At 34.4% G+C, this 120,399-nt stretch overlaps 12 protein-coding genes across 13 annotated transcripts; 8 read left to right on the plus strand and 4 right to left on the minus strand.

Annotated features, from left to right (window-relative positions):
* Window positions 1-7,258: 7,258 nt before the first annotated feature.
* On the minus strand, window positions 7,259-12,642 carry LOC133293872 (uncharacterized). Its single transcript, XM_061492494.1, has 6 exons — window positions 12,424-12,642; window positions 12,284-12,323; window positions 11,852-11,932; window positions 9,112-9,298; window positions 7,703-7,970; window positions 7,259-7,618 (listed from the first exon to the last, which is right to left on the minus strand). Exons 1-6 carry the CDS (start codon window positions 12,487-12,489, stop codon window positions 7,412-7,414), a joined length of 849 nt encoding a protein of 282 aa, XP_061348478.1. The 5' UTR covers window positions 12,490-12,642; the 3' UTR covers window positions 7,259-7,411.
* Window positions 12,643-20,452: 7,810 nt separating this feature from the next.
* Window positions 20,453-21,277, minus strand: LOC133293918 (cyclin-P3-1). Its single transcript, XM_061492540.1, has 2 exons — window positions 20,888-21,277; window positions 20,453-20,705 (listed from the first exon to the last, which is right to left on the minus strand). Exons 1-2 carry the CDS (start codon window positions 21,265-21,267, stop codon window positions 20,504-20,506), a joined length of 582 nt encoding a protein of 193 aa, XP_061348524.1. The 5' UTR covers window positions 21,268-21,277; the 3' UTR covers window positions 20,453-20,503.
* A 7,153-nt stretch (window positions 21,278-28,430) lies between these two features.
* On the plus strand, window positions 28,431-31,910 carry LOC133293830 (putative UDP-glucuronate:xylan alpha-glucuronosyltransferase 4). The gene is made up of 2 exons (XM_061492430.1): window positions 28,431-29,184; window positions 31,003-31,910. The coding sequence occupies exons 1-2, from the start codon at window positions 28,431-28,433 to the stop codon at window positions 31,908-31,910; spliced, it is 1,662 nt and encodes a 553-aa protein (XP_061348414.1).
* Window positions 31,911-32,981: 1,071 nt separating this feature from the next.
* LOC133293854 (mannosylglycoprotein endo-beta-mannosidase-like) lies at window positions 32,982-39,332 on the plus strand. 2 transcript variants are annotated; one of them, XM_061492472.1, is made up of 12 exons: window positions 32,982-33,291; window positions 33,417-33,555; window positions 33,845-34,072; window positions 34,282-34,340; window positions 34,588-34,636; window positions 34,980-35,213; window positions 35,999-36,168; window positions 36,284-36,488; window positions 37,132-37,800; window positions 37,905-38,132; window positions 38,383-38,791; window positions 38,867-39,332. In XM_061492472.1, the coding sequence occupies exons 1-12, from the start codon at window positions 33,143-33,145 to the stop codon at window positions 39,187-39,189; spliced, it is 2,862 nt and encodes a 953-aa protein (XP_061348456.1). In that variant the 5' UTR covers window positions 32,982-33,142; the 3' UTR covers window positions 39,190-39,332. The 2 variants fall into 2 exon arrangements, with proteins under 2 accessions (XP_061348456.1, XP_061348455.1); XM_061492471.1 differs by having other exon boundaries at window positions 38,383-39,332.
* Window positions 39,333-40,753: 1,421 nt separating this feature from the next.
* Window positions 40,754-42,863, plus strand: LOC133293911 (pentatricopeptide repeat-containing protein At3g05340). Its single transcript, XM_061492533.1, has one exon. It carries the CDS (start codon window positions 40,896-40,898, stop codon window positions 42,861-42,863), a length of 1,968 nt encoding a protein of 655 aa, XP_061348517.1. The 5' UTR covers window positions 40,754-40,895.
* A 1,635-nt stretch (window positions 42,864-44,498) lies between these two features.
* LOC133293879 (uncharacterized) lies at window positions 44,499-46,549 on the plus strand. Its single transcript, XM_061492504.1, has 7 exons — window positions 44,499-44,742; window positions 44,832-44,912; window positions 44,979-45,016; window positions 45,260-45,339; window positions 45,550-45,633; window positions 45,789-45,897; window positions 46,160-46,549. The coding sequence occupies exons 1-7, from the start codon at window positions 44,533-44,535 to the stop codon at window positions 46,299-46,301; spliced, it is 744 nt and encodes a 247-aa protein (XP_061348488.1). The 5' UTR covers window positions 44,499-44,532; the 3' UTR covers window positions 46,302-46,549.
* On the plus strand, window positions 46,444-52,970 carry LOC133293901 (kinesin-like protein KIN-14S). The gene is made up of 13 exons (XM_061492523.1): window positions 46,444-46,505; window positions 48,064-48,236; window positions 48,797-48,918; window positions 49,206-49,302; window positions 49,395-49,658; window positions 49,766-50,045; window positions 50,431-50,592; window positions 50,957-51,172; window positions 51,299-51,336; window positions 51,526-51,689; window positions 51,829-51,942; window positions 52,113-52,341; window positions 52,441-52,970. The coding sequence occupies exons 1-13, from the start codon at window positions 46,444-46,446 to the stop codon at window positions 52,968-52,970; spliced, it is 2,451 nt and encodes an 816-aa protein (XP_061348507.1).
* Window positions 52,971-55,565: 2,595 nt separating this feature from the next.
* LOC133293869 (mitogen-activated protein kinase kinase kinase NPK1) lies at window positions 55,566-65,690 on the minus strand. The gene is made up of 17 exons (XM_061492492.1): window positions 65,378-65,690; window positions 65,057-65,098; window positions 64,563-64,628; window positions 64,374-64,484; window positions 64,218-64,298; window positions 64,057-64,134; window positions 63,868-63,950; window positions 63,216-63,300; window positions 63,044-63,144; window positions 62,626-62,665; window positions 62,404-62,460; window positions 62,263-62,312; window positions 61,991-62,141; window positions 61,493-61,723; window positions 61,060-61,394; window positions 60,892-60,959; window positions 55,566-55,977 (listed from the first exon to the last, which is right to left on the minus strand). Exons 1-17 carry the CDS (start codon window positions 65,660-65,662, stop codon window positions 55,880-55,882), a joined length of 1,962 nt encoding a protein of 653 aa, XP_061348476.1. The 5' UTR covers window positions 65,663-65,690; the 3' UTR covers window positions 55,566-55,879.
* A 1,535-nt stretch (window positions 65,691-67,225) lies between these two features.
* Window positions 67,226-74,258, minus strand: LOC133293859 (aminopeptidase P2). Its single transcript, XM_061492478.1, has 13 exons — window positions 73,876-74,258; window positions 73,643-73,768; window positions 73,433-73,552; window positions 72,631-72,906; window positions 72,262-72,434; window positions 71,810-72,064; window positions 71,085-71,236; window positions 70,127-70,317; window positions 69,791-69,899; window positions 69,539-69,693; window positions 68,884-68,976; window positions 68,192-68,272; window positions 67,226-67,659 (listed from the first exon to the last, which is right to left on the minus strand). Exons 1-13 carry the CDS (start codon window positions 74,212-74,214, stop codon window positions 67,582-67,584), a joined length of 2,148 nt encoding a protein of 715 aa, XP_061348462.1. The 5' UTR covers window positions 74,215-74,258; the 3' UTR covers window positions 67,226-67,581.
* A 3,785-nt stretch (window positions 74,259-78,043) lies between these two features.
* LOC133293906 (protein AUXIN RESPONSE 4) lies at window positions 78,044-81,858 on the plus strand. Its single transcript, XM_061492528.1, has 2 exons — window positions 78,044-79,237; window positions 81,192-81,858. The coding sequence occupies exons 1-2, from the start codon at window positions 78,044-78,046 to the stop codon at window positions 81,489-81,491; spliced, it is 1,494 nt and encodes a 497-aa protein (XP_061348512.1). The 3' UTR covers window positions 81,492-81,858.
* Window positions 81,859-88,293: 6,435 nt separating this feature from the next.
* LOC133293880 (probable linoleate 9S-lipoxygenase 5) lies at window positions 88,294-95,266 on the plus strand. The gene is made up of 9 exons (XM_061492505.1): window positions 88,294-88,759; window positions 91,248-91,537; window positions 91,661-91,901; window positions 92,343-92,681; window positions 92,806-92,891; window positions 93,255-93,362; window positions 93,503-93,807; window positions 93,895-94,158; window positions 94,300-95,266. The coding sequence occupies exons 1-9, from the start codon at window positions 88,582-88,584 to the stop codon at window positions 95,051-95,053; spliced, it is 2,565 nt and encodes an 854-aa protein (XP_061348489.1). The 5' UTR covers window positions 88,294-88,581; the 3' UTR covers window positions 95,054-95,266.
* Window positions 95,267-96,313: 1,047 nt separating this feature from the next.
* LOC133293902 (DNA polymerase zeta catalytic subunit) lies at window positions 96,314-114,812 on the plus strand. The gene is made up of 24 exons (XM_061492524.1): window positions 96,314-96,469; window positions 96,649-96,731; window positions 96,983-97,040; window positions 97,328-97,377; window positions 97,504-97,616; window positions 97,794-97,836; window positions 98,014-98,082; window positions 98,932-99,045; window positions 99,177-99,348; window positions 99,481-99,572; window positions 99,662-99,840; window positions 99,922-100,069; window positions 101,243-102,902; window positions 103,880-104,101; window positions 104,584-104,885; window positions 105,597-105,739; window positions 105,894-106,485; window positions 107,072-107,218; window positions 108,735-109,010; window positions 110,654-110,761; window positions 111,200-111,405; window positions 112,635-112,938; window positions 113,605-114,216; window positions 114,592-114,812. Exons 1-24 carry the CDS (start codon window positions 96,358-96,360, stop codon window positions 114,763-114,765), a joined length of 5,979 nt encoding a protein of 1,992 aa, XP_061348508.1. The 5' UTR covers window positions 96,314-96,357; the 3' UTR covers window positions 114,766-114,812.
* Window positions 114,813-120,399: the final 5,587 nt, after the last annotated feature.

Consider the following 120,399-nt stretch of genomic DNA (forward strand, 5'->3'; position numbering starts at 1 on the left):
TTCAAGTGGCTTTTGATGAAAATTTAGTCCAGTTTTACCTTCTCGAAGCTGAATATATGACCATGTTCTTCTGCTAGGATGAGAGTAGAGGAGAGGGGGTTGAGATTACGGAGAGAGAGGGTCACGCTTAATGAGTATATTACTATTTGATCCGGATAAATATTATATAAATACAAAGTCCAAAATACAAGATCCAAATCAAAAGTCTTCATCGTTAAGCAAAGTCTTTAGTCAAAAGAGGTTGCTATCTCATCTTTATCCCTAAGCTCATGACAGCTATCAAGCTGCATAATATTAAAAGCCTATAACAGCAAGTTCCTCAATCTTAAAAACCACAAGACAACAAGCTCCTCAACATTGAAAGCCTTATCCTTCTGAATACTTTATCTCCAAGTATGCCTCACCACTTGCAAAACTGCTCATCTCTCCACTATAAATACATACCTATTAACACAAAGGTAAACATCTTCTATATAATTGAAACCTGCTTGAACCATATCTGACTTGAGCGTCGGAGTGTCTTGCAGGTACACCCCCTATCTCGTTCTTATGAAGACCCATGGGTTAAAGCTGCTCAACTGCAAGATGCTCTGACTCAAGACAGTTCCAGACTATTTGTGTAGAGAAAAATCACATGATCCATCCAGTTGTAAAAACCTGTTCTGATCACTATTAGAGCTGGGAAACGGGATCTTTCATTGCAATTTGCAAGCGAGTTTTACTCTCGCGTATTACACGGCCTAACTAATAATAAGTCCCCAACTCCTAAACTATGTAGTCTGCCAACAATGTGTGATTGCACAAAAAAAGCAAATCATCATGATTAACTTATATCGCGAACTCGCAGAGTTAAACAATATATAAATATAGGGTTCCTCATTTTTTATGTTGTTGCATATAGATGACAAAAGTTGCAGCAAACATAGCTACGTTAGGATACGAAGCCGAATCTTAGAATAAATTTTTTTTTCTTCAGGAAACAGATCCAAATTTTGACAAAAATAAATATTGTTGCAAATTTTCTGATCTGCAGCAACAGCAGAGTTACTAAAGCCATAAATATATATCCCAAGGGTCAACCTCCGGGCCAGATAACTTGAGCAACCTTCTTTATACAGTTGCTGGCTACAGGATCTGAAACTGCTGCACACACTGTCCTTTAGGAGTGATTTATGATCGAAGAACTATTAATGACAAACAGATTATATGTACGCTTTAACACTTGAAATAATATAAAAAAGAAAAAGAAAATAACAGTTCGTATACTCAAACTTGCTTTCTCAAGAAAAAATTTGATACTCATAAGCAAAGCAGTGTCTCTTATAAAGACAGAGGATTCAGTTGTGCAAGGGGTCAGGAGAGGAAGGTACTTCTCTATTAACTGTAGCGGAAGAGCCTCCGTCTGTTTCATTGGTAAAAAAGCTTTTCCTCCATAGTAGAGACTTGAGTACATGTTCCACTTCTTTTACATCTCGAGCACCCAATACTTCATGGTTTAAAACTGAAACACTTAATAATATCAGTAAGAGACACCCCACTTGAGACCTTGACATTAACATGACTTCGCCACAGTTGTCAACGATCATAAATAAAAGCTCATCTGATTTTCTCTGAACTAACAAAGGAAAAGAAAAATCAAGAATAGGGGTGTGGCAGTGGCACACTCAAGAAAAGAGGAAGAGAAAGAAAAAGAAGGTATCCACAAGAAAAGTGAGGATGGGAAATATTTATTCGATTCTCATAGACCCAAGAAGGTTATGGCGCATTTAGTATGCTGAGTATTAAATCGGGATACTAGTTTCCGCACCTTCATGTGTAAAACATAGTTTTATTCCCCATAAAGAAAGGAACCAGGAACTGTAGCAAACAATGGTCAAGCTCGTGTTTCAGTTAATTAGTAATAGGGTTTTATTAGTGTTATGTTACATGATTTAAGTGTTGTTTCTAACACACATAAAAAATGGAGAGAGAAAGTGGAATGATGAAAGAGAAAGAAAAATATGTGGACTCCACCTTTTTAACGTGTGTGTAGGAAAGTGATGTTATATCATGTTAGATGATAAACATAAAACCCTTAGTAATATTAGTTCCAATATCGATCAAGTCACGGTTAATGTTTGACCATCTGCCACGCGCCGTACAAAACCCTTGTTCATAACTTTGAATATATTTACAATTATTGAGTTCGATTATTGTCCTATCTATTATTATAAAGGACACTCTCCCGATATTATTTTTTTTATTTTCAGTAGTCAAATTCGAGATTTTTGATTAAGAGAAACAAATTTCTTGTCACCTAAACCAAGGATTGTTAGTAGTGTTAGGGACTTTGAGCTTGAGCATTGATGGTGAAATGTGTATGCTATTATTGGATACCAACCATTCCTTCATCTATTAAAAAACATTTATAGCCAAAGATATTCTATAAATCAAATAAAGAATTCTTTGTAGTTCCAAAATCACCCTAGCCTTGTCTATTCATAAAACACCAATTTCAGGATCAGGACTTGACTATTTGTTTAGTTTATTTTACTTTGTTATTTCTCACCTTAATGTCTCCACAACTACTCTCGGTCGATGCATTTTTATAGGACTAGTGTGACTTCTTGTTACTTTCTCCTTTGGTATCTTTATATTTTTACAGTACAAATGTCTCACAAAACTAAGCTACTTGCCTGTTGAAGGAGCATGATATTTAAGTAAACCGTAAAAGGCATCTTTTAGCTCATGTTTTCTTGGGCTTAAGGATCTGAGTAATGTATTTTAATAGGGTTTCTTTCTTTCTTTGGACTAGCTTGTATCAGCTTTTACATTCTGTATAATCCGAGTGTTGGGATTCGGCTTGCTTCTATCTTAGCTGGCCTTGTTGTGTCAGATATTTGTCATTTTTTAAAGTGATAAAGTGACTTGTGAGGGTTTTTTTTGACCCTTATAACCCTTTACTAATAATTAATTATCAAATTGACCTTCATTATAAACTATTTCAAAAATTTAATCCCCTCAAAAAACATAACACCAATCTGCCCCTGTTTGACCGTTGACCACGAAGCCTACCCGGGTATCTTTTGAAATTTTTTGTTTACCCGGGTAAAAAGGTGTGTACCCGGGTATTGTTCTTGATTGCTTGAATTATTTACCCGGGTACGGATGAGTGTACCCGGGTAGATCTTGTATGAAATTGACAAGCACAAACTTGGTAATAAAGCACAAGTCACAAGTACAGAGTAACAAATCAGTGTGATAGCATGCCAGACAAGCAGTATGGCTATGAATTGGATAATGTGTAATGGGTCAATGTGGTTTCAGGATCCCTGAAATCCTCAGATTTTAAGCTCATTCACTATTCAAAATGATATGAAATGCGAAATGGAAGTGAAGTGGAAGTGAAATGAGTGAAATCCATTTAGCTAAAGCAACATCTTCGGACCTTGTGAAATGGGAGTGAAAACACAAGATGCTTTCATATATTGTTTCCTTTGTTGCTTACCAGTGTCCACGATGTTGCCAATGGTGCCAGACACGGTGACCTAGAATTGGATCTGATATTTGTGTTTTGGGTGCCTTTGTTGCTAAAGCCTCCCTTTTATAGATGGAGACAGGAGAATTACGTGAACACAATTTTTTATTCTTTTTTGTGTGGCTTCCCAGATATTAGGTAATGACTTTTCACTGCTATCAATAATTGAAGGGTTGTTTACTTTACAAGATCTACCCGAGTACACTCATCCGTACCCGGGTAAATAATTCAAGCAATCAAGAACAATACTCGGGTACACACCTTTCTACCCAGGTAAACAAAAAATTTCAAAAGATACCCGGGTAGGTAGGAGTGTACCCGGATAGGTTTCGTGGTCAACGGTCAAACATGGACAGATTGGTGTTATGTTTTTTGTGGGGGTTAAATTTTTGAAATAGTTTATAATGAAGGTTAATTTAGTAATTAATTATTAGTAAAAGGTTATAAGGGTAAAAAAGCCGACTTGTGAGTCTTGTGACCATTAGCTTCAATCCAATTAATTTATCAGTGCAAAATCAGTGTGCCTAATTGTTATCAAAGTTCTCGGGGGCAAAGTATTGTCTCATAGTCTCCAGCTTTAGTTGGTATTAAGCGAAAACAAAATTAGGTTGTAGATAATTACCAAATTTTGGCGTAAACTTTAAGCAAGACCAAAGAGAAAGACTTCAATAAGATTGTGTTGACTTTTAACGACGAATTGCTAAAATCTACTGGTCTGCAGGCATAATTCTCGTGTTAATTTGATGCGCTGATGATAGATATGACTATTGCCTCCGAAAATTATTGAAGCAAACGAATAGTCATAGATTGGTATTGACGCGAGGCATCACCGCTGTCTATTTTCTGCCTAACCTCAGGTATTTTTGGCTCTTTTCAGAGCCAAATCATGTTTAAAGTTGACAATTTGTCAGGCATAATTATATAGTCATGACATATATCAGTTAAAATTTAGGGACACTGACCAAAATGTCACGCTTTAGTAAAAAAATTATCAGAATGCTACGCAAACAGTAAAATTTTCCAAATTGCCACGCGGCATAATTCGCTACATAGTATAGCGAATTATGTATGCAAGTAATTCGCTATACAGTGTAGCAAAATATGTCACGTCAGAATGCACAGAACCAAAAAGTGCCATGTGTCAGAATGTTAAAATTCGCTACATAGGGTAGCGAATTTCAACAATTTTGACACATGGCACTTTTTGGTTCTGACGTGGCATATTTCGCTACACTGTGTAGCGAATTATTTGCATGCATAATTCGCTACACTGTGTAGCGAATTATGCTGCGTGGCAGTTTAAAAAATTTTACTGTTCGCGTGACATTCATGGTAATTTTTTTGCCAAAACGTGACAAAATGGTCATTGTCCCTAAAATTTAATCTACTTACATATTAAACTTTTTACGTGTCTATTTTGATTATAATGTAAAAAAATAAAATATGATTTGTTCAAGGGAAAAGCACCATTTTAAATTTTTTGAGCAAAAAAATTGTTGAGTTAAAATTGATTGGATAAGTTTTTTCAAATAATGCAGTCAAACATGTTACATATGCTGACGGGACTAGTCTCGTCAATGATACTGACGAGACTCGTGCCACGTCAGCGCCTCGTAGGTAGTTCAATTACCGTAAAACTTCGGAATGTCATAACTTGTGACTTAGGTATTCAAATCAGATGATTTTTTTTTTATTTCACATAACATTTCGAGATCTACCCAATGACATCTCATTTGACATATTTTATCTCTCACAAACATAGTTTGAAGATCTTTTGGATTTAAACGCTATTATGATTGTGTGATTGTGGTACAATTGTTACAAATTCAAACTGTTTGTGGGAGATAAAATATGTCAAATAAAATATCATTGCGTAGATCTCAAAAATTTATGTGAAATAAAAAAAAAATCATCTGATTTGAATACCCGAGTCACAAGTTATGGCTTTCCGAAGTTTTACGGTAACTGGACTGCCTACGTGGCGCTGACGTGGCACGAGTCCGGACTAGTCCCGTCAGCATATGTGACATGTTTGACTGCATTACTTTGGAAAAATTTATCCAATCAACTTTAACTGGGCAATTCTTTTGTCCAAAAATTTTAAAATGGTGCTTTAGCCTTTGTTCAAGCTAGGGTTGGTAAAACGGGCTAACCCGGCTCGACTCGGCCCAGCCCGCATTCAACCCGAAAAAAAAAGTCGAGTTAGGATTAGCCCGAAAAGAAAAACGAGCCAGAAAATCTAACCCAGCTCGACCCGAATCGGGTTAGGGTTAGGGTTGGCTCGCGGGTTAGCTCGATAATCAGCTCGCGGGTTGGCTCAAAATAAGGCAGTGGGTTGGCTCGCGAGTTGATTTTGCCCATAGCTTCCACTTCATTGATGAACTCTTTCCCATCTCCCTCGGTGTTGTTGAGCATCTTCACAGCCACAAGAATTTCATTTGAGAGTTTACCTTTGAAAACTGCTCCATGAGCTCCTTCACCTGACTTCTCCCTAAAATTATTTGTAATCCTCTTTATATCAGCATAAGAGAATCTTGCAGGGTTAAGTGCCCTGTAATCCTCTAAGAACTTTTCAATTCGAGCCTGATCTTCTCCTTTCACTTTAAGATAACGATAGAGATGCAAACACGCTATGAAAATCAGCATCACCAGAATTGAACCAACGAACGCAGCTGCATGGAAAACACTAATCAGTTTCAGAAATCCATGAGAAAATGAGATAAGAGTGAAGGTGTCTAACCTGTAGCATCTAAAAATATCTTCTTTATTGGAGAAGAGGTTTTGACAGTCAAGATGGGTATTCAATTTGACACCAAACCGTTGGGAGAAAGAGAAAGAAGGAAAGGGGCAGATCAGGGTTGGAAAAAAAAAAATGAAGAGTAAATACCCTTTTTGGTCCCTGACAATATCTACGAAATCTTTTTTAGTCCCTGGCAATAAAAAAGGACCAAATTGGTCTCTAAAATTATGAAAAAAGGGCCACATTAGTCCTTATGTCAACTCCTCCGTCGCTAACGTGGCCCTTTTTACATATTGTTAGGGACCAATTTGGTCCTTTTTTATTGTCCGGGACTAAAAAGGATTTCGTAGATATTGCCAGGGACTAAAAATGGTGTTTACTAAAAAATGAAAGAAAGTGACGACGATGCGTAGGGCAGTTTTGATATTATTATTTTTAATTAAAAAAAAACTCAACCCGCGAGCTGGCCCGTTTGACCCGCGGGACTAGCTCATTTTTGTCCGGGTTGGATCGGGTCGGGTTGGATCAGGTTGACAGCTTATTTAAACCAACCCAACCCGACTCATTTGTGACGGATTGCGAGCCAACTCGATGAGTTAACTCGTTTTTGCCAACCCTAGTTCAAACATTGTAAATTATCATTTTTGGTGCAATTATAATATTAGGGAAATAGTTGTCTTATATCACATAAGACAACTATCTTATGTTGCACATTCCTAGAATTTTGTGCCCATTTTTTCTTTTCTTTTCTTTTTTATTTTTATTTTTAAATTATGAGTCCCACAACTTTGTTTCACTCACATAAAATAACTATCTCATGTGACATAAGATTAATAACTATCGTAATATTATAGTTTAAATATTGTAAAACACGCTTGTTAAAATCAATTTTATAATATTTAGTTTCACCTCAATTAACATATTAACAAAAAATGTCCAATCACGCGTTATAACTCGCACTAGCAATGTCAAAGACAAATCTTGTAGTTACGAAAACCGTAAGTTACACGCCTCTATATTGCCACAAATGAATGAATACACGATGGTTTAATCTGTGAATTATATTTCATCTACAAATTGTATTAATGAAAACCTAAAAAGACATAAACTATTTCTTTGTTATATATATTTCATTCAAGTTGTCCAGTTTCCTCTTAAACTGAGACTGTGAAGATGTAGATCTTTAGGACAACGGCTAGAGCAAGCTGAAGCAGAAAAATGCCAGCAACAATCAAGAACCACCTTTCACCTGCGGACTTGATATGTGCCCGGAGGTTAAGTGCCAAAAATGTTGCTGACATTAACCCTGCCACACCTGCAATCACCCATCTGAATATCTCCAGTGGCACAACGGACATACACTGCACCAAACACAATACGATGAAAATATCAAATTTCACACTTCCTTAAAATAAAATGGAGAAATTTGAAGAGCGGTAACTTACCAGAGCCGGAATAAAGACAAACAGGGAATATCCATATAGACATAAGAGTTGGACAAGGCCCGCTGGTGCAGAGAAGTATTTGAGGATTACATACAGACAAAGAGGAACAATGGTAACATAGCCATAAAACAAACCAGCCGACCAAGTCACCATATTTATGTCATAGTCCCATTCTTTGTTCTTCACCTTGTGCGCTATATATGTCACAAATGTGCCAATAGATGCTGCTACAAATATTAAGGTAGTGCAAATCCAGAATGGTCCATACCTGAGCACATCAGTGGGGAACTCAAAATTACATGCTACCATTCAGTTAAACAACACAAAATTCACTCTTTTGTTTAAGGAAAAATTATAAAAGTATTTGTTCTCCAAAGTTCAAAAATGGTGAACATCCTGTTCTCGGGACACCAGCTTTTATGTAGCAATAAATCAAACCACAGATGATATTTAGATAAAATAACTTGAATAAGAAATGAAACAAAACCAATTGATAATTAAACGGGGTATAAGCTAGCAGAAATGAAACAACATCATCCATGGAATCAAATTGCTGTAGGAGCCGCCAACCAAGACAAAAACTATAACTATGTATTGACCTTTAGATGATTTTATTGTAATTATCATAGTGATTATATTGAGCTACTTTACAACAAATGCTGTCAGTTATCAATATCATTTCAAGAATTTTCCTTGTGTTCAATGTATCTACCTAGTGGATTCTAATTCATCTACTGGAACAATAGCATGAAACTTCCTTATTCCTTTCGTTCTTCTGTCCTGCATCAATCGGTGTTAGTACTCAGTTTGTCCACCTCTGATGTGGATGGACCACTCTTAAAAACCTGACAGTGTTGAGGCAGGAGTTCATATCAGCTGGGTGTGAAATACTTAACTCCCATTTAAGGTAGCGGCTCTCTCCTGTTAACAGTCAGGAGCAGGCTCTCTAATCGCAAACAAATATTACTGACTATTGTTAACCATTAAGTTCACTTCCCCAGATAATAGCTATCAACTAGACAAGCCTACCGCTTATACAAAGTCAACTCTTTCAGTTACATAACAAAACCCTGGTATTAATATGCTTGTTTCAGAGATATACTTCAAAAGTCAGTCTATACAATGAGAAAATGTTGCATAGAAAACAAAAATAAATAAATTGAATAGCCCGCCCAAAAAATAGAAATAAAAACCCAAAAGCAGCAAACCACTAATTTATTATAGTTCTTCATTTATGTCTTATGCATGACTTTGGCTCAGAAGATATTACCTATCAAGGTTGGCACAACAATTTAGCTACATCTTTTCTTCATAAAGATGATGTTAACAATATCCATGTCAGAACTCAGAACTAAAGCATTGGAAGTTTGATCAGTCAATTAAATGAGCAAAATAGAAAGTAAACTTACAAATCAGGGTTGGTAGCAGTTTTTTCATTAAAAGTTCCTCTAAATGGTAAGAGTGAGTCTATAATTCTCTCTACAACATCTGAAGTGTCAATATCAAAGTACGGTTTGTAAGCAGCAACTGTAAAAGTCCGAATCCAACCACTTTGCTGGGGTTCATCAGAACCAGATACAGGTTTTGAAAATGAGTCTGCATAAAATGAATGAAACAATTCAACACAAACATATCAGACAGATATGAGATAATCACTTCCCATTAAATCCTGACTAACGAGGGTGGCGTGAGAGCAATCCTTGTACGCAGCCTTACCCTTGCATATATGCAAAGAAGCTGTTTTCCGGATTTGAACCTGTGACTTTTCAGCCAGAAAGGAATAGCTTTTACCACTATTCTAGGCTCGCCCTCTTCTATAAACATATCAGACAGATATCCAAGAAAAATAATTAAACATCATAACTCTAACCATAAAATTACCACAGTACAGAAGGCAATGTCATATATAATAAGCATCAACCATCCACTAGAGTGAAAGAATTATGTGCATAAAAGATTCAAATTTAAAGTAACATAAGAAAAATAACAGTCATTCTATGAACTGGTCTTAGTTCTAAATCAGCAGTAACAGTTATCTTTTCACAACACAATCATACATATTAGGTTAGCAAGTGTCACATCACATCCATCCATCTTGCCTGCATGGTTCCCTCTTCCAGGCACATCTTTTAACATTGCCATCAGACAATCAGATATATAACTTAACTCGATGTATTGCATGCACATGTCAGGTAAATATGATCCACATTATAAGGATAAAAAAATTAACGGAATTCAAACCTAGACTCAGACTAATGTTGGTACAGAAAGATTTCAGAGCCTGTCACGTATCACAAATTTCTGTAAACCCAAATTCCTATGATATCATCTCCTTAATTAAGTTGTTATCTTGATCAATAAAATAAATTCCTCAGGCTCAGCATCCAGTACTCATTAAGAATATTCATTGCGCAGTGGCTATCATGGAGCAGTTTCCCACCCACCCAAACCAAATCTTATCATTGGGTTCTGAGCAAAAGACTGGCCACATGCATCTAGGAGAAAGAGAAAAGCAACGTAACAAAAAAAGAAAGAGCACCTGTTCTAATTAGCACATATAAATAAAAACCAATTGTTGGGAAGCTTTCAACCTATCTAAGAAGATATTCAATGAAAAGCATAATCCACCAATATTGACATTAACAGCCTATGTGATATACAAATCTTATGAATGGAACAACGAACTTGCAAATAATTACTCTTCCAGTCCAGTCTCATAGGCTCAATCCACCGGGTCGACCACTAAGGCCCGTTATGGGACTAAACTAATGCACACCTAAAGTGAGACAAATACTGTAACGCCCGGCCACTTGTAAGAATCAATGACTGTCCCCACACACTGACACGAGACTTTTCAGTGTGCTTTGTCCTCACTCGCACACTTCCCGGGAAAACTTCCCAGGAGGTCACCCATCCCAGAATTGCTCCAAGTCAAGCACGCTTAACTGTGGAGTTCTTTCGATCCGGGCTACCGAAAAGTAGATGTATCTTGTTAGTATAGGTAGTACCAATTAATTCTTATAAGTCATTCCTAACTGTACCGTCCCATACCAGCACAGTCTCTGGAATCCCTCTCTTTCGGGTGTTGATTCGATTCATTCATGAACCCCCAAGCTGCAAGATTTGGCATGAGTCGCTCATTGCCCGTGCCCTTTCGCACCGGCGATCACTCCCTGCCTTTGCCAGCTCTTGGGATGTTACATGCCCACCAGCTTCCGCCTGGTTCGTCCTCGAACCACACCGTACTGGAAGAGAGGCCCTGCTCTGATACCACTTGTAACGCCTGACAACTTGCAAGAATCAATGACTGTCCCCACACACTAACACGAGACTTTTCAATGTGCTTTGTCCTCACTCGCACACTTCCCGGAAAAACTTCCCAGGAGGTCACCCATCCCAGAATTGCTCCAAGTCAAGCACGCTTAACTGTGGAGTTCTTCCGATCCGGGCTACCGAAAAGTAGATGCATCTTGTTAGTATAGGTAGTACCAATTAATTCTTATAAGTCATTCCTAACTGTACCGTCCCATACCAGCACAGTCTCTGGAATCCCTCTCTTTCGGGTGTTGATTCGATTCATTCATGAACCCCCAAGCTGCAAGATTTGGCATGAGCCGCTCATTGTCCGTACCCTTTCGCACCGGCGATCACTCCCTGTCCTTGCCAGCTCTTGGGATGTTACAAATACTCCCTCACTACACCTAAAATCTCTCTCCTAAGCACATGTGCCTCACACACAAGTAAGGGCGCGCTGCTTCACTCTAAGTGAGGCCCATACGCCAAAACAGTTAAGGCTCACCACCATCACATTGGGGAATCTTCTTCCCCTATAAGTATCCCTCTTTTCCATTGAAGAGGCATCTTTTGCATCATCACCCTAATTGTTGTTACTCGGCCGGAATACAATCACTCATAGAGCCACCGTGCCCTCACACCTTCCCTTGATTCTCAGTATGCTCGCCTGAGATCCATAGATGGTGACTCCATTGTAGAGTTTTGGTCCATACCAAATATTCTCTAGAACACTCCTATATCGATATACTCTACCCCTAGTGGGAAACAAATCTAATCCTAGCACACAAACAGTTCTAATTACAATAACTAGATAGACAGAAAAGAAACAAATGAGAACAATGGATTAGCACATACCATCAGCATCACGAGGAGGTCTGGAACCACCGCTAATCTTCCCCTGTGCTTCAGATGGGGGAAATGTCTGGAGATTTGAATCTACAAAGGAAAAAAAAAACTATTATCAGATTAACTATTACGAAATCAGTGTCCAAGACTGAAAGATCGAAGAAGTGTTGATTATCCAGGCCTACTAATAACAGATTCAAATAATTCTCAAATGAAATTACACCGAACAAAAGCTAGTTCAGTGAGCTTAATAAGCAACAAAAACGTAGCAAAATGAAATGCATCACGACTGAAAGTTGAAGAGTTTCCAGGTGTTAGAACCTGACTACGGAAACTGATCTATTCAGTTAAATCGAGTTGTATCTGTGTCGAATTAAAAAAAAAAAAAAAAAGGACATAGCAAAGCGTACAAATTCAGAATGAAAGTTCATCTAACCGAACCTGCGAACTTGACGGTGACATGTCCTGGATCTGGAACGGCCTGCAAGAATGAAGAGTGAGATAGATGCGGTAGAGGTAACAGCAACGGAAGATAGATAGATAGATAGATTTGGATTGAACAGTGAAAAGTGAATACTCACAGGTACAGATCCTCCTTGAACCTGCTGGTTATCAATCGTCGTATATTTTCCAATTCCGGACATCATCTTTCTCTTCCTCTAACTTTCCTTCTGCTTCTGCTTCTGCGACCACTCCCACAGATCTCTCCCTCTTTCTGTTGTATGTTTGGACTCTCACGCGGAAGCGACGATGCACTTTTCCTTCCTGCCAATTTACAACGACTCTTGCTGGGCCCAGCCCACCAAGATCCCATTCCCAATTTTTCTCAATCACCTCCAAAATTAATTTTTTTTCCCGGGTAACTGAATGTTTATGTACATGGGAAAGGATTCTTTTATTTCTTACACCCCTGACTTAAAGTTTCTTTATCATTTACTCCCTGCATCACTTTGACTTAAAGTTTCTTTATCATTTACTCCCTGCATCACTTTCGACTCTATGACATGAAAAAATTCATCTCATATTAGATGAGAAGTATAAAACCAATAATTAAAATGAGATATAAAACTTCTTTTACCTATATAGTGAAGTTAAAGTATCATTCTCATAATTTACAAAAAAAAAAGTATCATTCTCATTCGGTGGGAAGAAACTCTCGTAATTTTGGGGTGTATTGGATTGAGATTTCAAAGAATTTTAATGGATTATTTTCAGACAAAAAAATCTATTGGTATTCAATTAAGATTTTAATGGATTGAAAAATATATTCGATTAGGATTAAGATTATTTTAGAGTCTGTCCAAAACCATTGGTATTCAGTCAAGATTTTAAACAATGAAAAAATAATATTATGGTATTCAAAAATTTAATGATTTTAATGGATTTTCTATTGATGTGAATTTCGTGAGACTTTGTAGTAAGAAATATAAATAGGACGTCTCTCTCACAATCTCACCCTAACTCTTATGGGACGTTTGGTACAGGAGAAATTTTTATTTGTCCGGGAATCTCGATTTTCAAAAATATGATTTTTACATTCAGTTTACGATAATATCTGAAAATTTAAAATTTTAAAATTTTCAATTTCCCAAGAATTCGGAAAAAATCCGTGTACCAAACGGCCTTAGGAATTTTTGAGATTTTTCTATTGCAGTGTTTTCTTCTTTCTTTGGCAGGTTGATCCGCTCGAAATCAAGTTCCGCCATGAGAGCTTCGTCAAATCTCAAAAATAGCATATTTTTTAGCAATTTTCATCATAAAACAACCCAGAAACAACAAACAACGAGATTTTAATATAATCTATTTTAGCCATTTTTAAGAAATTTTGAAAGTTTAAAAAATGTTTTTTCAAGCTATGGGTCGCGATTTTTCTTAGCACAAAAGGTGTGATTTTTATATTAAAAACAATATAAAACAGTGGAAAAATAACAGGAAAACTAAAATCTTCAAACCAATTTTCGTTTTACATAAATGAAACAATATTTATTTAAAGAAAGATTAAAACTTTCATAATATAAACCCTATATTTTCTAACAATACATTCATGAATGAAATTTCTTCACTGTAGGAAACATTTTCAAACAATTTTCGTGTCAATAGATAACTAAAAACTTATTTTTCAGAAGTCCCAAAGCAATTTAAGGTTTCAATGTATCGATTGAAAAATATTTGAAATTTTTTCTAAACTTTTATGTAATAAAACCTAGAAATTCAAATTCGAATTTTTCTTAGAATATTCAATGTAAATATGCATATGATATAAGGTTACAAAACTCTTATCACGTAGAACAAAAACTCCAAGGTTTTCTAGATCAATTGGAAAAGGATTCGTTTTTTCTGCAATTACTGCAGATAAGTTATTTGCAGTAAGCCCAATACGACGTCGTTTTGGGGCAGAAATCATGGTATTTTTGTAATTTTAATTTATTTCAGGGTTATTATAGTCTTTATAATTATAATTTTATAATATTTTAATCCCAAAACGACGTCGTTTTGGACGTAAATGCAGATAACTTATCTGCATTAACTGCAAAAATATTTTTCTGTTAAAAAAATTCCAAATGAAATTTTATCATGAACTTTAGTTCTATATGCAAATTTAGAATTATTTTAAGGAAAAAGTATTTCTCCAGTCACCGGAGATAAAGTTATCTACAGTGAGCTTAAAACGACATTGTTTTGGGTTATAAGATTAAAAAATTATAAAGACAAAGACTAATATAATCCTGCAATATATTATAATTACAAAAACACCTTGATTTTCGCCCCAACACGACGTCTTTTTGAGCTCACTGGAGATAACTTTATCTCCGGTCACCGGAGAAATCCTTTTCCCTTATTTTAATAATTAAAAAATTTGAGTCTTATAAACATATATGCATAGTTTTGATATCAAATGAAGAAGATAATTTTCAACCCATTGGTCAAACTCAAGAGCAGGAATGAGAAAATGTTAATGCGTGGAGGACTAATATAACTTTAGATATGTGAAGAGTTGTTGCTTGGTAATTTTACTTTTTTTGAATTAATTTCTTTGTTATTTTATTTATTGACTCTTGTAATTTTGAATGTTTATTAGAAATTCTTATTATTTTTTAAAATCGTATAAATCTATATTGTCCTTTCAAATTTTATAAATTCTATTAAAATCTTTTAAAATCCAATGTTATGAAATCTTGATTATAAAAAAAGTCTTTTAAAAAAGTCTTTAAAGTTCCTCCAATTCTAAATTGTGTTTTAAAATCTATAAGATTTTTTATCTGAAAAAAGTCTTTTAAAATCCTAATTCAATACATCCCCTTAATTTCATGGCAAACTTTATCGGTTATTTTATAATAAAATTATAAATGGTTTAGTAATTAAAATTTTTAAATTCAAATTCAAGATATTTAGTTGAATTAAGAAAAAAAAAGTAACTAGGTGAGTAACCTCATTTCACTGTTATAATCTATATCTACATTATCATAAAAGGAATTCTCCTGATAATTATATATCGTTATATTTAATTGTTTATCAACCAGCCATTTACAATTCAAACGATTTAACACCATCTTTGATATAAAAACAACCAAATTTCCTTAACCACAAAGTTGCAAATTTGATTTGTCCTACTTTTTTTTTTTTTAATATTACTCTAAACGTTGTCTTACTCATTTAAATTAATTAAAATTTTAAAGTTGAAATATCTATTGTGAACTATTTTTTACAGCACAAGTGGTGGTACAAATAAATTCAGTGCATCAGTGCATGCGTATCATTACACGATTTCATTGCAACACAAAGGTGCCGCTTACGCTGAGCGCTTTCGCCCGCGACCTTGTGGTACAAAGAGTTTGGTTGTCACTTTTTTTTTAAGTTAAAAATTATTTGATGATTATATAAAAATTTTAAGAGTAAATATCCTTTTTGGTTCTTAGCAATATCTACGAAATTCTTTTTAGTCCTTGGCAATAAAAAAGGACCAAATTGGTTCCTAAAATTATGAAAAAAGGGTCATGTTAGTCCTTATGTCAACTCCTCCGTCACTAACGTGACCCTTTTTACACACTGTTAGGGACCAATTTGGTTCTTTTTTATTGCCAGGGCCTAAAAAGAATTTCATAGATATTGTCAGGGACCAAAAATGGTGTTTACTCAATTTTTAATTTAAAATCTGTTTATTTCAAGAAAAAATTATTTATTTTTTAAAAAATTGACACAACTTAAAAAAAACTCCTCCTAAAAACTTTTTATTTATGACCTTTTTCTTCTTTATATAAAAAAGTTTTTTTTATTATAAAAATCTGTTTAGCCTAATTTTTATTTCTAAAGAGAAGAAGAGCTAATAAAAAATCCTGTGCAGCTCGGAAAATGAATGGTGATTTTAATTGTTGTCTGTTCATTTGTTATTAAAAATTATGAATGGTTTAGGGTTTAGTATTTTTATGAATGGCTGGAATATTTTTATGGTCATATTTTTGTATTGCCTTCACATACAAGTCGTTTTTTTTTTTTTTGTGAGGTTATCTGTGGAAGAGTTTGCGAATCAGCTTCTGAAAAACGTACCACCCTCTTATTTTGTCAAGATTGCATAGAGACTACACTGTACAATATAATGTTACATAACTTACCAAGGAATTGTGAATGAATATGAGAAACGTTTTATGTAAAAATTACAACTAATATTATAGCATTTTATAGTATACAATAAGAGGAAAATGTTTGTCATTTTAAATGACACAAAGTTATGTCATTTTTAATGAAACTACGTTATTTTGGTAAGTTTTTACATTCTCTCTCAATAATTTTTTTTATTTCTAATTTTATAAATTAAAAAAAAGGACAAAACGACGTAGTTTCATTAAAAATGACACAAAATTTTGTCATTTAAAATGACAAACACTGTTTACCAAAAAAAAAAAATGACAAACACTAAACCCATACAATAAAGTACTGTACAATGGAGATTACCAAAAAAAAATTACTGTACAATGGATTGTTTAACCTGTTACGCATGGGGGAAAAAATTTAATTATTTCATTTTAATTAAATAATTACGCATTTATTGCAGTTTTAAAAATAATTACGGATCTATTGCACAATGTGACACATTTTTTGAGCGTCACATGTGACGTCTCATGTAGGCGTCTCTCACCTGAGGGAAGACGCCCCAATGGGGCGTCTCTCACCTAAGGTTGACACGTGTCATTTTTTTTTTCAAAAAAAATAATAATTTAATCAAAAAACTTCTGAATGCCATAACTTTTGACTCGGGTATCCAATTCAGGTAATTCTTATTTTGATTCCACATAACTTTTCGAGATCTACGCAATGACATCTCATTTGATATATTTTATTTTTCACAAACACAATTTTAATTTGCAAGAATGGTATTATAAGAGCGGTTAAACTAAGAAGCCTCTGAGTTCTGGGTTTGTGATTTAATATAAATAAATAAATAAAATTTTGATTTGTGATTTAATTTTTTTTGTAATACTTTTTTTTATTATAACAAAAATTTGGTTTGTGATTTAAATAAAAATTAATATAAAAATTATTATTAATAAGAAAAACAAACTAAAATTTGATTTGTGATTTAAACTAAAAAATCAATTTGAAAAATCTGTAGAAATAAAGAAAATAATTAAATAAATATTCTAAATCTCTAAGGAAGAAGGATATTATTTTTGAAATTAATGATTAATGCTATAAGCTTCTGGGTTATTATTCGTGGTCTGAAATTAATGTTGGCTTACGAATGTTTTTCAAAAATAAAATTACCTAAATTAGGCGTGATTGCCTCTTGATTGAAACACTGAGTTCTGCGTTTGTGATTTAATATAAAAAATAAATCAAGATTTGATGTGTGATTTAATTTAAAAAATAAATTTTTTATTTTTATTATAAAATTTTTTGGTTTGTGATTTAAATTAAAAGTAACAATTATTATTAATAAGGAAAACAAAATAAAGATTTGATTTGTGATTTAAACTCAAAAATCAATTTGGAAAATCTTTATTAATAAAGGAAATAATTAAATAAATATTCTAAATCTCTAAGGAAGAAGGATTACCTAATTTAAATTTAAATTATGTTTGTGAGAAATATAATATATCAAATGAGATGTCATTGCGTAGATCTCGAAAAGTTATGTAGAATCAAAAAAAGAATTACCTGAATTGGATACCCGAGTCAAAAGTTATGGCCTTCACAAGTTTTATGATTAAATTATTATTATTTTTTTTTTAAAAATGACACGTATCAACCTTAGGTTAGAGACGCCTAAATGAGGCGTCACATGTGATGCCCAAAAAAGGCGTCACATTGTGCAATAGATCCGTAATTATTTCCAAAACTGCAATAAATGCGTAATTATTTAATTAAAATGCAATAATTAAATTTTTTTGCCGCTACGCATGTGTTAAACTTAAAAGGGAAAAGTTCAGTGATGCCTCTGTGATTTGCTTCAAAATCACCTATGTCTCTGTGGGATTTTTTCTATCACATATGCTCTTGTGGGCAAAAGGGTAGGGGTGTGCAAAAAAAATGGTTCACTTGCCCTGCCCTTGATCCGACCTTGACTCGACCCATAAATACCCATATTTTTTGAACTGGTGTAAATACTGACCCACTTTTATTTGGGTCAGTTTTAGACCTGACTCGTTTTAATATTGACCCACTGACCCAAAACTTGACCCATACCCATTATGTGAAAAAAAAATCACAATTACATTAAAAGCAAAGTTTTAACGTAAAACAATTACGTCAAAATTTTTTATGAAAAATATTTTCATAAAAATTTTCGCAAAATTTTTTGACGAAAAATATTTTCATCAAAATTTGTGACTAAAAACATATCGGTAAAAAAATTTAACGGAATCTAAATTTCGTCAAAATATTTCGCAAAAAAATATATTCATAAAAACTTTCGACGAAACACATTTTCATCGAAATTCTTTGTCGGAAAAAAAATTCATCAAAAATCTTTACAGATTTCAAATTTCGGCGAAAGTTTTCAACGGAAACATTTTCGTTAAACTTTTTGACCAAAAAAATTTCGTCAAAATTTTTAGCTAAACACATTTCTATCAAAAAATTTCGACTAAATATTTTCGTCAAGTTTTTGATAAAGAATATATCCATCAAAATTTTCAACGGAACACATTTCTGTAAAAAAGATTCGTAAAATTTTTTGACAAAAATATTTCGATAAGAAATTTTGACAGAAAAAATATTTTGTCTAAAGTTTCAAAGGAAACATTTTCCTCAAAACAATTTCCATTGAAAATTTCGACGAAACACATTTCCATCAAAATATTTCATCAAAATTCTTTACAGATTTCAAATTTCGACGAAAGTTTTCGAAGGAAATATTTTCGTCATCATAAAATTTTGACGGCAAAAAATTTCATCAAAATTCTTTACATATTTCAAATTTTGGCGAAAGTTTTCGGAAACATTTTCGTCATCAAAAAATTTTGACGGCAAAAATTTCATCAAAATTCTTTACAGATTTCAAATTTTGGCGAAAGTTTTCGACGGAAACATTTTCGTCATCAAAAAATTTTGACGGCAAAAAATTTCGAATGCAAAAAAATTCATCAAAATTCTTTACAGATTTTAAATTTCGGCAAAAATTTTCGACGAAAAAATTTTCGGTAAATTTTTTGACAAAAAAAAATTTTCGTCGAAATTTTTAACGAAACACATTTCCATCGAAAATTTTCAACTAAATATTTTCGTCAAGTTTTTTGATAAAAAATTTCCATCAAAATTTTGAACGAAACACATTTCTATAAAAAAATTCCGTAAATTTTTTTGACAAAAAAAGCATTTTGACGAAAAAAATATTCTGTCAAAATTCTTTAGAGAATCTAAATTTTGTCGAAAGTTTCAAATGAAACATTTCCCTCGAAATAATTTTCGTCAGAACACATTCCCATCGAAATTTTGAACAAAAAACATTCCGTCAAATTTTTTGACAAAATTCTTTTTTCGTTTAAAACATTTGATGGAAGAAATCATTTTCGTCAAAACTGTTGACGGAAACTAAATTTCAATAGAAATTTTTTTTTTTGTAAAAATTTCGACGAAAAAATAATTTTGTGACGAAATTTTCGTCTTTTGCAACGTAAAAATTTCGACAAAATTTTGTGAGAAAACCAAGTCAAAAACGGGTCAGGTCAGATTTGACTCAGTTCAGAAACCAAGTCAGACCCACTTCAGAAACCAAGTTAGGTCAGATCCAAACTGGTTCTGAACGAGTTCAACAAAATCCAATCCAAGTCAGACCTGACTTGGATCAAATTAAAGCGGGTCGAGTCAAAATACCTGACCTATAAAAATCAAGTTGGGTCGAGTCGGACAAAACCTGACCCGACCTGACCCATGCACAACCTTACAAAATGGTATGTTTTTTATCACATATGTCCTTGTGGTTTTTTATTTTTTACAAAGCACGAGGACATATATGATAAAAAAAAACCAAAAGCACAGGGACATAAGTGATTCCGAAGCAAACCACATGGGCATTGATAAACTTTTTACAAACTTAAAATTGGGCCTATTTTCTCCTTTATTTGTTTTATTATTAAACCCTTAAATTAATCACACGGCTTTATAGCTAAAACCTGCAGTTCATAGGTGAATTTAGCCGTTGACTCATCTATGTTGGGCCATTTTTCACTTTGCATAACGACTAATGGTGCGGCGAAGTCGATATTCTCCAACAATTGCCCTATCAAGCTTCTCACAATATTTAACGAACACCTCTGTTGTCACGAAGAGTCTAAACTCAAGATTAAACAAAAACTCTAACTCCATGCTGTTCATCTCTGCTGTGCTAACTCCTCCCACTTGAGCATAATAGGCATTGCTGTAGTGCCTGTGAAATGTGCAATTATTATTAATAGTCATGCATTATATATAATATTTAAGGACTTTGTTGCTGTAGATGGAAAAAATTGCAACAAATATATTTACAATAAGATACAGAGATTTTATAATCTGCAGCAGCAGAGCTATTAAAATCAATATTTAATTGTGTAATTTTGGTCAAGTGCTTACACATCATCAGCAAATTTTGCAGCTACCACAACGCTTGTGAGGACGAGGCGGTGAGCATTGAAGGAAGTGAGATAGCCACCCATTTTGTGAAAATACCTGTCCATGTATATTTGTGCAATGACGAAACAACAAGGGCTGCAGCGAGAGTACTTGTAAATGCGTTCCATGTAGTGTGTAACGCTCAAGTTAGGTGCTTCCGAACCATGAAAGATTGTAACGGGATCCTTCTTTCTCATTGACAGCAACAATTTCTCATTCTTCAAAATGGATTTCTCCCAGATGGAAGACACGTTGAGCAGAGCCCGGGGAGTCCCTGATGCCCAATTTTCAGATGCATCCACTTCTAATGATTTGTAGGTCTCTGATCTGATAGCCATCATGCCTTTGAATGCTGTTGTTGTCCCTATTTAAGTGCTACACCATCACGGCCGTGCCTTTATCACGGTATTGGCGTCGTCATTGGTTTTAGAGAATGGTATGGAACTTTTTTGGTCCTGCTTTTGTTTCTTTCTGACAGAGAATATTAAGAAAAAAGATTATTCTTTTCTTTCGGTTAGAGATACGAACACACTAGTTGGACCATTCGGGCACAAAATAAGTATTCAGGACTCGGTAAAGCTTTTGATTTTCTTTAAACATCAATGAATTCTACGTGTGTATGTATTGTACCCGTGGTACAAGCATAAACCACTAATCAACCAAGATATTTGTGGAGGGTAACAGGTGCGAAAGCGAAGTATAAATAAATACTGGTTGGTGAGAATAGTGGGCTCTTTCACCAATCGGGGTTTTTTTAAATTTTTAGGGCATGTCTGGTGTGATGTAGGCTTGATAGTAGAAACTAAAATTTATGACAATTTTTGTTGTTTGGTATGATTATCGTATAGTATAAGTAGGGATGAAACTGGGCTTTCGGCTCGGCCTACATCAGGCTAGATCTGACTCAGTATATTTTGTATAATAGGCCGGGTTCGGGCCTTAAAAAAGCCTGTTTAATAAAAATTTCAAAAGGTCGGGCCTATAAGCCTACAAGCCGGCTTATATTGTACTATTTATTTTAAATAAAATAAAATATAGTAAGTATGTCTTGAAGAAAAAAAAAAAGATATAAATTTAATCAATTGCAATTCTTTATAACTTAATTATATTCGATTGTATTTTAATCTTACTTTATTTCTTATATAGGAGGAACCAACATCTCAACTAGATTGTGTATATGAATATATTAAAAGATTTTTGGGAGAGGTTATTCTTACTACAAGCATCATGATGTGTTTGTTGGATTCATGTAGTTATTTTAATTTACATAGTATGGATTTGTTTGTTGGATCTGATGAAATATATGTTATTTAGTTTGAGCATTTTGCTTTTGAAAATGACTTAAATGCATATTGTATGAGTTCTATTATGATTCATGATTCTGTTTGGACGTTGAAATTATGATTTTTGGCGTAGCAACAGAATTTGAGTACTTTGTAAAGTTGATTCATGGTTCTGCTTGGAAGTTAAAAATTAATAGGCTAACGGGCCAGGCCATATGTTTTTTCATAAACGGGCCAAACCAGGCTAACAGTTAGACTCATACTAGGCTTGGGCCATGCCAAATTGAAATTTTTTGACGTGGGCTTAGGCTTTTCGGGGCAAAGCTTGGCCCAGCCCAGCCCACTTTCACCCCTAAGTATAAGCTTATACAGCAAATCCTTTTATACAACAGGATCCTTTTATATATCACAATGATGTATAACTTAATCAGGCATAGGATAGTAGAATTAATCTTGGTAAGGGGTTGATGTATTACCCAAAGCAATTCTCAAGAATTAATATATTATTTTAATATTAATATATTAAAATAAAAAATAAATTTTTAAAATATTGGAAATTTTTATTTTTATAAAAATTAATATATTTTTTGGACACATTGATTAACATATTTATATAAAAATTAATATCATCTGATATATTTGGAAAAATTATATAAATTCGTTATTAAAATTTATTTTTGTCAAAAATATTTTTTTTATCCTATCTAGTATTATACAGTGTATTACCAAATACTGAATGATATTATCTTATACAATATTATGCCAAACGCTGGATAGTATTGAAATTTAATCAAGTCTTATACAATCACAATCAGATCTTACACTATCAAGTCTTATCTCATAATGTATACCAAACATGCCCTTAATGTACCAATTTGATATTAGATTAATAATATTTATCAATAAGAGACGTTTAATATCATTGGGGCCCTCAGCGGCATTGAGTGTTGCCCTCCTTCCCCGCAACACTTACAAGATTGTGACAAGTGGTACAATCTCGTTAATTTAATTACCGTAAAACTTCGGGAGGCCGTAACTTTTAACTCGGGTATCAGAATCAATTTTTTTTAATTTCACATAACTTTTCGAAATCTCCATTTTTTGCTCCCACTTTTTCTTCGTTTTGTTTTCTTCACAAAAATAAATTTTAAAATTAAGTATTGTCTCGCATAGGTGTTGCTAGACCTATATCAGATAGAAATTAAATTAATTAAAATCTCAACAAAATTGATTTGAAAATCGAGGAAGCTAAACAAATCAAGGGTTTCTATCTCTTCTCACCAAATTTGAATTTGAACGCTTTTGTGATTGTGAAACTATTATTTCAAATTTGAACTATATTTATAGAAGATAAAATATGCTAAATGAGGTGTCATTGCGTAGATCTCAAAAAGTTATATGAAATCAATTTTTTTATCTAATTTGGATACCCGAATCAAAAGTTACGGTTTTCCAAAATTTTACGGTGGCGAGACTAACGAGATTATGCTACTTAACATAATCATATGAATGCCATTGAGAGAATCAAATATCAAATTGATACATTAAAGGAGTAAAAAAAACCTTTAGTTTAAAGAACCGAGAATCGTGAGATATTGGTAACTAATATAATATATTTTTAAGGGGTAGGATCTTTTGACATCGGTGTCAAACTTTAAAATTTAACATCAAATCCTAAACGTTGATTTTCGTCGATCAACTGTTATCATTTATTGGAATCAAACTTATTAATTAACTATTAATTCCAAACAAATGATAACAATTAATTGACGAAAATCAACGGTTAAGATTTGATGTCAAGTTTTAAAGTTTGACATCACTATCAAAAGATCTTATCCCCATTTTTAATTTATTAATATAGATGGATGAAATGTAATATAAAATAAACATAATATAATATGTTCTTAATTTATTAATATAGATGAATGAAATTAAAAAAAATATAATAATATAATATAATATATTTTTAATATAAAACAATATCAAAACATAATATAAAATAAACATAATATAACATATTTTTAATTCATTAATATAGATGGATGAAATTAAAAAAAATCAACTAAACTCTTTTTGATATGAGATAGGATATTATGCCTACCTTTTTTTATGTTTTTGATCTAATGATGTTAGATATTAGTAAGTACGGTTAAAAAGATAAATAAAATGACCTATCCCTCTTAATTATTCAAAAATTCAAAATGGCAAAATTAAAATGATAGTGGGCACATTTATGATTTATCAATATAATTATTTTTTTAGAATACCAAAATAATATACTTTGAAAATTATTTAAAAAAACATAAATTGATTGATTTTTGGCGTGTGAGCCCGTCATTAGATTAAGGTGACATTTTCACCCTAGTTCCATTGGACACATGTCATCATCATCTCAGTGGTGACACGTGTCGTCTTGATCATGTTAGTAGAACTTACATAGATGATGACATGTGTCATCCTAATTTGTTGGTAGGATTCGCGTGGTAAATTTTTTCATAATTTTTTTGAAATGTATTATATTCATATCTTTCTCTACATGGTGAATTTAGTTATATATGTAATGAAAAAAATTTCAGAAATTATTAAAAAATATGATATATCGAATATTAAGTGTTGGGTAATAAAGTGGTAGAATAACACAATATAAGTGTGATTTTTTTTATAGAAATATAAGTGTGACTTTAATAGATTATACAAGAGAATATAAATTTATGAATGAATAATTTTTAGAGAAAATTAAAGTGACATTTATTGAAAAAAAATATGGTATATGTAATCACGCATAAAATGTTTTGGACATGTGAAAAAAAGTATTGGAAATTCCACAAACTTTTCAATTGTGTAAAATAATCTGCAACTGATAAATCTGCTTGTTGCAGCTTAAGAATATCATCTTCAAGATCAGAAATTTTGAAAACATCTGGTTGAGAAAACCTTTCTTTCAAATCATTCCAAACATCAATTGCTCTATCAGCCCATAATACTGATTGTGCAATTGATTCTGAAATAGATTTATGCATCCAAGAGAGAATTATGGTGTTGCATCTATCCCATGCAACGAATTGGATCGTCTGCATCAGGAATGTCAATTCTTCCATCTACAAATACCAATTTATTTTTGGAACGTAAAGCCATCTTCATTGCTCTAAACCAAGTATGGTAATTTTTGCCATTTAGACAAGGAGAAACAAGAATCAGAGATGGGTTCTCATTGGGATGAAGATAAAATGAATTGGTTGGGTTTGTCAAGAAATCAGGAAGAGGAACTTGATTTGCCATTGTTATGAACTTCAATGAACAAAAGAAAAAAGAAAGAAAAAGAAAGCTTCTAATCGACAATCAGAGCTTAGAGCTATCTGATACCATATTGAAAAACTTGATCTGAATCATACTTCTTGAATTAATGAATAGAAAAATATCTTGATATGATATTTAGATAAGATACTGTACATTGAAGAAGAGAAAGATAGTGGCGGGAAAATAAAGAAACTGAGTTAACTAACTCCTAACAAATAACTGTTAAACAGATTGACTCATAAGAGATAACTATCTATTAGATAATAAGAAGACTAATTGAAAATTAATTTAAAAGAATTAATAAATGAAAGATGACTCAATAATTAAATAAAAAGAAAAAACAGGAAATTCTTAAAGTGAAACTATTAAAAAGGATTTATATCAAAACAATCTTCTTAAAGAATTATATTTTAATAAAATATAATGGATGATCGAAATAATTTACTCCACCTAATGGGAAAAAAACTTTAGTTGTTGTTGTATTGCAGAAAGAAAGAGAATTACAGTGTAAAAATTTTATAATTAAATAATTATTTAGAACTCTTATTATCAATCTTATAATTGCTAATATTAATTTTTATTTACTGTTAAGTTTATATTTATACTAAATTATTTGGGTTTAAAATAATTTATAATTTTTTTTAAGTTAATCAAAATTATTCATGTACTGCAAATTGCAATTAATTGTGTTGTCGAAGTTACTAACACCCTGCGTCTTAAACGAGAATATAAAATTTACAATAGATCATGAGAGGTGTGCCGTCGCTTAGGACATGATTTTTACGTGTTTTAATTAAAAAAAAAAACTCAGACTATTCAAATTATGATTCTTTGTTAATTTTAATTTATTTCATTGATTGTTTTATTGTAGTTATAAAGTAAATGAAAGTTTCTTAACTTATCTACAATCAATTGGTGATAAGTAAATTCAGGGGTTGTACTTGTTTTGATTTTCTTACAAACTCGCAGTTGTCATGATCAAAATGCAAAAGTTTATTTGGTTGTTGAGTGATTGTTATTTTTTATCTAACTAATCATTTTGTAAGATATCATAATCTTCTAACTACTGGGAGAAAATTGCCCCATGCTAAGTGAATGATTAGCGTGGCATACACTATTATTGTTTAATATCTAACCAAAGTTATATAGTTATCGGCCACTATATATACTTACAAATAATTGAAATAATATTACGTCAATCTCATTTTAATTTCACTCAATCCCCAAAGAGAAAAAGAAAAAGAACACGTCCATCGTTGTGATAATATTAATTTTTATAAATTTTGTTATTTAAATTTTTAAAAGATATTTTGTCTGCCAACTATGGTAACTAAACATGAAAACTGTTGAAAAGGAAAAAGGTATATTCAAATAGCGAAATTTCATGCCACATGGTATATATTATGATTGGCTCGCTTCATTGCACAACAAAGCTGAGCTTCAATTTGAGCTTGGGTTAAATAATTTATATGTATATATATATTTTTTTAATTTTAGTTAGTTCATATCATAGTATATTTAAATTATACTAAATACAGATTATCTGTGCACACAGACAGCACTAAAAAGAATTATAATTTTATTAAATATTTTTTAATTTTACTATAAATATTTTTTTTATACAAATAGTGAAAATTAAACACATAATCTAATACAACTTATCCAAATCTTTCATAAAAAATATTTTAAGTTTTAGATAGGACTAAATTATAATTATAACCCGGATCAAATTATAATTAATTATATAATTATATATAATAAGTATAATTTATTAAAATTTAGCCAGAACCGAGACCATACCCAGACTATATGTGACTACGCCACTAGCCCCGATGTTGTAGTATACAAAAATTAAAATTCTAAATAATCATCATGATTAATAACATATAATTCTCCTTAAAGGAAAGTCAATTTTTAAAGATTTTGCATTTAATATTTTTCAAGGTTATACAATTACTTATAATCATTTTCCTTTTATATAACCTACAATATTATTTTTCTTTTTTTAAGAATAATCCAATGTTCTTTTTCATAAAATGTTATTTTATCCTTTCTAACTAATTAAAAATTAAGTTTAAATATGATTAATTATCAATTTAAAGTTCATATCAATGTTATTAAACGAGTTAAATTTCTAAAGTAGTGTGAATTTTTTTTAACCCTAAACATTATTTACCACAAAATTCAAATTAATCGTTGATATGTGTATAATTGCGTGGATCAACTTAAAATATATTTATACAGTAAGGTATTATTATGTATTTTCTACTTAACTTTTATTTTTAACTAACGATAATTAATCTTCGTAATGATTTGACAGATAACGGATAATACATTATAGTAAAAGAAGTTTTACGTTTACCCCCAAAAAAAAAAAAATTTACGAAGAAAGTAAATGGAAAAAATGTGTATCATTTTAAAGGATGTAAAGTTATGTCATTTTAAGTAAGAGGAAGAGATAGATAAAGTAAAGGGAGAGAGAAAGTGGACATAAAAATAAAAATAAAGGTATGAGTCGCACCTCTTCGTAAAAGTGAAATGATATAAGTTGTGTGATTTAAAAGAACAAACATTTTTCCCAAAATAAATTTCATAAAATATTATCGTAAAATTTATTTCCTACACATATATAAAAATTTATAAGACTCATTTTTTTTTTCTCTTTTTTGTTCATATATGGTTTCACATGAATTTCATACACCTAATAGATAAAATTATTTTCTATAACACTAAAAACATTAACCAAAAAATTATTGAAGTTGTTTGTTTTCGTGTTCAAGCCTCCGACGTGTCGACATGCAAAACCATCGTTTAAAACTCGTTGACCTTCCTACTTAAAAAAAAGAAAAACTTGTTGACCTAAGCCCCACTGAGTCCTCTTGTTATTAACCCAAGCCACGATCACAGAACTTGAAAAAAAAAAAATGACTTCCAAGTTCTCTCATTCTCAATCTCATTCGTTTTCAAAGCAAAAGCTTTTTTTGATTTGTTTCTTGATTGTCTTCATACCCTTCTTGCTCTTTGTGTTTTCGGCTAAGAACAAAAGAGTCGCAGTTATCACCAGCACGGTTCAGGTGGAGAAGAAGACAAAACCAGCTTGGTTCGACGTTATCGCAAAGGGTATTAAAAACAAAGAGAAGATTAAGGTAGGCCTCGTTAATATCGATGAAAGAGTGGACGGTAACGTATATGAACAGCTAGATACACTTCATCCACAAGTAGAGACTGTATCTGTCGATTTTGAACGTGTCGATGAGAATTTGAAATGGAAGGAGTTTTTTCCTGAGTGGATCGATGAAAATGAGAAATGGGGTAAACCAACGTGCCCCAAAATGCCAATGCCGGCGTTGGAGAATTATGAGGATCTTAATGTTGTGGTGGCTAAAGTTCCATGTGGGAAGGAAGGGATTAGGGATGTGTATGGGTTGCAAGTTAATTTGGTGGTGGCTAATTTGGCGGTAGAGAATGGGTGGGTAACGGAGATGGACGGTGATCATAGGAAGGTTTATGTTGTGTTTATTGGGTCTTGTGGGCCCATGGTAGAGATTTTCAGATGTGACGACCTTTTAATGCATCAAGGTGCATATTGGGTGTATAAGCCTGATTTGAGAAGCCTAAAGCAGAAAACGCTTATGCCTATTGGTGCATGCCAGGTAGCTCGTGGTTATGCAGAAACAGGTACACTTTAGTTTCAATTCTGTGTTTTTAATTTAGGTTAAAAGATTTCTCCGATAAATAGAGATAAGTTATTTTTGATGAGTCTAAAATGACATCGTTTTGAGACGGAAATAAAGTGTTTTTATAATTTTAATATACTGCAGAATTATATTAGTCTTTGACATTATAATTTTTTAATCTTATAACTCAAAACGATGTTATTTTAAGTTTATTGGATATAATTTTATCTCTAGTAGCGGAGAAATACTTTTCCCTTTAATTTATGCTCTATATATTGTGCAAAAATTGAAAACTAAAAATGCTAACTATTATAGGAATTGAAATTCTTCGCAGTTAAGGAAAATAATCTTCGCGAATCTTAAATTTCCAAATCCACACATATCCCTTCTGATACTCCAATTTCTTTATTAGTCATTATCGGATAGTGATGCTGTGCTACCTTTTAATGCTTTCAGTCACATATATTCAATATTCATAGAATAAAGACACTGGAGTAATTAAGTGCTTGTTCGAATAATTGGCAATTTGAATTAATCTAGAAAAGAAATTTACGATAAAAACTATATTTCTATTTTGGATTGATTCTCATAACCATCATCTTATAAGATAAAGACAAATTAATACAGTGGGTTTACATTGTGTCTCTCCAAATCTCTACAATTATGATATATGATTTCGCAATAAAACACAATTTGACGGGGCCTCACTTTATTCTTATGTTGTCTAGCTCCTCTTTTGAAATACAAAGTACAACTATTAGTTGTAACTGTTGGGAATGAAACGAGGGAGCCCAAAACCCTTTGCAAATGGTACATCCACCAATGGGCCAAATGACAAACCATAATAAGTGGGCCGACACCACATCTCAACCCAAAACCTTAAGGCTGTAGGTTTATGGGTCTTTTGCACTTATATGGTCATCACTTGGTCTATGTCTAGACTATGTGGAACTTACTTCACCACTACTCACTCACACTTGATTATTTCCAACATCCTCCCTCAAGTGTAAGGCCCAATATCATTCTTACTCTAAGGTCAACTTCTGCGGAAGTCTTTTTTCTCTTCAAATATTAGGGTCACACTAGCCTTCTGCAGAGGCCTTCCAAACACTTAGCCCAGATCGTTAGCTCTGATACCACTGTTGGGAATGAAACGAGGGAGCCCAAAACCCTTTGCAAAGGGTACATCCACCAATGGGTCAAATGACAAACCATAATAAGTGGGCCGACACCACATCTCAACCCAAAACCTTAAGGCTGTAGGTTTATGGGTCTTTTGCACTTATATGATCATCACTTGGTCTATGTCTAGCCTATGTGGAACTTACTTCACCACTACTCACTCACACTTGATTATTTCCAACATCCTCCCTCAAGTGTAAGGCCCAATATCATTCTTACTCTAAGGTCAACTTCTGCGGAAGTCTTTTTTCTCTTCAAATATTAGGGTCACACTAGCCTTCTGCAGAGGCCTTCCAAACACTTAGCCCAGATCGTTAGCTCTGATACCACTGTTGGGAATGAAACGAGGGAGCCCAAAACCCTTTGCAAAGGGTATATCCACCAATGGGCCAAATGACAAACCATAATAAGTGGGCCGACACCACATCTCAACCCAAAACCTTAAGGCTGTAGGTTTATGGGTCTTTTGCACTTATATGGTCATCACTTGGTCTATGTCTAGCCTATGTAGAACTTACTTCACCACTACTCACTCACACTTGATTATTTTCAACAGTGACTAGATACATATATAATGCTAAGGTAAAAAGCCTTACAATCCGCGTGTGTTTATTCAACCATGGATAATGATTTGCAGGTAAAGAGGTATGGAGGCGTCATATCGGAAAGTTAGCCTATGTAACTATCCTTCACTCATCAGAAGCTTATGTTTGTGGTGCAATAGCTCTTGCTCAAAGCATCCTTCAAACCAAGAATAAAATCTATCATACCAGAGACCTAATCCTCCTGGTTGATAAATCAATTGGTCCTGAATCCATCAAGGGTCTAAAAGCTGCAGGATGGAAGATCAAGCGCATTCAACGTATCTTAAACCCCTTTGCCAAAAGTGGTGCATACAACCAATGGAACTATAGCAAGCTACGAATATGGCAACTCACCATGTATGACAGAATCATCTTTATAGATTCTGATCTTTTAGTCCTAAAGAACATCGATTATTTCTTCTTTTACCCTCAATTATCAGCTGCACCTAATGAGAAAACACTATTCAACTCCGGGTTAATGATAGTTGAGCCATCCCAGTGCATGTTCGAGAACATGATGCAGAAAACTTCCGAGGTGAAACCATATAACGGAGGTGACCAAGGTTTTCTTAACCAGATTTTCACATGGTGGCACCGTTTGCCATCGAAGCTAAATTACCTGAAATCTTTTGACACGCAGGGAGGTAACAATGAAAAGCATGAGGTACCAGAGGATGTGTATACCATACATTATTTGGGTTTGAAGCCATGGATGTGTTACAGAGATTATGATTGTAATTGGGACATGAAGGATCACCATGTTTTTGCGAGTGACTCGGCTCACGAGAGGTGGTGGCAGTTGTACGACGCCATGCCGAAAGAGTTGCAATCTTATTGTGGACTTACAGAGAAAATGAATAAAAGGATTGTAAAGTGGAGAAGAATAGCAAGAAATGCTAGTTTATCTGATGGGCATTGGAAGATTGAGGTTAAGGATCCTCGAAAGGAAGCAATTATTTAAATTAGAATAAGGTTAAGTGTGGATGAGCCTGTGTCCTCTAGCTCCATGCCCAAAATAACTTAATCATGACTTGCGGCATGTGGATATGAATTTCTAGCTAAGTTTATTAGACACTAAACAAAAATCAAGTTTAATATATTTGGATAAATTGTTTGGCATACAATTTTCTTTTATTCTACATTTCATACATTTTAACAGAGATTGAATTCTGGCATGATTCACGAATACAGTGAAATTTCAAGTATAATTAAAATGTATCATTTTAAAACTGTATGAAATTCTCACATTTATTTATTTTTTATGATAAAATATTAAGAATAAATGTATTGAAGACATCTTCAATCCTTGAATTCTAAGTGCACGTGCAATTAAAACCTAACTAATGAGATATCTAAATGTGATAGAAGTTTTACATTGATTTGTAATATATAACTATAAGTAGCAAAAATTCATAAATTTGATATCTTAAGGTTTAGTTGAGATATGATGTCAGAAGCTAATATATATTTATTTAGAAAAAAAATCAAACATAATTTATTTTTAATTTCTCGATTTTATCATTAATCAATTAATTTATTAATCCAGTCAATGCAGACTATTAGAATAATAAAACTCTTCCCACCAAAATTTTAATACAATTTAAACTCGATACCATTAATTAATTTTAAAATCTCCACAATTAAGAGTTGATTTGAAATGACTTTTATTATTGAATGTTTTCAAGCACTTATTAAAAAATATTTAATAGCATTTACGAACATTATTCTTAGTATTATTGAATATTTTATAAAACTAAAAATATCAAATACATATAATTTTTTACTTTAAACGTTTTCATTTTAATTTTTCAATTACTGTATTAATTAAATACACACATTAACCACACTCATTTGATAATTCCAGTGACAGAGTAGTAAATTGAACCAATCTCTATCTACTGCTTCTAACAATGAGTTTATTATATATGATCTGGTGTCCCAGTGTTCCTGTCAGATGATAAGTAGCATCAGCATTGATGTTGCATTGCAGTACGCAGGCATGACCAAAAAAAAAAAAAAAAGACCAAATTCCACGTGTTGCAAACATAACTGGTTTCTTCTCCATTTTTTGTTGGTCCATTTTCCATGTGTTACCTGTTCGTAAGGACAGAACATAACAATAACCATAGGCATCAATCACCGACGCAGAGATAAGGACCCTGTTACTGTTAGCGATCGAATTTAGGGTTTTGAATGGAGGAGCAACAGCACAAGACCACACTGGATTCGGGTTGGCTCGCTGCCAGGTCCACTGAGGTCCAATTCAATGGGACTCAGCTCACCACTACTCACCCTCCAACTACCTCCACTTCCCCATGGATGGAAGCTCTCGTTCCTGGAACGTAATCTCTCAATTTGCTTTCATGATACAAGTTCCATTTCAAAAATTAATTAATTAATTATTATTATTATTTGTTTTCTTTCTGCTTACTCGGTCTCTCTGTTCTTTACTCATTTGACTCCACAGTGTTCTGGCGACTTTGGTGCACAACAAAGTCGTGCCTGATCCTTTTTATGGCCTGCAAAATGAAGCAATCATAGACATTGCTGATTCTGGAAGGGACTATTACACATTCTGGTTCTTTACAAACTTTCATTGCAAGCTTGTACGTGTTGTCCTTTTCAGTTTTCCCACATTATGCAAATATAGATTTTGAAGTTGCATCGTTTGGTTTAAATTTCACATTAACATTGAGCTTCTAATATATTCACACATTGATATTTAAAGGTTGTGAAATTAGTTTTCAACTTAGAGACCTATATATATATATATATATATATATATATTATCCAAATAACAATCTTATATGGAACATTAAAATGTGGTTTCTTATTTGATAATTCTTTCCTTACGGTTTGATGGATGGACATCACTAATTTCTTGACCCTTTGCAGTCAAGCAATCAGCACTGTGATCTGAACTTTCGTGGAATCAATTACTCTGCTGATGTGTATTTAAATGGGCACAAAATCACCCTACCAAAAGGAATGTTTCGAAGGCACTCTCTTGATGTCACTGATATTCTTCATCCTGAGGGTAGTAACTTGCTTGCTGTTCTTGTTCATCCTCCGGATCATCCTGGGACAATTCCTCCTGAGGGAGGACAAGGCGGTGACCATGAGGTCCGAAATTAAAATCATAAATCTGATCCATTAATTTTTTATCCTTTTCAATAACTTAACTTTCTGATTTCATGAAAGCTTCAAATATCAAATAAAGTGTTTCAAGAGCTCTGGAATCAGTTAAAACTCAAGAGAGTTAGAGACTGTGAGAGAGGAAGAGGAGTGATGCTTGCGGAATATCGAAATCATTTTCTTTTTTTCTTTTGTAGATAGGAAAGGATGTGACCACGCAATATGTTGAAGGTTGGGATTGGATGGCTCCAATAAGGTGACATTCCTATTACTTGTAATGGAGTGTGGTAATTAGCTTTCTGTTCCATAAATAATATATTTCTTTTATCTTTGTTCTTTGAATTAGAAACCTATCGTTCTTTTTTTAGTTTGGTTAGCCAGTGTCTGGGCATTTTAGGCATTACTTGTTGACTGTTTGGAATTTGAAGAGAATTGGAACTATGGAGAGACCATGTAAAGAAAAATGTATCTATACCTAATGCAACTTTTAAATTTGATTGCAGAGATAGGAATACTGGAATATGGGATGAGGTTTCCGTTTCTGTTACTGGGGTGAGTTGTATTATTTGTATTAGCTCACTCTTCTCTGTTTGATGCATCGTGGGTCCTAATCATTTTGAGATTCTTTGTTAAATATTGTTGAACTCCAAATTCAATCATATATTGGCTTTATGAAATATATTTTGGGGAGTCACTAAGATGTCTGGAAAACAAGACCAGGATATTGCAGAGGCATGAGCTAGATGTCAGAATTGCTATGTTAATTTTAGCTTTAAATGCAGTCCATACAATCAATAAATCTGATCAACATTCTTTAGTGTTACTTTTTTTTATAGTTGATGATGCTTCCAGCTATTCCTTGGTAGGATGATTTCAGTGTCTGTGTTTGATGCAGCCAGTAAAAATAATTGATCCCCACTTGGTTTCATCTTTTTGTGACAATTATGAGAGAGCATATCTACATAATACATGTGAGTTGGAAAACAGGAGCTCATGGGCTGCTGAGTGTTCATTGACTGTCCAGGTGACAACGGAACTTGAAGATAGCATTTGTTTAGTAGAGCATGTTCAAACCCAAAATCTTTCTATTCCTGCAAATTCACGGGTGCAGCAACATACATTTCCTGAGGTCAGTGACAGCATTCATTATGCCAATAACAAAGTTTAGTCCATTGTGTTTAGATCTTTAACACTTAAGAAGAACTTAATCATTAATTCAAGGCATCTTGATCAACAAATTTGGTAATTTGAGGAAATTTGTCCAATTTCACACCCTATTCTCTTGAGTAGTGTTTTTTGACAACTTTTGTGCATGCTTGTCTATATGGCTTATGTCATGTCTTTGTGCTGTATAAGTGTGTCTAACTTTTTATATAGCTCTAATTTACTGTGATTATGATGGTTGGAATTAACTGTCATATCTTGAGCTAGTACTATAATCAGAGGGCCTTTGTTATCCTGCTGATTGTTTTAGGTTCAAAATACCCTTAATAATAAGTGACTCTCTTATCTTTGTTTACTTGTCTAACGAACAATGGTTCAGGTATGACGGGGGAAATTTAATGAAGATATATTTGCAATTTTCAACATATTGGCATTCATAATTTGTAAGTTATTACTTAATGTCCTTCTTTAGTGGTTAAGCTATAATGTGTATGATCTGAAGAAACAAAGCTGACAAAAATAAAGCATATAGAAAAATTTAAAGCAGCCTAAGTGAGCACAGGGACAGAGCCTCCACCCCCCCCCCCCCCTCTCTCTTCTCTCCCTTTTTCCTTTTTTTTTTTCAAGTTAAAAGATATGCAATCTTGGAATATTATCTAGCATCCTTTTTCGGCTGATCCTGTTAACTTGCATGTATTGGGGTTTAAGTTTCAATGCTTCTGTTCATGTGCTAATGGTTTGAATTACCAGCTTTTCATCGACAAGCCCAATCTATGGTGGCCCAATGGAATGGGAAAGCAATCTTTGTACAATGTTGTTATTAACATTGATGTTAAAGGATTTGGTGAGTCTGATACCTGGAGCCATCACTTCGGCTTCCGCAAAATTGAGAGTCACATTGATGATGCTACTGGTGGAAGGTATGGTGACATCTCATATTTCTTCAATGTTTTAATTTTCTTCCTTTTGCATAGTAGAGTTTTAATCTTTAAACTGTTTCTGTATGTGTTTTGCTGTATGCATGGTATTTTATAGGTTGTTTAAAGTCAATGGAGAACCAGTTTTTATTCGAGGGGGTAACTGGATATTGTCTGATGGGCTACTGCGTCTCTCAAAGAAGCGGTATAATACAGACATCAAGTTTCATGCAGATATGAATTTTAACATGATTCGTTGCTGGGGTGGTGGACTGGCAGAAAGGCCAGAGTTTTATCATTATTGTGATTATTATGGCCTTCTGGTAAGCTGCAGCCTGGACCATCCCCTCATTTTTGCTTAAATCTGCATGTTAGTATTTTCACTTTGTTATAATTTTTATGAATTTATTGCATTAATGCTGCTCTGCTGTGTGCTTATACAGTTTGTTTATGTTCCTTTCCTTTCTGAGTACTTGTGTGGATATAGCAGTTTCCATTAACTTGAATGACTCAATCATCATTTTTAAAAGCAGATATTGAATATTTTTTTGTCATTGGCTTATTTTTTGGGGTCTAATGTTGGGCAGGGTGGGAATTTTCTGCAGATCTTCTTTTTCTAAATTTTATTATTTTGTTTGAGGTTTCCTGAGAGTAATTATAGTTGAATGGTCAGTTTGGTTATGAGATCTGCTGCTTAGGATATTGTGATTTGCAGATCCTGTGTACAAATACTATCATGTTCTTTTACTTTCTGAAAAGTAATCTTTAAAGCTAGACCAAATGATGTATTCAAAAAAAAAAAGCTAGACCAAATGATCACAGTCAATTTAATTGTTTAAGAAGCTTATGCAACTTTACCAGATAATCCTTGGTCCCATCCAATATATTAGGTTCTTTATGTTTATATTACATCAATGGCAGTATTGGTTTTGAAAATTGATCGTGTTACTGGTCTAAATCTTGTAGGTATGGCAAGAATTCTGGATTACTGGGGATGTTGATGGACGTGGTGACCCAATATCTAATCCAAACGGTCCACAGGACCATGACCTTTTCTTGTTTTGTGCTAGAGACACAGTCAAGCTTCTAAGAAATCATCCTAGTCTTGCCCTATGGGTGGGTGGAAATGAACAAATTCCCCCAGATGATATAAATGCTGCTCTGAAAAATGATCTGAGGCTTCATCCTTATTTTGAACGTGTAGATGAAAATAGCAAACCTGTAGGAGACATGTCCCCAATGTTGAGTGATCCTAGCCAGTATCTTGATGGCACTCGCATTTACATACAAGGTTCATTGTGGGATGGTTTTGCTGATGGGATGGGAGGCTTCAGTGATGGTCCTTATGAAATTCAAAATCCTGAAGATTTCTTCAAGGATTCCTTTTACGATTATGGATTCAATCCAGAGGTTGGTTCTGTGGGAGTGCCAGTTGCATCTACCGTAAGAGCAACAATGCCTTCAGAAGGATGGGAGATACCTGTGTTTAAGAAACTTTCCAATGGTTATGTAGAAGAAATTCCAAATCCCATATGGGAATATCATAAATACATTCCTTATTCAAAACCAACCAAGGTTCATGATCAGATTCAACTTTATGGTGCTGCTAAAGATCTTGATGATTTTTGTTTGAAGGTAAGAATTCTTCATGCTGGTGGACATTCATGATGCATTTTTCATCGTCCTATATTTATTCTTGTTGAACTTGATGGTTAATTTTTAAGCTGTAATCTTCTCAGGCTCAACTTGTTAACTACATACAATATAGAGCTCTTTTGGAGGGATGGACTTCTCGTATGTGGAGCAAATATACAGGTGTATTAATATGGAAGACGCAAAATCCTTGGACTGGTCTAAGAGGTCAATTTTATGATCACCTACTTGACCAAACGGCAGGTTTCTATGGTTGTCGATGTGCTGCAGAGCCAATTCATATACAGCTTAATCTGGCTACATATTTTATAGAGGTAAGTGTCTAAATAAAGTTCTAGTTTTATGCGTCATTTTACCAATATGATAAATATTTTTTGACTTGTTATATAAAGTGAAAATTAAGATAGGAAGCCAAAAGGAACAAATTAAAAAGATTACAAGTGTAACGAAGTGGTGAAAATTTTATTATGATTCACAATTTTCTTCGCAATTTATGACATGGTGCAGTTATGAAAGAACAGTTCATTAAAGGATTTGTATCATTTTATGTTCCTTTATAAACAGGTTGTTAATACTACATCAGAAGAATTGTCTAATGTAGCTATTGAAGCTTCAGTATGGGATCTCGAAGGAACATGCCCATACTTCAGGGTTCATCAAAATATCTCTTTGCTGCCAAAAAAAGTAGCACCTATTGCTGAGATGAGGTATCCAAAGTCAAAAAATCCAAAGCCAGTCTACTTTCTTCTTCTCAAACTCTACCACATGTCAGATTATAGAATTATATCTAGAAACTTTTATTGGTTGCATCTTTCTGGTGGAGATTACAAGTTATTGGAACCATATAGTAAGAAGAAAATACCTCTCAAGATAACATCGAAGGTTTCGATTGAAGGATCCACTTATAATATTCAAATGCATGTGAAGAACACATCTAGAATACCAGACTCTAAAAGTTCAACATTTGAGCACAGTTCAACAGTTAGGCTAAGGGATGGTTTTTATGGTACAGACTCACTGGAAACTGTACATTATGGGGCTGGAAAAGAACATGAAAGTGGTTGGTTTAAGAGGATACATAGATGTTTTGCTGGGGAAAGTGATGGTTTGAAAGTTACTGAAATAAATGGGCATGATGTAGGTGTTGCTTTCTTTCTTAATCTTTCTGTACATGCTTCAAACTCGGACTACAAGGAAGGGGAAGACACAAGAATTCTTCCGGTTCATTACTCAGATAACTATTTTTCACTGGTCCCAGGAGAAGCCATGCCTATAAAAATATCTTTTGAGGCTCCTCAGGGTGTCACTCCTCGAGTTATTCTGCATGGCTGGAATTACCATGGAGGACAAACCATTCATGAAGTTGTATGATAATCGTACCCAACCGTGTGAAATGATTAAGTCTTGTATTTTATCATTAAAAAATTGTTTTTCTCTTTTAATCTTTTGTTTTTCTACACCTTAGGGGACTAATGTACCCTTGCAACAACATTTGAATATTAATCAGAGCAATTGTATGTCAAACTTAAGAGAACCATGTGAGGGATCATTGGCAGAATTTACATGAGAGTGGATCCTCTGATACATTATTTAATATGATTATATCATATAGGAGAATCAAAATCAGACAACTGTAAATTAATGATGATAAGGGGAAAAAGAGAAAAAATATTGGGATAGAAATTTATAAAATTATTACCATTGATTTGTTCATTGATGATTGATGGTTAAAATTTTCTAAGTTAAATAATACGTGAGATGGTCCATTTTCAATTTACACCATTAGAAACATTATCCCACACCATTTTCTTTCCACCCAATTACTTTATACCAAACAAAACCCTCAAAGATTTGTTTGATATGATTTCAATTTAGTGATTTACACCATTAGAAACATTATCCCACACCATTTTCTTTCCACCCAATTACTTTATACCAAACAAAACCCTCAAAGATTTGTTTGATATGATAAATACAAAGGAAAATAAAAGAAATGGGATAAGAAAAAAAAAATAAGCAGAAGATTTTCACTTCTCTTATTTAATGGAAGAGGTTATGCTTATTATTTTATTATTATCTCTTGCTATTAAATTTTAACCGTTGATTTTCGTCAATCTAACGGTTATTGTTTATTGGGTAATAATTATTAATTTCCAAAAAATTATTATTATTAAATTGACAAAAATCAACGATTAAGATTTGATAATAAGAGGTAATAAGAAAAAAATATTGTAAGTATAACTTACCCATAATTAATTTTATCTAATGAAAATGAAAAGAAGCTTCCTTATACAAACCCATGATCCCCCGAATATGTAAATGCACTTTCATTGTTCTGAATTCTTAGCAAGCACCTCTGTATTGTTTATTTGGGTAGTCATTTTCCATATTGTTTAGTTGGTAGTTATTTTTCATGATGTTTTAACCGTTTCTGCTTCAATTGTAATTTTTATTTATAGACCTATTATGAGCGAAAAGACATTAGAAAATTGCTCCACTTAATTTATTTTTCTCCTTTTCTTAAGCTTATCCTTTTTGCTAAAAAGAACGTAACATTTCCCTTTTGTTATTAAGTTTTATAAAAAGAAAATAAAAATTTTCATTAATAAAATTAATTTACATAAAAGAATTATAATAAACAAAAAGATTGATTTTGTTAAAATTGTGTCGTTTTAAGTGAGAGAAAAAGAAACGTAATAAAAATTATGGAGAAGAAAGTTGGTGATTTTTTTTATTTAAATTTTAAATAAAAAACATGAACTTTAAATAAAAAAATTAGTTTTAAATAAAATAATTATTTTTTGAAAGGATAAATATTTTTCCAAGAAAAAAAAAATGAGACAAAACTATTTTGTTTCCCTCCCAATCCTCTCCTACAAGGAAGAAATGTTTCAAAATGCAGAGGTCCCATGAATGAATCCATGGAACTCTCTTTCTTCTTTTACATTTCCATTTTCATCCCAAAATAATATACCAAACAGCCTCAAACGAATTATTTTTTATCCGTAGGGCTTAGGATTTCTGTGTTAAACAGTGCTGTTCCCGTCCCATCAACCTCTCTATTCTTCTTTTCATGGATGAAATCCATTCTGAAATTCAATTCCCATATCCCTTTATGGGTGGATTCTCTCAATTCATCCTTCAACTTGAAGGCACTAACTTCTCAAAACCCATTTCCTAGAACCTCAGAATCTGTCCTCAACCATGCAGACTTAAGTTCTCTTCTCTCGGTCTGTGGGAGAAATGGAAACCTTAATCTTGGTTCTTCCATCCATGCCCGCATCATCAAGCAACCTCCATTTTTCGATTTTGATAGCTCCCCTCGTAATGCCCTTTTTATTTGGAATTCTCTTCTATCCATGTATTCAAAATGTGGGGAACTGCAGGATGCCATTAAGCTGTTTGATCGTATGCATGTGAAAGATACTGTATCATGGAATGCAATGATTTCTGGGTTTTTAAGGAACAGAGATTTTGATAAGGGTTTTTGGTTCTTTAAGCAAATGATTGAGTCAAGGACACTGCATCGTCGATTTGATAAAGCAACTCTGACTACACTGTTGTCAGCTTGTGATGGACCGGAACTCTCTAGTGTAACCAAAATGATCCATGGTTTGGTGCTTGTTGGTGGTTTTGAGTGGGAGATTCCAGTGGGGAATGCTCTTATAACATCATATTTCAAATGTGGGTGTTTTGATCAAGGAAGGCAAGTTTTTGATGAGATGCTTGAGAGGAATGTTGTAACTTGGACTGCGGTGATTTCTGGCCTTACACAAAATGCATTTTATGAGGATTGTTTAAAATTGTTCGCCCAAATGCGTTGCGGGTCAGTGAGTCCCAATGCTTTGACATATTTGAGCTCGCTCATGGCTTGTTCAGGTTTACAAGCATTGGGGGAAGGGTGTAAAATTCATGGCCTGCTTTGGAAATTGGGAATGCAGTCGGATTTATGCATTGAAAGTGCTTTGATGGATTTGTATTCAAAGTGTGGAAGTTTAGAAGAAGCATGGCAGATTTTTGAGTCTGCTGAGGAACTCGATGAGGTTTCCTTAACTGTGATACTTGTAGCTTTTGCTCAAAATGGATTTGAGGAGGAAGCTACCCAGATATTTATGAGAATGGTGAAATTGGGGTTTGAAGTTGACCCCAACGTTGTTTCCGCTGTTCTTGGGGTATTTGGTGTTGGCACTTCTTTGGCATTTGGTAAGCAGGTTCACTCTTTAATTATAAAAAAGAACTTCAGTCAAAATCCTTTTGTTTGTAATGGACTTATAAACATGTACTCTAAGTGTGGAGAGTTGTATGACTCGCTCCAAGTCTTCTATCAGATGACTCAAAAGAATTCAGTTTCATGGAACTCAGTAATAGCAGCTTTTGCTCGCCATGGGGATGGTTTCAGAGCACTTCAGTTTTATGAAGAGATGAGAGTGGAGGGTGTAACACCGACAGATGTTACATTTTTGTCATTACTTCATGCTTGCAGTCATGCTGGCTTAGTTGAGAAGGGCATGGAGTTTTTGGAATCTATGACTAGAGATCACAGGATAAGTCCCCGATCAGAACATTATGCCTGTGTTGTTGACATGCTGGGCAGGGCGGGACTACTTAAGGAAGCTAGAAATTTTATTGAGGGATTGCCTGAGAATCCTGGTGTACTGGTTTGGCAAGCATTGCTTGGTGCTTGTGGTATACATGGTGATTCTGAGATGGGTAAATATGCTGCCGATCAACTATTTTTAGCTTCACCAGATAGCCCAGCTCCTCACGTTTTGATGGCTAACATATATTCTATTGAAGGGAAATGGAAAGAGAGAGCACGTGCAATTAAAAGAATGAAAGAGATGGGAGTAGCAAAAGAAGTAGGCATAAGTTGGATTGAGATCCAAAAGAAAGTCAATAGTTTCGTTGTAGGGGACAAATTGCATCCGCAAGCTGATATTATATTCTGGGTTTTGTCTGGGTTGTTGAAACACCTGAAAGATGAAGGTTATGTTCCTGATAAAAGGTGTATTCTGTATTACTTCGATCAAGATAAAAAGGATTAGTTACTATATTTATTCTGATGATTCATTTTCCAAGTAAGAATCCTATTTATGTTTGTCCAGAAAACTTGTAAAGAACCTTAGATACACCACTCCAAAAGCTAGCTCGAAGGGTGGGAGTGCCAAGGCCTTATAAACCTCACATTAGTTGTCCATACAACCAATGTGGAACTATATTTCTCAACACGCCCCTTCACACGAGAGCCCACTGGGCTTGAAGAGTGGACAATGCAACAGGCCCAATCTACCTGTGCTAAGAAACTCCACAAGAGAAAGTGGGGGGCGGCGAGGCTCTGATACCATGTAAAGAACCTTGGGATACACCACCCCAAAAGCTAGCTCAAATGGTGGGAGTGCCCAAGGCCTTATAAACTTCACATTAGTTGCTCTTCAACCAATGTGGGACTATATATCTCAACACGCCCCCTCACACAAGAGCTCTCTTGGCTTGAAGCGTGGATTATGCAACAGGCCCAATCTTTGGTTTACTTTTTTTGTGCTTTTTTATTTTAATTCCACTTTTTAAAGCGGGGGACGGTGAGGCTTTGATACCATGTAAAGAACCTTGGGATACACCACCCCAAAAGCTAGCTCAAAGGTGGGAGTGTCCAAGGCTTTATAAACTCCACATTAGTTGCTCTTCAACCAATGTGAGACTATATATCTCAACACGCCCCCTCACGCAAGAGCCCTCTTGGCTTGAAGCGTGGATTATGCAACAGGCCCAATCTTTGGTTTACTTTTTTTGTGTTTCCACTTTAAAGTGGGGGGCAGTGAGGATCGAACCTCAAGCTCTGGTACCAAGTAAAGAACCTTGGGATACACCACCCCAAAAGCTAGCTCGAAAGGTGGGAGTGTCCAAGGCCTTATAAACTTCACATTAGTTGTCCATACAACCAATGTGGAACTATATTTCTCAACAAAACTAATCAGCCTTGAGCCATGTTTGGATTGTTGATAAGAGAGGAAAGGGGTAGAATGAAATGAAATGATAATAAGTTTCATTGTTTGGATTTTTAAAAGATGGTGGAATGGAATAGAAACGCGATGCATGCCTATATCCTTTTGGAGCTTCATTTATGTTGTCTCCTGCCCTTGAAACGCGATGGTGGAAAGAGGGCGTTTGGTACGCGGGATTTTGAGGGATTCTCGAGAAATTGAATTTTCTAAATTTTAAATTTTCAGATATTATCGTAAACTGAATGCAAAAATCATATTTTTGAAAATCGAGATTCCCGGACAAATAAAATTTTTTCATGTACCAAACGACCCTTAAGTAATTGTATATCATATCAAGACACAATAGGACTTGTCCATTTTTTGTAATTCATGTAGTAATAACTAAGATATTATGGAGAGTGAAGAGATTCAATTCTCAGCGATATTCTCTTCTTATTCTCGTTTTCCATTCCACTCTTCATTTATGTGGAACTCGCCTATAGAGATCACGTCAGTGATGAGCCCCTCCTTCAAAGAGAAAAAAAAAAAAAAAAAAAGGAGCTATAATTGTTTTTGAAAAAGAGAAAAATCCTATTTAATTTACTCTTTAGGTAAAGGGCACAAACAAGTGGCACTTGGTCATCCAGACACTGATTGCTACCCAAAAGTCACAAACGACCAAATAAAAAATAAGCAAAAAGAACTATTACTCAAATGGAACTTAACTGTAAGAATGGGGAGCTTGAGCTTAATAACAAGTCGTACGATTCTCCCATTCGGAAATCGCAATTTTCCGTTGTTTGTGGAGAAGAAGAAGCCAAGAGCGAGTTGCAGTTGCAGCGGCAGAGACGATGGTCCTCTGTCCACTGCTTCGGCTTACGCCGTCCTTGGAGTGGACACTGATTGCTCCGCCGCCGATATTAAAGCTGCTTTTCGAGACAAAGTACAAACAACTTCAATATTTTGCATTTTCATTCCATTCCATTCATTAATTCTACAATTCATTCATGTTTGTTTCTCTTCCTTACAAAGGTGAAGCAGTTCCATCCAGACCTCAACAGAAATGAAATATATTCTGATACTATGATTCGCCGTGTAATTGAAGCATACCAGGTAATCACTCCCACTTATACCCTACTACTCAATTTTCCACCTAACCTGCATACTTGATCACTGCAGATACTATCCAACTACACCTCATCACAAATAATTGAAAGGTAAATCTTTTCTTCCTTTTTTCCCCCCTTTTTTTATTCTAAATTTACCATTTCAGTATTGGAATTTGGAAGTGTTTCAGAATTTTATTTTATTTTATTTTTCTCGATTTTAGAGGTGTAGATAGCTCAAAGTTTGTGGGCGTTTTCCTTCCCATGATCCATAATTCCAACAACTTAATTTGTTTTCAAATTTACTATATGCATACCTTTGCAATGCTGAGACACTTGGAGTTGCACTTGCAGGGAGTGCTTAGATCCCTTCGACGCGCCAGAGTGTGAAGCTTTTGATATTTTTGTTAACGAGCTTCTTTGTGTCGGCAAAGGTACCGTATATGTTTCTATTTTTGTCCCTCCCTTTTGGAGGTATTACAAGTCACACAGCACTGACGTTTAGCATTTTTATTTATCAACAAAATCAGCACTAGGCTACCAGACAGAGCTTGTTAACTCTGTTCTATGGGAAGTTGGGAACTGGGGATTAACAAATATGCATTTACTTTCCATTACATTGACAAATTTAAATTTTTCACCAGCGTGTTCAAATTCCTGTGTGGAAAGAGCCCCTCATGCTTTCACATATGTCTCTTCAACTGGAACAGCGCGTGCATCATCTCAAGGTATTCCTATCTGTAATTCCGTATCTTAATCTTGTGCGAGGCATATATTATATATAAAGAATGGCATATCTTCACTTTAGTTTAAAAATATGTTCTGCAAATGGCATTCTTTCTATGATTATATAAATACAGCTATCCTCAATAACCACTTTAAGGTCACGGGGAAGATTACCAAGTTCAATGTGCTGTTGGACAATGCCCTAGGAGTTGCATTCATTACGTAACACCATCACAAAGAATTCTGTTGGAGGAGCTACTTGACAGGTAACTTTAGTCATACACCAGAACTTTACTTGGTGGTACTAGGTAGGCTGTGGTATAATTTATCAGATGAACCCCTTTGTTAACGTATTATTTCCCTTATAAAACTAAAAACATACAAGCTTGCCTGATTTTCCCATTTATCTTTTCTAGCATAACATCCTACCATTATTGTGATAAATTTTGTTCAAATGCCACACAGGATCTCAAGTTTATTATATCCATTCCATTGATCGTTTATTTTTCCTTTTGGTTGATTTTGCAGTATAGTGGATGCACCCTATGATACATCAGCAGAGGCAGACTTGCTCTATTCACTTATAACTAAAGCCAAATTTGAGAATAACCGATACCAAAAGCCAAAGAAGCAACCCAAAAAATCAAGCCAGCATGTCGATTGGTTTTAACATTTGGATTCATAGCAAGGCATTGCTAGATATCAGCTGCTGCTGAGGAACCTTGTATCTCAATTCTCTGAAACACAAGAAGAATATAAGCTACTTACAATTTCGGATGTTTTTTGTTTCATTTTATTCCATCCTCTTTCGTATGATTTCAGCAGAGGCAATATTTCTTGCAGTGTTGAAATGCAACAGGCTTGTTTTCCTTGTGTAAACAAGTTTATCTAATCAAACTACTTTTGGGCTTGCTGAGATTTTATTGTTTACGGTATTTGTTTGTTGACCGAATTGACTTGATGTAAACTAGAGAAATTTGGTTGAACCACGAAAATCTGATGAGCCAAAGCCAATTTTTCTATAATTTGTCAAGTCATACATAAATGGTTAATTTTAGCTTTAATTTTGATTTTTGGATTAAATATATCAATTTTTATTATAAGTTTCGACAAAATAATATTTTTATGACCAATGGTTGAAGAAATTTTGTCCTTGGTTCTAATTCATTTTTTTTTTATATTTTAAAATTTTATATTATTACCTTATTAGCTTCTTTTTAATTTCTACTTTATCAATATCTATCTATATTGTTGTAAAGGAGATTTTTTTTTTCTTTTTTAGGTCGAGCTCCTTTTTTTGTTTTTATTTTTCAAGATTATCATTACAAATCAATCGCTCAAATATGTAAAAATAGATGTAAAAGCATAACATAATAAATGCATCTTATTGTGCATTCAAATATTTAAAGATAAATATTGAAAAAGATAAATATATATATATATATATATATATATATACATACATATATATATATATTGGTGAATAATTATAAATGTATTTACACTCCAATTACCATTTTCTTTCAATACTTCATGATTTTTTATTATTTATAAATCTATCTATTATTATTTCAAAGGGGATTGCTCTTTTTGTCTCCAATTTTTTTTTTTATTTCAAATTTCAATTATACGAGTTATTTAATTGTTTAATCAAATACAAATATTACAAAAGGATAAAAATATAAATGCGATTTACTTTTGCAAATTACAATTGTAATTGCTTTCAAACATTTCTCAGTTTTTCATTATGTAATTACATTTATTTCATTTAAGTAATTATAATTGACTTAATATAGTCTTAATATTCATATATTTTATTATTGAAAAATTAGAACATGTATATATAGAAATTAACAAATACGTAGTTCGATCAATATAAAAAATTCAACCAAAAATACTAATAATAATTATAAAAAATTTAGAGTACATAGATAATTAAACTAATCAAATTATTTTAATATAATAATACAATCTTCATATATAATTATTTATTTATTCGATGAAAATTATTAAATCTTTTTACAGATTGTGTTTGGTTTTAAAATAATGGGTAATATTTTTTTTATATTGCATATGAAAAATATTACCTTTTAAAAAATATGAGCGTAGGAGATATTACTTTTTTTATATAATATAAAAAATATATTATTCCGAGAGATTTTTGCTGTTGTCTATTGCGGGCCTGGGCCTGGCCCGGTCCGAGTTATTTGTTGATATGATTAGCCGTTGGAAAACAGCTGCATTCATTGTCCCATCCCACAATTCAAACCCTTACTGAGCAGTGAAGTGACCGTTATTTTAACCAGTGGAGCAGTAAAGAAAATTCTCTCTCTCTCTCTCTCTCTCTCTTTCTCTCTCTCCTCTTTCTTCTCTCTCTAGCTCACCACAGAAAGAGTGTTCATTTGGCAATTCTGTAATATTTCTTCTTCGAGATCTCCCTTGTCCAAGTCATGGACGGTGCTCGCTCTTTCCTTCATTTCCATTCTTTCTTCTCATTTTGCTTTATCTTTTAACGAATGGGTGGTTCTTGCAGATCCAATAGTTGAAATGCTCACTGAACAATTTAATCGTTTTGTTATTCACTGCAATTTGAAGCCATCCTCAGGTTTCTATTCTTTCATTTATTGCAGGTTCTTTTCCAATTTTCAAATTAAAAAAAATTAGTAATTATTGGATTATTTGTTTAATTTCAGAACCAATAGTAGCAGATAAAGCTTGTGAAATAGGTTTGTCTTCTTGATACCACTCTGTGTTTTAATGTCATCTTTATTTTTTTTAGTAACAAATATTACCACTCTACGAGATTATTTTTCTGCAAAAGGTCCCTTCCCTACCTTGTCCTTAATAGTCTTCCTTTTATTGTTATTATTGTTGGTATAATCAGTTTAGGAATGCATACATGAGTTACTTATTGAATCATTTTTTGTTCAAATTTCCCAAATCAGTTTCTGTTTACACGTACACGTTCATTTTGTGTGGTGGTAAAACCAAGTATATTTGAAAAAGAGAAAATGATTTGGGATTAAGATTTGTTGTATCTGATAAAATAAAAAAGAAAGTAAAAGATTCTTAACTCGGGAAACTAGTTTTCATCTTTGCTTCTGCTATCTGCTCCTTTTTTTTAAAAAAAAAAAAAAATTGGTATATATTCAGATAATGCATCAGTGCAATTGAACGAGACCACTGACAACATGGATGAGAATAGTGTGTCCAATGAAATTTCTCCCGATCAGGGTCATACACTCCCAATATTGAAGAAAATCCTCGACTTGAGTACCGAAGTTCAGGTAAATTTTGAATGTTGGTTAATGTTTTGATCAAACTAAAGAATCAAGATCCTTCCAAACATTACTTCTAATCAAATTCCTTCCATTTATTGCTTTTGTTAATGTTGGTTTTCATGCATCAGAGTGTATCAGAATTCGAAGAAACAACATGTGACCCTAAATTTTGAATGTTGGTTAATGTTTTGATCAAACAAAACGATCAAGATCCTTCCAAACATTGCTTCTAATCAAATTCCTTCTGTTTATTCCTTTTGTTAATGTTGGTTTTTATGCTTTGACGGTATCAGAATTTAAAGAAACAACATGTAGCCCTATCTGATGAAGTGAAACTCACAACCGAGTCCTTTCCAGGCCTAGATGTTTTAAAGTCAGTTCAGCTTCTTGGTAATGCTCTAACATAAACATAAAATTGAATATAATCTCTAGCTGTTCATGGTTATTTTATGCTAGGTTTTCATCTTTATGTCTGTCATTAGGTTCTGAATATGAAATCTTGAAAAGAAAATACCTGGCGGAGTCCTCTGAGCGTAGGCGGCTTTACAATGAAGTGATTGAACTCAAGGGTAATGTCAGAGTTTTCTGCAGATGTAGACCATTAAATGAAAGTGAAATTGCAAATGGAACAGTGGCATCTGTTGTCAATTTTGAGTCATATCCTGACGAGCTTCAAGTCATTTGCTCTGATTCTTCTAAAAAGCATTTTAAATTTGATCATGTATTCAGACCTGAAGATAACCAAGGTAAATGAGAAGTTAGAACTTTCTGTTGGTTTAGTTTCTATTAAGAAATTTCTTTCATAGTTTGGCTAATGATTAGTTGTGATTGTATTAATTATTTTATTGTGCAGAGGCTGTTTTTGCACAAACAAAACCTATTGTTACATCAGTGTTGGATGGGTTTAATGTTTGCATTTTTGCATATGGCCAAACGGGAACGGGCAAGACATTTACAATGGAGGGAACACCAGAGCATAGGGGAGTTAACTATAGAACCCTGGAGGAATTATTTCGGATATCTCAAGAGAGACATGGCATAATAAAATATGAATTGCTAGTTAGCATGCTGGAGGTTTACAATGAGAAGATAAGAGATCTCTTGGCGGAAAACCCTGCCGATCCTACTAAGAAGTGAGTTTTCATTCTTCTTTAGTTATACTATAATTAGCATCTTAATTTTAAGTTTTGAGATTGTAAATAAAATAGCCACTCTCACATTATGCTAATGAAAATAAAATCTGAGAGTGCCAGACGAAATTGCTTTGCAAGATAGAGATGCTGATAAAAAAGAACTTGTAACTTTTCTGAAAGACCTTATGACTTCAATTAATTATCTCTGCATCTGTCTTCTCTGGTAGCATATGAGTTTGCTTATAGAAGTTAAACCCATCAATGTCGTAATCTTGCTCTTTTCCTCCCCGTGTGTGTTGTCTATCCTTCAGCATGAAACTTTGATGTTCTAAATGTTTCTCAAATAGTGGAGAACAAATAATAATCTTTATCTATTGAAATGAAGGTTGGAGATAAAGCAAGCAGCAGATGGGGCCCAAGATGTCCCGGGACTTGTTGAAACTCGTGTTTATGGAACAGAGGATGTGTGGGAAATGCTGAAGTCTGGAAACCGGGTCAGATCAGTTGGATCCACCAGTGCCAATGAACTTAGCAGTCGTTCTCATTGGTATGTCTTGGTTCTTTCAGATAAATGGATTTTGCGTTAGCACTTTTTTTATTTTTTAGTGTTTAAATATTTCAATCATATAACTAGCAAAGATTTTTTCTTGAATATGACATATTTAAAGTTGGCAGAAGCAAAATTCTTTGTATCAGTAAACTATTAAAATATTTGAATGAAATTATTGGCAATTTTGAAGCTATGGTAAAAGTTTTCCTTGGTAACCAAGAGGTCCCCGGATTTCCCTCACCCTTTACCCTCGCTTGTCTGAGGTTTCATGAGAGTGATTTTAAATTATTGGGCAAGTTGGCAAGGTATAGATATTACTTGTACATATTTTATGATGACAAAGAGGTGGTTCAACATGCAGTCTATTGCGAGTAACTGTTGTGGGGGAGAATTTAATCAATGGCCAGAGAACAAGGAGTCACCTTTGGCTAGTAGACTTAGCTGGCAGTGAGCGTGTGGGGAAAACTGAAGCTGAAGGAGAAAGGCTGAAGGAATCTCAATTCATAAATAAGTCTCTCTCAGCACTTGGAGATGTTATTTCAGCCCTTGCATCCAAATCAGCCCACATACCTTACAGGTGATTTTCTTTTATCTCATCTCTAATGTACATTCCTACATAATGATTCTTTTTCTCGTTAATATTTATGTTCTTCATTTTTCTTTTTCTTTTTCTTTTTCTTTTCCTCTTTTTTTTTTGAGACAGAAACTCGAAGCTCACTCATATACTCCAGAGCTCTTTAGGTGAGGATTCATTTTAACACTGCTCCTTTGGGGATGGACTCCTGCTTGATTTGATTTAGAACCAAATCTTGGATTAAAAGCAAAGATCCAATTGCAATTTCACTGCTGTTTTATTATTTAAAAGGTGTTTTGGTGTGTTCCTTTTCTCTTTATGAATTTTTGTGTTGTTGATCTGGGATTGAAATGTAGGAGGAGATTGCAAAACTTTAATGTTTGTCCAGATAAGTCCAAGCACAGCAGATTTAGCAGAGACACTTTGTTCATTGAATTTTGCCACACGTGTTCGAGGAGTTGAGAGTGGCCCAGCCCGCAAGCAAGCAGATCTCACTGAGCTGTTTAAGTACAAGCAAGTGGTATGCTACAGTCTAATTGTTCTTTTAATAAGAATGACCGAGAATTTTTTAATAATTTATATTTTTTTGAGGGGTGGAATGGTGTATAAATAACCGTGATTTTTTTGTTTCTTAAAACTGGGAATTTCATCACAAACAGGCAGAAAAATTTAAACACGATGAGAAGGAAACTAAGAAATTACAAGATAACTTGCAGACCGTGCAAATGAGACTTGCTGCAAGGGAAGTCATGTGGCGAAATCTTCAAGAAAAGGTATAACTATGACTTGTGTCATACATTTCATTAACTCTGAGAAGGTGTCAATTATATATGGTTCTCTATACCTAGTTTATGTACGCAGTATTTTTTACAGGAACTGCTATTATTAATTCGTTCAGTTTGAAAATATATTACTCATTAAATGTGGGGTTAAATTTTAAAAGGTTCGGGACCTTGAGAACCAGTTAGCAGAGGAGAGAAAAATCAGATTAAAGCAAGAAAGTAGATCACTAGCTGTTGTTTCAGCTCAATCTTCAACGGTGGCGTCATTAAAACACACAGAAGCTCAGAAAATGATAAAGAAGCCACCACTGAATCCTTCAAAAAGACCTCCGCTGAGAAGAATTACTAATTTCTTGCCTCCACCATCTGAAAGAATGCCCTCTCTCATGGATGTAAAAGAAGACATTGCCAGAACGACCTCAGTGACTACTACAAATACAGAAGGCCGGGCGAAACCAAGAAGAAGGGTATCCATTGCTGTGAGACCACCCTCTTCCATGGATGGAAAGGAAAACATTGCAAGAACAACCTCAATGACAACTAATCTGGCGAAACAAAGAAAAAGGGTATCCATTGCTGTGAGACCACCACCTGCACCATCAACAACACAGGTCATCCTTCAACCTAGAAGGAGAGTTTCCATGGCTACACCTCGTCCTGAGTCAAATTCTGACATGACAACTCCACTCCGTACCTCTGTCTCTCAACCTCAATCCAATGGTGGAAGCAGCGTTCAGCAATCACTGATAATAAGGAACCAAAGGAAAGCTCGGTATTCAAAGTTGTTTGCCCCAATGCAAGAAATGAGAACATCAGTGGAGACAACGCCAACTTTGATGAGGAGTAGCAGAAAGTTTATGGGTAGTCCAACACAGGTTGATTCGCGGATGACTAGGCATCCAACTATTCTTGCACTGCAACGCAAATCTTTAGTGTGGAGTCCTCTCAAGCTGAGAGGCCTTAAAAATAGCAGAAAGTCTTCCCTTTTGCCGTCTCGGCCTTCCACCGAAATGCAATGATCTTTGTTTTCTCAAACAATGACAAATACTCGTGCTTACAAGTGCTTAAATCAAATCCTTGCAGGTTTTTCAACCCAAAATTGATAAAAATAAAAATCCTTGCAAGTTTAAAATTTAAGTAAATAATGTTTATGTGTTGGTTTTATAAATTCATTTTCTTTTAATAAAATCTTGATTACCATCCTTCGTTTATTCTAGTACATGTTCATGTTTATGTTCATTGTTCAATCAAATTTCTGATCCTGTGTAACCAGTTCAGTTCATCATTTTCTCAATTGTTTTTTTTATCGCCCTCCGATAACAGCATCTCAGATTTGGGATGCATAAAAATTGTATTCAAATTTAATCAAAAATAAAACAAGCTCAAGTGCTCAACGTTAACTTTTCCAATTGTTCAGTGAAACAATAATCCCTATCCGTTTCTGGTATGCTTGAAATAAACGTTTCCACCATTGTAAAATATACAACTCCAAAATACCAAAAAAAAAAAAAGAAAGAAAAAACTGTTGCGTGCATATAACCAAAATATGATTAAAAACCCAAATCGATGCAGTATTTTAGCATCCTGTGATACTATCTTCTTTGTTTGGGTACACTCATATCTATACTAGTATCAATACGTAAAATAAGGGAACAATCATTTTAGTTTTTTTTTTTTTTGGATAGACAATCATTTTAGTTAAAACAAAGGGGAAAGTACTTCTTATGTGACTGCAGAAGGGAAAATTTGCAGCAACAGAGGATACGCGTCCGAATCCTGGATTTTTTTTGTTTTGATAGGATCCACACGTGTATCCTAGGATCCGCACGTGTATCCTAGTGTTAAAAATTTACTGCAACTTTTCTCATCAGCACCAACACGAGAACCGACGGATCCTGAAACAAAACATAATGGTTCAATAACGTAGCCGTTTCCTTCGTTTCCTAAGGATGGACTCGACCGTTGCAAAAGAGAGGACGTTACCCTGTCATTTCAAGAAATAGAGGAACACAGCAGAGGTTTCTAATCAAGTCCCCACAACCTTCGGCTTCAAAATTTCAAGTCAAAGTCAAAAGCGCACCAATTGTGTCTATTTCTTCGTCACCCATAATACCCACAAGTTTAAGAAAGAAAAGCATCAAAATTACGTGGATCTTTCTCTCCTTCAAGACTGGTAACAAGATTAGTTTTCACCATTGAAGTGCAAGAAAGCTGTACACCAAAGTGATGGATTAGTAAGCGGACTGAAACAGCGCCCACCATCAACCCTGCAAATCCCTGCTATGAGAATTTAATAACATATTATTTGAGAAAATATTATACTTACAAACATTTTGTTTATAAACACACTATTACAAATTAGAGTATATGACTAAATAAGAATCTATGACCGATTGTATAAACGGATCCTTCCCTTATTATTATATGCTAATACTATTACTTCATTTCAACCAATTCTTTAAATTGTTTTTTTAATGTGTTTTTTTTTATATCAAACGTCCCTAGTTTTTTTTTTTTTTAAACGCCAAGAATATGCTGATCTTTATTCAAACTTCCAATTTGCTAAAAAATAGTGTTAGCTTCCAAACTCCAAAGAGCTCACTGCTCACCTATTTTCAGCTATTTCTACTTTTTGGTTGGTATTTTCAGTTATTTTCCTAAGAAACGTTTCCAGTACGTTGTTAATCAGCTTTAATTTCGGGGAAATGTAATTTTTATGTTGCAAGATTGTTGTTTTACAACAATTAATTAAAATTATGTATTTTCAGAAATACATTATAATAATTGTAAAGCCATTTTTATTTTTCTCTTTATGTCAACAGGCAATTTTTGAAAACACAAAAAATAAAAATAACTTTAAAATTATAACAATCTCTTCTTATAATCGATTGTTACAATTTTTTTTTTTTTTGCAATAACATAAAAAAGGGACCTTTAATTTTATATTGAAAACAGCTACAGTCTTCGTTTGGATGCTTGAGAGAAAATGAAAGAAAAGAAAATAGAGAAAAGAGTAAATAAATCAATGTTTTCCCTTCGTTTTGATCCATTTTTACGTTATTTTATACTGTATCGTATAATTTTTTTGTTTGTTAAATTACTTTATTATGCGATAAATAATAAAATGAAAATTTTATTAATAAGACTTTTTTAATTGTAATGAATATCTTATTACAAATAATTCCGACAATCTCAATAAAAAAAAAGCATTCACTTATTAAAGAGATAGTGCCATTTGATAATTTTGTTTGAAAAATATTCATCATTTTAAATGATATAATTTCATATTATTTTAATTAAAACTAATGTGTCTTGTTGATTTTTTATTTTATCTTTCATCTACAAAATCAGGAGAGAAAAAAGAAAATATTATGAAAAAGAAAGAAGATACAAAATTATCAAAACACCATAATTTTATTTAAAATAATATAAAATTATATTCTTTAAAACGAGAAGATTTTTTTTTTATATTTATCAATATAAGTGTCTTGTCAAGAGAAATTCCGTATTGCAGGAGTAACAAATCAGACAGCAATTATCAATGTAAAAAAAATTACTACAAGAAAAAGAAGACAGATACAGGCGGCAAAAGATTTGTAGGCAATATTGCGCGACCCAAGACTGATTATTTCTATTTTCATAATACAAAAGGGCATAAACTTGAGACGGGCATTCATCTATCAACCCCAAACGAAAAGTAAAAATTTTCAAGCAACTCCGGTAGAAAAAGCTTTACATTGCACAACAACACGGACAAGCTGAGCATGTGACATATGACGTCAAATAGCAGAACGGCCAAATCGGATATATATATATATATATATAACATTAATTAACCCAACAAAACTGCAGCAACACGTGTTTGCAATCCCAGTGGCTAATAAGATCCATTCACGAAGGCAGGATGAACGCTATGCCCACAATCTTATTAGCTGGGAGAAGCAAATCTTGTCCGCTCTCTCTGCCGAAAAGCTTGATCCTTTGGTGAAGATGTCTTTCCTCCCATACCAGCTTGGCGCATCATTTCTGCAACGTTTGTCCAAGTCACATGTAAATAAATGAAGTATACCAAATGCTGCTAGTGTATTTTTACAGATATGATAACAGCAAACGAAAGATACAAAACGAAGGAATAAAGTGGATATTTCATTATCATATCTCTACAGTAGCCTAAAGGTTCCTGTTATATAGGAAGATACAAAATAACTAACTTCCGTAAATTACGCAAGTGAGAAGAAAAATAGTACAAACAGAAAACGTGACTGATATCAGAAAAAGCAACTAACTGAATAAATAAAAATCTTTTAATACCCCCCCTCAAGATGGAGAGTGGATATTTGTGATTCTCATCTTGGAAAGAAGAAAGGTGAATTGTGTCGGATGCAGAGCCTTGGTGAATAAGTCCGCAAGTTGATTGGAAGAGGCAACAGGGAATGTTTGCAATGAGCCTTTGGAGATATGTTCTCGGATAAGATGACAATCAATTTCGATATGCTTTGTGCGCTCATGGAAGACAGGATTTGCAGCAATATGAGGAGCAGCCTGATTATCACAGAAGAGGTGAGCAGGAGAGGAGTGAGGAACACGAAAGTCATGCAGCAGAGAGAAAAGCCAAATAACTTCACAAGTGGCATTAGCCATGGATCTATATTCAGCTTCGGCAGAGGATCTGGAGACAGTAGACTGCTTCTTTGACTTCCAAGAAATGGGAGAGTGACCAAGGAAAGCACAAAAGCCAGAAATTGAACGACGTGTGTCAGGACAACTGGCCCAGTCTGAATCAGAGAAGATGTTGGGCTGCACGGCAGAATCAGAGGAGAGGAGAATTCCTTGACCAACAGTATGCTTGAGATATTGGAGAACACGATGGGCAGCCTGTAAATGTGGAACACGTGGAGCAGACAAAAACTGACTGAGACGATTAACAGCATAGGATAAATCTGGACGAGTAAAAGACAGGTAGATCAGTCTGCCAATGAGTCTTCGAAAAGGAGTAGGATCCGGAAGCAAATCACCAGTGTGTTGAGAAAGATGCAAATTTGGTTCCATGGGAGTAGGCTTGGGCTTGCAACCTGAGAGACCTGTGTCATGAAGAATGTCAAGTATGTATTTGCGCTGACTTAAAAAAATCCCTTTAGAAGACCGAGCCACCTCAACACCAAGGAAGTACTTGAGAGCACCAAGATCTTTCAACCTGAAACAACTATCAAGGCTAGAAATAAACTCTCGAATTGTATTAGAATCATTGGATGCAACAATAACATCATCAACATAAATAAGTACAGCAAGCATAACTGATCCAGAAAACTTCAGAAACAGTGAATGATCAGTTGCAGATTGAGTAAAGTGCATAGAGAGCAAAGTGGAACTCAGCTTCTGGAACCACTGACGAGACGCCTGTTTGAGGCCATAAAGAGACCGGCGTAAATGGCAAACCGGATTCGGAGGAAGAGAGGTGTAATAATCAGAATAACCAGGAGGCAGTTTCATAAAAACCTCCTCAGTGAGATCCCCATGCAGGAACGCGTTGTTAACATCCAATTGATGAAGATACCACCCATGGACAGCAGAAAGAGCAAGGAGGAGACGAATGGTGGTATGCTTAATGACAGGCGAAAAAGTCTCAAAATAATCGATACCTTCTCTTTGATTGAATCCTTGAGCAACAAGACGAGCCTTATACCTTTCAAGGCTACCATCAGCATTGCATTTAACACGATAAACCCACTTGCACCCAATTGGGGTCTTTCCAGGGGGTAGTGAAACAACATCCCAGGTACTGTTTTGTTCAAGGGCAAGAAGTTCTTGTTGCATGGCAGAACACCATTCAGGTAATTGGGAAGCATGAGAATAGGTAGGGGGTTCATAGTGTGTGGATATGGTGTTGACAAAAGCCAAATGAGCAGGGGATAAACGATGATAGGATAAGGAATTGGACATGGGATGGGCTATGGTAATGGTACAGGCATAATCTTGAAGGTATTTAGGAGGATGAGAAATTCGGGAAGGGCGAGGGGGTAAAGCAGCAATGGTGAGTTGAGTGGGAAGAGATGATACAGGGACAGAATCGAGGGGTGTGGAAGAAATAGGAGAAGAAGTGAAAGGAAAAACAGATTCAAAGAAAACAACGTCCCTGGAAATAAAGACACGATTAGAGTTGAGATCCAGGAGCTTGTAACCTTTGTAACCAGAGGGGTAACCAAGGAAAACTGCTGGTAAAGCCCGAGGGGAAAACTTGTGTCTGGTACGTGTAAGAGTAGAAGCATAACAAAGGCAGCCAAAGGAACGAAGGTGAGAGTATTTGGGGGACTGATTATAAAGGAGAGTGAAAGGTGTATTATTAGACAGAACAGGGGAAGGTGTGCGATTGATGAGATAAACAGAAGTAGAAACACAGTCCTGCCAATAGGGAAGAGGAATATGGGACTGAAAATGGAGAGCACGAGCAACATTGAGGATGTGTTGGTGTTTACGTTCAACCACAGAATTTTGTTGTGGTCTGTCAACACAAGAGTGAAAAACAACAATACCTTTTGTGGAAAGAAAAGAAATGTTGAATTCTGGAGCGTTATCACAACGAATGGACTTAATAGGTAAGTGAAACTGAGTGGAGATGAAATTATAAAAGGTGATAAAATTAGAGGAAAAATCAGATTTCTGATTAAGAAAAAACACCCAAGTAAATCGAGTACAATCATCAACCAGTGTAAGGAAAAAACGACAACCATCAACAGAGACAGGGGTAAATGGTCCCCAAATGTCACAATGAATTAAGTCAAAAGGTTTTGCAGATAAAGTGGGATGTAACAGAAACGGTAGACGCCTTTGTTTAGCCAAAGGACAAACAGCACAATGAAAATTATCAGAAAAAGAACCAAGATGTAAACAATCTTTCATTGATGATAAAACCGGTAAAGACAGATGGCCTGGTCTAGAGTGCCACAAGGCAACATTCTGGGAAATTACAGAAAAACAAAGGGGAGGGGGGACATGATTGTGGGGAAGAAGAGCAGCTGCATCAAGGATGTATAAGCCGCAGACCAGATTAGCAATCCCAATCATTTTGCCCGAGAGACGTTCCTGGAGAAAACAATGAGAAGACAGAAAATGAGCAACAACATCAAGATGACGAGTAAGAGCCCCAATACTCAAAAGGTTAAAAGAAAAAGCAGGAACGCATAAAACATCAGTGAGAACAAGGCAATCAGAAAGAACGCAAGAACCCTTAGAAGTAACTGGGACCACAGCACCGTTGGGAAGAGATACGGTGGAATCAGCGACTGTAAGGGAGGAGACCGATGAAAGAGGAGCACATGAGACATGATGAGTGGCCCCTGTGTCGAGAACCCAGCAAGAAGAAGGCAAGGAAGAGGGAAACTCACCACTGAAGCTTGCAACGGTAGGATTGATGTCAATCTTAGGTGAAGCAGACTGGGTTGAAAAAGAGGGAGAGTTAGGTGGCGAAGAGATGAGGGTGAGGAGTTGCTGGCATTGATGTGGCGTGAAATTAGGGAAAGCTGAGGGTGAGTCAGAGGCAAGTGAAACGGTAGCGTTGGAGTGAGGAGGCAAAGTGGGCCTAGGTGGTTTGGGCCGATACCCTGGTGGGTATCCATGCAACTTGAAGCACTTGTCCTTGGTATGGCCCACAGTATTACAGTGAACACAGAAAGGGCGCTGACGGCGAGGGCCTGCACTAGTAGCAGCAGCAACGGACGGCGGTGAAACAGCCGAAGACAATGGAGCAACATCAGGAACCACCGGAACAGAGGACGTGATTTCGCGCTGTCGTTCCTCTTGTAACACCAAGGAGAAAACCTTGGACAAAGAGGGAAGGGGATCCATGAGAAGGATCTGAGCCCGAATCGAAGAGAAAGATTCATTTAACCCCATCAGAAATTGCATAGCACGATCCTGATCACGATCACTGTTGATGGAGCGTAAAGCCCCACAAGTGCAAGCATAAGAGGGAGAGTAATCCAGGAGCTCATCCCACAGTATTTTCAAACGAGTATAATATGTGTTGATTGAGAGAGCACCCTGTTGCAAAGATGAAATCTGAAGTTTAAGATGAAAAATACGGGGACCATTCGCTTGGTGAAAACGATGGCGGAGATCAGACCAAATGTCATAAGCATTAATGAAATACATCAAGCTATCAGCGATGTCTTTGGAAACAGAATTAAGAAGCCAGGAAATCACCATGGAATTGCAGCGATTCCAGGCTTGAAACAAAAGATGGTCCTGAGAAGGACGAATGATAACACCATCAACAAAGGATGACTTGTTCTTAGCAGTCAGAGCTATAAGCATAGCTCTAGACCAGGAAATAAAATTCGAACCACTGAGTGAGTGAGTGACTAGTATCAAACCGGGATGATCACCATTACTAAGGTAGTAAGGACTACTGGTGTCATGAACGGATTGTACATTAGTAGAAGAGGTACCACCAATAGGATTAGAGGTGGTAGAGGTATTAGTATTACCACCGCCACGAGCCATTGAAAAAGGCTAGGACAGGGAAAAAGGAAAGGTCAAATCTGATACCATTTTACAGATATGATAACAGCAAACGAAAGATACAAAACGAAGGAATAAAGTGGATATTTCATTATCATATCTCTACAGTAGCCTAAAGGTTCCTGTTATATAGGAAGATACAAAATAACTAACTTCCGTAAATTACGCAAGTGAGAAGAAAAATAGTACAAACAAAAAACGTGACTGATATCAGAAAAAGCAACTAACTGAAGAAATAAAAATCTTTTAATATGTATTATGTTTCGTTTATCTAAATTTTTCAATTATGCACGACAGACAAAGACAACTTCGAAGCCCCATCCGAAAAAGGGGCAAAATATTATATGCATGTAATTATATATAACTTTATGTCAAATTAGTACTACTAAAAAGAAGCAAGTAACAAGTTGAAAAACTTCTAACCTCGTTTTCTCTCAAGCTCCTGGTCGAGCTCTTCTTTCCACTTCCTCTGTCTTTCAGAAAAGTTTAAACTGCAAGTATAACATCTTGTAGTTAAACTACTCTATATTCTTTTTAAGAAAATTGATGCTGAGAAAACCAAAACAGGGCAAAGAATTAATACAAACAAACCTTGGGCTACGGGGCTCCTGTTGGGAGTCAACTGTCAGTCCTTTCCATTCATTAAGGGGAGATGCTGGAATATCCTGTGAACCATGGTTATTTACATTCCCAACAGTTGATGAGGACCTGCCATTACTTCCAGGACTTCCAGCATTGTCAACTGCTTTAGACGGAGTGCTAATTGGTACCCGACTTGGTGACCTGCTTTTAGGAGGTAATTTCAAGTATTTTCTAGCAGCAGTGTCATCACTTGTGCTTTCAATGACATTGGGAGAACAAGATGTATTTAAGCTGTTGTAAAACTCTTCATATAAAGGTGTCTGCAGTTTTTTCAGTTCAAGAGCCTGCCATAAACGCATACGGTCATCATTAACAAAGCACAGCAGAACGACTAACTCATTCCAAGGCAGAACGACTAACTTATTCCAACTATAAGGAATACCTTCTCATCCAAAAACGCTTTAATTTTTGACTCTGTGAGCTCATCATCTTCTTCTGACAGAGATGGCGCACATGGAAAGGAAAATTCTCTCTGCCTCTTATTAGCCCCCGACTGACCAGGTGGCATGTAAGTTTCATCAGTGTCAAAACTAACTCCTCTATTTTCCAGTTCTGGACTTGCATCAAATTTACAGCCCCAATCATCAGAGGGGTCAGACATCGGGTTGAAACTCTACATTAAAAAGAAAAGTTTTTGAGAAGTCATTAATTTCATATTTAAACAAAATAATAGGAAAGGGATCAACTTATATCACGGTAAAAATAAGAACTCTTACACCAATTATTAACCCTTGATTCCACTTGCATCAAACGGCTCTAATTTATTGGAGATGGAAATTCACGTGAACCGTAAGATGCAAATAGAATCAACTAAGAGTTCTTATTTGTACACTGGTTTGAGTTTGATTCTTCCCCAAAATAAGGACCTCTATACAATCACCTCAATATTATCTGACATCAATGATTTGTATTTGACATCACTCTCGGAGAACTCTTCTTTGTCATCAATCTCACACATGTCATCATCATTGCTCATTCCCCACGACTGTTTATTTCCCGAGTCCTGAGGATTTACAGTTGAGCGGCAAAGGCTACATAAATCACAAAAATTTGTTAACCATGATCATATTATCATTTCGCTAGCATCAACAAACAATCACATAATAAACTACCAAATCTTACAAGTTCAAGAAAGAATGTTTCAACACTTACAAGGATTCAACATTTGGGGCGCATGATGGTGAAGAAGCTCCAGAATTTTCCTGTCCGAAGCAAAAGTTATTTTTCTTAAAATTCAGTTTAATTTATAAATACATACAGCAGCATCTTAAATACCACTTGAATTATACATACCACGGCAGTAGATGACAGAGGAAGAGAATCCATAGGTTCACCAGTAACAAAGGGATGCTGCAGCCAATTACAAACTTAAAGCTAATCTTTGGGAGAACTGAATAGTTCTTGCAAAACATTGATAATAATAAAGTAGACTCCACTACTAATCAATAGCAGTTCTAACTTAAAATGTTCTAGCTTTCATATGCAAAGTCAAAAGAGAAATGCTCATAGAATCACCTGCAGCAATTCCGACGCTGATGGCCTCAAAATTGGTTCCCTACAAAAGGATTATATTTTTATGTGACATTTGTAATCTAATAATTAACATTTTAAAGGAAATCATAGTAGGCATATGCTCTCTCTCTCTCTCTCTCTCTCTCTCTCTCTCTCTTACACACACACAAATTAAATATTAAAACTCTTCTCTCTTCTTTTTACAAATTAGTTGACGTTATAAAGACATACTTAGAATCTCTCTCCCAACCCCCTTTCCCACCCCCACTCCACCAAAAAAAAAAGCTCTGTAATGTTTAGCATAATCAATTTTCCAGAACTTATTTTAAGAGATAAGAATATATTGACGCAACAAAACAGAGTAAAACTAATTATGAATTCATGATAGAAGGAAAGCACGAGACAATTAAAAGTAACATACTTCTGCAAACATTTTAGCAGAAAATCTTTTGCTGCAATGGAGAGATGATCAGGGATTGGCGGATGAGACTTGGTTGTCCCTATATGGAAGAGAGCAGCAACCTGAAGGTCCATTCTTTAGTAAAAGTTCAGAGAGAAACTCAAACAGAATTTAAAGAGTCGACATAAGATACCTCTTGTTGGTATTGCTGGCTCCAGGGAGGCTTTCCCGTGGCCATCTCAATTACAGTACAACCCACGCTCCATATGTCAGCAGAGCTGAAAAAGCATCAACGTATGAAAGCATCTACATTTAGTTTCAAAGGATACACCATCACAAAAAGATATTATACACATACGTAGAAGAACTTAGCAAAATAAAAATTAAGCAAGGCCCCAAGCACATTATATAAGAAGCTCCAAATAAAATTTCAAAGGCAGAACCCTTGATCTTGAATTCATCTATAACATATAACTATCTCTTCGAGACAAGGCAACTAAGTGGCATAGGGTAATAACTCTGCTTCAAATTGCTTAGGACGAGAAACTTTAAAAGTTAGCCTATGAATCTTCCTGAAAATTCCTGCAGCTTACTTTTATATCCTGAGTAAAGACTTATATTTTCTAGTAGAAACCATCATTGTATAATTAAGGCACTACTAATGCAGCTCTAGATATACAAAACTGTGGCATAGAATGGTCAACACTTGGAACCATAAACCAGTCAGTCTCACCTAGTATACCAACTGACATCTAAACAGAAGAAACATGCAGTTTTAATCATTTCAAAGCATATTAAACCAGAGGAGTATATCATAAATATGTAAAGAGGGTTAATGTCCTTACAAGCTATGCCCAGTCTGGAGAATAACTTCAGGAGCCATCCAATATGGAGTACCCTTCATAGACTTGGCACCGGAAATGGTAGCCTAGAGCAAAACAATACACCTCTTAAACAAATATGCAAATGGAAGAGCCTTCACAAAGGTAAAGCAGTATTCATAATAGTAGGGTAACAGGTAAGACTGATATTACCAGCTCAACGACCTGTTTGGATGCCCCAAAATCTGCAAGTTTTATGCACCCCAAATTATCTACAAGAATATTGGCCCCCTGAAATTAATTTATATTTCAACATGAGCCACCGAAAAAGAACCAGCTGACATGCATATCAATGACATTTTAAGAAAAACCACCTTAATGTCTCTGTGCATTATTCCATTTTTGTGCAAGTACTCCAGTCCAATTAGTAATTGCTTCGTGTAAGTTCTAATGACCTGTTGAATGAATTAGTGGAAATAAGTAGGCATATTGAATTACCAAAATAGAATAGTTCAGTAGCTAAAACTTACAGCCTCAGGGAAAGCTCCAAACTTCCCCAGTAGTGATGATATGGATCCACCAGAAACAAACTCTAGGAAAATATTTAAGGTGTCTTCTTCTCTGACAGTACCCAAATATCTCTGCAGCACAACAAAACTATTCACTCAAGAGATAGTTTGGGAGAACTAATTGGTTTATTAATAGAATACCACACTCACAACAATGTTGGGATGTGAAAGATCTTTAAGTAATTTAACTTCATCCTCAAGCTCTTTTACGTGAGCCTGTTAACAGTATGCAGAACATTAATCAGACAACAGCTCAAGAACTCTTCTAATTGAATTAAGATCTCAAAGATAATCGAAGCCCAAAATCTGAATCATGCCACGTTTAAGAAGAAAGAAACATAGCATTTATACAATCCCAGGTTGGAAGCATATAATATGGATTTACTTCCCTGCTTCTACAAGTCTCACGGTAACCTTGATATTTAAGATGACAAATAAAACTATAACATAAAAAGTGCAACGACATAGTTTAGAACAATTTGTAACATGCAAGAAGTAAAATCAAAGGTCTATAAGTCAAAACTATTATGTTTATTATTTGGAACTGTATTTACGAATGACTAAAAATAAATTGACTGTAATCAAATTGCTATAGTTGCTGCAATAAGAAGTAGTAGCACATAGAACTTAATCAAGTAACAAACCTGTGCCTTCTCCTTCGACGCACTACTGGACGCAATCAAAACCTGAAAAACCAGACAAGATAGAAAAATCAATTGAAGTTTTAAAGTTAAAACTACGACTAGTTCAAATAAAAGCGAACGCGAAAGATATATTGACAAGGAAAGGGCCGAAGAAAACGAGAGTATAACAAAGTCAAATCGGAAGAATCAAGGGAAAAGGAGAACCGAGACCAAAGAACCATAAAACAAATCCACTTCAAAATCAACAGAACGTAAAATCAGAAAGCCGAAATTAACAACGAAGAGAAAGAAGGCCAAGGAAGAGCGAAGAAAGGAATTGACCTGTTTAACTGCTAGAAGCTCTCCGGAATCAAGATTCATTCCAACGTATACTTGGCCAAAGGCACCGTAACCGATCAACTCGCCCTTGCGCCATCGGATCAGAGGCGCAGCGTCCTTGGAGATGGGCGGAGACGGCAGCGAGGGTTTGGAGAAGACTCTAGAATTGCGGATGCAATAACCGATTTTATCAACTAGGGTTCCTCCAACTCCGAGCGAGGGTTGGTCGTTCTCCGGCGATGCACGGAATACCAGTGATCGGCGAACTGATCCGACAATGTCTTGCATTTGTGATCTATTTCTATCTCTTTGCGAATCAGAGTGAAGAGTGAGCGAGTGAAGATTGAAACGCGATGCGAGAGACGTTGCGTCTGCAACTATAGAGGGAAAATGTACTTTTCAAAATTTGGTGAGATGCGAATAAAATAAATATCAATTTAAGGGGGCATTTTGTTAATTGTTTAGTTTTCTGTACTTCTTAGTTAATTTGGAACACTTCACTTTCCTTTTCACCCCTTTTTATAAACACGATGTCCAATCTTTGTTAAACTCATCATTATTATTGACTGGACTTTCTAATTTTACTGCCTCAAGTTTTCTTTTTAATAGCGAAGCCACGCCCACTCATACAACCATAAATAATTAATTATTCACGCTCTTTAACAACAAAATGTGTGTTTCGTTATTAGAAAATACTTAAAGTAAGTAATATATACATATATCAATGAACAAAGAAGAAAAAAGGCAACAATTGAATGGTACAAAATCTATTAATTAATTAAATTAAAGTAAGATGATAATTTAATTTCTTAAACTTCATCATTAAAAAATATTGTAATGTTTCTTTCATCCTTATTTTTACAATTAATGAAACAAGTCAAGGACATTTTAATCCATAATGATAAATACAGATAATCTATTATTTCTATTTTTAACTTTCATAATTTATTTCTTTTGGTATTCAACCCGTATCAATATGGTTCGAACACTGTAGGATACATATTGGATATAACTCTCTTGACATCATTTTTTCCATTTCAAGTCCAATTAGAAGATATTGTTGCATCATTTTGTTAATTTTAAAATATTAATTGATCAATATCTCTTGTATTTTTATTTTCATTTTTTTGCCAATAATTATATGCCATAATTAACATTATTTTCTTTACTATACATTTAGTTAAAAATTAAAGGTATTACCAATAAGGATGGGCATAATTGATTGAGAATTAGATTCATACCCTACAAATATGTGAGTTCAAATTTCGCTAGCCTATGTAAAGACCTTGTTGATGGGCAATCTGTAATTCCTTTTAGAAATCTTCAAAAAAGTTAAAGAACCTGCCCTAACCCTAATAGAATTCCGATATCTAACTCTACCTAAATTTTCTTTTAAAAAAAAATTAAAAGTATTAATGAAAAGGTTTCTTCAAATGAACTCAAGAAACTAGAAAGTTTCAGTAAAGCTCCATAAGAAATGAATGTTGCCTAACACTAAAAATTCAAAGTTGATGATTATGTCACAAGAAAAAATATGTGGAGAAATAAAGACAGAAAATTGTTGAGTTGTAAGAATGTCAATCAAATCCAAACATAGTTCCCTTGCAGCCACAAATGCATGTTTCTCTAAGCCGAATTTTGTCAATGCCCCATTCACACAAACATAAATTTATAGTTACTGAGTAATTAAAAAAATATATATGGTTACTATTATGTGATTCTATAGACTAGCAGTTACTTCGATATTGGGAACGGAATTATTTATTTATTTGTTATAATAGGGTCCATAAAATTTTATTTCAGTCAAAAAAGAACCAGAAGGTATGATACCAAAAGTTTAGTTTTGATGTATTGATAATAATACTTTTTCCTATTCAAAAGCCCAAATTCGAGCAGGTACATGCCCCCTAACAAGAGCAATTGAAATTGAATGCCAAAAGTTTCCTAGACATCATAAATAAGGACCCAACATAAACATCAATCAGTATGGGCGAGTATGTATATATGATGGGGCAAATGGCTATATGCTCAATTGTCGTGCCTAGCTCAAATCCTATGATCAAATTCCTGTAGTCACTAATTGGTATTTCATTCACAGCGCCTCTCCCATACGAATTCAGCACATAAACTATACAGACAAAACAAGCGAGGGGGCAACAAGCAAGAATGTGAAGCTCAAGTGCTATAGCACATTAACATGAAAATCATTAAATTCTGTCATGTATGATAGGCCGAGTGTTGTTCCAAAGCCATTGGCGAGCAGAGCCATCCAGCAATGGTGAAATCTGTGAGGCATCAAAGTAGTTAAAAAACAATCAACCTGATTCAACCATACAAGATTTTGAAATAGAAAATTGAGTGGGAGTATGCTTTAAAAGGAAAAGGGTAGAGGGTGTGGAAGTAAGGGAGCTAGCCAGATTGCACAATGCAGGACATCCTTTTGTTGTTGTTTTAGAGGGGGAAGGGATGGTTCCGTGGACTTGCCAAGGAGAGAGAGGATAGTCAGATAAACACAAGCATGCTCCGTGACTTTTAATATTCTTAAATTGCTAAGTGGCAGTGGGATCGAAATTTATATTTTAAAAAAAATATTAAGGACCATACTGGAAATTACAAAAGCATATCCAGATGAATTTCTCTCGCTTTAAACTTTAAAGCAAAGCAATGGATACAATATCATCCCAGAGAGAATGCATTTGTGTAAAAGATAGGGAAAAAGGACTAAAGGAGAACCAAAAGAAGAACAAGAAGAAAAAGAAAATCACGCAACACACTATAAGGCAAGTCAAATGTACCCAAAGGAACCAAAACAAATACCTTTTCCCAGACTAGTGAGTGGTAGTTGTTAAGCCAATCAACCTCTGCAACCGATAGCAGAGACAAATCAACCAATTTAATCTGCAAGATATGTCCAGGTTAATAACAAGTTTATGAAAGAATATATGACTCAGAATAAAACATTCTAAATTTCAGGAGAAACTGAGAAGAGTGAACGAAAATTGAAAGCAACACTTCAGGTCCTCAGGAAATATATTTCAAATATAAACAAGCATTCAGAACGGATGTGCAGCCAATTCTAATTAATGATAAATTTCCCAAAAATACTTTCGGTAATGCAGATAAAGAGAAAATAGATTAGTTCTAATTTCTGATTAGTATATTCACTATGCTTTTGTTTTATAGGATCAATATCCCATAAAAATGTCTCATAATTTATTGATAAAAAACTATTCACACTGAAATGTCAACCATCAGATAGGCCTCGAGGACCTCTTAAATAAAGGACATGAAACTAATATGTTAGTTGAGAAGCATATTCAGATCCAAATTTTATGGAGGATAAGCAATTCCACTGCCTCATGCAATTTAAACATCCTCAATTTCCTGATGTTGAACTACAACAAAGGTTTTATCTATCCCTCAAAAAATAAAATAAAATAAAATAAAAAAACCCAACAACCACAACAAAATATATATCAGGTGAGGGTGACCAACAGGCAACGGCATACCTGAATGGGTACATATGTAAGTTTTTCAAATCCTAGGTATTCAAATCCTCCAAAACGATTTGGTGTCTCAACATTTCTCACATACAGGAGATTCTGCAAGCTAAAAGAGTGTCATTACCATGCAAGCCAGATAACAAGACCGAAAAAATGTTATTTTAACAGTTAAGCACTTATGCATAGAAAAAAATGGGAAAACAGAATAATTAATACACTTGGTGATCAAGTAGGATGGTATCCTGGCATTTTCAGTTCATTAATAAATGATGCTGAGAATATTGAAATATATGAAAATCTCAAATCAAGTAATTCACGGCAAGCCTCTTAAGACCCTCATGACTCGTGGTAGGTTTTGCAATCCATGCATGAAAGTTGAAACTACCATCTATTAACCAGTGAGGAAATCTGGAATATAGCAATCAAGCTTCAACAGATCTTAAAAAAGACTTGGCCTCTCTCAGCATAAGTTCAAAATATTTTTTGAATTATTCTCACATACTTTAGCTTAGGTGTAAAGGATGAGCTTTTAAAGGAGTGAAATTAAGAAGACTAAAACAACACCTAATAAAACTAATTAATTGCTAATCCACACAATCCAACAACACTAGAGCTAGAGTTAACATTTCAAAACATGTAAGATAGCTGAAGATATTATAACCTCAATCCGAATACCAAAGGCATGGTCTTCATAATAGCCAGGCTCATTGCTAACAACCATGCCGTTCACTAGAGGGGTCAAATTTCCATAACGATAACTAATACTTTGAGGGCCTTCATGAACATTCAATGCAGCTCCAACACCATGCCCAGTCCCTAAATTGATAATGGTTAAGCAAAATGTTCAACCAATCAAAATCCATTTCGCTTAAAGTAAATAAATAAGAGTCCCCCACTTGATTTAGGAATATACCATGCCTGTAGTCAAGTCCAACCTTCCAAAGAAAGGAACGGGCAAATGCATCCAGCACAAAACCAGGGGTATTTTGTGGGAATACGGACAGATCAAGAGCTATATGGCCCTGCAATTTGATATACGGGTTAAGACAAACAATTAATTATGAACTTCAAATTGCCAGGGCTGAGAAGTTAAACATTAAAAACAAAAAAATTAAACACATACTTGAAAAATAAAAAACTATGCATTAGCATGATTGAAAAATTAACCCAGATTACTGAATTGTGAGGGACACTCTCACGAACTAAGTGCAGAAATAAACTCAGGAAAAAAAGTATTGAAGCAAAGTACCTGTAAAACTCGGGTAAAGCATTCCTTCTCTCTTGCTGTAGGCTTGCCGAAATGAACTGTTCGTGTTATGTCAGTTGTGCCATCAACATATTGGGCACCACTATCCAATAAGAATAATTTATTGGCATCCACATTACTACAACTCTCTGGTTCTGGTTTGTAGTGTATGATAGCACCATTTGGACCCGAAGCTGAACCAATGAAATGAATAGATTACAGCTCAATACAAAGAGTAGTTGAACCAAAGCCTGCCTATATATATATATATATATATGTTAGAGAAATATAAAAATCACTAATGTAAACTCAACCAACAGCTTAAACTTTTGGGTTGATTTGGTTCTTTACATGGTATCACAAACAATTGAAAAGGCCCTCACCCAATATTTTTAAGCTTCTGGGTTGAATTGGTTCTTTGTATGGTATCAGAGCTTTGGTTTCACGAGTTGAATCCTCACCGCCCCCCATTTGATTAATAAATAATTAAGTATTGTGGAGTTTGTTAACACAGGAAGGTGGGCTTGTGCATTATCCACCCTTCAAGCCCAATGGACTCTCATGTAAAGGGGCGTATTAGAGAAATATAAAAACCATTACTGTAACCTCACCCAACAGCTTAAGTTTTTGGGTTGAATTGGTTTTTTACAATATATTCACAAGAAGCACGTAAGAGAACTAAAAAAAAATACTATGGCAGACATATTGATAAACATATTTACCATGGAGGAATAATAGCTACATATTTATAGAATTACCACATTCTTTTACACAGAATCACGAATGTTGTTCCTTCACTGTCCATATTTTTACCAGGTGGAGCTTTTTTGTAATTATCCCTAAAATAATTGGCAATTAAAAGAATCTGTAGAAAACCTATAGTAGTATCTTTTCATGTTTCTTTAACCATAATTCAGTGCAAAAAATAAATAAAAAAACAATTGACAGTCTACCACAGTACCACTTATGGTGTCAAAGCTAGTATCCAAGAAACCAGCTTGTTTTGAGCGAAACTCGAGAAGTTTGTTTGAAACTTCTACTTCTGTTAATAACCTATCCTTAGTAATTTCTGTCTCTAGCCAATCCCAAAACTGAGCAAGGGCAGCAGCATCCCTGGAAACAGTAAGATAGCAGAATTATATAAATGCTGAAGCCAGCTTGCATATGTGACTCCTGATCATAAATGCAAGCTCCTTATTAAATATTTTTTAAATATCCAGCAGGGGGTCGAACAAATCAAGCAGCCTGACTGCCAAAGCTGAATGAAATCTGTTTTCTCTTTAATTTAAACAAGTCACATTTTATTAATAATAATTTAGGAATATATTAACCCACTAACATCTACATGCATAGAAAAAAGAAGACAATATAAACCCACACCCCAGAAAAATCATGAGTTGACAAATTAAAGGTAAGTGGTAATATAAGTTGACCACAAGTTCTTTCATAATTTTCCAAAACTACAGACCAATTTTCTTAATAACTGAAATAGAGAATCCAATGCAAAGCTTATCCGGGGCATTCTATGGTTTGCATATGTAAAATAACTCCAACATCATCAACATCAACAACATCAACATCACCTAGATCCCAAAATAACTCCAGTTTGATAAAAATCACCAAAATATAGAAACAAGGCATGCAAAAACATCAACGTTAATTATCACCAAGGTAAGATATGGTAACCTTAAATGACAATTTTGCATTCCTTCTAACTCCAATTCATTTTTTATGGCCTTTGCCAGAGAAACAGGGGAGGCTTTATGGACAGCAATGGGTACGTCTGAGTGCTCAATGGATCCATCAAAACCTTTGGTCCTAGTTTTGTGTTTTTTCGCATGGTTCTGATTATATCTGTGGCAGGCAGCTTTGTAGGCATTTACAATAGCAGCATTAACAGATGAAGTATCCAACCAAAGAGCAACACCTCGTGCTGCCAAACTGAAAAAGAAAATCAAGCTCAGTTCCCAAAACAGTGCTGCTTTGACAAGCAAAAAAAGTAAGCATAAATAATTGACAGAAAGAAAGCTACAATTTAGAAAGTCATCTTGGCCCATCTACTATAATATTAGACATTTCCATTAAAAGATGCGAAAATTAGGAGCGTCATAAAAAAAAAATAGATTCCCCATAATTACCTTTCAATTTCAGATATAATTGAATTGTATGGCCTGAACTCTATGCTTGCTTTCTTCAAGTGATCACTCACCTCTTCACTAACTTTTGAATCATCTATAAATAGTTTTGCTCCATCGATCTCCACAATAAAGTATGCATACACAACAGGTGAATGTGGAATATCACTTCCTCTCTTCAAAAGAAAAAGTTACAAGTTACTCTCATTGAATGAAATATTAAAAAAGAGCAGTGGAAAAAAGGAAATAAATAAGCTACTTATATTAGACCCGAACAACTTGAATAAGATCTTGAAAGAAGGTTTACAAGGATATGGGATTGTATTATACAAATAACCATCAGTACATCAATTAGGTGTTTAGATACATTACCAAGTTCAACAACCATGCAATTTCATCAAGCATGGAGATGACAATTGCAGATGAACCAGCACCAGTAAGTTCTGACCTCAAAGATGACAATTTTGATGCTACATCCAAACCAGCATACTTTAGGTCATGCACTCTAACTGGCTTATTTGAAGGCTTTGGCCTAGATTCTTTCCATATTTCATCGACAAGATTTGAATTGTACAAGTAAACGAGCTCATGGTTTTTCTTAGAGATGACCTCCTTAAGTTCTTCTGCAGCATCCGAAGTAAAAAGAAACTGCCTATGGGAGAGAAAATTGTATCAGGCACAGGAACAATAAAAAGCGCATAAAAGGAAAAGAGGGGGAAAAGGTTTATCAGTTTATGTTACTAAAAGAGTATAAACAAAGGACTTTGACGGGATGTTTAGGATTTAGATTACGAATTAGAAAATATAACCTACTACTCAATGGGTTATGAAGCTTCAGGGTAGAAAATATACACTCCGCAATAAAAATGGTGATCTGGTGCTATAAAGCTCTCACTATGCGCAGGTTCAGGTTCAGGAAACAATTAGACCCATTGTGCGGGGGTCTATAATAGACAGTCTTGTCTTGCATTTACAAGAGACTAATTAAATAAATCGAGTATGTGACCCCTAGGGGTCACCCCGCGACCTCGCCCACAGTTGTGTTAAGGTTCCCCTTCAAAATATACACTTTTTCCATAAATACAGACAATAATACTTTAGGAATTAGAGCATAACTGCATAAGAATAACAAATGTAGCGCAGCCAACCCATGAGAAGGTGCATTATTACTCACAGGATCAATTCCAACTCTACCACCTGGAGCCAAAACATCATTGAGCCATTCACCAGTAGTAGGAACTCCTGGATTTCCAGCTCGCATGAGAATCCAACTGGAGTTCAGTTGCTTCTCCGCCTACAATGAAGGACCAAAGAAATCATTAAATTGATATGCTCCCTTCCTTTGTTCATGCAATGAATGACAATTCAAAAAGAGTTTCAAAACCTGGAGAAAATATCGGCCATCTGTCCAAAGAGCAGCTTTGTCCTTAGTAACAACAGCAGTTCCAGCACTACCAGTAAAACCTGATATGTAGGCTCTCCTCGTGTAACATTCAGCAATGAACTCGCTCTAACACCATATTCATAATTATATACATATACATGAGTTCACCAACTCTGTGGGCAAAAAGTACCAAAACCAATCATATGTTAAAGCAAAGCAAAAGCAAAACAAACCTGGTGAGCATCTTGAGAAGGGATGATGTAAGCGTCAATGGCAACTCCGGGTTTGGAGAAAAGGTGTCGGAGAGCAGTGAGCTTGGGGTCAGGCTCGGAATCAGCACGGGTCTTTCTGATTTCAGAAGACGTCTTCACTTTGATGGAACTGCAATTCCGAATAGCTAAGAAATGGGGCTTCTGGAATTTGAATTTGCTAAAAATAGGGGTTGGGTGCGAAACTGAGGAAGAGAGGGGAAAGAAGAAAGTGTGGGATGAGATTGAGAAAGTGGGTGATGTCAGGAGGACTCGCCGCATTGCAGTTGCAGCTGCAGGTGATGAGTATGACAGCGAGTGCATAATGATATATTATGTATGGCACTGGTACGGGTAGGGGAAGAAGGTAACACAGACAAGAAGGGCCAAGCAACACAAATATCAGACTTTTTATATGTTATATATTTTTTATTGTTTTATGCATAATATAGACGACTTTTTTTTTAATTATTTACATTAACTTTTTTCTCTACACTTTTTTTTTTTTTCTCACATGCTCACTTTAATCAAATACTTTAAGAATTAATTTATGAAAAAAGTGTATGTCCTTTTAAATGATATAACTTGTGTCATTTTATTCTCACAGAGAGATGAGACTCACACATTTATCTTTTTTTTGTCCATTCTCTCTTTTACATGATCTATTTTTTTTTCTCATTTTAAAATGACACACATTTTTTTCTTAATTTATAGGGTGACACACACTTTTTCTCTTAATTTATAGGATTAAACGAAGGGTTCATTTTTTCTGTAGTCAACGTAGATAAATTATCTACGTTGGACACAAAATATCGTTGTTTTATGACAAAAATTAAGGTATTTATATAATTATAATTTATTTTAGAACTATAATAGTCTTTTTCATTATAATTTTTTAATCTTTCAACTCAAAACATTATTTTACGAGTAAATATAGATAACTTATCTACATTCATTATAGAAACATTAAAACTTTAAATAAATTTCAAGTTACGAGAGATACTATGTTAAAAAAAAAACAATAGTGCACATTTCGTTGGACTAGGAGAAAAAAAATGTCTTCTTCAACTTGAGAGTCATTTAACCCTAATTTGTAAATTGTTAAAGAGTAAATATTTACTTTTGTTTCATATTTGTAACTCGGATAGGCTTAATTAGGCTTAACGTGGCCCAGTGTACTTTTACTCTTGGCCGAATGGTTTAGTTAGAATTAACTCGGATATTCTAAGTGCCTGTTTGGATCCTCTTATTTTTAAGTTAGAAGCTACTTATAAGCATAAGCTAGGCCAAACAGGTTTTGGGAAAAACTCTTATAACGAAAAGCTCTCTTTTTTATAATGAAGAAAAAAGCTAAAAACTAAAAGCTCCTAGGAGGAGCTTTTTTTTAAGCTCTTATCTATTTTTCTTGAATTGTGTGCTTTTTTTTTAAATGAAGAGTGATAAAGATAGAGAGAAAGATAATTTTCTTGAAATATGTGATTTTAAGTAATTTTTAAGCTAAAACTTTTATGTAATTTCTAAACAGCTTTTAGCTTATTTTTTTAAGCTCTTTTTTTTAGCTTTAGCTTATAAGTAGCTTCTAGCTTAAAAATAAGAGGATCCAAACAGGCTCTAAGTCTATGAAACATAAACCCGTCTTCTAGAAACCCAAAGTGTAAACCTAAATTGTGAGCTTTAATCCACTATATTTTCCCACTTCCTATTGATAAGACCACAATTAATATAACTACTAGGTGAATAACTACTCGATATCCATATTTATCAACAACAACAACAACAAAAAAACTACTCGATATCCATTAATAATACTTCGGGCTAATATTGAGATAAAAGGTAGAGTTCAAATTAACTAAAGGCCTATTCATACAAAACACATACCACAGCCAAAGAGATCAGATACACTTAGTTGATGTTCCTCCCGAACAACTTCATACATTAATAAAATCTTTTAACATAATGATTTTAAATCATGCTAAATATGATGATTTAGCATGATGGTCAATATGGTTAATGGATTTCTATGGATATACTGATCACTCGATTATCCTTCATGTGGAGCTGTTAGCCATTGTGGGAGCATGGTGAGAGGGTAAAGCGTGAGTCCCCCTAAATCACTGTGAACCTGAATTTGAAGGATCACCTCCCTCCACTTCATAGTGGATATTAAGATGCTTGTGCGGAAAGATATGTTTCATCAATCACTCACATTCTCCGCGGGGCCAGCTCGTGTGCGGATTTTATGGCCAAGTTCATGCCCATAATGATATAGTCTTTAGAACTTGGATCGAGCCCACTGGGCACTGATAGAATCTTTGCTGCTTTCTGAGGCGACGCTATGGGTAGTATAACCTTTCACAAAAATTAGCGTCTTGTTTGTTTCTTCTCTCTCTTTAATTGTTGGGCATAATATTTTAGTATGTCACAGAGTAAAGGAGAGAGAAACCCGTGGTGGTAGAATTTTTTTTTTTCAGCCACGTACGTAGAAATGTTATTCTGTTATGGGACATTTAGTTGAGAAAATGGTTGGAAAATGAGTTTGGTAGAAAAATGTAAAAAAAATTATTTGGTTAGAAAAAAATTTACCGGACAAATTAGGTAAGATTTATAAAGTCTATGTTTGGTTCGAGGTAAAATATAGATGGAAAATAACTACAAATTACAAAATAACCCTTGTAGCAAACACTATTGTCTAATAGAAGAGGGTATTTTTGGCATCAACATATGTCCTCTTTCTCTCATTAGCCTAGCTAACTTCAAATTACTACATTGGAAGAGATATTTTCAGCACTATTTTTTCCCCTAATTTTTCACACAAAAGTAGATGGCTAGGCAAAACGGATGCATAGTTAAATTTTTTAAAAACTTCAACCAAACAAGGAAGTCCAAAAATGACACATTGAGATGCATGGCTAACTTCTAAAAAATCTTCAACCAAACGCTCCCTTAATTTTTATTTTTTTTCAATTTCTACTCATTAAATAGAAATAGTATTTTATTATAAGATTCATTTTTTTTTAAGTTACTTTAGATAATTTGGCTAATATTCACTTAACGACTTCGTTTTGGGTCGAAAATCATGGTGCATTTGTAATTTTAATTTATTTCAGAGTTATAATGGTCTTTATCGTTTTATTTTTTCAATCCTAAAACGACATTATTTTGGTGAATATTAAATAAAATTGTCCAAAGTAACATTAGATACTTTTTTTCTTTATTATATGGGGAAGGATATTGTAGCAACCAAGTTGTGTTACTATTATGTTACTACCAATCAATCTCACCGTTAGATCGATTATGTTGATCCAACGGTTATATTTATTTTCATCTTTGTATGATTGTGATTCCCCATATTTAAAGTGAAAGCATTAAATATGAGAAATCATAATCATACAAAGCTGGAAATAAATATAAAGTATTAAATTTGAGAAATCATGACTATACAAAGGTGAAAATAAATATAACCGTTGGATCAACATAATCGATCTAACGGTGAGATTGACTGGTAGTAACACAACTTGATTGCTACAATATCCTTTCCATTATTATATTTATAAAACTTTTTTTTGTTTTTTAAAACATTAATGTCTTTGTTTTATTAATTTAATTTTTTTATATTAATATTGATAAAAAAAAATTCATCACCATTTTCTCCTGTTTAATTATTAGGGTTATCGTATCGTGAGATTCGTGACACCACGTTCAATCTTCTTAAAAAAAATCATTTAAAATAAAGAAACAGATTTTTATCACTTTTAATAAATAAAGTGAATCCCCCCTCAGCGTTTAAGAATTATGACACCACGTTTTCAATCTTCTTAAAAAAAAAGTAAACATCCTTTTTAATCCTTCTCAATATCTATGAAGTCCTTTTTAGTCTCTGGCAATAAAAAAGGATCAAATTGGTCCCTGAAATTACAAAAAAAGGGTCATGTTAGTCCTTATGTCAACTCCCAAATATGTAGAGTGGCCCTTTTCTTGTACTTTCAGGGACCAATTTGGTCCTTTTTTATTGCCAGGGACTGAGAAGGACTTCGTAGATATTGTCAGGACTAAAAAGGGTGTTTACTCTTAAAAAAATAAAAAAAACACTGTCAGTCCTCAGAGCCTGAAACTTTAACTGCGTTTCTAGTCAGTGAAGCTTGGAGGACTGATAATGGCGATCATAACAGAAGAACCAGAGAAACAAAAATCTACACAGTCACAGATCCCACCACGCAAGACCCATAAACCCAAACCACCCCCTACCTCAACCTCAAGCACAACACAGCCACCCAATCCATTCTCTTTCTGGTTCTACTTTACTCTTTCCGTTTCTCTCCTCACCCTCGCCTTCGTCTTTGCCTCTTCACTCTCCCCACAAGATACAAAAACTTGGTTCCTTAACTTACCAAACACTCTTCGCCAACATTATTCAAAAGGCCGCGCTATTAAGGTGCAGACGCATCCTAACCAACCACCCATTGAAGTTTTCACCGTCCAAGAGGGTCCCACAGTGTCGGAAAACGTTGTCATTGTACACGCCCTGGGTCTCAGTTCATACTCTTATCGGAATCTTATTAAATCCCTAGGTTCCAAGGGAGTGCGCGTTACTGCAATTGACCTACCCGGAAATGGGTTCTCAGACAAGTCTGTGGAAGATTCCGTTGAGGGGGTTAATGGGATTTTTGGTAGGTTTTGGTATGTGTATAGTGAAATTCAAGAAAAGGGTTTTTTCTGGGCGTTTGATCAAATAGTGGAAACGGGTCAGATTCCGTATGAAGAAATTCTGGCTCGGATGTCAAAGAGGAAGGTAACTAAGCCTATCGATGTGGGTCCCCAAGAGATTGGAAGAGTGTTGGGACAAGTCATTGATGCCATGGGGCTAGCTCCTGTTCACTTGGTGTTGCATGATTCAGCGTTAGGATTGAGTGCTAATTGGATTACGGAGAAATCAGAATTGGTAAGAAGTGTAACGCTTATTGATACATCTTCTTCAACTGCAGGTGCTTTCCCTATTTGTGTTCTGAAATTCCCTGTGATTAGAGAGATTGTTTTGGGGTTTCCGTTGGTTTACGCAAAGGTGGTAAATTTGTACTGTTCCAAGAGAATTGGTGTTTCGGATGCTGATGCACAGAGGGTGTTGTTGAAGGGCAGGGATGGAAGGAGAGCGGTTGTAGCTATTGGGAAGAATTTGAATTCTAGCTTTGACATTGCAGAGTGGGGTGGTTCAGATGGATTGAAAGATATGCCAATGCAAGTGCTGTGGTCTGCTGGTTGGTCTAAAGAATGGAGCCACGAGGGAGATCGGGTTGCTCGTGCACTTCCGCAGGCGAATTTCGTTACACATTCTGGTGGCCGTTGGGCTCAGGTGAGCACAAGATTTATTGCTTCCATACTTGTGCATGATTTTATTTTATTTATTTTCATGAAGATATTGGTTAATAGGATTGAAATGAAATGCAAACTTGGTGAATTGCGCCAAAAATTTAGGAATTATGAAGCATTTATTATGTTCTTCCCAGTAAAGAGTGGTTACTGGTATTGTTCCTAAACCTTGATCAGATGTACAATAATTTCTGTACTAGATTTCGTGATGTTGTGACTATGCTATGCTACATTCATCTAAACTTTCCTGAAGACTCCAGCTTGCTATACGTAGATTGAACTTTATAGTTATTCAAGCTGCCATCAAATATCAATGTTAAGTTTTCAATGTGCCAACACACCTAGTAAAGAAGCCATGCTTGTATTTGAGCTTGCTTGTTTTGATTTTAGCATAATCAGTTTATATGGGTTTTTCCTAATCTGGGGCAAATCATGAACCATGGTCTGGCGAAATAAGAACTTTTTTCTATTACTACAACTTTTTCACATGCAAACCTTTCCTAATCTGCATAGTGTTTGCTGATTTGAAGTTTTGGAGAAATTGCTTTTCAGAGATCTGCCTGTCATATTGTTCTTTGTGAGCTTTTCCTTGGATTTGCAACTGCATCGAAAATATGGGGTACATAATGCCTACAAGTTCACTTGCTGTGTGCCTGTATTTTACAACTTACCCTCTTTCCTTCCCATGATCATGAAATCTTCCTCACCATTCACAGCTTGCCACGTGTATTGTTTTGTAACGAATTCCCCTACTCCCTTTTCTGTTTGCTGCTTACGGTTATTTTTGTCATCTGCAACCACATTTTGCTGTTTGCCCCTTTTTCCTATTTCAGAATTGGATTGGGCTCCTGCTCCTTCCTCTTTCTCTTGTCCACTTCCTCCTATTTCAGCGATGGTTGGGCTCTTGGTCCCTTTTCTGTTTTTTGTTTTTTGTTTTTTTTTTCTTTCTTTCTGCTATGCATGAACTTGGCCACATCAATACCGTCCTCCTTAAGTTTCACCTTGTCCCCAAGGTGAAAAAGAGGGAACTTCTCTTTAATGTCACTCAGATCCTCCCAGCTATTTTTGCAGTCCAGCTGACCTTCCCACTTAACCAACACCTGAACCCTGCCATTCAATAACCTGCGAGCCTCCAAAACATTAGCTGGTTTCACTTGCAATTCTAAGGTGTTAGCCAAGCACTGAGGAATATCCAGAACAGGAACATTGGGGTGCACTGCTCTCTTGAGCTGTGACACATGAAAAACTGGATGAAGTTTCAAATCCACATCATACAATAATTAAATATCATATGAGAATAACTATTCTTTTTTACATTTGCCACTAGAATTGGGCAATTGACTGATAAACTTCTCGTACTGAATATTTTCTTTCAATATTGTATATAAATACTATGGTTCTTGAGAGAAGCTAGGTACCACCATCTACAAAAATCCTTTACTAATGTATCCGGAAAAAAAAAAAATCCTTTACTAATGAAGTAATTATAGGAAAGAACTTAATTGATCATGTTCCTCTCCTGTAGTAATCTCAGATACAGAATGAGAACATAACCTTCTCTCATTGTGGAATTCTTATCTTGAATACAATCGTTTCTTATCTTGTGGAATTGAGCACAACCGTATCTTATCTTATATAAGGATCTTGGTTCCTTTGGGAAGAGAAAGGAAGAGGTTGTTCATGTAGGATATTCATGAGATGGGAAGAAATAACTCAAATAAGTTACTGAGCTAATGAACTTTGTTTTTGGCTTTGCTAAAAGATTTCAATAATTGAATGCTGATAAATCTCCCCCCACCTCCCAATCATTTTCGTATTCTTCCCACTTGTACTATTTATTTGTGTTTCTATATCACATAAATCACCATTTTACCACGTGGTGTGAATGTTCTTTTCCTTTTGCTGTCGAAACTAATCCAATTTTGTTGTGATCTCAGGAGGACGTAGCAGTTGAGATAGCTGAAAAAATTTCTCAGTTTGTCTTGTCGCTACCAAAGTCTGTCAGAAAAGTTGAGCAAGAGTCCATCCCAGACCACATACAAAAGATGTTTGATGAAGCAAAAAGTAAAGGTCATGATCATCTTCACCATCATGGACATGGTCACCAGAGTCATGATCATCTTCACCATCATGGTCATGGACATGGACATGGACATGATTACCATGGTGATGATAACATCGATGGTGCTGGTTATATGGACGCATATGGGCTTGGCCAGGGACCTTATGGTTTGTGAAAGTGATCACTATGTTGTACTGGCCATTGTTCGCACTAGCAGATACCACTCTGCTTCATATTGCTCATATATTGTATTAGTCGGGATGCTCGTACCATATAGAGTTCTTGACAGCTAAAGCCTACATTTTGTATGTTATTTATTCTAACTGTATTACTTTTTCAAAATCTCTGTAGGGTGAGAAGTTTTGGACTATGGAGCGATTATGCATGAAAAGAGGCTTGTTCTAACTTAAAAACCAATCACATCTTTGAGCTGATTGGTATCATGTACTCTCTTTTGGAGCCATTTTGTGTTTGGATTTTGAAACTATTTTTAGAAGGTGTTTGGTGAGATGAAATCTATGTACTGGAGGTATTTTAGTAACTCAGACGATCATGAAATGTTTGATATACTAATTAAAATCTCGTAGTAGAAATATGAGAATGCATTGTACTCCATATATTTTTTAAATGATTTTTCTTTGTTAAGATATTGAAATTTATTTTAGCTAAGATATATATGTTTAAATTTATACGACAGAATCGTTTAAAGATAAATAAATCGTGGGGCAGTTATGCCACTCTTGCCTTCAAATACTCCGTTCAAATGTGCTCTTATTCTCACGTTTTTTTTTTATTTATTATTTTGAGAAAATGAAATGCACCAATTGTTTATTGTTATGTGAAACATCCAGTGGCGTAGCCACATCCAAGTCAGCAGGCACCTGTTTTTTTTTATATATAATTAATTATAATTAACTAAGATAAAAATTATAATTTTGCACCACTTAAATAGAAAATCAAATACTCAATACAAAGTAACAACAAATCATCTAAATGCAAACAAATAATAAGGAACATGTATAGTATGGTGATTTTTGTGTTTTACCTTTTTTTATTTTTTATCCTGTATATTTTTTTTCCGCTTTATTCTAATCAGTTATGTTATCTATTCTTACTTCTATTATTTTAAAAAAGAAATACTTCTAAAATTACTCACAAAAATGATTAGTTGACCTATTTCAAAACATGGGCCCAATTAAACCAAATAAACACATTTAAAAGTAGGAAAAAGGGTTTGTCTTTTTAAAGGACACAAGGTTGTATCCTTTTAGTTTTGACACTATATCTTACGTGTAAAACATAGTTATAATTGTTATCAAAAAAAAAAAAAAAACATAGTTATAATATGAATTTTTTTTTTTTTCTATTTCCTCAGTCACTTCAACTGACATGGAGAGAGAAAAAAAATATTATTTTTCATGTTATAACTATGTCTTACTGGTAAGACATAGTGTTAAAAACTAAAAAGACACAATCTTTGTCCTTTAAAAGAACAAACACTTAACCCTTGAAAGTAACAATCATGTAACCAAATGAATAACAGGACTATAATTATGGAATATGAAGGTCCATTGAACTATTGTGTTTTGGGTTATTGCACACAAAAAATAGTCAAAAACTTAATTCCCAGATGTGAGAACTTTCCTTCGTGTATAAAATTATATAAGTAATTATAATTGAGCCCTAGCTAAAATTGTAAGTTGACATTAGCTAAAATTGTAACAGTGGTAACATATGAAGATATGGAGCTGCTTTCCGTGTATGACTATATAAATATTTCTTTCTTCTTAATTTCTTCTTCTTCTTTCATCTTTTTCCAATTGAGGTTTTCTTCTAACTTTTTTTTCTTATTTGCACTCACCACCCAGAACCCAGCCATTCTGCGACAAGACACGATGTTTTGTTCCTTTCGTCAAGATTTTACGGATACTTGTTCTTGGAATATGCATTGGTAATTATATTGTCCGTTGGCAAAAAAAATTGATTTATATTTTTTAACCTTATAAAAGTGAAATTATTTGTCTTTGCGGACTATAATTGTTTATCGGGTGTTTCTAACATAAGTGAAATTCACGCCCCCTTTATTTTATCAACAACTTTTTTTTTGTGTTTGTAGTTATTGATTTTATTTCTTTTGAAAAAATGAAGTGTTGTTTTACGTTTACCTTTTTTTAAAAAAATTATTTTAATGTAGAGCTACAATTGCTATTGGTAATGTAATTGAATTGTTTATTGGTGTTATTTGTATTTTATTTCACAACAAGAATGTGAATTTTGGTTATTAATTAGTGGAAACTGTTAAAGAGAAAAATCAATGAACATATATGTATATATATGGAGTATGAAAATTTCTTATACATATTCATTAACAACTTCTTCTTTTTGTGTTTTTTAAAATTTTAAAATATCTAAATACTAATTAAATGATTTATGTGGATCCAATGTCATTTAAATGATTTTAGACATTTGTAGCTGATTATTCAATGTTTCTTTTTAATTGTGACGTTTGTTGTTCCTCTATGTTAATGTTCTTCACAGGTCACGACTAGGGGTATAAATGGGTCAAGTTAAGTCAAACTTTGACTTTGATAACCTAAGCCTATGTAAAATATTTGGAACCTATACTGACTTATTAGCCTATTAAATACTTGATTTATGGTCTGCCATATTATAAAAAACTAAAAAAACCGAATATGACTTGTAAGGCTTACCAAGTTGTAAACTTAAGTTTGTAGGCCCAAATCAAATTAAAATATAAAAAATAAAAAATAAAAATAAAATATTTTATTCCCAAAGACACATGAAATCAATTTTCATTAACATCACGTGAAATTAATTAGAGGATGAAGAAGAATTGCGTCGTCATTTATTTCAAATTCAAAGTATATGAAATTGAATAACCTGTGTCCATATTAAAAACATCATTAAATATACAATAGATTCAATAATTCTATATATTTTCTTATTAATCTTCTTGATTTTTTTGTTTTGGTTAACAAAAATTAGGGTGAGCTGAGGTGTGTAAATTCCATCCCAATGTCAGGGCAAGCTTTTAGATTTAACGTGTGCTGACAGATAGGCCACTTAAAACAATATTTGAGCCCCAAGTCCCTAACCAACTTATTTCACACGGTTTACCCTTACTAATTGCGTCAATTATATTGTCGGTTTTCTCCTAAGAATAAATATCTTTTTTGATCTAATAAAAAATGTGATCTCCAATTCAGTCTTGTAAAAAAAAATTAGTCTCAAGGTTTCTAAAAAATTCAAAGTAGATTCACTTAGTTCAGATTGTAGTCCCTCACAAATTCAAAAAAGACTCAAATTAGTCTCTCAAAAGAACTAAAATGAATCCAATTTATATTTCATAAAGATCAATCCACTAATTTTTTTTTTTTGTAATAAACTAAAGTGAAAATCGTATTTTTTTTGTTAAGGATCCAAAATGATATTTACTCTTATTTATAAAAGAAAGTGTTGAAGGCCGAATGCTTAACGCTTTTACCTTTTTTATTTAATATTTATTATTTTAAATAATTAAGAAATGTAGGAATATTGTATAATACGGAGAGTTATGGCCAATAACGTGCATTCAGTTAAATTCCTGGGATTGAAAAGGACCAATATTGCCCATTTGAAGTTGAGTGCACTGTTTTACTATATTCACAGTATTTATTCCCAATGATATTCAGATTCTCTCATCCGTTAACACTGAATTAACTCCGAACTTCAGAAGTGTGTGCAAGAATTTTGTAGAACGAATATTGATATTCTTTTCTCATCTATCTCGTGCTTTTGGAATAGTCTATATATGGTTAGCAATGCTTTTAATAAGTATGCTGCTGATAGTCTCGTGAACGTGAAGTTTTGAACCTAACATTGTGTCAATGTATTCAAGCGGGCATTAATTGCAACGCATAAGGCACATTAGTAATGGTAATTTTGTATATACAGGATCATAGCCTCTGATTTTATAGGTGGGCTTAAACAGCGTGAATTAATTTCTAATAAATCCCGTAGGTCCAATTTAGGACGTTTTACTAAATGCCCATATTAACAGTAACCACGATCAAGGTTCAGTATTCGTGTTGCAACGGAGTTAATATAATAAGACGAGTTTGTACTATATATATATATATATGGGTTAGGATCATTTTACACCAGTGTAAGTTACACTCTTAATCTTGTCCGTTAATCCCACTTATATCTAAGGGCTCAATTTTTTTAGTAATGTGAGCTATTGGATACAAGTGAATCAATGGTCAAGATTGAGTGTAAGACTTCTAACTCTTACACCGGTGTAAGAATATCCTGTCCCTATATATATATATATATATATATAATACGACGAAGCAGGTAGCTAGTAGCCATTTCAAAAGCTCTGCCAGACGCACACTGCGAACACAATTGCAGTATTTGATATTGTTGAAGAAGTAAGCACGAGTGGGTCAAGGGTCAGGAACTTTGATAATTTTCATGAGATTATAAATTCGAATGTATTATCATTTTTATTAAAAAGAAAATATTGTCAAAGGAGCGTGGCGCGTGAATTATAAGTGCATGGTGAGTTAGACAGTCAAAAATCAAATAAAAAAAATAACATAGAGAAAAAAAATATTTATCCTTTTAAATAACATAATTAATGTTATTTTATTTTTATAAAGGGATGAGACTTATATCTTTATTTATTTATTTTCACTCTCTTCCCAATGATCTATTTTTTTCTTATTTAAAATGATACAACTTTAAATTATTTAAAATGACATACACTTCTTCACGATTTGGATGAAAAGTGATCATTTGGTCATGTTATTTGATCACAATCATTCATTTAAAAATCATATATATTTGTTTCTCTTATCTCATCATCAATGATTAATTGTGATCAAATAACATGATTACTTTTTTATACGAGATGATTCAAATCCGAGTGAAACATGTTGTTTCTAAGTTTTTCTTTTGCCATTTTCTGATGTTGCTGCTTATAAATCTCAATCAATGAAAACTAAAAAAAGTAATATAAAAAAAAAAGTTATATTTTTAATTGGGAATAAAAAAATTTGTGTTGTAGAAGATAAAATTTATCTTTTACACACACAAAAATGTATAGACCCTATATTTTCTTTTTCCTTTTTCTTTTTACATGTTGCCTCAGACATTATTATGTGTGTGTAAAAATAAAATTATCAATACAAGAGATGTTAATCTCTTTTTTAATAATAAATCACCGTACAATGTATTTCTAAATTTAATTGTCTACTCTAAATTTTTTTTTTACACCTACGTATATTTGGACATTTCGTAACTTATAAGGAGTCATTCAGTCCATTTCCTTTATTAGCATGTTATGTGTGTGTGTACATTTGGGTACATGAAAAGACTAACACCTAACCTATGAGAAAAAAGGACGGGTAAATAAATGCACCTTATAATATAAAACGATATAGTAAATTGGATTGGATATTAATTTCAATAACACAAATGGATACGTGAAAAAGACAACCGATATGAACAAGGACGGATACATAAATGCACTTTATAATCAAAATCGCTATATATAATTAAATTAGTTTAGATCATTTTCAATAATTAGTTTATTTTGTATTAAATATAATTTATAATAATTATTACTGATTTGGGTACGTTAATTCGTGATTTTTTTAATTTAAGACTAGGTCACGATTCACGAAGCAAACAATTCATTCTTAATTATTTTGATAGTTAATTGAATGAATTTAGTTTAATGGCTGAAACTTGAAAGGTTTATTAAAAATGAATAATTAATTAAACTAAATTTGATTGATTAACAGACGTATCGTACGAATGTTGCTTACTATTTAATAAACTTGATGACCCTACGAAATTTGCTTACCCTGACAAATGCCGATCGGAAATAATTGGAGAATGAATCCTTCATTAAAATTTGATGTGCCATTGTAACGTGAAAATTTTGTATTTATCCAAAAAATGTCAAACTGGATTTGGCTTTTGAGCACAAGTTTCGTCTCCGAAGCCAGCCTAGAAGCGAGAAATTCTTAAGCCCTACTAAACTCGAATAGCATCGATTGAGTCTAACAATGAGATAATTTTGTTCGAGTCGAAAATATCCACACGTTGAATTAATTCTTCCAAATCAAATCACATGCGTATTTCAAATCAAATCAAGTTCTATTCATTGTTTAAAACTAGGTAATGTTTATCATTTCATCTGAATAATCCTTCGCGTTACAAGGAGTTTCACAAAATTTTCGTCCCGAGAAATTTACTAATGAAGCAATCCTATATTGCAATCAGCAATTCCAAAAGATTATATTAACAACTATACTGAAAAGGAAATGATTGATGATAGAAAACAACTTTATTGTTTTATACAAGTAAAAATGATAATTTCTTGTTATCAAAAAAAAAAAAAAAATGATAATTTCTAATCAAACACGCAACATTCTTGTACGATTTTTGACGTTGAAACAACTAGAACCCAACTTTTAATATGACTCATATATAATTTCTCTTTTTGATTTCTAAAGGAAATTGTGAGTGTTGAATAAATCAAATCTCATAGACGGGAAGAGGACAAATTGCCAAATATATATAGGGTCTTTATTTTATCATGTTACATGATGTCATGCAACACTAAAAGACAAAAAATAAAAATAATAAAAAAATATGATAAGACACTTTGTTCAATAATTTGGTTTTGTCTTATCTTAACATAACCAAATTATTTTTCCTACAACATAACTCTTATTTATCCCATATATATAATAGTAATTAATAAATAATAGACTAGAAAAATGAGCAAAATATATTAGTAAAATTTTGCAAATTGGCAACTATCACCATCTCTTTATCATGAAAGCCGCCACGTCCTGTATTAGGAATTCAAAGGGACGAAAATCACAGTAAGAAACAATCAAATAAAGAAGGTTTATACTTAATATAAGACAAGTTAATGTAAATTTAGCGAGAAAGATATGCCCACTTCGAAGAAAAGAGAAAACCAAAAAAATGCTCATCCCATTGGTGGCTAAACAAGTGGAACCTTGCTTCTTATCTTTGAACATTTTGCATCACGTGTTGGTTGGTTCTCTTTTCTTTTTACTTGGCAAACGCATAGGGTAATCTCTGTCTTCTTTTGTCTATAAATACACTCGACTTCATTAACAGTTCACGTCACAAACATTTCATTGTTTTTTCTTTGTTGTTACTCTTGACAAATTAAGGGCCAAGGTTCTCTGCTTCTCATCAAAGAAGGAATTGAAGAGATGTTTCAGAACATAGGGAATACCCTCGCTGGGGATAGCATAAGAGGGAGAGTGGTCTTGATGAAGAAAAATGTGTTGGACATCAATGACTTGGGTGCCTCCCTTCTGGATCGCCTTCATGAGTTTGTGGGCCAAAGGGTTTCTCTGCAACTCATAAGTGCTGTTCAAGTTGACCCTGGTTTGTATTTCCTCAGATCTTTTTCTTTCCTACATTTTTCTCATACAACTCTCTCTCTCTCTCTCCCTCTGTGTGTGTGTGTGTGTGTGTCATGGTTGCTTAGTGTTCCCTGTTTTTTTTTTTTTTTTTTTGATAACAAGTGTTCCCTGTTTTAATATACTTGTCTTGTTCATGAGAATAATCTATATATATATCCAACGGGATAGCCTTTAACTTGGTTGTTCATTCTCTACTTTGATTTTCATCAAAAGTTGAAGGGAATCTAATTCTGAATTTTCCAAGGCATGATTAGGTACGTGTGTGGTTGGAGACTTGAGTTATCTTTGAAGATAGATAGGTATCTAGATTCGTATTCTATTTATATTAGAATATTTTAAATGGTACCAAATATATTGTGCAAGAATGACACTTGGGAGGTGGTATTTGAAGACGATGGAAGAATGAAAAAAAAAAGGATAATAAATTGCTAACAAAAATATCCTCATTCTAAGAGTTATTCGCATTCAAAAATTATAAAAGGTTGTTTTGGTTATTGAAATTTATTTTTCTAATAATATTTTATCTTCAACTAAATATATATTTATAAAATTTTACCCAATTTTTCTGATAATATTTAGGTCTGTCAAATAATTTTTTTTAAAATTTTTCTATTAAATTTTTTTTCTTATCATATTTCTAATAATTATAATTTTATGGTAAAATAAAATTTCTTCAATACGAAACATCCTCGAGTCAATCTTTAGCAACGACTAGTAGCCATGACTATTTGAAGATTTGTTGCCATCGTTAGGTAGCTTATAATCAGCGACCCAGAATAGTTTTTTGAGTTTTCCTTTTTATTTTATTTTTGGGAAGGAACGTTTCCTTTTCGTTCTTCATGACTTCAAGATTCAAGGTCAATCACATTTAAAAAATTAAAAATAAATTATAGCCATCCACCAGTCAACTGTTTATTTATAGTTTTCAGTTACACGTTCAATAAAAAAATATTATTTATATAAGAGAAGGTTATATTTATAATTTTTTCTTTTATATTTTTTTATAATTACTCTTGTTATTATTGGATTAAAATTGAATTAACGATCATAAAATAATATATTGTAAAGAAAAAATTATAAGTATAACTTCCTATTTATATAACAATTATGTATTTGAAAAAAAAAGCATGATGTTTAAAAATAGGAAATATAAAATATTCTTACATTAATTTAATAAAGCAATTTTTTTTTTTTTTTATAACAATTTACTAAACTGATTACATCAATAATTATCATTCATAATTAACAAATAACTATAAAGATTAATGATATAATTTCTAAGTTATGTAACTTTTTATTATAAAATTAAAGTTATTATACCTTAGATTATGTCAATTCCTCTAATGTCAACGAGATGTGTTCACCTTTATGTAATTTTGGGTTTTTTTTTTTTGAAACAAAACTTTTGAGTTAGGGGGAAGTAAAAACCACAAGGGCCTACTTACCAAAAAAAGAAAACCACAAGGGCCGAAGCTATGGCAAGGCTTGGGCATGGGGTCCAAACTGTTGGGCCATGTCCACTTCATCTTGAACATTTATTCCTTTTGCCCATGAAGGGATAGAAAAGTGAGGTGCTGCACTGAAAAAGAAAAAAAAAAGAAAAAACTTACCACATAGTGATAGCTCAGTTGGCGTATGGGAGTTAAACAGGTGGAGGTGAGAGCATGTGTTCAAATCTCTCCAGTACCACCTTTGGGAGGGGTTTAAATCTTTAATCCTGGACCCACCCCGAATCGGATTAGTTGCGAAACAATGAACCGATTGGAATATTTCCAAAAAAAGAAAAGAAAAAGAAAAAAGTTTTAATATAGAAAGCGAATTGGCAAAATTATTGGGGCCCAGCTGTACCACCACGGTGAAATCTTGATAATTTTAATAGGAATAAGATATTGTAACAATGAATTAATGTTATTATCAATGTTATTATTAATCAATTTCATCGTTAGATCGATTATGTTGATCTAAGAGTTATATTTTTTTTCCATCTTTGTATGGTTATGATTCATCATATTTAATGTTTTCACATTAAATATGAAAAATCATAATTATACAAAGATAAAAATAAATATTAAATATTAAATATAGGAAATCATAATCATACAAAGATGAAAAATATAACCGTTGAATGAAAATAATCGATCTAATAATAAAATTGATTGATAATAACATTGTTAGTAACATTAATTGGTCGTTAGAATATGCTTCTCCATTTTAATAAACTATCCTTAAAACCATTGAACAACTATTTGCTTCGCAACTCACTCTAATGTCATCGTTTTATATGTGATTTATTTATTTTTTTGGGATAATTTAAATTTTTACGCCTAAGGAGATTAATCGTAAATTGTCTGTTGTTAAATTCAGTACTTAACCAAGAAAACTAACTATCTTTGTATGAAGTTTTATTTACTACAGAACCTGAATGTTATTATGATCACAAATTTTTGAAGGGAATGGCATGAAAGGAAAACTTGGGAAGCCTGCACATCTGGAAGACTGGATTACCAAAATCACACCCTTGACAGCTGGCGAATCGGCATTTGCGGTTACCTTTGATTGGGATGAGGATATAGGAACACCAGGAGCATTTTTAATAAGAAATAATCATCACAGTGAATTCTACCTAAGAAGCTTGACACTTGAAAATGTTCCAGGCCAAGGTGACATACACTTTATCTGCAACTCTTGGGTATACCCTGCACGTAAATATGAAAAGGATCGCATTTTCTTCAGCAACAAGGTAAACTACAAACATAACTAGCTATCAATATTATGCAAGCAATTTAACTGAGGTTAACTATCTTTTTAGCTGTATGTATATTACTAGTTACATATTTAATTACTGCTAACTAATGTATTGCAGACATACCTTCCAAGTGAAACACCAGGGCCACTTCTTAAGTACAGAGAAGAAGAACTAGAGAATTTAAGAGGAAATGGAAGAGGGGACTTGCAAGAGTGGGACAGGGTCTATGATTATGCATACTATAATGATTTGGGCAATCCGGATAAGGGTCCAGAATATGATCGTCCAGTACTAGGAGGGTCCAGTGAATATCCCTACCCTAGGAGGGGAAGGACTGGTAGACCACCCGCAAAGTCAGGTTAGTTTTGTATATTGGTTATTTGGTTGCTTTGCTATCCATCCAAGCCTATTTTCATTAAAAATGTCAGAGATATATAAAAATTCATTAAGGTAGCCTCATCCACCCGCTTAAGCTTTTGAGTTGAATTGATTTGGTTCTTTATATAGTATTAGAGTATGGGTGTCACGACTTCGACCCTCTCCTGCCTCTATTTTCTCTTGTAAAATCTCCTAGCACAGGTAGCTGAACTTGTGCATTCTCCACCCTTTAAGTCAAGTAAGCTAGGGGGCATGCTAGAGATATATAAACAACCATTAATGCAGTCTGATCCACCAGCTTAAGCTTTTGGGTTGAATTTGTTCTCTAAAAAAAAATTGGAAAATAAATTTCAGTCCTTTATGTTGTAGTTTTAAATTTCTGATGGGGTGTTGTTTTTTTATTTTGTTGTTATCTTACCAGATCCTAATTCTGAGAGTAGATTGAATCTTGCAATGAGCTTAGACATCTATGTTCCAAGGGATGAAAGATTTGGTCACTTGAAAATGGCAGACTTTCTTGCTGATGCACTGAAATCCGTAGTTCAAGTTCTCAAACCCGAGCTGGAATCTCTATTCAACAGTACCCCCAATGAGTTTGATAGCTTTGAAGATGTACTTAAACTCTATGAAGGTGGGATAAAGGTTCCCGAGGGTGTAGTTAAGAATATTACGGATAACATCCATGCAGAGATGCTCAAGGAAATTCTCCGAACTGATGGTCAGAGTTTTCTCAAATTTCCCGTGCCTCAAGTGATTAAAGGTATTTTGTATAATTCTTGTACAACTTGCATGGACATGGCCACATGGGTAACTCAACATGTTATCTTACATCAAAGAACCTAGAAAAAATAATATTTTTTGGCATTCTTAATGATTTGGAGCAGAGGATAAGTCTGCATGGAGAACTGACGAAGAATTTGCTAGAGAGATGCTGGCTGGTGTAAACCCTGTCGTAATTCGCTGCCTCCAAGTAAGCCTAATTGATTTTAACCTTAATTAATGAGAATCAATAGAATACAACTAAAGAATATAGTATCTTTGTTACAAGGGTAAACGATTTTTCCGGTCGGGTCAACGGAGATAAGTTATCTCCGGTGAGTCCAAAACGATGTCGTTTTAGGGCGGAAATCAAAGTATTTTTGTAATTCTAATATATTGTAGAGTTATATTAGTCTTTATCGTTATAATTTTTTAATCTTATAACTCAAAAGGACGTCGTTTTGAACGAAATAACTTATCTCCGGTGATCCTATAGAAATACTTTTCCCTTGTTATAATTATCTTTTTTAACTTGATTGACTATATTTTTACAATCATCCTAAATAAATTGCAGGAATTCCCACCAGCAACCAAGCTAGATTCTAAAGCCTATGGTGATCAAACCAGTACAATAAGGAAAGAACACATTGAGAGCAACCTGAATGGGCTCACCGTAGATGAGGCAATTTTCAAGTTTGATATGATATTGTGTTTTAACAATAAAATTTTATGTGAACTCTACGACAACTTCGTAGTAAATTCAATTGATTTTTTATCTGATCTTCTGATTCACTCTATTAATTTGATTTTTTATCCGAATAGGCAATTAGACAAAAGAAGCTGTTCATATTAGATCACCATGATTGGCTGATACCATACTTGAGGAGGGTAAACTCCACTTCTACAAAGACTTACGCCAGCAGGACCATTCTTTTCTTGAAAAATGATGGGACCTTAAAGCCATTGGCCATTGAGTTGAGTTTGCCACATTCTGAAGGAGATAAATATGGTGTCATTAGTAAAGTTTACACGCCTTCTGACAAAGATGTTGAAAATTCCATCTGGCAGTTAGCTAAAGCTTATGTAACAGTAATCGACTCGGGCTATCATGAGCTTATCACACACTGGTATATATATGACTCTAAAGAAATCAAACACAAACTTAGTTAATCTATTAATGAAATTAATTTTGTAATCTTTCCCATATGTCACAGGTTGCGTACTCATGCAGTGACTGAGCCATTTGTTATAGCTGCAAACAGGCAACTCAGCGTGCTTCACCCTATTTATAAGCTATTGCATCCTCACTTTCGTGACACCATGAATATAAACGCACTTGCACGACAAATCCTCATCAATGCAGGTGGCTTTCTAGAGATAACAGTTTTTCCATCTAAGTATTCCATGGAGATGTCATCCGTGATTTATAAGGATTGGGTTTTCCCTGAACAAGCACTACCTGCAGATCTTCTCAAGAGGTAGTAAAGTAAACCACACATATTGCACATTATGACCATTGCTAAATATTAATTAATGGTTTGTTCTTAATATGGTTGAAATCATGATAACATATAGTTTTAATTTGGTAAATGAGCTGATACATAGTTTGCTTCTTTCAGAGGAATGGCTGTTAAAGATTCAGCATCACCGCATGGCCTTAAACTATTGATTGAAGATTACCCTTTTGCGGTCGACGGGCTAGAGATTTGGTTTGCTATCAAAACATGGGTTGAAGATTATTGCTCCTTTTACTACAAGACGGATGAGACAGTGAAGAATGATGCAGAACTACAGTGTTGGTGGAAGGAATTAAGGGAAGAGGGCCATGGTGACAAGAAAGATGAGCCTTGGTGGCCAAAGATGCAAACTCGTGAAGAGTTGGTTGAAGTTTGCACTATCGTTATATGGACTGCTTCAGCTCTGCATGCAGCAACAAACTTTGGACAATACGCTTATGCAGGTTATCTACCAAACCGTCCAACTATAAGCAGAAGATTCATGCCTGAGAAAGGAACTCCAGAATATGATGAACTTGTGGCAAATCCTGATAAGGCTTTTCTTAAAACAATCACGGCACAGCTTCAGACTCTTCTTGGCATTTCACTTATAGAAATATTGTCTACTCATTCTTCTGATGAGGTCTACCTTGGACAGAGAGACACTTCTAACTGGACATCTGATTCGGAGCCATTGGAAGCCTTTCATAAATTCGGAAAGAAATTGACAGAAATTCAGGACAGAATCACAACAATGAACAATGATGACAAACTCAAAAACCGAGTTGGACCAGTTAACATGCCATACACCTTACTTTATCCTACCAGCCAAAGTGGACTAACTGGCATGGGTATTCCTAACAGTGTCTCAATTTGAAAAGGCCACTCCCCTACAGGGTCTCCTTTTTACTATCCTTTGAATTCCCATTTTATTTGATTTCTTTCTTTCTGTCACTGTTCTGCTTAAGGTTATAATATAAAATGTAATGATGTATGCATGGGGCTGTTCCCACTTTATTTTTTAGTTGATCATGGATTCATAATTCATTGGGCTGTTTGTACGTATGACAGAATATAATATAAGGATTTAATGTTGTAGATAAGTTATCTACCTTCATTCTAAAAATGATGTCGTTTTCAATTGAAAGATTAAAAAATTATAATAAAAAAGACTATTATAATCCTGAAATAAATTATAATTACAAAAATATTTTGATTTCCATCCTAAAGCAATGTTGTTTTGGGCTCATTGTAGATTACTTAACTATATTTATCACAGAAAAAACGAACACGTAATATAATAAGGAGAATGTTATATTTACAAACTTTTTGTTTACAAACTACACTAAATCTGATTGGTCTGTATAAAGATATATATTTTGACAAGATCAGTTTACACTTGTGCTATAATTACGTTTCTATTTTGTTTTCTTGAAAGTTCTGTTATGATCAAATGCCAAAATAAAGAGCCTATTTGATAGATATATTAGAAGGAGGTACAACATATCATGTAAGTTTTATTTTATATTTAATATATTTATAAATAAAGCAAAATAAAACATAGAATGGTAAAGCATGTTTGTTTGTTTTTTTCTTCAAAAACTAAAATATAAAATAAAACATGTTTGGTTATTTATTATTTATTTCATTATTTTGAAATGTATTTCCCATGTTTTTATTTTTAAAATAAAATAATAAGAATATGTTTTTGTTATTTTTGTATTCATTATTCTCTATTATCATTTCAAATATCAAAACAAAATTATCAAACATGTATTTTGATATTTTTATTCTGTAAAATAATTTTAAAACTCAATTCTATAAAATAATTATAAAAACAAAAGAGCAAAACATAATCATACATAGTTACATACCCATAATATCACTTTCAAATTGACGAAATTAGCGAGAACTAAATAAAAACCTATAATCTAAGTGTAAGTTTGGGCTGAACGGTGGACCAGTCAATTATATTTGGGCCCAAATCGAGCCTGCCCAATTACTTTCACTGGGAGCATTAAAGAAAAAGAAAAACAAAGCGTGAGGGAGAAGCCTTGAACTTCTTCAAGCTAACTAGCGCCAAAATAAATAAACCAAAATTTTCCTTCGTGTTCAATTTCCTTTGCTAGTCATTTGGGGAATGCTTTTTTCGTTATTCGAATTTAACAAAACCGGGAAAAAATGTCAGATTCACAGTCCAATCCAGAGGTTTTCAGTGTTCGGATTGTCTCCATCGACTATTACATGGCACCGCCAATCCCAGGCGCGGATATCTGTTACAGCAGCTTCCATGGTACGAGACCGAACTTAAGTGATTTCACTTTCAATGTTGAATTGAACTGCTGAAGAACAAACGACAACGATTTAGGGTTCATTCCGCGTTCAAAATTTTCAGTGTCTCTATCTGATTGTGCACGAATTCTCTGGTTTTGATGAAGTTGTTGTGTTTCATTGTTTCGTTTTTATGGTAAGGTGGAAAAGTGAACGAGGTTCCTGTGATAAGAGTCTATGGTTCTACCCCTGCTGGCCAGAAGACTTGCTTGCACGTACATCGAGTAAGATCACACATGAATTCTTTTTGTCTTTTAAACCATTTTTTGGTTAAGAAACCGGATGCGTAGTTAGCTATGCTTCATATTTACTTCCCTTTTATTTACCACTGTGTGCAAGTACTAGCAATTTTGCTACCATAAATGCTACATCAGAGCTTTACCTTTTTGTATTATGTAATGTTGTTTCTGTTTCTCTATCTTTCGTATTATACTATGGTTAAACTTAAATTGTTTATCCGCATTATTATTTGCAGGCTTTACCTTATATGTACGTTCCGTGTTCAGATATACCACTTCAACCAGACCAAGAAGGTAATAGTAACTGATATTTACTGGTCCCCGTCTTGTCTGTATCAAGTGTTTGTTTGTATCTTATATTTGAATTTGCTTAATTTCATTCGTCTAATGATTCTTGTAAATGAGTTACTTGTTTGCTAATTTCTTTTCTTTTCTCTTTTTAACTTTCTAGGCCAATTTTAATCATCTGGATTATGTTTGTGATTTATCTAATTTTCTTCAGTATTTATGATTAACATAAATCTGACATTTTTTATTCAGTGACTTAATGCTTAGAATACATTTTTCTTGATGTTTCATAGGTGATGCATACACCTATAGGGTAGCTGCTTCTCTTGAGAAAGCCTTGAAGGTATCCTCGTACAAGTTAGAATGTGTTTTGTACTCTCTATTTTATGCTTCTTCTTTTGTCTGTTTATAGATGGAGTTTCTTATATTAAAGATGTAGCATTAACAAATTTCATTTCAACTTCTACAGCTTAAAGGCGGTGCTGGTTCAATGAGACAACATGTACATGGCTGCAGCTTTGTACGAGCAAAGAAATTTTATGGCTATCATTCTTCTGAGGAGTTATTTGTAAAGATATATCTGTATCCATATATTTTATATAATTTATTTATTTAATTTTTTTTGCTTTTGCAATATGTTTCAACATTCACAGTTGCACGGCATTCGTATCCCACTTGTATGTACAAGCTGTGATGATAGAATGTTTAAATCATGGGAAACCTTACCCAAAAAGGGGTAAGCCTTGACTGGTGCTTAAGATATTATCCACAAGATGTCTCCCGTGCAACTAATCTTCTCTTGGTACAATTTCTTGACTTTACTTATACTTAGCTGCTGCTTGTACCTCAGTTTTCACCTTGTTCAGAGTACTACTATTTTTGTTGATAAGTGGAAAGTCGTCAGTGAAATTACTCAAATTATTACATCTTAGTTCGATGTTACAGAGAATAAGCTTTCATCATGACATTTCCTTTACAGGCTGGTGCTGTTCTTGATAAAAGTTTGCAGCCACATGAATCACATATTCCCTTTATTCTTCAATTTCTGGTATGTACTTTCATATGATTTCTTATAACTGAAACTTATTGTAGTGTAAGTGTAACTAAAGATGATAAAAATCGTTTTCTGATGAATCATGGAATTAGTCATTGCTCCTTTTACATGGCATTATACGCACCATTAATTTTATGTACCTGGCTGCATTCACCTGCTGAATTCAAGCAATCTAATTTTATGCTTTCTATTTGTTATTATTTATGAAGGGGAATCTTGACATAAACATTTGGTGTTGTCACCACGGGAGTCGGAGATCAGAGGTTCGATTCATGTAATCAGCCTCTTGCAAATGCAAGGTAAGGCTGCCTACTATAGACCCATACAATGGGCCTGACCCTTCCGTGGACCCTGCGCATAGTGGGAGCTTCTTGGCTCCGGGCTGCCCTTTTTTTAATTCCGCATAATTTATATGGATTGGAATTGGAGTAGTTTGGGTGTGTTTGGAATATCCAGCTCCTGTCTTGTTCTTGGATGTTGTAATATGTTATTTGTGAATTGTGATGCATTTAAACAACTGTTGTCTTATGAATTGCTCATTTTATTTTTTACCTGTTGATGATAGACTTTCTGTTAATGGTTCCTGTTAAGTGACATTTTATCTGGTGATGTTCAAATGATATTGTGCCATTTCCAATGGCTTCTCAAGTTATATGAACTGAATGTGTTTTTCCATCAATGTTCTCTCATTTGATTGCTTGATACTAGAGAAGGGACTTTTTTGTTGATTACTTAGCTCTCTCTGTTGTAGATGCCCAAACACAAAATCCTTCAGCACATTTTTTTTGCTTAGTTTTGTCTCATGTTTGTAGATATATAAGTTTTTATTTTTTAATATGCTAGGTTGATTACAACTTGTATGGCATGGGTCATTTACACCTATCAAAGATGAAGTTCCGCCATCCCATACCGGACTCTTCTCGTGAGAAATTAAATATTGATAGCCAGCACAGAAAGGTGAGCTGACTTGCATGTTTTCAGCTTTCAAAGTCCCCCTAATTTCTTTTACTTGTTTAACCACCAAATTGTTATCTGGTTTGATGATATATGTCCCTTATTTATATTTGATATCATAATCTTTTCATTAGACAGGTTCAGGTGCTAATGCATGTTTAGAGTCAAAGTTGTGGATATCTTCCATGATCGCATCTGATTGGATGTGGTCACCCCCTGGCGAATTCGGTGCTTCGCAAAATGATAAGGCTTATTGTCCTAAACGTCAAAGCATCTGTGAGCTTGAAGGAGACACTTCTGTAGATGGTTTGTCTGGTTTCATGGTCATACAAAACTCAATAACACAAATGCGCATGCACACATATATACTTGAATGCATAACAGTGTCTTCTTCTACTGCTATCTTTCCTGATTATAAAGATATATCTTATTTGGCAGAGATTCTTAATCAGCAGTTTAAAATGTATTCATCTCTCTCACAAACATGCTTAGATGTCAACATGGTTCAGTCACTTGTACCGATATGGGAGGTAACCTATTTATCCGTCTTTATATATGTCTATTTTACATGTTATGTTCTCTGGGTTCTATCTAAATTAAATGCCTTATATTGTTTCAGGAACAGCGGAAACGAACTGGGATTCATGAGGCTACTATGCCTTCTAATTCTGGACAACCGCTTCCGGAAGATGTTATGAAACTTCTCTCTGTTTGTCTTGACTTCAAGAAAAAACTTATTGAATTGTGCAGTGAAGCTGAAACCTCTCTATTTTTTACTCCTTCTGAGAAGGAATTGAGGTTTGTGCGTGGCCATTGTTACATGATGGAAAATTTAGTAAATCTTACATGTGGAACATGATAACTCTTGAATTGCTGCAGGGAAACAGACATAATAGGCTCGGCATCACCCCCAGCTTCATTATGTAAAAATGCCGAATTGCATGAGGAAGGGACTGACACAAGTCTAAAATCGTTGACTATTGATGAAATGCAAACATCTGAAATGATTGGAACAATGGACGTAAAGGCAATAACTTTTTCCATGATTTTTCTTCTATGAATAACGGGATTTTTTCATGATAACTCCTACCTTTTTTTTTGACAAGATAACCTTCTTTGGGGGTTGGGGGTTGGGGTTTTATTGTGTAGTGTTTTTTTGAAGACTCTATGGATGTGTGTGTCTTCTCCTTGTTATGTAATCTGCTATGCATGTTGTTACCTACAAAATAACAAAAGTACTCTTCCTCCCAAGTCCCACCCCCTTCTCAAAATAGCCATATCTTGCCATGATCAGTTGCTCTTTGTAAAGAACCAATTCAACCCAAAACCTTAAGGCGTTGGGTGATGGTTTTTTTAATGGTTTATATTATTCTCTAACACACCTTTTCATGCAAGAGCCTTTTGAGCTTGAAGCGTGGATATTGCATAGGCCCAAATTTTTTTATTGGTGTACCTTATGCTTATTTAATTCCACAAGTGGAGGGGGGGGGGGGGGGCGATGAGGATTAAATTCGTGACCTTATGGTCACTGAAGCTCTGATACCATGTAAAGAACCAATTCAATCCAAAATCTTAAGGTGTTGGGTGATGGTCTTTTTAATGGTTTATATTATTCTCTAACACTCTGCATGTAGTCAGAATCCCATGAAAGATCTATTCTGAAAGATTGTTCAATGTGAAATTTTCATTCTCTCTTTAGCATCACCGACCTTCATTAATAATTTTTATTGCTGATTGTCTAGATCATAATCACTAAAATTGTGTAAATTTTAACTAGAGCCGGCTTTTCTATTGGTGCACATTCACATGCATTAATATATCTGAACGTGAGATTAATGATTTCATGCATTGCTTACCCTCCTAAATGAAAGTTGATGATTTTATTTTTATTTTATTTTTTATGCTGGAAATAAAAGATTCATGATTTCCATATTCTTTGTCTTATTTTCACTGGTATTTATGTATACTTTATCTGAATAATTTAAAATTTCATAAGAACCTTTTAAAGGAAAAAGAAAATAATCTCACTTATTAATTTATTTCTCGTTTTTCTTAAAAATAATTCAGGAACAATAATCACAGGACCAACTGGAGCCATAGGGATTTTAAATTTATCACGGCACTATCCGACCTTTGATTTTCTTTTACAATTTGGTCTATTGAAATTTTCTCATGCATTTCTGTATTTCCTGCTTTGTAGGCTGCAGATAAGGAAGCACAAAATCTTCTTAAGTGGCTTGCAACTTCTCAAGCTGCAGAGGATATAGACTCTGATGATGAACTTGTTTGTGAAACAATCTTGAGTCCCTTGTTACCTGCAGCAACAATTGATAAGGTGCTGGAGAAAGCTAATATGGCTTATGAGAGTGAGTCCCAGAAGGAGTGTCAGGATATTCTAGATTCAATTGATGATATGCTTGAGTTGGAGTTACCAAAGGAAAAGCCTTCTTGTTCCTTTGATCACAATTGTCCTATTGAGGCTTCATCAAACAGTATGATACCCCAATTTGATGGTTCTAATGATGATGAATTCTCAAGTCCGTGTACTAGTTTGGCTGGAACCTCTTCTGCAGCAGAGATAGATAGTGAATTCAAAATGGCTTCTGAGTACCATGTACTGCACAGTACTGACACAAGTACAGTTGGTAAAGATAAAAGGACTAAAAAATGGGGGTCTTTGCCTTTGTCCATGACAGATAAGTTTAATAATGATGGAGAACATGTTACTCTACATGCGGCTCATCCTTTAGAAAATGAAACTGGAGATTCAGCTCACTTAGATTACTTCACCAGAAATGAGGTTAGAAATAGTGCTTGTATTATAAGAAATGTGGGCAAAGGTGCTTCAGATTCAAAAGAAGTACATAGATTGGTTAACTGCTCTTTGCGGGACCTGATGAGGCGAAAGCGATCCTATCGAGTTGATCAAGCTGAATGCGAGTCTGGGACAACTAAAAAGCTTCTTTTAGACAGGCATGGAGGACTAAATACATGCCTTTCGCAAAAACAAGTGGATTTGAAAACAATTCAAACCAATGAAGAAGAAACAGAACTCCAGAAGAATTGTGATCTTAAAGTGGGCAATCATGATAATTTAGTGTGTGGCAAACTGCCCCTTCTAGCTGGCAGTGATAGTTTTTTACAGGCTTGTATGCCAAAAGATGAATGTTTTGGTCTACATGAAATGGAGGGTCTGGAAGCAAGTACAGTGTTGAGGAACTCCACAAATGGAGTTTCTTCTTTAATGCATGGAGGACCAGGGCTCCATAAGCCTGAAAATTTAGATTTTACTGATTCCATATACCACTCTGTAGCTAGCAGTGGTAAAAACCTTAAGGTTGGTACAGCTGATGCAAAACCTATAGTTCCTGATGTCTATACTCCAAATCCCTTTTTAGGTGCTCAGTTGAGAACTGATGCTGATCATAAAGGCAGAGCTTCCGATAGGTGTCAGCAAACTGATTCTGCTGCTTCAAGTAGTGCACAGAGCTCATCCATTGATGATAAAGGGTCTGACAAACATAATTGTTTGGATCAAAATTCTTGTGGAAGCATATCTTTCGAGCAACATGATCCGATGAAGCTTTATGAGAATGCTGTGGGCGAAAGTGCTGCAAGTGACAAGCTAGTATTGCTAAGTGAAAAAGTTGATATTCAAAAACTTGGTGAAAATTTGTTGCACAGTATTGGCTCAGAACCCATTGTTGATGACCTGAAGGGTAATCACATGAAATTAACTGAAACAACCACAGGCAAGAAAACCGCATTGGCTAATAAGAGTCTTGAGAGTAATTCTCCCATGCCAACAGTCTCTAATACCCATTTAGGTTTGGATGAGGACAGCTGTGATGAAATGTCAGGTTGTAACTTCACCTCCCTTTACCCATTTTCCCTGGATTTTAACCTTACTTGCATTTGTCTCTATTTTTGTTATATACTCTGAATGGGTTTTGTGCCTATTTTTCTCCGGATTCTTTTTGGTGAGTGTGTTATTCATTCAGTCTCATGCCTATTGTTAGACAATAGAGCCTCTCTTGTGCTAGGTTATGTATTAATATTAGCTGTCAGTCAGCCGATATTAATATTTTTTAGGGGGGCACAAAACCTGCTATTCTATAGAATGGCCAGTAATCAGCACTTAAGAAGGAAACTGAGATGGTGCTTATATAGTTATATCTTGTTCCAGGTGTCCAGAGGTCCAAACATTTAAGAAAAATCTATAGCTGATATCCTTTCATTTATTGACATCTCTGATCTCACTGTTTCATTCTTTAGATTGAATGTTGATTTATTTGAAATTACTGTGTAGTTGATGGTTTGATTTAACTCTTTGAAGAAACTTTGATAGAAACATGCTCTTTTCACTGGCGGGTGGTTGCTTAAGGCATCGTTTTTGCTGGGAGATAAATGGGTCTGGAATAGGGGCTATGTGGAAGCAGCCACATTGGCAGTGGAAATAGGATAATGAATGTTAATATCTGGTAGAAACTTTTGAGGCTAGCAAAACTTTACAAACTGCTATCATTTTATTCGTGGTCTCCCTCCTCTTGGTGCTGGAGAATTGCGTTTTTAAATGTTCATCTTTATCATATACACATGTTTAAATGAACTATCGTTCCAATGAATTTTGGTGACTTAATTGAACCAGGATGTAAGGCATTTTATGAAATTTATACACTCTATGTTAGTGTGAAATGTAGCTGACCCCCCTTGTGGGATAAGGCATGATTGTTGTTACTGTTGATTTTAGTTTGTTATGTCTTCTTCCTTGTTCTCTGGCCTGATCTTATTGGGTGTTTGATGAAACTTCTCACCAGCTTGTGTTTATTTCTTGAAGGGAATGCTCTGGATGTTTTTCGTCCCATTTCTGCCAGGGATTCCCAGAGAGAGATGGAAACTTGGAACAAGCATATTACAATTAAAACCCTTAGATCTCATGGGACAAAGGGTGTTGCCACTCTCTATCAAAATGATGGCTCTCACCTATACATATTAACACCTAATATTTTGCCACCTTCTGTGGGTACTGTTCATAGATGGCTATTTTGTGATGAAAGAGGTATATACTAAAACATATGTGCATTTCTTACCTAATCAGTTATTTGCTTTGATCCATAATATCTGTTCTTGGAAATTCACTATAGAAAAAAAAAAGAAAAAAAGCCTTCTTGTCTGAAGGGTATAGGATTTTTTTATATTTGGAAAATGAATTTGAGATTTCGAATTGCAATATAAGTGTGACTCATTGGCAAATCTTTGAGAAAAATATTGGTTTTTCTTTTGCCTGTTGATTATTATTAGCAGAAAGAGACAAACCCAAAGGAGAAGAATGGAGTCCGTGTCTTGTTCAGACAATGTTTTGAATTTTATTAAGTAAAGAGAGCTTGTTTTACAAGCTTTTACAGCGGTTCAAAATGAAATGACACACAAAGCTTAAGATACAGAACTAAAACAATAAGGCTAAAGGAAGCAAGCATCCCTATGTATCTAACAATTGTGACAAGGTAATGCCCTAATCTGGCCTTACTAATCTTCTCTCAGCTGGGCATACTCCTGATCAAATGCCTCAAGAAACTGATGCAGAGGACAAGGATGTACCTAAATGCCCTTCTGGACCTCCTCTTAGGCCTAAGTTGTATCAGGATGCTGGTACAGAAGAGAAGCCTCCATGCACTAGCGAAGGACAAAAAGAAAGAGTAAAAGCATGCCTAGATGGTTCACAAGATATTTCTCAGATATCAGGGCCTGATGAGAAATCAAATTTTACCCCTCTAAGTCAAATTGGATTTCGAGACCCTGCTAGTGTTGGCCGTGGACAGCAATTGACATTACTTAGTATAGAGGTACTGGAGATAGTATTCTCCTTAATTTTTCGTGCCTGCAAATTTGTGTATATGTCTTCTACAGCTATTTGATGTCTCTCAAATTTGCATGTCGGATTCTGATTTGAAGACCTTATTTTATTTTAGGTATATGGTTCTTTAAATCTACTTTTCCAGTTTTCCTAGATTTCTGCAAGAATTAGACTCTTAATATTTGGTGACAATCACACACACACACAAAAGAATCAAATCATCATTCCCCATTGCTGATCATACTCAAAAGTGATGATTTTGATAAATCAATAACCAACCATATTTTTTATTTCTTTTTGTTTGATGATTTCTTTTAATATTTATTGCATGCTTTATGAAGATCTTGCTTCTGTTATCAAACCAGCTTGCTATAGTTATAGTTCTCCACTTTCAAATTCTTATCCATCATTTTTGAATGATATTGAATTAAAAACCCAAGGGTGGTAGTTGTTGTTACCTGTTAAGACTAATACTTGTAAAATGTGATTAGAATCTTTTTTATAGCAGGAACTAGGGATTCCATTTGGCATTTTTTGGTTGTTATTGTGAAGTACATTTTTTATTTTTTTTAACTTGTATTATCTTTGAATTATATTTTAAAATTTTAATTTTGTTTCTTTTGTTAGTTTTCTTTTTGTAAATGAACATCTCTGTAGTTTTGTTACTCTCATAGGTCTGACTTGACTGCAACACTGATAGGTTCTTGCAGAATCTAGAGGAGACCTTTTACCTCATCCTCAGTTTGATGGGATCAACATTGTAGCTCTTGGTTTTCAGAATGATAGTGATTCTATTGTTGAAGTTCTTGTTCTTTTGCATAGTAAATTTATACCTTGTCAGAGGTATGATAATGTTACTTTGTGTTTACTCATTCTCTTTCTTGATTTGCTTTCTATTGGTGACAAATTTTATGCACCAGTATACACTAAATTTCATACAAGCTAATCATGTGTTTACAAAATTGCTATTCATGTTGATTCTTCATGGGTTTTGCAGAAGTTTTGATGGTCTATCAGGATGCAAAGTATTGGTCTTCACTGATGAAAAGCACTTGTTAAAAGAATTTATAAAGATTGTGTCTTCATCTGACCCAGATATTTTGATGGGTTGGGATATTCAAGGGAGTTCTCTTGGTTTTCTAGCTGAAAGGGCATCACATCTTGGTTTAGGTTTACTTAATAGTTTGTCTCGCACTCCATCTGAGTCTTGGATTGCTTCTGAAGATGCCAAAACTTCTGAAAAAGGTATCTTGGAACTGGACATCCCTGATACCCCTAGTCTAGATTGTTGCATGAAAGAAAGTTCAATAATTGAGGATGAATGGGGACGAACACATGCCAGTGGAGTTCATGTAGGTGGAAGAATTGTCCTTAACGTATGGCGATTGATCCGTGGAGAAGTTAAGCTAAATTTATATTCTGTTGAAGCTGTAGCTGAAGCTGTGTTGAGGCAGAAAATTCCTTTAGTTCACCACAAGGTGCTGACAAAATGGTTTTCCAGTGGTCCTGGACGAGCAAGATATCAGTGTATCAAATATGTTATAGAGAGAGCAAAGCTAAACCTTGAGATACTAAACCAACTTGATATGGTACAGTAGCATTATAAGTTTATTTTCAAAATGAAGATTTTCTTAATGAGTATTTAATGCACACAGATTGGGTGCATGTTTTGGTTATATTTCTACCAGAGTCTATTTTTTAGGCTTGTTGGGGTGCTTGAAAATCTCAAAACATGTGTGCAATTTATTTACACATACCTCTGAAGTTTCTCAGAAGTCATTTTTAGCTTCTTTCTTTAGAGCTAATGGATGATGCAGTAATAGATTATTGTGTTTTTGTGAATATATGGTTTGTTGGATTCCTTATTTAGTGTTTTCTTTTTTTTTAAAAACAAAAAAACCCACTCCCCATGAAATCCCAACTTGCAAAGGTAGGTATAAGGGAAAATCCTCATACTCAACCTTACTTTTGCACATTTTGCAAAGAAATTGTTTCCTATATTCGAACCTAACCTTTCGGTCACAAAGGAGTGGCTCGCCCTCTTTTTAGATTGGTTAATTAGCTTTCTTATATCATAATATTTTGGGGTCCAAAAATAAGGAACATTGACATTTTCTTTTTCTTGTTCACTGATTTGTAGGCTTTCCTTATTTCCTGTTTATTTTTCTTTTGCAGGTGAATCGAACATCGGAACTTGCTCGTGTCTTTGGCATAGACTTTTTTTCTGTTCTGTCTCGAGGCTCACAATATCGTGTTGAATCCATGTTTTTGAGGTTGGCCCATACACAAAACTATCTTGCTATCTCACCTGGAAATCAACAGGTTCCTGCAAAATTCTCTTATCCTCTCTTTTGATCTGTGGATAACTAATTATAATGTTAAATGTTCTTGATACTATCATAAACCAAGCATAATAAGATTATATACCTTAGTATTATTCTGGAGGTCTTTTCTTTAATCTGGAAAATGTTGAGTTGTGCTTGTAGTTGTCCATTAGTCCACCAGCCCTCCTAGCATGATTTCATTTGTGATTAGCACTTCTGCAGTTTTTACTGTATCCTGTTATTTGATATTGTATATCATTTTATTGATTGATTTTCTTTTAGATGATGCTCTAATAACTAATAAACCTTATTTGATAAGCTGGTTGTCTCTGACACAAGGAAGTACATCTCAAAACTAAGAAAATGATAAAAAAAACAAAGGAATTTGACCCAGAAACGCAATAGAAGTTGTAGACTTTGTGCCAAAAGATCCAAGTTTTAATTAGAAATTGGAATAAAGTTGCTCCCCAAGCTTTCCTCTGCTGCCACAGCAAGTCTTCAATAAATGCTCTCACAAGCTCCTCCACGTTATTTCTGTACTATTTCCTCCTTCTTTATTTCTGCATCACTTAACTGGGCAAGCATCTTTAAATTTATAGTACTAGGGTCAAAGCATACCATGTCTACTACTAATATCAAATACAATAAGCTAACCATGTTTAAGGGATCTCTCATTTTCTCAACTTATTTTTCTAATTTTCTTCTAGGTGTGTTATTTTAATTCATAGTAGTTAATTGCGCCGCAATAGCGCCGCGAGCCTCGCCGTATGGGCGTTGCGGTGCCTCGCCGCAAGAAACCGCGCTGCACCGGAACGCAATAGTGGCCATTGCGATCGCATTTGCGGCCATATTGCTGTCATAAGGCAAAATGTCAATTTTGTCCTAAATTTAAATGTGTAACAGAAAAAATTTAAGGGTTTTTTAGTCTATCCGTGTCTCTCTCTGTCACTTCTACTATCTCTGCCTTTAAAAAATGTTTCTTTTTGTCATTATTTCTGTCATATATCTATTCTGCTATTTCCGCAACCGCAACCCGTTATAACGCTATAGCGTTTTTCGGAGTTGGCCGCGACATGCCGCAATCCGCATATGATAACTATGTTTTAATTACGACTGACTGATGAGATAGAATATTGAATGTGATAAATGGATAATTTCAATATTAAAATGGTTCTTGGGCATTGGCTTTGTGTTCAGTGCCCTCACCAGGGACCATATGACTAGCCAAGTCATTCTGCATGATGAGTTTATATCTCTATCAACATTCAGCTTCTTCTTTTTTGTAATTCACCCATTCAAACAGGTTTATATTATTAATCAAATTATCAAGTTTTCCCTAGGTCAAGCTATCTGCATTTTTCTTTTGGCGATTAAAACTGACTTTTATTATCCCTTACTCATAATTGCTGCAGTGTTTTGTTATGCTGGGGCTTCTTTTATGGTCTATTTAATGTTTGTTTTCTTCACCTATATCCAAGGGCTTAACAACTTTTTTTTTATTTAATTTCTTTTAGGTTGCTTCTCAACCTGCCATGGAGTGCCTGCCCTTAGTAATGGAACCGGAGTCAGGATTTTATTCAGATCCTGTTGTTGTACTTGACTTCCAGTCTTTATATCCATCCATGATAATTGCATACAACCTTTGTTTTTGTACATGTCTTGGAAAAGTTGTCGCAGCGAAGGCTAACACGCTTGGTGTTAGTTCGTTTTCACCAGAGCAACGTGTTCTGCAGGATTTAAAAGATCAAATCTTGCTCACCCCAAATGGTGTTATGTTTGTACCTTCCAAGGTGATTTAGTCAATCATTTTTTTTTTCTATTGAGTAGTCATGACTTATGAGTCCTGACCCACTTCTTAACTCCTTTATATTTTTGAGTCCTGGACTTGATATTAATGGACCTGAACGAATGCCATAGATTTGCCAGAACTGTAAATTGTTGTAATTTGCGGGGCTAGTTTCTCATTAGCTTATCATTGTGATTCAGTCTTTCTTTTTTTTCTATTGAGTAGTCTTTTGAGTCTTTAGCCACTATCTTCCATCTCCTTTTGTTTTGTTAAAAATATAATATAAAATATAAAACCATTCATCTACTATTATTACCTAAGAACTTAATATTTTGGGTTGAAATGGTAATTGACATGATATTAGAGCACAATGGGCTCTTGTGTGAAAGGGCGTGTTACCACGTCAACATCAACAACAACAACAACACTTTTATTATCCCAAACTAATTGGGGTCGGCGGTAGATGAACACAAATGAAAGATACGAAGAGATCGTGTGATAGGATTCCAAGTATAATAAAATAGAGATATAACTGGAAAAACAACTGGTATTAATCTTCTGAATCCAAACACAGATTCAGACGAGAAATTACACTAGCAAATATCAGAGTCTAAATGAAAATACAAGTAAGACAACTTAATAAGATAAAAGGACCCTCAAATTACTACTACCCAGAGCATTCGAGAGGCTCTGGTTCTCTCCCAGAATTCCAGCCTAAGTCCCAAATTCTTCAAGTGGTCCCAAAACAGAATTATTCTCTGCTATATGTAACCGTGGGTGTAAACATGAGTGGTGCTGATTGTGTAATGCGACGCCAAACATTCCTTCTAACCAACTGCTGACTCGACATTAGTATTAGGAGCTTGTGATCCTCTACGCCTCCTCCTTGAATACACCTTCCTAAATCTGCTGCTTAATGCCACGTCTCTATCATCGTGTTAGAGAATTATAATATAAAATATAAAACCATTAATGTGCCTTCATCTAATACCTTAAACTTTTGGGGGAGTTGATTGTATGACATGGTATCAAAATCTTTGTAACCAAGTGGTCCTGAGTTCGATCATTGCCGCTGCCTATTCTTCTAAATAATCTTCTAATAAATATTGTGAGATTTCCTTGCCCAGGTATGTAGGTTTGTATATTGTCCACCCTTCAAGCCAAACAGACTCTTGTGTGAGGAGCATGTTAGAAATATAATATAAAATATAAAATCGTTCATCTAGTTTTACCTAATAGCTTAAGCTTTTGGATTGAAATGTTTCTTGACACCTTTGTATTTCATTGTATATATAAAGGAGCCTTGAATTTAGTATTAATGGATTGGAATGAATAACATAGATTTGCACAGCTATAAATTGCTGAAAATTATTGCTGATAACTGTCCCAAAGACTCATACGTGCAGCATTCTGTTTCATCAAGATTAGTACAAGTAGTTCTTTTTCCTTAGCTTGGCAAACTGTTATGTCAACCTTTTCCTTAACTCAATTAGCTTTTATATATATATATATATATATATATATATATATATATATATATATCTTTTATTTGTATCTTTTAGGCATAGTAGATGTTTCATGTATTAGTGCAAGTGACCTTAGTGGAGAGGATGAAGTAACTTCTATCTATACTGCACTGTCATACAGGTTCGAAGAGGTGTAATGCCCCGCTTATTGGAAGAAATCTTATCAACTAGAATAATGGTAAAACAATCAATGAAAAAGTTGGCTCCTTCAGAGCAAGTTCTTCAGCGGGTATGGATGTGAATTGGAATTGAATATCTTCTATTTGCCCAGTATGATTGTCCAACACTATTAGTATAATAGTAAGGAACTAAATACCTATGATTATAAATGTTAACAATCTATGTTCTTCTAAAAGTATCATTTTTTCTATTTTATAAATATTATTGCAGTATTGGCCAGATTTTACCAAAAAATAAAACAAAAATAAAATTATGATTCTTTTCAGTTTGGAGGATTTTCTGAAAAATTCCAGAACTTTTCAAAAAGATAGAAGAGATTGAGAAATTTTATGAAAATTTTCCAACTGAATGTATGCTAAATATTTTTACCTACATATGTCACTGCATTTCATGGATTTAGTTTCATGTGCTGTGTGTGACGTAGGTATGATTGTTTTATATGCATAATGTAAATATAAATTACGAAGTATTACAATTTTCTTTTCAGATACTTAATGCAAGGCAGCTTGCTTTGAAGCTCATATCAAATGTAACATATGGTTACACTGCTGCTGGATTTAGTGGCCGCATGCCTTGTGCAGAACTTGCGGACAGTATTGTTCAATGTGGCCGTAGTACACTGGAAAAGGCTATATCATTTGTAAATCTACATGAAAAGTGGAATGCTAAAGTTATTTATGGAGATACTGATAGGTAACACTACAATATCTTTAAGACCTCTTGAGATTTGCCTAACGTACACGCACCTCTATTTTTTAGAAAGTACACTGACCTTTGTTCACCTGTACCGAAGATTGCATACAGGGGTTATATGTGTCTGGAAAAAGTTTGACCGGTTCGGGGGTGTGTGTTTGTCTGATAAAAATTCAAAATGAGGGAGGTGAGTGTACTTCAAGGCAAACCCTAGGGGAGGTCCGTGTAAGTATAATAATATATACCCTTCTGCTTATGTGGCTTGTGTGCTGTAGAGGCAAAAGTTTCCAATATCTTTTCCACTCTGATATTCTGCTTGGCAAATTTCAGACTGCCACAGCTGGAATTGTCGTATTAAAGACATCAGTTAGGTAATACAATTAGTTTGAGGAATTGGAGAGGTTGGGTTGGAAGAGGGGAACTGGGGTTTTGGGATTTGGAAACATTCAGATCTGAAATTATATTATGACTGCTGAAGTGAAAGGCCCAATTATATTAGGACAATCCTTTTTAATAAAATTAGGAAACACAATAGAGGTTATGATAAAGACTTTCTGACAGAAATTCTTCAATAACATTCTTAATTCATATAATATCCCATTAGTATTAGGTTTCTAATTCTAACATATAGAGCTTGCTTAGCCTCTCTATGCTCATGGGTTTTTAAGGGTGATTCTAGGTCAGACTTGTAAAGGAACTGGGTTGCTCTTACGACTTCATACATTTTGTGTTTTCTTTTCTCCTTCTATTTGCTGTTGTTTTGTTTGTGTCTTTTGAACTCATTCCTTTCCATTTCTTAATGAAATCTTCCTTTATTAATTATTATTATTATTATTGCTACTACTTAAAACTAGCTAAAATAACTAATAAAATTCCCAAAGAGGTTCACCATAAAAATTACATAATAAAAACCCATTTTGCCCTATATTGTCATCACATGTAAAAGAGATGATTGATAGTGATTGAAGAATGGCAAAATCAAACTTTTTCATTGGTCATTTCTTCAAAACATGTTCTTGTTCCTCCTTTTGTGTTAATTATTTTCCAACAAAGTGTGTACATACAGCTAGCTGGGATTATGTGACAATTGAATGATAGCCCTTTGGTGTCTAATTTTGACCGCCATATCATCTCCTGCATGATTGTTATTATTTTTTCAAGTAATGATTAGTAAAGTGGCAGAGCTGAAAGGAAAAAACAGATTAGTAAAGTGACTGTATTTTCTGCAGTATGTTTGTCCTCCTGAAAGGACGCACCATCAAAGAGTCCTTCCAAATTGGGAGTGAGATTGTTTCTGCTATCACTGCTATGAATCCTAGTCCTGTCACCCTGAAGATGGAGAAAGTTTATCACCCCTGTTTCCTCCTAACTAAGAAGCGATATGTTGGCTACAGTTATGAAAGGCCTGACCAAAGTGAACCAGTTTTTGATGCTAAAGGTATTGAGACAGTACGCAGGGACACATGTGGTGCAGTTGCAAAGATAATGGAGCAGTCTTTGAGACTCTTTTTTGAGCATCAGGATTTATTGGAGGTATAAATGCTTGCAGATTGCATCATTCTGGTACACATCACAGTGAATGTGACAATTGTTTAAAAATGATTATGATATCTCTGGTATAGGTTAATGCATGTTTGATTAGGTGGAAAATGATAAGCTAAAATATTGAGGGGGTTAAAATGGTCTTTTATAGAAAGGTTTTGATGTTCACTCATCATTGCTTGAAGGAGGGTGGAAAATCACTTTCAGCTCACTGACATACTAGAGGAGATTAGCAGTGTCCAAAATTTGTGAGGGGGAGTTTGAATGAGTTGCATTCCATTTTAAATAGTTCCACATTTTTTTTGTCGTACATAGTGTGAGTCTGGTGAATAATTTCATGGTCATGTATTCCCTGCTATACATTTTCTGCATAATTAAGTACTTGGATGTTGTATTCATGCAGCCTGATATTATTATTGTTATTATTATTTTTGCAAAAGAAAATCATAATAGAAATTATCTTAGTGAAAAGTCTATCTTTTGAGTCCTCCACTCTGATTTATGCTCTGTTAATATCCCTCCTTGTTCAAGCAACTTCTTTTTAATGTAAAATGATAAAAAGAATATCAGCTATTTATTATGGATACTTCATCTGTAAAATTACAATATTAGTTTAACCTGAATTCGTACTTATCACTTTTTATTTGCTGCCTGCAGGTGAAGACTTATTTGCAACGTCAGTGGAAGAGGATTCTTTCGGGCAGATTCTCCCTTAAAGATTTTATTTTTGCAAAGGAGGTTCGCTTGGGTACCTACAGCACAAGGATCTCATCACTTCCTCCTGCTGCAATTGTGGCCACTAAGGCAATGAGGGTAGATCCTAGGGCAGAACCACGTTATGCTGAGAGAATACCTTATGTTGTAATCCATGGAGAACCTGGAGCCCGCCTAGTTGATATGGTTGTGGATCCTTTGGAAGTTTTGGCTATTGATTCCCCATTTAGAACAAATGATTTATATTATATTAATAAACAAATAATACCGGCTTTACAGAGGGTATATGGGCTTGTTGGTGCTGATCTGAACCAGTGGTTTTCAGAGATGCCCCGTCCCATTAGGGAAGCTTCTGCTAAGCGTACTTTCACTCCAAATATCCATCGAACCAGAATTGATTATTACTATCTCTCAAAACATTGTGTACTGTGTGGTGGGTTGGTCCAGGCATCGGCCCATTTATGTAATCAGTGTTCTGAAAATGAAGTAGCTGCTGCAACAGCAGTAATTAGTAAGACTTCGAAGTTGGAGCAAGAGATGCAACATCTTGTTGCTGTAAGTATATTATGTTTTTCATCAATTGCGTTAAGGTTTCTTTAGAGATTGTGTAGGTCTAATACTCCTCATTCTCATTCAATTTATTTTTCTTGTAATGGGCTTGTGTAGGTTATTTAATGCATGGAGGAAATCTACTTGAAAATGATAGGTTGTTGTGTCATTGTTGTTAGTATGTTGTTTTGGTTTGCATTAGATTATCTGTTTTGTAACTTCTGCTGTCTCAGGTCAGTTTGATGAAAGTTTCTGTCATATCAAAAGATCTGTCTTTCTTGTTCCTCTCCGTTGACCCCTTAGATTTATGCTTCGTGATGTTTTCTTCCTTTCTTTTTTTCCTGGTGATAATTGTGTACTTTTTTTTCAATCCTGTTGTAGATATGTCACCATTGTGGAGGCGGGGATAGGCTTCTTGAGGGTGGCGTAAAGTGCACGTCCATTTCATGCTCGGTGTTCTTTGAGAGGCGGAAAGTTCAGAAAGAACTACTAGCTGCCACCCATGTTGCTGCAGGTAAAGGCTTCTATCCAAGATGCATGATGGAATGGTTCTGAAAGCCTGTTTTCCTTGCTAGTATAACTAGCATATGGTTAGATTTTATTTTGGCTGGGCCTTGCTGTTTATGGCACTACCTTGTATATATTTTCTGCACAAAATGGTAAAGATATCTTTATCTCACGTTAAGCTAAAAGAATTCTGTATATATTGTTCTGTTGTGAATTGTGATTAATTAAGTGTAAAGCTGAGTTAATCAACGTGGATGTGTTTTCTTTTTTGCGCATTGAGCAACTCTGCAGTGGTTTTGACAATTTTCTTTCATCAATGTATAGGTTGTGTATATTTCGTGATTTTATGCTATTCGTGCATGGCGGTAGATTATACAATTCTTGATCGTGACAAAAAAACATTCGACCTTCGTGAGAATATCAGATGTATTGGCAAGGGATATCCGATTTACATATAAACTCAAGGGATGTCAATTTACGGATAAAAATCTTCCTTATGGCTTTTGAGTGCACGAAACCTAAATTTGCTTAGAAAATAGAAGATCCACCAGAGTATTGTTATGATATGTTATGCATCGATATGTGATATGACATGACAAAAGTTAATTCTAAAAAATATTACATTTTGACACATTAGAATATATTTTGATATTAAATAATATTTTTAATATATATAATATAGTTTATATTTATATATATAACAGTCTATAATAAGTAATATAGCCAATTAAATATTCAAATTTCATGATATAAATATAAAGTAAAATTAATTTTGCATGTCTTGTTAATTTTTCATGTCAAATTTTACAATAGAAAATATTTGATTTATAAATTAATTTATCATGTTTAATTAAAAAGATAAAATAAAATAAAATTTGAATCTAAAAAAAAAGTGTTCTGAAAATATCAACTGTGTGTCGGAATGTGTCGGAACATTGATCGCATGTCGAAACATACGGGAGAGTTGACTGCGTGTTGGAATGTAATGTATCAGTGTCCGACACACATTTTTCACTTGTCATCGCAGATGATATGCAAACGAGTTGAATGATGCCGCATACCCCATTTTTGAAATGTTAATTTTTTTTTTAACTTTGAACTTTAATATTTTATTGAACTCTTAATAATAAATTATAAAATAAATGAAATATAGTAAAACAAGATTTACGAATATGAGCATCGAAAACTTTAATATGACTAAAAAATTAATTTGTTTATTACATAAATTTACTTAAATTCAAATAAAATAAAAAAGTATTTATAAAAATGTTTAAAAGTATATAAAATAAAAAAATAATCAGTTTAAGTAGAATTGAAAATTTTAAAATTTTGAGAAATATTACATATATATAATTTTTAAAGATAATTATAATTAAATATAGATAAATAAATTAAGTTCCTTAAATATGTTTATACAAGCCGTGAGCGATTTATAAGTACCGCGCGAAATAACAACTTTTTCATTTTAAAACTAAAACCGGCAACGGATCAAATCTTTTGCTTTCAATAGTCGAGGTTTAATTGTTTAAATTTTTATTGCAATATTTACCACGAAATGTGTGTGAAAAAACGCCTAAAGCTGATTAAGTAGTGCATTAATCAGCTGTACATAAAACTTGTAAGCCAAATACTGATAAAAAGTTTTAAGGCCTTAGGTTCCGTAGAGGCTGAGGCTTTATGAGGAATCGATAATATTTAGACAAAGTTATAATTCTTAATACTAGAGATAAAGTTGATGTTGATAATTGTTTAGACATGTCAAGTATTCACGATGAGCTCGGGGGATTATTATCAACGAACTAAGGCTATATTGTCATATCAAATAGGTATAATATCATGTTACAATCCAAAATCTTAAGTATTAGGTTTATGGTCCTCTAATTTATATGGATTTCACTTTGCCCGTTACCAATCAAGGTGGGGACTCATCACACTTGAATAACTCAACAATCTTTCCCTCAAGTGTGAAACTCAATACTGGTATACTCCCCCTCTCTCCGATTACTCAGGCCCAAAGTACTCCACCCATCTCTAGCCAAACATCTAGCTAGTTCGAGCTCAACCTAGCTCTGATACCACTGTCAGACGGGTCCAGGAGGAGCCCATGGAGGGGAACCACCATCAATAGGTTAAAGCTATACCATCATATCAAGTGGGTCTGACACCATGTCACAACCCAAAACCTTAAGGCATTGGGTTCATTAGTTCTCCACTTATATGCACTTCACTTAGCTCATTATCAACTAATATGAGACTCATTTCACTTGAATATCCTAGCAACCACCATTGGTATACTCCCCCTCAACTGAGTATTCAGACCCAAAGTACTCAACCCCCGCCTCCTAGCCAAACGCCTGGCTAGCCTCAGCCCAACCCGACTCTGACACCACTTGTCAGGCGGGTCCAGGAGGAATCTGTGACCAGAGGTGTAAGAACTCGCACCGTTAATTAAGGAATTTAATTAATAAGTTATGCAAAAATAAGAAATGATTTCATAATTGACCCTAATAATTATTATAAAGCTTATATAATTATAGTAAGCGATTAAGAATGCTGAAAGTCGCTTTTTGGAGGAAAAGTGCAAATACCGGTTCTGCTAGTCGGTATAAATGCGTACCAAAAAAGTATCCCGAAAAATTATGAAAAGTGCATGATAATTACTAGAATATTATATAGGACTTGTAAAACGAGTTTCAAGTTAATATAATGAGAACTGGTGCCAGAAACTGATACTGGCTATGAAAAGCGCGTACCGGAAAGGTGCTCGGAATAATATAATAAAAATATGTTTATTCTTAAAAAAATGAGTAGATTCAGATTTCAAAGTTTGGGATTAATATGCTAATCGTAGCTATTATTGTTAATATTGTGTTGTATTTTAAGTGGACCTATAAATGCTTAATGGCACTAAACCCTAGGCCATATTGGATGCTGCCTACGTGAGTCTTTTGCTGACTTCCCTTCAGCCTTCTCTTCTCCCCTTGAAGTCTTGGCCTTTGCTCATGAAAAGGGACCAAGAAGTCACCTTTGTTGAGAGTTTTCTTCTTAGAGTTGTAAACACTGAGCTTGTAAACAGTGTGAGGGAGTTGTGAAGCATTTCTGAGTTGATGCTTGCTGTGTATTGGGCGTTTTTGGGGCTGTTCTTGCTGAGTTTGTGTGTGTGGGGCTTGTTCTTGGTTTCTTGAGCTTCAAGAAGCTACCTTTTGGCTTAAAGGATCAAGCTTGGTAGTCCTATTCGTGTCTTGCTCAAGTCAGAACCTTGGTGCTGTGTAGAGTGTCCCTTGTGTGCCTCATTTTCGGAGTTTTGGTGCCTTGGAGGTATACCATGAACACTCTTTGTCATTTTGAGGTTTAAAGCTTGTTTAATCAATTAAAAAGAGAAATTTTAACCATTTGAGTAAAGGAATGTGTTTCTGGGTTCATAGCATGTTGGGTTATATCTGTTTAGGGAGTCATTGGACTCCCAATCGCTTTTGGACTTTTAAATTTGGGATTATGCAGAAGTTGGCTCGAATTTCTGCATTCTGTTGAAGAAGTACTCGTATACTTTTCGTGTAGTATTCGAATACTTGTTCATGGTAATCGAATACTCCTTGCGGGAGTATTGGAATACTTTTCTATGAAGAGAAGTATTCAGATACCTTTGAAGAAATATTCGAATACTAGAAAGTATTCGAATACTGTAAGGTTTGGTATTCGGATACTGAGGTATTCGGATACTGGGGGGAAAGTATTCGGATACTTTCGAGTATTCGAATACTTTTTAATGGAAGTAATCGAATACTTTCTGGAGACCGGGAGTATTCGAGTACTCATCGAGGAGTATTCGAATACCTCCTGCAGAAAATGCATAATATGACTTATAATGAGATGGAAAGCCTTAATCACTTAATGTAACCTTGATAGATGGTTATTGATGATTACTTACTGTATAAACATATTGTGATTGTACTGTTTGCGGGCTTTGAGCTAGTGTGGACTCTTGGCTTGGATAGTTAGCTTGCAAGGTAAGTTTTCGTGTCCTCGGTTTAGCCATGTTGTGGTTCCACCATGTCCCATGGGAACATGGTATTTGCATGCTGTGTTACATGCTTTTGATGTTTTGGAAATGCTGTTGAGCTATTGTATGTTAGTGCTTTGTTGATATGCATGGAGGTGTTCCACCTATACGGTAAGCCTGAGTACGTAGAACATACAATAGGGTGAGGCTGTGGGTGAGGTGCAAGCGGTGTTCCTTGTACTACATGTAGGTATAGACGTATTCCTACATTTCTCTGGCCAGTAGATAGTGATAAACACACATGCCATAGATATCTGTTGCACTACATAGTTTTGGAACTGATAATGATATAAATGCTTTTAGAACTTATATTGCATATGTAAGTGAGCTTGGGGTGGAAGATCCTTGAGGACCCCTTGACTTACTGAGATTTCTTGTTTAGAGATCTCACCCCACGTTTGGAGAATGCTTATTTCAGGATCAGGTAATGTTGAGACCTCAGGCGGCAGGAGGCCGGAGCTGAGTTAGATTTGCTGTTATTTATGCTGACATGTTGGATGCTGGATTTGCATGCTGCTTTTATGCTTATAGCTTCAGTTCATGTTTATGGAGTTTTATGTTAAGACTTGTTGTTTACGCTGTTTATTTGGTGAGCATGGGGATTGTCCATGACACATAGTATTGTTTCGTCTTGAGTCTTTTGGGAGTTGTAATAATGTATCAGGATATTGTCCGGATTACGAGATGTAATGCCGTGATTTAGATACACACTTTATCTATATATTGAGGTATTTAAGTAGATGTCTTATTGCAATTTACATACAGGCGATATTTTATGAAATTGATTAAGTAATCAAGATGGTAATAGATAATGACGTCATAATTGAAAGAAAAAAAAGAATATTCCGCATTTTTATTTAAGCACCGCTTAATACGATGTAATGATAACACTACCGAATATATACGGGGTGTTACAAGGGGACTACCTCCAATGGGTTAAGTTAGGCCAACCACACCAAGTAGATCTGACACCATATCACAACCAAAACCTTAAGGCATTGGATTCATGGGTCCTTCCACTTATATGGACTTCACTTAGTCCATTACCAACCAATGTGAGACTTATCACACTTGAATATCCAACAATCTCCCCTTTAAGTGTGAAATTCACCATTGGTATGCTCCTCCTCAACCGAGTACCCCATTGTCCAAGGTACTCAACCTACCTCCTAACCTAACACCAGGCTAGTTCAAGCCAGATCTGGCTCTAATACCACTATCAGGCGGGTCTAGGGAAAGCCCGTGGTGGGAGAATCACTACTAATGGGGTAAAGCTACATCACCATATCAAGTGGGTCCGACATCACATTTTAACCCAAAATCTTAAGGCTTTGAGTTGTCAGATGGTGTCGAACCACTTGGTGTGGTTGGCCTAACTTAGCACATTGGTGGTGGTCCCCCTCCATAAGTTCCTCTTGGACCCGCCTAACAAGTGATATCAGAGCCGGATTGGACTCAGGCTAGCTAGGCGTTTGGCTAGGAGGGGGGTTGAGTACTTTGGGTCTGGGTACTCAATTGAGGGGGAGCATACCAATGGTGTGTTTTACACTTGATGGTGATATTTTTGGATATTCAAGTGTAATAGAAGTCTCGTATTAATTGGTAATGAACTAAGTAAAATT

This window comes from Gastrolobium bilobum, unplaced genomic scaffold (genome assembly GCF_033153095.1).
Source record: "Gastrolobium bilobum isolate Gb01-03AN ecotype WA unplaced genomic scaffold, APGP_CSIRO_Gbil_v1 utg4431, whole genome shotgun sequence".
Taxonomy (NCBI): domain Eukaryota; kingdom Viridiplantae; phylum Streptophyta; class Magnoliopsida; order Fabales; family Fabaceae; genus Gastrolobium; species Gastrolobium bilobum.

Coding starts and splice junctions, on each gene's coding strand:
- LOC133293872 (XM_061492494.1), bottom strand. CDS start 12,489: ATGATGTCCGGAATTGGAAAATATACGACGATTGATAACCAGCAGGTT. Junction 12,324..12,423: donor TTCAAGGAGGATCTGTACCT/GTGAGTATTCAC, acceptor TCATTCTTGCAG/GCCGTTCCAGATCCAGGACA. Junction 7,619..7,702: donor TTGTCTTTATTCCGGCTCTG/GTAAGTTACCGC, acceptor TGTTTGGTGCAG/TGTATGTCCGTTGTGCCACT.
- LOC133293918 (XM_061492540.1), bottom strand. CDS start 21,267: ATGATGGCTATCAGATCAGAGACCTACAAATCATTAGAAGTGGATGCA. Junction 20,706..20,887: donor GCAAAATTTGCTGATGATGT/GTAAGCACTTGA, acceptor CACATTTCACAG/GCACTACAGCAATGCCTATT.
- LOC133293830 (XM_061492430.1), top strand. CDS start 28,431: ATGACTTCCAAGTTCTCTCATTCTCAATCTCATTCGTTTTCAAAGCAA. Junction 29,185..31,002: donor TCGTGGTTATGCAGAAACAG/GTACACTTTAGT, acceptor AATGATTTGCAG/GTAAAGAGGTATGGAGGCGT.
- LOC133293854 (XM_061492471.1), top strand. CDS start 33,143: ATGGAGGAGCAACAGCACAAGACCACACTGGATTCGGGTTGGCTCGCT. Junction 34,637..34,979: donor TTTCCGTTTCTGTTACTGGG/GTGAGTTGTATT, acceptor TGTTTGATGCAG/CCAGTAAAAATAATTGATCC. Junction 35,214..35,998: donor AGCAACATACATTTCCTGAG/GTCAGTGACAGC, acceptor TTGAATTACCAG/CTTTTCATCGACAAGCCCAA.
- LOC133293911 (XM_061492533.1), top strand. CDS start 40,896: ATGAAATCCATTCTGAAATTCAATTCCCATATCCCTTTATGGGTGGAT.
- LOC133293879 (XM_061492504.1), top strand. CDS start 44,533: ATGGGGAGCTTGAGCTTAATAACAAGTCGTACGATTCTCCCATTCGGA. Junction 45,340..45,549: donor GCTTCTTTGTGTCGGCAAAG/GTACCGTATATG, acceptor ATTTTTCACCAG/CGTGTTCAAATTCCTGTGTG. Junction 45,634..45,788: donor AGCGCGTGCATCATCTCAAG/GTATTCCTATCT, acceptor AACCACTTTAAG/GTCACGGGGAAGATTACCAA.
- LOC133293901 (XM_061492523.1), top strand. CDS start 46,444: ATGATTTCAGCAGAGGCAATATTTCTTGCAGTGTTGAAATGCAACAGG. Junction 50,593..50,956: donor CTTAGCAGTCGTTCTCATTG/GTATGTCTTGGT, acceptor TTCAACATGCAG/TCTATTGCGAGTAACTGTTG. Junction 51,173..51,298: donor TCAGCCCACATACCTTACAG/GTGATTTTCTTT, acceptor TTTTTGAGACAG/AAACTCGAAGCTCACTCATA.
- LOC133293869 (XM_061492492.1), bottom strand. CDS start 65,662: ATGCAAGACATTGTCGGATCAGTTCGCCGATCACTGGTATTCCGTGCA. Junction 65,099..65,377: donor AGCTTCTAGCAGTTAAACAG/GTCAATTCCTTT, acceptor CTGGTTTTTCAG/GTTTTGATTGCGTCCAGTAG. Junction 62,666..63,043: donor CTGCTAAAATGTTTGCAGAA/GTATGTTACTTT, acceptor ATCCTTTTGTAG/GGAACCAATTTTGAGGCCAT.
- LOC133293859 (XM_061492478.1), bottom strand. CDS start 74,214: ATGCACTCGCTGTCATACTCATCACCTGCAGCTGCAACTGCAATGCGG. Junction 72,907..73,432: donor GTAGAGTTGGAATTGATCCT/GTGAGTAATAAT, acceptor TCCCATAGGCAG/TTTCTTTTTACTTCGGATGC. Junction 67,660..68,191: donor ACTCACTAGTCTGGGAAAAG/GTATTTGTTTTG, acceptor GATGCCTCACAG/ATTTCACCATTGCTGGATGG.
- LOC133293906 (XM_061492528.1), top strand. CDS start 78,044: ATGGCGATCATAACAGAAGAACCAGAGAAACAAAAATCTACACAGTCA. Junction 79,238..81,191: donor CTGGTGGCCGTTGGGCTCAG/GTGAGCACAAGA, acceptor TTGTGATCTCAG/GAGGACGTAGCAGTTGAGAT.
- LOC133293880 (XM_061492505.1), top strand. CDS start 88,582: ATGTTTCAGAACATAGGGAATACCCTCGCTGGGGATAGCATAAGAGGG. Junction 91,902..92,342: donor TAGACCACCCGCAAAGTCAG/GTTAGTTTTGTA, acceptor TTATCTTACCAG/ATCCTAATTCTGAGAGTAGA. Junction 93,808..93,894: donor CATGAGCTTATCACACACTG/GTATATATATGA, acceptor CATATGTCACAG/GTTGCGTACTCATGCAGTGA.
- LOC133293902 (XM_061492524.1), top strand. CDS start 96,358: ATGTCAGATTCACAGTCCAATCCAGAGGTTTTCAGTGTTCGGATTGTC. Junction 102,903..103,879: donor CAGCTGTGATGAAATGTCAG/GTTGTAACTTCA, acceptor TATTTCTTGAAG/GGAATGCTCTGGATGTTTTT. Junction 114,217..114,591: donor AGATGCAACATCTTGTTGCT/GTAAGTATATTA, acceptor ATCCTGTTGTAG/ATATGTCACCATTGTGGAGG.